Below are 144,179 nucleotides of genomic sequence, written 5' to 3'. Positions count from 1 at the left end.
TTTGTGCATGGCTGTGATGGTTAATTTTATGTATCAACTTGACTAGGCCAAGGAATGGCCACAAATCTGGTTAAATATTATTTAGGGTATATCTGTGAGCATGTTTCCAGATGGAAGAGATTAACACTTAAATTGGTGGGCTGGGTAAAACAGATTGCCCTCCCCAATGTGGGTTGGCATCATCCAATCCATTGAGGGTTTGAACAGAACAAAAAGGCTGAGGAAGGAAGGTTGAACACTTTCTCTCTCTCTCTCTCTCTCTCTTTCCGTCTGTCTCTGTCTGACTGTGTGACCTGACATTAGTCATCTCCTGACCTTGGACTGAGACATACCACTGGCACTCCTGGTTCTCAGGCCTTAGGACAAGGACTGGAATTCACAGCATTGGCATTTCTGGGTATCCAGTTTACAGAAGGTAGACTGTAGAATTTAGCCTCCATAATCACATGAGACAATTCCTTATAATAAATCTCATTGTATATATTATATTATGTATTATATACATTATATATTTTTATATACATAAGTATATTTTTAATAGATTTTACACACACACACACACACACACACACACATTTGGTTCTGTTTCTCTGGAGAACTCTAACTAATGTAGATTTTGGTGCCAAGAGTGATTTTACAGCAACCGAATTTTAAGGTTGAGTTTTCTGAATTGGTTCTGGGGTTTCTAGAATTGGCTCTCAAATATGATTAGATGTAAAGACTCTAATGATTTTATTGCCAATAATAAAGAGAGCATTGATAGTCCATGGCATGATCTGGCAACGGAGATAGGCAAAATATCTGCATTGGATGGTGCTAATCAACCACTTATAACAAGCAAGGAGCTGAATGACATGTATATAATACTTCTAAACAGTTCTGAAAAATTATACAAATATAATGAGACTGGCAAGTTGCCCCCGAATTGAGATTTGTCCACGTTTCACTGGATAAAATGGTGAAAGAAAAAGGATAAGTTCAAGGATTCAAATTCCCAATTCAAGTGTCATGTAAATTACCTGAAGGGGGCTATGTGTGCCCTGAAGGAGATCCTTACCTCCTGTAGCCATGGGGCTACAGAAATTGATGAAAATCAAATGTAGAATCTCATAAGGAAACTGGCTGAATTACAACTTAAGCTGAACTCCCAGCCTCTCAGGGTGTCTATTGTTAAAGTGAGGGCATTGATTGAGAAAGAATAAGATCCTGTAAGTTGAGATGGGGACATGTGGCAAGACTGTGCTAAAATTGGGTACACTGAACCCCTAAATTCTGATGAGTCTTCTTTGCAAGTGGATGAAATCTCCCCAACCCAAGCAGAAGGAGCCTCCCCACTATTTCAGAAGTGGCCTCCCCACTCACAGCAGAAGCAGCCTCTCCAACCCTAGTGGCAATAGCATCTCCACCCCCAGTGATATCAGCCTCTCTATCCCCAGTCTTACTGGACTTTCCACCTGTCTGAGGGAATTAAATCCACATTATAATCCCAAGGAAGGGATTCGAAGGCCTAGGATGACTGAAATGTTACAGTGGATTTGTCATTTAAGACTTATTCACCACATCTTTATCCATTCTTCTGTTGAAGGGCATCTCAGTTCCTTCCACAGTTTGGCTATTGTGGACATTGTTGCTATGAACATTGGGGTGCACATGCCCCTTCTTTTCACTACATCTGTATCTTTGGGGTAAATACCTAGTAGTGCGATTGCTTGGTCATAGGGTAGCTCTATTTTCCACCATTTGCATCAACATGGATGGAACTGGGAGGGATTATTCTAAGTGAAATAAGTCAAGCAGAGAAAGACAATTATCATATGGTTTCACTCATATTGGAACACAAGGAATAGAGTGGCGGACCACAGGGGAAGGGAGGGAAAACGGAATGGGAAGAAATCATAGAGGGAGACAAACCATGAGAGACTCTGGACTCCAGGAAACAAACTGAGGGTTACAGAAGGGAAGGGGTTGGGGGGATGGGGTAACCAGGTGATGGGTATTAAAGAGGGCATGTTTTGGGATGAGCACTGGGTGTTATACGCAACTAATGAATCGTTGAACACTACAACAAAAACATGATGTACTATATGCTGGCTAACTGAACATTAAAAAAAAAAAAGAAAAAGAAAACCTTATTCACCCACACTGGGAGGGTCCAGAAGACATATGTGAGAAATAAATGTGTGAGGGAAGCCCTGGCATCTACAAAGAGCTCTGTGATTGCTCTTCTCTGTAAACCAAAATTTATGGTGGGAAATGCAGCCACTGAATTGGGAAACCTATATACAATGGGAGTAATTGGATCCTATTTGACAGGGGTAGGGTGGTGGCACTCAACCACCACAGGTAAGGAGGGTATGGTCATCATAATGAACAGCAGAGTCAAAGCAGAAATCAGAATAGTCTGACCTTCATGGACCTATGAAGTTGGCTAATTGATCATGGTATTCCTAGAAGTGGAATAGATAGGAAGCCCAGTAAATTTTTACTTGAGCTGTATAAACAGAAAATTTCTAGGTGAAGTGAAAAAAATCTAAACTGAATCATAAAAACAGAGAATTACAGACCTTCAATCAATTCCCAGACTTGGACTATATGATCCAGCCAATCAACTGGTGCTTGCAATATCAGTGGCAGATGAGGATGCTGTTTGGAACTTTTAGGAGGCTCCTATAGTTGAAGTACAGCACTAGCCCTGAGGATTTTGAAGCAAAGCCTTGCCATGCCATCCTCTGCAGATAACTGCTCTCCTTTTGAGAAACAGCTCCTGGCCTGCTACTGGGCCTTAGTAGAGACCAAATGCTTAATCATGGGCCATCAAGTTACCAAGCAACCTGAGCTATCCATCATGAATGTTTTGTGTTATCTGATCCACTAAGCTACAAAGTTGGGTTTGCACAGCAGCACTCCATATTCAAATGGAAGGGGTATATACATGATTGAGCCCAAGCAGGCCATGAAGGCACAAGTAAGTTACATGAAGTATCCTAAATGCCTGCTCCTGCTATATTGCCTTGTCTCTCCCAGTCTGTACCAGTGGTCTCAAGGGAGTTCCCTATGATCTGTCCACAGAGGAAGTGAAGCCTCTAGTTTACAGATGGTTCTATAGGATAGCTGGTACCATCCAAAAATGGGCAGCTATAGCACTACAGCTCCTTTCTGAGACATCCCTAAAGGACCCTGGTGAAGGTAAAGCCTCCCAAGTGGGCAGAACTTTAAACAGTGCACCTTGCTTTACACTTTGCTTGTAAGAAGAAATGGCCAGACATGGAGTTATATACCAATTCATGGGCCTTGGCCAGTGGTTTTGCTGGATGTTCAGGGACTTAGAAGGAGCATGATTGGAAAACTGATGACAAAGAGATCTGAGGAAGAGGTATGTAGATAGACTTCTCTGAATGGGCAAAAAACATGATGATATTTGTGTCCAGTGTGAATGCTCACCAAAGGGTGCCCTCAGCAGAGGAAAATTTTCATCGTCAAATGGATAGGATGACCTATTCTGTATATGCCACTCAGCCTCTTTCCCCGGTCACCCCTGTCATTGTCCAATGGCCTCATGAACAAAGTGCCCAGGGTGGCAGAGATGAAGGTTATACAGGGATGAAGGTTATGATGATGAAGCTCATCAACATGCACTTCCATTCACCAAGACTAACCCGGCTATGGCCACCACTGAGCCCCCAGTCTGCCTGCAGACGAGACTAACACTGAGTTCCTGATATGGCACCATCCCCCAGAGAAATCAGCCAGCTATCTGGTGGCAGGTTGATTATATTGTACCGCTTCCATCTTGGAAGTGGCAGCATTTTGTTCTTACTGGAATCGACACTCACTCTGGATATAGCTTTACCTTTCTTGCATGCCAAAACTACCATCCGTGAACTTACAGAATGCCTTATGCATTATCATGGTATTCTGTGCAGCATTGTTTCTAATGAAAGAACTCACTTCACAGCAAAAGTGTGGCAGTGAGCCCATACTCATAAAATCCACTGGTCTTACCCTGTTTTCCACAATCAGCTGGCTTGATAGAATTGTAGAATGACCTTCTGGAGACTCAGTTACAGTGCCAACTAGGTGGCAATATCTTGGAGGCCTAGGGCAAGGTTTTCCAGAAGGCTGTATATGCTTTGAATGCAAGGCCAATATGTGGCGCTGTTTCTCTGACAGGATTCATGAATCCAGGAATCAAGGGGTAGAAATGGGAGTGGCACCCCTCATTATTACCCCTTGGGATCCACTGGCAACATTTTCGCTTCCTGTTTTTGCAACTATAAGGGCCAAAGGCAGGCCTCCCCAGAATGTGCCACTTTGGCATATTGATTATTTTAAGTAAAAGTTACTTCAGAGACAGCTTGTATAAGAAGGAAACCCAGACCCTCCTCTGTCCCCATGAAAGCAAGAAATAAATCTCCCATGTAAAAGGTGTCCCACATGTACCAGGAGGTAGAGACATCCTTATCACAAGAAGGTTGTATAAACAACTCTTGTGATTTTTACTAATTTACGACTTTGTCTAAATTCTGTTTGAAATTCCTTACTAATTGAAGCTCCCAAAGTTAAGTCTCCTTTTTCCTGTCGAGTCCTCACAGACATATGGTCTCTTTGTCTAAGAAGTATAGAACTGCCTGTCTTGGTCATTTCTTCAGTTCTCAGTTTCATTATTGGGACTCTGTGCACACATAATAAAACTTTGGGGTTTTTTTCTCCTGTTAATCTGTCTTGTGTAAATTTAATTTTTAGTCCAGCTGGAAAATCTTGAAAGGTAGAGGAAGAATTTTTCCTTCTGGTCACATCCTTATGCTCTGCTGGCCCAGAGCTCTTAGTTCCAAGGGAGAAATACTTCCACCAGGAAACACAACAATGATTCTATTAAACTGTAAGTTAAGACTACTGCCCAGCCACTCTGGGCTCCTCATGCCTCTGAATCAATAGATGAAGATGGGAGTTACTGTGCTGGCTGGGGTAATTGATCCTGACTACCACGGGGAAATCAGATTACTACTGCACAAAGGAGGTAAGGAAGAGTTTGTCTGGAATACAGAAGATCCCTTAGGGTGTCTCTTAATATCATCATGCCCTGTGATTAAAATCAATGGAAAACTAACAACTCAATCTAAGCAGGATCATTAATGTCCTAGACCCTTCAGTAATGAAGGTTTAGATCACCTCACCAAGTAAAGAACCACAATGAGATGAGGTACTTCCTGAAGGCAAAGGAAACACAGATGGGTAGTGGAAAAAGTAGTTATAAATACCAGCTATAACCATGTGACCAGTTACAGAAACAAAGATACAAATGTAATAAGTATTTCCTCCTTATTTGATTTTGTTATAAATATATTTTATGCTTAAATATATTTTATACATGTATGTGTGTATCAAATATCTTTGTTTTCTTTCATCTTATTCCCTCATCATGTAACATAAGATGTATTATTGACTTCCTATCACATTATTAAGTATTGTTAATTTTACATCATAGCATTTAAGTTACGGGACATCAAAGAGAAGAGTAAACATCACGCAAGGACTTTACCTCCTGTTTTAGAAGGGGTTAGTGCATTTTTGGTTGTATGCAGGAGAATTGTACTACATTAGAATAATGACCTTGTTATTGTCTTTCTTTGGAGATTAAGTATGGTTTAAGGAGGTCTGCTTCAATGCCAAGTTGACAGGAGTGGAATTGTTATGGCTAATTTATTGTGTCAATTTGACTAGGCCAAAGGATACTTACGTATCTGATTAAACACTATTTTGGGTGTGTCTGTAGGGTGTTTTTGGAAGCAATTACTATATTTGAATTGGTGGACTGAGTAAAGCACATTGCCCTCCCCAATGTGGCTGGGCATTATCTAATTCATTGAAGAAATGAATAGAACAAAAAGGCAGAAGGAGGTTGAATTATCTCTCTGCCTGACTGGAGAGCTGAGACATAGGTCTTCTGCCCTTGCACTAGGACTTAAATATCATTGGTCCTTCTGGTTCTCAGGCCTTAGGACTCACACTAGAATTTACAGCATCCACTTTCCTGGGTCTGGCTTTCAGACAGCAGATTGTGGGATTTTTTCAGCCTCTACAATCTCATGAGTCAAATCCTTATAATAAACCAGATTGTAAGGGCATCGGGGTGGCTCAGTCATTAAGCATCTGCCTTCGGCTCAGGTCATGATCCCAGGGTCCTGGGATCGAGGCCCACATCGGGCTCCCTGCTCTGCAGGAAGCCTACTTCTCCCTCTCCCACTCCCCCTGCTTGTGTTCCCTCTCCCGCTGTGTCTCTCTCTGTCAAATAAATAGATAAAATCTTTTTTTAAAAAAAATAAATAAATCAGATTGTACACACACACACACACCCACACCACAAATCTTCCTCAACTTATGATAGAATTATGTCCTGATAAAAATAATACACGTAACCTACCAAACATCATAGCTTATCCTAGCCTACCTAAAATGTGCACAGAACACTTAGATTAGACTACAGTTGGGCAAAATCATCTAACACAAAGCCTATTTTATAATAAAGAATTGAATATCTCATGTAATTTATTTAATATTGTACTGAAAGTGAAAAACAATTGTTGTATGTGTGTAAGTTGCATACCCAGTGTCATGAGAAAGTATCATACCATATGTCACTAACCCAGAAAAAGATCAAAATTCAGAATTTAAAGTATGGTTTCTAATGAATTCATATTGCTTTCACACACCATTGTAAAGCCACAGAATAATAAGTCAGGGACTGTGTGTGTGTATATATATATATATATAGAGAGAGAGAGAGAGCAAATTATAATATGCAAATATGTAATATATAATATATACAATTACATGTATAATATTTTACATATAGTATATAGTATAATATATAAATTATTATAGTAATAGATATATGTATATCATTGATTCTGTTTCTCTGGAGAACCATGACTAATATAATGTGTGCTTCTACATTTTTCCTTGCATTTGAGCAAAAAGAAGAGATATATACAGAGTGAGAGGAGCCAACACAATTTCAAGCTGGAAAATCATTTAAAGATTATTCAGATTACCTTCTACATTAGACAGATGAAAAAACTAAACTCTATATAGCTCAAAGAAGACAAGGCTGGGAGTAGAACTTACATATTCTGACATGAAGTTCAATGGTCTTTTGCATTACATCATTTGACAAGAAAAATAATAATGCTAATGATGATATTATGAGTTAGCAAAACCTGAGGTTCATTTCAAATGACATTTTTGGTTCTATCACCCTTTTTAAAGGAACAGAAGAAAATTGGATCCAAATTGCACATTTTGTAAATTATCTCTAAGGTGCTTAACTTTACAGGTGCTGAATAATATGCTACATAATTAGGGTGATTAATAGGACTTAAGAGTGTATGATTCCAACATATGTTGAAGCCATGTGATCTGAATGAGTTTTAATTAGAGTTGGATGAGTTGCTTATTTCCAAATCTATTGGTGAAAAATTGGATTTTAACTTCAGCCAATTTAATGTGTTGCTTTATACTACATGGCTACATGAATGACAGGAAAGAACAGTGGCCTGGAGTCTCAATAAATTGGACCAATTTGAGGAGAAAAGCCTCTGATTTAGTGAAAGAGTATGTTCTTCAAAATAAATGTTATTTAGGGCACATATAATACTTCAAACTACACTAATAAAGTAATGTCATGCCCCCAACTTCTAATCTAATTCTGTTGTAAAGAGGTATGTTTATATATTTAACTTTTCTCAACCACTTTCTCTATCCGTCTTTTTTTCTTTTCTTTTTTTTTTTTTTACTTAACTAGAACCAGTTCTCCTTCATGGACACTGATTCCCCTATGGCACTATCAACTGACATTTCTTTACTCTCCCACAGTGGACATATATTAGGTCCAGGGAAATGGGTTGGAATACCTCTGATTCCCCTTTACTATTTTTCTGATATGGTTTCATATCAGAACTTTGTTCAATATCCCATACTCATTTGAAGCTTATAAAACTACATTCTTCCTAATCTGGTTTCATTTTCCAGTCACTCTTCTACACTCTTTGAAGACGTTGGCATCTGTTTTACAGTTATATATTTTTTCATCATCACAGTAATCCTATGATATTTCAGCTAAAAAATAGACGGCACACCCATGATGACTTCCTTATGCTTCCTTGATCATATTCCACATTCTATTTCTGACATGGGGAAACTGAAGGACTCCATAAAAATCTGCTCTTGCTCCTTTTCCTGCTTCTATTCTTGCTAGGACCTGCACCCCCACTTTATGCATGCCTCATAATAGGGATAGTGTATGTCTTTCTTGTAAGGGACAAGAAGTAAATGATTTCTTTAGTACAGGTAATATCTAAGGAAGAACCAGGTGAGAAGGACCGGACGAAGCTATCATATGTGTATTCCAGACCACCTGCACGAGACATCTCAATGCCAAGACCCCCCCTAGCTCCTGGATCCTTGTCTTTGTTCTAACTGGTTCCTGGATGCCTAAGAAGACATGTACACCCCACAACAATCTTCAATAAAACTCCCAGACCCCAAGCAAAGACAAGACACTTGGTCTGTACCTGCACTCTCTACCTTCAATAAACTCCACTTTTACCTCCTGCAGGCTAGCATTTGATTTCTATCCTGCATGCAGCCAGGGATCCTACTGGCTGGTCCTGCAGGACATTCTCTGGGTCCTTGGACCTAGCCTGCCTGCATCAATTCTGCAATTCATTCACAATGATATTCACTAGAAATTACCATCATGGAACTATTCCACCAGTGTACTATTTAACTTTGAAATTTCTCCCATCACATTCTTCTATCCTTTAGCCTCTCCTATTCTTGCATCCTAAAGAGCCTAGTTTTTTATTTCATCAAAACTTTTAATCCTCTGTTACCCCTTTTTCTCATAACTTCCTATATTACCTAAACACTCATGGATAGCTTATTAAAGTGTACTCTTACCAGCAACTTGAATTTATTTTTCTTCCCACAGTATCTGCCTAGTCAATTAATTCTAAAATCCTCAGTCTACATGTCTGGTTTCTTTTTGACTACTTCTGAGCTTCTGAACATTGCCAGAGAATGTCATACAACACATGGTGATTGGCTCCAGTGAAAATCATATCCAGCTAGAACCTCTATACCATTAAACTATTATGTCATTCATTCTTGGTATTTCCTTTTCTAAAAAAGTTCTTTCAGTTTTAAGATAGCTCAAATTAAGTTGAAAAAAATGGGGGATAAAGTTTTGAAAAGGTGCAGAGACCTCATGAATATTAATATATCCAGACTTGGGGTGCCTGGGTGGCTCAGATGGTTAAGCGTCTGCCTTCGACTCAGGTCATGATCCCAGAGTCCTGGGATCGAGCCCTGCGTTGGGCTCCCTGCTCAGCAGGGACTCTGCTTCTCCCTCTCCCTCTGCCCCTCACCCTGCTCGTGCTCTCTCTCTCTCTCAAATGAATAAAATTTTTAAATATATATATATCCAGACTCAAAGTGACTCACAGTTGGTAACTGGATGCCATCATGTACTATGGCACCACTTTCTATGTCTTTTTCATTCTCTCTGTCTCTGGCTACCTCTCAGGCCACAAGATCTTTCTTTTTGGCATCTCTTTTTTCATTTACATTATTTTCCTCTCAGATTCCCACAACTACCTGGAATAGTTTTCCAGTGTCTTAAATCTAAATTCCTAGAGAAGAGGCAGCAAATCTGATTAGTTTGACTAAGTAGCTGATCAGCAAATAATTTTACAAACATGCCAATATAAGCCAACTGCTTCAACAGAGGATTTGGGTAGTTTCAGTTATGAGAAAAGAGAGCTGCTTACAGAAAAGCATCATAAAAATATTTTCCCTACGGTAGTTATTCCAACTTCACGGCCAGCCTCAAGTCCTTCAGTTGCACTGCTTTCAACACTTTTAGCCTCTATTTTAAGGAAAGTATAAGACATATTTGTAAAGAAGAAGAAAATGGGTGGAGTCGACAGTAATAACAATAATAATTTCCATTTTCCTTTTGTGTCTTCAATCTCTTCCTGAGCATTAATACTGTCCTCTCCACTAACCATGATTATCTTTGGCATTCTAAAAGAACAATGCTGCCTTTAAGATACTCATATCTCTTTTATCCTTGCATAGTTAAACATGGACAAAGTACTCTAAAATGCGTGCATTCACTTCCTTTCTACTTCTCAACAAACTGCTCTTTCAAGACCATGTTCTTGTCCACATGGCTTTAGCTATATGCATTTTCTTTCTTGAACAAGTAAGACCAAAACCCAGTTGCAACTTGCTTTCGCATTGTAGTAATATATCTTGGATCTGAAATTAAGAGATAATGCTTCTTCCTCATTCTTAATGTTTCCTTTTATGTGAAGAGACATCTATTAGCATAACACTCCTGGCCTCTTTCCATTTCTTTACTCATTTTGCCTTAGGGGATGAGGAATGATTTACTATGATTAGTAATTTTTGGAAAGAGAAAATTCTTAGGACTAGCACTTTTCTCCTTTTTGTCACTTGGGAATAAATTGTCTACAAGCAGCACATGTTCTCTTCCGCTCCTCTAGAGGCAGCCTATCACAACTGGCATAACAGTATTAGGACAACAGAAACTGCTCCTACTCTATAATCTTTAATACTGAAATTCCCCTCCTTGATCAGAAGCATTTGCTCATACATTCTAGTGGAATATAATATTTGGAACCCTACTCATAGATATAAGCCACATTCTCCAACATCAATTTTCAGTAACAAAGGTTATATTTTAATTCACATCTTCCTTATTTTTTGTCTTATTTCCCACTTGGTGCAGTCAGAAATACTGATAAAGAGTCCTTTGGGGGACAAAACAGTTTCTGGAGGTTAAGGCTTATCACATGCCCTTTATGGATGATGTTAAATTTTGGTGGCATTATATTAAGTACAAGACACGTGGGTTTTGACCTTGAAGTTGAATAATAATTTTCGGCATAGTTGGTAACTGGATGCCATCATGTACTATGAAGACACAAAATGGCTGCTTTTAACAGATGTGAAGATAGCTTTTAACTGCTATGCCCTTAGGTTAATGTTGTGTTTTGACCTTGGCAGGTGAATAAAACATACATAGTCTTTATATCAACAAATGTTTCTTTAGAGGCACTGCATACTCAAGGCCTTGAGTAACACACAAACCTAGGGTTTCAGATTTCATCAATGGTGTAAGTGAAAATTTTTTAAAATTTTGGACCTCAGCAAACAAAGAGGTTACAGGGGCCATAGCCATGGGCAGGCCTCAGAAAATGATGGCCACAGGGGCTTAGCAAACAAATGCTACCTATACTGGCTTCAGCAAAGGTATGGGTCTCAGAAAAAATCTCACACTTAGTGAACAGACTTAACCACATGGTGGGGAATTTAGGATACAGACTACAACTTAAATTTAAACACCAAAGGCACTGTCCTTAGCACATGTATATGGAGTTAAAGATGCCTCAGCAGACATGGCTGGGGCACTGAAGCCTCTATAAGGGGGTACAATTGAGGCAAAGATTCAAACATGAGGAAAGGAGAATCTTTCCATATATAGACCTTTTAGCCACTGATAGAACACAATTTATTGCTTTTAAATTGAACGAAAGCTGAACTCTTCAGACATTATAAAGCTCTAGAGTTTTCATGTAAAAATTGTTACAACCTGGGGTGCCTGGGAGGCTCAGTCGGTTAAGCGTCCCACTCTTGATTTCGGCTCAGGTCATGATCTCAGGGTTGTGAGAACGAGCCCCACATCCAGGTTCCTGGGCTCCTGCTGGGTGTGGAGCCTGCTTAAGACAGTCTCTCTCCCTCCCTCTGCCTCTCCCCCCATCTCTCCCCTCCTCTAAAAAAAACTGTTACAACCTTACAAAGGCAGCCCTACATATGCTGCATTCAGTGCCTAAAAAGCAATGGTGAAGGAGACAAATTTAGATTCATGTAGATTGTCTGCAGGCTCAAAAGACCCTCAAACATGTGGTCTCAGCATGAATCTAAATTCATTAACCACAGGGGAGTAGTCTTCTCTAGAAGACAGGTTTCTGAGAATAAGCTATTCCACAGCAAGCAACAGTGGAAGTTACCACTGGGCCGTAGGACAGAAAATTCCTGTTTATAAAACAATGCGCACACTACTTTGCAAGAAAGAGCCCAAATCAGTGAAAAAATATAGGCTCAAGATGTAAATGTGAATGAAGATAAATTGAATAAGTAACAAAATAGTCTCAAACAGGATCTGGTGAATAGGATTGTCAACTTTGAAATTTATGCACTTCTTAAAAAGATTATAATGTAAACATAAGGTTGAAGGAGCTAAATTAATATGAGACTAATCTTCAAAACAAAGAGATAAAAAGATAAAAAGTGGGCCACTTCATAACAATAGAAGGATTAATTCATTAGGAAGATATAAGTATCATTAATGTACATGCATCTGATAACACAGCTTCAAACTACATGAAGCAAAATTTGGCCAAAATACAGGAGAAAATAGTTAATTCCATAATGACAGGCATTTAACACCTGTCTCTCAGCAAATGGTAGAACTAGGTAAAAATCAATAAAAACATAGATAATCTGAACAACACTATTGATTGACATGACCTAATTGATATTTATGGCACACTATAACCTAATAGTGCAGAACATAATTATTTCCTAGAGGATATGGTACATTTACCAAAACATGATAGACCCTGAGCTTGACCATAGAACTAATCTCAACAAATTTAAAGGGACTGAAATACAGAGTATGTTCTCTTGCAACAATAAAACTAAATTAAAAACAAATAGCAATCAGATATCTAGAAAATACCAAATATTTTTAAATTAAAACACTTCTAGGTAATTCATGGTTCAAAGAAGAAATCATGAGAGAAATTAGAAAATATTTCAAAATGAATTATAATGAAACTGGAACATACCAAAATTTATGAAATACAGCTAAAGCAGTGATGAGAGGAAAATCTATACCTTTAAATGTTTACATGAGAAAAAAGGTCTAAAATCTAAAAATGGGGGTGCCTGGGTGGCTCAGTCATTAAGCATCTGCCTTCAGCTCAGGTCATGATCCAAGGGTCCTGGGGTAGAGCCCCACATCGGGCTCCCTGCTCTGCAGGAAGCCTGCTTCTCCCTCTCCCACTCCCCTGCTTGTGTTCCCTCTCTCACTGTCAAATAAATAAATAAATAATCTAAAAATAAATAAATAAATAAAAAATAAAATCTAAAGATGATTCAAGATTCCACCTTCTAACATTCTAAAGTTAGGAAAAGAGGAGAGAGTGAAAGGAAAATGATAATAATGAGCAATAAATAAATAAAAGTGAAAAGAGTCAAACAACATAAAAAGATTAACAAAGCCGGAGGCTTGTCTTGGAAAAGAGACACAAAACTGATAGACCCCCTAGGTAAGATGACTAAGAAAATAAGATCGAGAACTCAGATTACTAATCCCAGGAATGAAAGAATTTTTTTTGTATAGATGCTGGAGACATTAAAATGGTTATAAGAGAATATTATACATTGTTTTATTGCAGAGAATTCAACAACTCTGATATATAGATAAATTTCTTGAAAAATACAATTTACCAAGATTAATACACAATAAAACATAAAGTCTAAATAGCCCTACATCAACAAAATGAATTGAACTTACTATCAAAATTTCCCACAGTGAAAAACGCAAGCACAGATGGATTAACTGATGAAGTTGTAGGGGCCAAGGATAGACTACACCAAGATGGGCCTCTTTGGCATAAAGATTATTTTGAGTTAAAAAGCAATAAAAATCCAGCAGATTCAGAAAAGCTCTTCACCTCCTTCCTCAATTGCCTAAAAAGAATTTAGAGGACCTGCTCCAGGAGGAGAACTAGTACCACAGATAACTACATTATGATATTAAGTAGGTGTGGTAGAGAGAAACCTAGCAAGGCATTCATGATTAGTCTTCTATGTCCCATGGTTTCTGAGTGGCCCAGCAAATATTTGCTTACCAAATATTTACTCTTTTTCATCTTCCTGTGAATTACATTCCTTCCCTTTGAAGTCCCAGACCCTTACTCCCTTGGTTCAGGTTCATTTTATCTGTCTTAGGAATTCCATGTCTGTGTAGAATCCTTATATGTACAAAATTAAATTTGGTTTTTCCTGTTATCTGTCTCATGTCAATTTGACCGTTAGTCTCTCTAGAGGGACATTTAAGGACAGAGGAAATTCCTCCTCTCTGACAAAATCTATCAAATATTTAAGGAAGAAATAATATCAAGAATACATATATTCACTAAGTAAACAGAGTAGAAGAAAACACTTCTCACTCCATTTTACAATCTAGTATATTCTTAACACCCAAATTTGACAGTAGTACATTTAAAAATATAAATCCATATCTCTTATAAACATATATAGAAAAATTCCTAAATAAAATATTAGGAAATAGAGTTAAATAATATATAAAAGGGATAATATAGACTGACCAAGTAGAGTTTATTCCAAAAATGCAAAATACATTCAACATTCAAACATCAATTAATGTTTTTCACAATATTAACAGAATAATGGAGAGAAACCATATGATAATTTTAATAGAAGCAAAATAAAGTTGACAATATTCAATATTCTAACATGATAAAAAGAAACTCTTATACTAAGGATAAGAAGGCAACTTATTTAATATAATAAAAAGTAGCAACAAAAAAAAGTTAAAACCATAGTAAATGGTGAAACACTAAATAGTTTTCCTATAAGATGGAGAACAAGGTAAGACTGCCTATTCTTATCATCTCTATTCAAAATTGTAGTGATTGTTCCAGCCATTGCAATAAGACAAGAAAAAATTAAAGGCATTAAAATCAGAAACACAAATCTATTTGAAGATGACAAAATTTTTTTATGTAGAAAAATCTAAGGAGTCTACAAAGCAACTAATACTAGAACTAATAAGTCAATTTAGCAAGGCCTCTACACTACAAGCAAAAGCCATTTCTTAAAGAACTGAAGGGAAATCTAAATAAAAAGAGAGAATTTTTTTATGGATTAAAAGAATCCATTTCATTAAGAGGTCAGTTTTTCTCCCAAATATCAATAGAGTCAATGTAATCTCAACAAAAATTCCAGCAGCCCTTTTTTTTATCCAAAGTTTACAAAGTTAAAGGGCACCTGGGTGGCTCAGTCGTTAAGCATCTGCGTTTGGCTCAGGTCATGATCCCAGGGTCCTGGGATCGAGTCCCACATCGGGCTCCCTGCTCAGCAGGAACTCTGCTTCTCCCTCTCCCACTCCCCCTGCTTGTGTTCCTGCTCTCGCTGTCTCTCTCTCTGTCAAATAAATAAAATCTTTAAAAAAAAAAAGAAACAAAGTTTACAAAGTTAAGCTAAATTTACATGAAAAAAATAAGGACACAGATTATCCAATCCAAGCTTGAAAAAGAACAAAATTGGAGGAATAAAATTTTCTGATTTCAAAGTTGAGTATAAATCTAGACAAATCAAGACAGTGTTTTATTTGAATCATGTTGAGACTTATATTGTTTTATTTTAATAATGTTTGAGAAATAGTTGAATGGAATAGAGTAGAGAGACTGGATATACAGCAACACGTACTTAGTCATGTGATTTTTAGCAAAAGTGCCAAAGCAATCCAATAGAGAAAGAGAAATGTTTTCCACAAAATGAGCTGAAATAAGTGCATATTGATGGAGAAAAATGAGCATAATAAACTCTACATCACAGCACACACAGTCATTAATTCAAGATGAACTATAGACAAACATAAAATCAAAAACTCTAAAGCTTTTAGAGAAAAAGAGGGGAATGTTGTAATTTCAGTATAGATGAAGATTTTCAGATGAGTTGGGGAAAATAACTATAAAAAATGATAAATTATACTTCACCAAAAATTTAAAGTCCTGCTTATCAAAAGACACAATTCAAATGAATAGGAAAACCACAGACAGTGAAAAGTATTCTCAAAACATATATCTGTAAGAGAATTTTATCCAGGATATAAGAACTCTTGTATATCAATAACAGAAAGACAAAAACCTAATAAAAATGGGCAAAGGGCACCTGGGTGGCTCAGTCAGGTGTGTCTGACTCTTGATTTCGGCTGCGGTCATGATCTCAGGGTCATGAGACTGAGCCACATGTTGGGCTCCATGCTCAGTGGGGAGTCTGCTTGAGATTCTTTCTCTCCCTTTCCTGCACTCACTCTCTCTCTCAAATAAATAAATAAATCTTTTAAAAAACGGACAAAATATTTGAGACATACTTCTCAAAATAAGACCTACTATTGACTAACAAGCAAGTGAAAAGTCTTCAGTATCATTTGTCCTCAGGAAATTCAATTTAAAGCCACAGTGAATTACCATTATAAACACACTGTCTAAAAATAAAATTGCTAAAAGCACCAAATGTTGGTGAGGTTGTGAAGCAACTGAAACCCTCATATAGTATGGGTGGGAGTATAAAATGGCATAAGGATATTGACGGTTTCTTTTTTTTTTTTTTTAAGATTTATTTTTATCTATTTGACAGAGAGACAGCGAGAGAGGGAACACAAGCTGGGGGAGTGGGGGAGGGAGAAACAGACCCCCCGCCGAGCAGGGAGCCCGACGCGGGACTCGATCCCAGGACCCCGGGACCACGACCTGAGCCGAAGGCAGCCGCCCAACCGACTGAGCCACCCAGGCGCCGCGGATATTGACGGTTTCTTATAAAACTAACCTACCCTTACCCTATGACACAACAATTCCATCGTAGGTATTTTTCCAAGAGAAATAATTATATATTTCACAAAAAAGCTTGTCCATGAATGTTCATAGCAGCTTTATACATAATAGTCAAAACTATATTCAGCTCATATGTACATCAAAAGAAGAATGGATTAACAAATTATGTTATCCATATGAAGGAACTATACCCATCCCACTGAGAGCCCAGGTTGAAGTTGCCAAAGGGTTGCTCAACAGGGCAGTAAAATGGAATGAATAATGGCTATACACATGCATTAACTTTAAAAACATTATGCTAAATAAAAGAGAAAAAAGCAAGAGAGTACATATACTACATGGTTCTATTTATATGTTGTTCTAGAACAGGCAAAGCTATATATGTTGGTTTCCTCTTAGGGTGGTAGGGATGGAGATAAACTGGGAAGAGCATAGGAAAATCTTCTGGGCTGATATTAATATTCTGTACCTGCACAGAGATTTGGCTTATATGGATGAATGTACTTGTCAAAACTCAGTGATTGTCCTCAATACCTGTGTCTTTGTTTGCACGTACATTTTAAATCAAAAGAAAAATTACTGTAAACAAATATTGATAATTCTTGTTAATAATTGTATGCTTCTGTACTGTAGTGATGTCTGCAATTTACTTTGATATTCTATAAAAATAAAATGGATTGATGGATGGATAGAGGAATGAATAAATGGATAGATATGTTATACATCAAGTATATAAAGTGTTAATGGTAGAATCTAGATGGTTATCTGGGTGCTCATTATAAAATTCTTTCAACTTTGCTGTATAAAAATTTTCATAACAAAACCTTGGAATAAAGTCTAGGATATCTCAAATGCTTCTCTCTAAGAGAGGTGCCAATTTGCATAAATGGATTCCCCTACCCCAAACAGAAGCTAAGTATTTTGAATAGTGCCAAAATTTGTTTTTTGAAGGGAGATTTCTCCTGGTTAAGTTCAAGTATACAGGTTGTAGATTTGGACAACTAGCCTTCAATTAATATGTTGGTGAAGCTAATATTAGGAATGCTTTTTTCTATCCTTTTTCCTTCAGACACTACAGAGTTTTTGTTATGGGTTTTACACAATTAAGTACTACAGTCAAGGACAATGATTTTGCTTGGCATAACGGCTAATAGAATGGCCTTTTAAAAAATTAAATTTGGCATGCTTGTGGCTGGCATTCTGATAATTATGTGTCCTGTGAACTCTCTGAAATATTTAAAAATCAAGGCTCATGAAAGACTTGGCAATGAAGGTACTGGGGGTGTGAAGGAACTACACCCATTCCACTGAGAGCCCAGTGTGAAGTTGCCAAAATAATGATGATTCTATCCAGGTATTTATGAGCTCTATGTCTGAGATTTTAGGGGGTGAGAAACTGGAGAAAATTTTAATTTGGACTTTTAACTAGCAAGAGCAAAATAATTTAATCTAGGGTCTTAAGTATTTTGAACTTTAATATCTTTGGACATTAACTTTCTAGGAGAATTAATTCTTGAACTTTTATTTATCTCTGGGAATTTGATAATGGGGCAACATATTCAAATGTGGGTGATCTTATGGTTGGCATTTTATTGTTAGAGTATTTTAATAATGCCCTTTATTCACACTGCAGAACCTCTGAAAGTATATGTTGAACATAATGGCTAGACATAGCTTCAGCTGGAAAACAGAATAAGGAATAAATTTTGGGCTGGCTTCTGATTTATTTCAGAACTTTTTGCAGGTAAAACCTATGCTGAGCAACTGCAGTTCCAGAAAGATATCAAAGAATGAGTGGTTAGTATAGGAGAGTCAGCCTCAGAGAGGTGGGAGCAGGACTGTCTTGAAAGACTGCCAATCTCCTCCACTGAGGTAAATAGCCAAACCACTGGGTAAACATAGATTTAATGGCTAAGCCTAATGGGTTAAAACTATAAAGGTCAAAAGACTAATTAAAGAACATGTTTCTTCCAGCACTGATACTTTCTTCCATGTGGAGGGACAGGAATTCACACTATAGGTTTGCCTTTTTTCTACCTCCTCAAGGACTTGGAATAACTTACGTGTTTGGTAAATTTGGGGAGAATTAATTGGCCATACTTGGTCTGGTCCATTCAATTTCCCTTTCCCTTAAGTTTAGGCTGCACATAGCAAACACAAAATTTACTAATGGAGACAAGGGACAGTCATGTCTTAGCCCAGCCCTGTTAAGTCAGTTAACTGTTTAATTCTGCCTAATTCTTTAGTTTCATTTCTCAATTTGTACAGAAATTATGGAGGATTGAGAAGTGATGTTTATTGGGTCCACTCTTAAATACTGAGAATGGGGTGCTGTCAGACTTTACACATGTTTGCCAATTTTAATATCACAACTTTGAATTGTAAGAGTGAACATCTCAATGTACATATTGGCTATATTTATTTTGCTGTGTATTTTCGTTCATATACTTTGCCCATTTTTCTATTGCTAGTTCTTATTTTCCTTATTTATATGACCTTTTTCTATATTAGTGAAATGAATTGTCAATATACTGTAAATATTTTTATTCAGTTTACTTTCTATCTTCTGACTTTATAGTATTTTTGGAGTTTTGATATATAAAAAAGTACTGAGCTTTTCTTTTATGGATTTATAGTTTCCATGTCTTGTTTTGAAAAGCTTTATCCCATCTGAGATTATAAAAAAATACTTTTTGGAATCAGATAGAATCCTCTTTTATTTTAGGGCTTTATTATTATTACTTATCAAAATGGAATTTATCTCACTGTAAAGTTTGAGATAAAAATGCAAGTTTCTAAATTTTTCCAAAAGAGCTAGTCAATAAATTCCAACAAAATTTATTGAATAATCCATTTTATTCCTACTTATTTAGAATATACTGAATCCCCATGAAATTGTTTCTAGCTTCTCTATTCTTTTCTATTGTTTGATCTATTCCTGGAGTATTACCTAACCTATATATAATAGACAGTCTTGCCTCATTATTCTACTTTTAATATCCTTGTTATTTTCACATATTTATTTTTAAGATAATATTAGGCTCATTTTGTCATGACTAAAAGATGATAAAAATGGAAAAATCTTACTAATGTGGCACTAGAATCAAATAATTTAATAACTAAATTAAAAAGACTCTAAATATTTGGAGTATCTTCTCAGATAACAAAGTAGATTTCCATGTAACATAATAGAGGTTTTACATATTTTCTTATCAGTCATGGACATTCCGTATTAAATACACACATAGACTTAGCTGATGATGTTGTGCTATTGTAAATAAGATGTTTCCTTCCATAATCTTTTGAAACTAGTTTTTATTTATTTATAGAAAAGATAATTGACGTTTGTGTATTAATTTTATAACCAATCACCTTACTGAATTATTTTGTTTCTAAGAATTTTTCAGTTGATTCTCTTGCATTTTCAAAACATACAATCCTATCATTTATAAATAATAATTTTGCTTCCACTGTTCATTTGCCAGTATGATTTATTTTAGCCTAATTACACTGGCTAGTATTTCCAAAACCTATCAAATTGATACAGTGCTAGAAAATAGACTTCTTGTTTCTGATTTTAATGGAAAAGCTTCTAGGACATCACTGTTGATGGTAAATAAATTTCTATGAGGTTTGTTTTTAAAATCAGTGATGGATATTGAATTATATTAAATAATACTTTGTAATTCATCAGGATAACTATGTTTTTCCTCCTTTGGCTTATTGATATGGTAGTAATAATTATTTTCTAATACAGAACCATCTTTACATTTTTAAATAAATGTTCCACTTGATATACCTAACTGCCTGATTCTGTTTTCTAATATTACATTTAAGATATTTGCATCAAAATTATATAGAGAGAGTAGTTTGTAGGTTTTTCGGGTGCCTTTTTGTAAGGGTTTGTTGTCAGCATTATGATGATTTTGTAACTTATATTTTAATTTTTTTTTTAGTTTTTGGTGTTGGAAAAGTTCATGCAGTATTCACATTTTGTATTTATTAAAGTTTCACAAGAATTCATCTATTTAATCATTTTGGCTATGTGCATTAAGGGGATGGGCATGGCCTGGAATAGAGACATGGAAAGATGCCAACATTATTAATCATCTAGGAAATGCAAATCAAAACCACAATATCACCTCACACCTGTTAAAATAACTATCATCAAGAAGACAAGAGATAATTAAGTACTGGCGAGGATGTGCAGAAAAGGGAAACTTTACGCACTGTTAGTGGGAATGTAAATTGGCACAGCCATTTTGGAAAACAGAATGGAAGTTACTAAAAAATTAAAATTAGAAGTGATATGATCCAGCAATCCCACTTCTGGGTATATATCCAAAGGAAATGGAAATAAGATATTGAAAAGATATCTGCATCCCCACATTTATTGCGGCATCATTCACAATAAACAAGATATGGAAACAAACTAAGTGCCCTTCAATAAATGAATGGATAAATAAGATGTGAATCACATACATACACATAGATATATGATATATCTACACACACACACACACACACAATGGAAATATTATTCAGACATGAGAAAGAAGGAAATCTTACCTTTGCGACAACATGGATGATCCTGGAGGACAGACATTATGCTAAGTGAAGTAAGTTAGACAGAGAAAGACAAATATAGTATGATTTCTCTTATGTGTGAAATGTATGAAAGCTGAACTTGTAGAAACAAAGAGGAGGATGATGGTTACCAGGGGCTAGGAGTGGTGAAAATGAGGAGATGCTGGTCAGAGTACAATCTTCCAGTTAGGAGATGAGTAAGTTCTGGGAATCTAATGCACAACATTGTGGTTATAGATAACAATACTGAACTATAAACCTGAAAGTTGCTAAGAGAGTAGATCTTAAATGTTCTCAACCCAAAAAAGAAATGGTAATTATATGATGTGATGAAGATATTAGGAAACACTGTGATGGTAAATATATTGTAATCTATAAGTGCTTCAAGTCATATTGTATACCTTAAAGTTACACAATGCTATATGTCAATTGTATCTTACTGAAGTTGAGGAAATAAAAAAGAGGAGGATCCAGAATGGAGAACAATGAGCAGCGGTGCTTATTTCTATTTCAGATTTTTTCTTTATATATTTTAATGCTAAGTTCTTTTGTTGCATAAAGATGCATGCTAGTACTTTACTGTGGAATAGACTCCGTGCATCAAGGTAAATGCTGTTAAAAATCAACTTTGCTAGTAATATGATTTCTGCACTTTCTTATACATAAGGTTTGTGTGTGTTTGATTTTTTGCACTTCTGATAATTTGAAAAGACCATATCCTTGAAAATTTAAATACTTATCAATCCCTATTTATTGATTTGTCAGCTTTAGATGATATTTATTGATACTCTGTTATTCACTCAATAAGTATTTATTGAGTGCCTACCATGTACCAGGCACTATTTTGAGTGCTGTTTAGGTATTAGTGAAAAAAATCAAAATACCTGTCCTTAGAAAACTAACCTGTAGCTATAAAAGCTGAGGGAAAATGCAATTTTAAAGTTCTCCCATCTCTTCTTCCTCAACCTCTTAATTTTTGTTATATGCATTACATATTTACACTGCCCATCACTATAACTTTATGTCCTGTTCTTTAATAATAATACCCACAAATGTTTGCCCTTAATTATATAATTGTTTTCTGCATGTTCTTTCATACCCCAATCTCCACATTTCCAAGATCTGACCTTCTTTAATTTGATCCATTGACTAGTTCGAGAAAATATTTCAAAACATGCTTGTGGTACTATGAATTCTCAGTCCTTTTTATATTCACAATATCTTTTGTCAAACTTTTTATACTGGAACATTCATTAACTTGGATAGGTATAAGATTCTTGAGTCATACATCTTAACACTCCACCTTCTTATTCCACTGTAGTTTTACTTTGGCACCAAATGTTTCTATGAAGTTCTGAAACCAGCCTGAATTTCTGTCCTTCTGGGTGACTTTTTTATTGTGCCTGGAGATATATGAAGACAGTTGCTTTATACTTAAAATTCAGTAAATTAGGAAAAATGTCTAAAGTTTAATCTTCACATTACCAAATAGACTTTATATTTATTTTATATATATATATATATTTTTTTTATTATTAGAGAGAGAGTGCATGTGAGTGGTGGGGAGGGTGGGGGACAGAAGGAGAGGGAGAGAGAGAATCTTAAGTAGACTCCATGCCCAACATGGGGCTCGACAGAGCGCTTGATTTCACAACACTGAGATCATGATCTGAGCCGAAGTCAAGAGTCAGACACTTAACCAACGGAGCCACCCAGGTAGACTTTATATTAAAAACAGTTTTAGATTACAGAAGAATTGGGAAGATTGTAAAAAGAGTTACTATGTACTCCATATAGTTTCCCCTATTATTAACAACTAGCCTTATTATGGTATGTTTTTTTTTTTTAAGATTTTTTTTATTTATTTATTTGAGACAGAGAGCACATGAGAGGGGGAAGGGTCAGAGGGAGAAGCAGGCTCCCCGCCGAGCAGGGAGCCCGATGCGGAACTCGATCCCAGGACTCCAGGATCATGACCTGAGCCGAAGGCAGTCGCTTAACAACTGAGCCACCCAGGCGCCCCTATTATGGTATGTTTGTAAAATTAATGAGCTACATTACTTGTATTTACCTAATTGCTTTTACATATAAATACATTATTATTAACTAAAATCCATATTTTATTCAGATTTCCTTATCATTTACCTAATGTTCTTTCTCTGTTTCTGGACCTTATTCAGGATGCCCCATGAAGTTTAGTCCTCATGCATCCTTTGGCTTCTCCTGGCTGTGACAAGTTTTTGGAATTTGCTTGTTTTTGATGTCCTTGACAGTTTTGAGGAATATTGGTCAGATATTTTGTAGAATGTCTCTCAACTGGAATTTGTCTGATGTTTTTCTCATGATCAGACTGTGGTTGTATCCTCTTGCAAGGAAACCCACGGAGGTGCAGTGCCATTTTCAATTCATCATATCAAGGGTATATGTTATTAACATGATTTGTCACCATTGATGTTGATTTTTATAACCTGGCTGAGGTAATTTGTTAGAATCATCCAATGTAGAATTATTCTTTTTTCCCTTTTTCTATACTATACCTAAAAAGTGGGGAGTTATGTTTCACCTCCTTGAAGGAGGATTATCTATGTAAATTATTTGGAATTCTGCATGGAAGATTTATCTATTCTACAACATTTACTTATTTACTAAATATTAATTTAAGAAGTATGGCTCTGTGGATATTTATTTTATACTTCGGTTTATAATCCAATATGACTTATTTTATTACTCAAATATCTTCCAACTTTGGCTATTGGGAACTGTTTAAATTGGTTCCTGTGTCCCCTTGACATACTTCCATCAAAGTGGGCATTTCCCTTTTGAGAACCTGCTTGTTTTATGGCACTACAGGATGCCCTAGACTCATTTTGTATATTTCCTATAACAGTCCTAGAATCAGTTATTTCTCCAACAAGTCTTGGAGAATGGAAATCAACACCTGGACACCAGTCATTTCTTCTAGGATCTCTCAGATGACAGACCAAGAAAATATATGTCTGTATTAACCTGTGTATAGATACTTATCTATAAATGTTTGTGTGTAACTGTATGTATATTAAGCTGAACATGAGTTCATATTGATGTCTCCAGACCTAATTGATTACCACACGAATCCTTCTAGCTTCCTATCCTTACTGATATGTAAACTCCCACTCAAACAGTTAAAAACATGGCTCACACCATCCATCCTTTATTAAATTATTCAAGGACAGTATAGTGTAAAGCAGTATGAAAATGGTTAACCTGTATCCCCATGAGAAAGAATTTTACCAACTAGAATGAAGTTCCTTTGTGTTTTCTTTTAGACCCCACTCATTTCTGAAGTTACTTATGGCAGTGCCTATCCTCCTAAACCCTTCAGTGAGACTGTTTCAAACACTAATACATAGTCTGCATTCTCTTTTAGGATCTCCCATCTTTCTAAATATATTTTTCAGTTTTCATATGTTAAGGTTCACTCTTCATGCTATAAGGTTCTATAGGTTTTGACATATGTATAATGTCATGTATACATAATTACAGTATCATACAGAACAGTTTCACCATCATAAAAATCTCCTGTGCTTTACCTATTTATTAACCCCTTCCTTCCATTCCCTCCTGGCAACTACTGATCTTTTTACTGTCTGTCATTTTGCTTTTTTCCAGAATACCATGTAATTGAAATCATACAGTATGTAGGCTTTTCAGAAGGGCTTCTTTTACTTAGCAATATGAATTTAAAGTTTATCCATGTGTTTTCATTGCTTGATGCATTCTTTCTTTTTTTAGTTGAATTTTTTATTTGTTGTTGCCACAGTTGTTAGTTAAGCATCACTAAATATATTAGCCTTAAAACTTTTTTTTTTAAGATTTTATTTATTTATTTGAGAGAGAGAGAATGAGAGAGAGCACATGAGAGGGGGGAGGGTCAGAGGGAGAAGCAGACTCCCTGCTGAGCAGAGAGCCCGATGTGGGACTCGATCCAGGGATTCCAGGATCATGACCTGAGCCGAAGGCAGTCGCTTAACCAACTGAGCCACCCAGGCGCCCTAGCCTTAAAACTTTTTAAACAGAGAAATGGGTTGATCTGTTTAAGTGAATGATGCAGCATTAAAATTTTATCTTTAAAGTAGTAAGGTCAGGGGCGCCTGGGTGGCTTAGTCGTTTGAGCATCTGACTCTTGGTTTTGGCTCAGATCATGATCTCATGATTTGTGGGATAGAGCCCTGCTTCTGGCTCCTTCCTTAGCAGGGAGTCTGCTTGAAGATTCTCTCCCTCTGCCCCTCCCCCCATTCATGCCTCTCTCTCTCTCTCTCTCTCTCTCTTTCAAAAAAATAAATAAATCTTTTAAAAAATACATAGTAAGGTCAGTAAGCAAAAATAGTCATCTAGAGCCAACAGAGGTGCCGATTGTTAATTACCAGTACAGTTGGCCCTTGAACAATGCAAGTTTGAACTGCACAGGTCCACTTACACATGGATTGTTTTTGATAAGTACAGTATTGTAAATGTATTTTCTCTTTCTTTACCAATCTTTAAGTCTAAATCTTTATTGTTTTAAGGTTTCTTTCTACTTTCTAGAACTAGAATCTTAACAGATTTTTTTATTTGCAAGTATTTTCTCCCATTCAGCAAATTGTATTTTCACTTTCTTAATAGTGTTCTTTGATGCACAAAAGTTTTTAATTTCAATGAAGTCTATCCATTTCTTCTTTAGTTGCATGAGATTTTGGTGTCCCATTTAAGAATCCATTGCCAAGTAAAAGTTCATGAAAATTTACTTATATAATTTTTTTCTAAGAGTTGAACTCTGGATTTAAGTTTTCATATCTGCCATTAATTTTGAAAAATTCTTAGCCATTATTACTTCAAATATTTCTTCTGATCCATTTTTCCTTCTTTTATTCAAATTATTTGTATGTTAAACATTTTGAAATTGTTCCACTGTAATTGAATATTCTGTGATTTTTTTTCATTCTGTCTTCTCTTTGCATTTTGGTTTGGGAAGTTTCTAATGACAAATCTTAAAGCTTACTACTAATTGGTTTCTTGGTTGTCTAATGCTACTCATGAGCCTAACAAAAACGTTTTTCATTTCTGTTACCGTGTTTTTAATTTCTAGTATTTTTTTTCCATACTTTCTTACTTTTTCCATATCTCTTCTTACATGAACTCATCTGATCTTACATATTGTTTCCATTAGAGCCCCTAACATGTTAACTATAATTATTTAAAATTACCTGGCTGATATTTTTAAAAACTCATTTCATGTTTGAGTCTGATACTTAGGCTTATTTTTATCTCTTCAGACTGTGTTTTTTTCTTTGCATTTCATATTTGTTGTTTGGTTGTTGAAAGCCAGATGTGATGCATTAGGTAATTAGAACTAAAATAAAAGACATTTAGTGTGAGGTTCTATATTAATCTACCTATGAATTGGGTTGTGTTTAATGTTTTCTATAGCTGTAAGGGCCAGAGGGCTCAAATTCCTCTTGAGTCCTTGTTTTTCTCTATTCTCTAGTCTTCGGGTCTCCATACGCCGAACCCCTTCTTAAATAGAGTCTGTGTCTTTTACTCTTTTCACTATAACCCACTGTTACTATTCTGAAACCCTGTTAGTATGGTGGGTAAGGTGTGAGTGTAGGGAATCATTCTATTATCTTATTATCAAATCTCAGTCTTAGTGGGCCGGAGTCCTTAGAAGGTGACCTTTTGAAGTGTTTCTTAGCCATTTTTCTCTGGCTTTATGTGAGATAGGAAGGCTCCAGGGGGCTAGAGTTGGCTAACTGCCCTTTCATGGATTAGATAAAAATCTGGTAAAGATTTATTTCCCTTGGAGAGTTGGCCTTTGTTAAGGAGAATACAATTAGTGTATTTCAAAATGGTTACTTTTCCCCTCCCCATGAGAGGGTACTTTTCTGGGACTTTGACCATGACAACCCAGTAGAATTCCTGAAGATCAAACCCATAAACTGTAGGGATATCCTTAAGACGGCCTCAAGAAATTTCTCAGTCTCAAGCTAGGTCATGGCCTTTAGCTATTTCTCAAAATTACCACTTCAGTTTACCTACCAGATTATGACTCTAGTGGCTTCTTCTCCGGGCAGGCTGATCTCTGTATTTGCCTGTTTCTCCAGATTAGGGAATGGCAGTTTATTCTGTGACCTCAATTCTCTGATGGGTCCAAGAAAAATAATTTATTGTAGGTTTGTTCAGCTTTTTTCTTGCTGTAAGGATTGGAGTGATGACTTCCAAGATCTTTATATGTCGAAGCTAAGACTGACAATCACTTTTTAACTGCAAAACATTACCTTTTGATCTGGAAATTGAAGTGTAAATTTTTCTTCTATCACATACATAAATATGTTTTTATATTTTTTTTAGTAATCTAACATGCATTTTGGACATTTCAAATTGCTTTGACCTTATTTTTCTCTCAAATCTGCTTGATTTTCTCAGGTCTTTTAATTGTATCAATAGTTCTGTTTGTGGTAGAATATATTCTAATTATTTATGTGTCTAATATAGCTTTTATTTATTTTTATTTTTTTATTTTTTTTAAAGATTTTATTTATTTATTTGACAGAGAGAGACACAGCAAGAGAGGGAACACAAGCAGGGGGAATGGGAGAGGGAGAAGCAGGCTTCCCGCAGAGCAGGGAGCCCGATGTGGGACTCCATCCCAGGACCCTGGGATTATGACCTGAGCTGAAGGTAGTCACTTAACCAACTGAGCCACCCAGGCGCCCTATAGCTTTTATTTTTGATGGTTATTTTTTTCTTCATGTTTTCCATGAGAAATGGATAATCAATTAACTTTCATGTATTTCTGTTTCTTTACATCACTACTGACCTTTATATATAGTCTCAATGTTCTATTTAATGACCTAAAATGGGTTTTTTGTCTAGTATATTTTTCACATACTCTTGTTTACTATGCTCCTTTCCTTAATATCTCTCATTTTCTGCTCTGCTGTTTGTTCAAGATAAAAATGGGGAAGAGTAATTAAAATAAAAAAAAAAATGGGGATGAGTAAGAGGAGCAAATCAGGTCAGCCACAACTTCAATTTAAGTATGTTGTCTCAAAATAACATATTTTCATAGCACCTATAGGTAACCATCTTCTATTTGATTTTGTCATTTTCCTCTTTGGAATAAGTTATTCTTATAGCAGGGAAACACAACTCACATTAAAGCTGCAGATAGCAAAGATTCTCTATGACTACTCATCATTGACAAGAGCTTGAAGGAAACAAATATGGTGCGTCTATACAAATACTTGACTCTTTCAGTCATTTTTGTCCCACCACCATTCTGTGCACATCTGAATTTTTACGGAGATAGACTCCATTTTCCTTGAAGCACCTCTATTGCCATAGTTCTTGCCTAAGAAATTAAAGAATCATTAATTACTTGTTTTAGGATCCCTAACTTACTTTAGAGAAAACATTACTTTTGTGACATCTACAGAAATATGTATGTATTGAATATTAGCTTCTCAATTTGGTCTAAATTTTACTCTCTTACATTTTTTTCATATCTCTGGTTTCAGGTTTTAGCTCTTACATAATTTACTAGTTTTCTTCTCTACTTTCCCTTATTTACTGGTTTGGGTGTGTTTTAGTGAGAATAACAGAACATGTATGTGTATATGATATAATTTGCATAAAATATACAAATTCAATGAGTGTACAGTTCATTTTTAATAAATTCATACACACATGTAAACACTATCACGATCAAGACAGAAAATTTCCATCATCTCTAATAGCTTCCATTGTGTCCTTCCCAGTCAATGCTTATTCTCAACCCCTGTCCGAAACAAACTGATCTTCCTGTCATTAGAGATTAGATATATTCTACTTATAATTTTATATAAGTAGAACCATACATCTGGTTTCTTCCATTTGTATGCTATGCTTGAGATTTAGTTGTATTGTTACATTTATCAGCAGTATGTTCCTTTTTTCTAAGCAGTATTCCATTTTAAAGATCTATCACAATTTGTTTATCAAATCTATTGATGATCATTTATTTTGTTTCCAGTTTTTTACTGTTATGAATAAAACTGCTATGAACATCTGTAGATAAGTCAGTGTGGACACACACTTTCATTTCTCTTAAGTAAATACCTAAAGAGTGGAATTCTGGGTCACATAGTGAGTGTATGCCTAACTCTAAAGGAACTGCCAAACTGTTTTCAAAGATTGTTGTACCTTTTTACATTTCTACCAGTAATGCATGAGAGCTCCAGTTGTTCAACATCTTTGCCAACACTTGGTATTTACAGTCTTTTAAATGTTGGCTGTTAGACTGGAAGTGCATTGGTATCACACTGTGGCATTAATTTGAATTTCTTTCATTATGAATGATGGTGAGCTTCTTTTAATGGGCTTATTTATAATTTATATGACTACTTTGTGAAGTATCTGTTCAAGTTGTTTGCCAGTTTTTAATCAGGCTCTTTATCTCCTTATTGACTTGTAAAAGTCAATATATATATATATATGTATATGTATGTATGTATTTCGTCTTAAACAACAGACATTTATTCTTATAGTTCCAGGGGCTGGGAAGTCCAAGATCAAGGTGATAGCAGATTCAGTTTTTGGTGGCCCGCCTCCTGGCCCGCAGACCTGTCCTGTCATGTCCTCACATGACAACACAGAGCATGAGCTCTGGTCTCTCTGCCCTTTCTTGTAAGGACATTAATCCCATCTCGAGGGCTCTACCTCCCATGATCTCATCTAACCCTGATTACCTCCCAAAGGCCCCATGTCCAAACACCATTGCACTGGGGGTTAGGGCTTCAGTGTGTGCCTTCTGGGGGAGACAAACATGCAACCCATAACAGGGAAGGTGGAAGTGAGAGGCAGCTGCTGCAGAGGTCTGGGTGAGAGGTAGGGAACCTGGACCAGGATGGGCAAAACTAAGTGGTGATACTAGACCTGGCTTGTCTTTTAGAGTCTGATCCCACAGAGTAGACCCTGAACAAACATTTCCACATGAGGCTACTTTTCTTCCTTTCCTCCCTTCCTCCCTTGCAAGTGCCCTACTTCATTTTATTTGTTGAGTTTGGCATAAGGTATTTCTTAGGTAATTTACATCTTTGGTGTTTTGTTTTTTGTTTTTTTTTTAGTTCAAATTTGACACCTGCTTCTTTTTTCTTTTTTTTAATTTTATTTTATTATGTTATGTTAGTCACCATCCATTACATCATTAGTTTTTGATGTAGTGATCCATGATTCTTTGTTTGCTTATAATACCCAGTGCTCCATGCAATACGTGCCCTCCTTAATACCCATCACCTGGCTAACCCATCCCCCCCACCCCCCTCCCCTCTAAAACCCTCAGTTTGTTTCTCAGAGTCCATAGTCTCTCATGGTTTGTCTCCCCCTCCAACTCCCCCCCCTTCATTTTCCCCTTCCTACTATCTTCTTCTTTTTCTTTTTTTTTAACATGTAATATATTATTTGTTTCAGAGGTACAGGTCTGTGATTCATCAGTCTTACACAATTCACAGCGCTCATCATAGCACAAACCCTCCCCAATGTCTATTACCCAGCCACCCCATCCCTCCCCCCCCCCACCACTCCAGCAACCCTCAGTTTGTTTCCTGAGATTAAGAATTCCTCATATCAGTGAAATCATATGATACATGTCTTTCTCTGATTGACTTATTTCGCTCAGCATAATACCCTCCAGTTCCATCCACGTTGTTGCAAATGGCAAGATTTCGTTCCTTTTGATGGCTGCATAATACTCCATTGTATATATATACCACATCTTCTTTATCCATTCATCTGTCGATGGACATCTTGGCTCTTTCCATAGTTTGGCTATTGTGGACACTCCTGCTATAAACATTGGGGTGCATGTACCCCTTCGGATCACTACATTTGTATCTTTGGAGTAAATACCCAGTAATGCAATTGCTGGGTCATAGGGTAGCTCTATTTTCAACTTTTAGAGGAACCTCCATACTGTTTTCCAGAGTGGCTTCACCAGCTTGCACTCCCACCAACAGTGTAAGAGGGGTCCCCTTTCTCCACATCCCTGCCAACATCTATCGTTTCCTGACTTGTTAATGTCAGCCATTCTGACTGGTGTAAGGTGGTATCTCATTGGGGTTTTGATTTGTATTTCCCTGATGCCAAGTGATGTGGAGCACTTTTTCATGTGTCTGTTGGCCATTTGTGTGTCTTCTTTGCAAAAATGTCTGTTCATGTCTTCTGCCCATTTCTTGATTGGATTATTTGTTCTTTGGGTGTTGAGTTTGATAAGTTCTTTCTTGATCTGAGACTTCTGCCAAATATCTGAATTCCTGGAGTAACTCTTTTTCTGAAGTATATTTTTATATACTATTGTTTACTATCATTCACATCATTTACATCATTCAATTTATTTCCTGCCCTGATCTTTCCTCATGATAAAAATGGGGGAGAGCCAGAAGAGTAAACAAGGCTAGCAGAACTTCAATTTGAGTATATCGTCATAGATTTTCATATGTTGTCTTATAGTTAATTGTGTATCCATCTCCCTCACTAAACTGAATTTTTTGAGAGTGTTATATATATATAGATCCCCTGGCATCCATTTCTTGCCAGTTGGTGGAATAAAGTAATTCATTCAACAGGAGACATTAAAAAATTAGGACTTGGACTTCACATCCCACAGGGTAAGATGATTCCTGCCATAAAAGGAGTTCTACTGATGAATTTTATCATGGATGACTATTACACCTGAAGAAATGTTGGGTAACAGAAAATGCCTTAAAAAGCTCTATTTTCCTAGGAGATTATTTGGACCACCTCTTAGGGGAAACTTCTTAACATAAAGTGATTAGAAAATAATTATTCTAACACTCTGCATATCATTAAAGATATTTAAATATTATATTGTATTCAAAGAATCTAGTAGACATTTCAATAATGACAGTGATGATGGTAATAATGACTATTACCAACTGAACTGTTTATATTTATACCATCTGATTAGAGGAAGTAATTTTAGACCTCAATTGGATATGTTAAAGTCAATGGCAATGCAAACTATATTTACAGCATTTTTAACAACTCACATGTAGTCAAGTTGCTTCTCTGAAATGTCAAATATAATTTTTTTTCAATTAGCTATTAAATTTATATATACAGAAGAAAGGAATTTGCTTTTGAATTCACATCTTTGTAAAAAGTGTTCTGAAAATTGCTCTTCATCCCAATAATAACAAAAATCTACTGCAGATTATGACCCAATATCATGCAAAGCTGCAAAGTTAGAGAACATAATGCAATGGAAAGAGGACTGAGATTTCTGTTTGCAACAAAAATAAATGCTCGAGCACTACAAAAGCAATTGGAACATTTCTTAAAGGACAGTAAATATGACCAGGCTATTAATTTCTACAATATGTCAACTAGCAAATAACATGATTTCCAGGAGAAATAAGCTGGCAGAATTGAATAGGCTCCTTGTAGACCATTGTAACTCTGTTGTATTACAAGGACTGATGCCATCTTGTCTTTTAAATATTGCTCATCTAAACAGTTACAAAGAAACCCAATAATCTCTTCCACACCAATTTCAAGATGTACCAAGAGGGAAAATATTTTTTAAGTTATCTCAGTGAGACTTTTCATACTCCTGTGATAGTTTACCCATACCCTTCCTCCTTGCACCAAATGTTAAACATGATCAAAAGCTAAATAAAGAATATTATTTTAGGGGTGCCTGGCTGGCTTAGTTGGTGGAACATGCAACTCTTGATCTCAGGGTTGTGAATTCGAGCCCCACATTGGGTGTAGAGATTATTTAAAAATAAAATCTTTAAAAAAAAAGAATATTATTTTAGTGTAAAGGAGGCTGGATGAAAAGGCAGGCCAGAGTTCATCAGTTTGTTCCCCAAATCACATAATTACAAGTAGTTGTATGGAACTGTGTAGACCAAAGACCAAGAAGAATGATTAGATTTTTAGTCCCTTCATTAAGCATATTGACATTGTAAAGACACAGGCTCAGTGTAAGGGTTCTGTTTGTTTTCTAACACCAGAGTCTAGGATATGGTATGTAGTCAGCAGATTACAACTACTGTTATTAATAAAGTGAAGTTTAAAAAGCTTATACACAAACAATGAATCATGAACACTACATCAAAAACTAATGATGTAATGTATGGTGATTAACATAACATAAAAAAAAATCTTGGGGCACCTGCCCCTTCCCATTCCCTCTGTCTCTAAAATAAATAAATAAATCTAAAAAAAAAAGTTTATGGTCATTATGGGGTGGGGGGATGTTTATGGTCACTATATTTATAAATCCCAAATCCTCATTTATCCTGGTCTCTAGCCCAGATATTAGAAAAATTCCTTTTAATCATTCAACAGAAACTTTCTTAATGCTCAGTATGTGTAGAAAATGAACTGGGCACTGGGGATGAAATAATGACATAATTTGTGTACTCAAAAAAAAAAAAATCACAGGCCATTATCTCCCATTTACTTATTAAGTAGAATAATAGGGTTAAACATATTATGTTATGGAGACAGTAGGTGGGATAGTGAGAAAAAAGGGGATGTTTTCTAGAGGAGGCAACATAATGAGGAGTTTTAAGTAGAAGAAAATGATAATACTTATGTTTTAGAAAGGTCATTCCATTAGCAATATGGGGTACTAATTGGTGAGGGTTAGACTACAAGTAGAAATGGATACTGCAAACCTTCAAAAAAGAGAAGGTATTGGCCTGGTGTAAAGAAATAATTCTGGGAGTGTATATAAAAGGATAGAGATGAAAAAAAAAACATTAAAGAGGCAGAATTAAAGGATGTAGTAGTTGACTGGATGCACAGAATTTGGGAGTGACTTCTTAGTTTCTCACAGGTGGGCTTCAGAAATTTTACCCAGCCTTGGTTGAGACTCAGTTCATGGAAGGATGGTTATAGCAACCTACCTTCAATCTGGGAGAAGAATGGAATTCCCAGATGTGATAGAATGGTTATCGGTTATTCCTATTGGAATACCACAAAAAATTTCTACCTCTTGAAAGGTTCATTTCAGTCTGGATATTGTGTCTGAAGTTCTAGATCAGAGCAAGCTCTAGAAATAAAGACATTTCAGGCTTTATAACTACCCTATGAAGTGGAAACTATCTCTATCCAAGCTCTTACACCTAATAACTATTATAAGGATTTAAACCTTGGTTTTTTGACTTCCAAGTCTGTGTTCTCAAATACTACACTATACTGCATAAAATGTCAGGGAGCAATTTTATATTTAGGCCAGGATTCAGGAGTGATTCTTTTATTTATTTATTTATTTGTCAGAGAGTGTGCACAAGCAGGGGGGAGTGGCAAGCAAAGGGAGAAGCAGACTCCCTGCTGAGCAGGGAGCTCAATGTGGGGCTTGATCCCAGGACCCTGGGATCATGACCTGAGCCAAAGGCAGACACGTAACTGACTGAGCCACCCAGGCATCCCAATTCTCTCATTTTTTTAACATGATATGAGGACAAGGGGAAAGAGGTGATTTCACTTTAAATTAGTTTTCGGTGGTCTAAACTGAGGCATTCGTTCATTCACCAAAGCAATTGTTGGGATACCTACGCTGGGCCAGTTGCATATGAAGATTTGAGAAGATAAATTTTTACAAAACATACCATTTATCAATTAAGATAAGATAGGATTTTTCTATATTTTGCTATAGTTTTATGCTACCTTTTTTTTTAAAGATTTTATTTATTTGACAGAGAGAAAGCACAACAGGGAGAGCGGCAGGCAGAAGGAGAAGCCCACTTCCCTCAGAGCAAGGAGTCAGATGTGGGGCTCGATCCCAGGACCCTGGAATCATGACCTGAGCCAACTGAGCCACCCAGACACCCCAATTTTATGCTACCTTTTTGATATACATAAATAAACTGTTGAGGAGGATCCGAACATACGGAGAAGAGACTGCAAGTATGGTGTTTCAGCAAACACAACCACACAAAAGTTTTTAAAAGCCTGAAACACTAAACGTGTATATAGGGTACAGTGGAAATATTAGCAATAATAAATATTTGGTTTATATGACATATGGGATTTACAAATGGGATCATTAAGAGAGGGCTCAAAATCACAGAGGGTATTGAACTCTATATTTTTTTTTTATTTGACAGAGAGAGACACAGCGAGAGAGGGAACACAAGCAGGGCGAGTGGGAGAGGGAGAAGCAGGCTTCCCACTGAGCAGGGAGCCCAATGCGGGGCTGGATCCCAGGCCCTTGAGATCATGACTTGAGCCGAAAGCAAACGCTTAATGACTGAGCCACCCAGGTGCCCCAGTATTGAACTCTAGACTAAGGAAAGTGCACTGTAACCTGGGGCCAATACAGAATGAACAGTTCTGAGAAAAAGTGAAAGATTGAGAGTTTGGTGTTTAGTGGCTGTTGTTTTGTTTTATGTATCATTTTGACTGTGTATATAAGGCTGGAAGTAGATGGGAAAAATAGGAACATTATGAGACTATTGCATGGATGAAGTGATATGAACCTGAAGCAGATGGTAGCAAAAATGGAAAGATAAGATGAGATGTGAATGAATGGAAAAGATATTACAGGTCTTCTAAGGAACTACCTATTCTGAGGTAGCCTGTGTATTGGGAAACATGATGGATACTGCATTCTGGCAGACTGAGTTTTGTTCTCCTACCTACCAATTACCAATTACATAACTTTGACAAGTTATCTAAACAAGTTATCGTATGTCTAAAATTGAGAGGGAGGAAATTCTCAATTCATGTTAATTTACTTCTCTCTTCTTTTTGTCTCTTCATTCCAAAGATAACAACATGAGACAGTTGAGTATTAGTATTATAATCTATGTTTATAATGTAAGTGTGATAGGAATTTAGAGATAAGAGAGTTCCGAGGGATAGGGGAATCATTCCATGAAGCAATATTCTATGCTGGGATATAAACAGTATTGAACCAGGGGAGGGATCAGGGAATGGGACACTAGAGCTAGAGGTTTCAAACATTTTAGTTCATATTTTGGTAGGTACAATGAAATCAGCAGGTCCTAGCAAAATATCATATAAGGCTAAAGAAAAGGAAGAGTCAACACTGACAAGAAGTTTTCCAACTGGAATGATTGGAGTTTCATTTGTTCTCCTTGTGTAACCAAGAAGGCTAAAAAAAAAAAAAAAGTCACCAGTTGGAAGGAAAATTTATGTATTTTCTTTATGTACATTAAAATTTAGATATTTGAACATCCAAAGCAATTTGGTAACAGGTTATACATTTTGGTAGGCTTTTTACTAAGTTCTCATCAAGATAGTAAAAAAAAAAAATACAAAAAGACATAAAAACTGATAACCAATACCTTTTACAGGCTAAAAGTGGACCATGTGGAGAAAAATAGTGGACTAGGAAGCTCTAAGATCCCTCCTCCACACCAACATTAAAACAAACAAACATAAACTGAATCTTTCTGGAAAACAGAGATTTACTGTATATATCTGTTCTAACCTGAAAGACTGATGCAAGGTACTTGACTCTGTTTTGCCTCCCTCAGAACTCAGGCAGAAAAAGTAGTGGACTCTGACAATAAAAGCTGCCAGGTGAACTATAGACGCGCCCCCCCCCCCCCCCAACCAGATGCTTGGGACAAGAGCTTATTGATGAATACATAATACAGATCATTTAAGGCATGGGGGAGATGCTGGGGTGAGACTCTGGGAAATGAGATCAAAAGCAGCAGTGTATAGGAGAAAATTTAGAAAGTCACATACATGCTCTGACAATATACATGCCCAGAAAAGACCTCAGAAGGCCTTAAGCTTTCACCATGGGCAGATTCCCAGGATCAGAGCAAGTCTAGTTACGTGCTAAAGAGTATACTGGCACAGAGGCAATCTGCAAAGCCTGGGAAAGGTTGCTTTTCTTCTGTTTGTTTGCTTCTTCCTTTTTTTTTTTTTTTTTTTTGAATTTTGGTGTGTTGTTTGTTTTATCTTCTGCTATTCAAGGAATCTCTGTCAAAAGATTAGCTGAACAGGAGGTAAAGGAAGAGAGACTTCAAGGATTAAATACAGCAAGGAATAGTTTTACATAATTTGGAAAAATCACAAAGCAAATGGACTGCTACTGCTTCCAACAATCAAAAGAAAGAAAGGAAGGAAGAAAGAAGAAAAAGAAAACAGCAAACCCTGGGGAAGGGAGAAAATCTGATTTCCAGAGTTACCCATTAAAATAGTCAAACGCCCAATTTTCTTTTTCTTTTTGTTTTTAAGATTTATTTATTTATTTGAGAGAGAGAGAGAGCGGGGGTGGGGGGCAGGGGGAGAGGAAAAGAGAGTCTTAAGCAGACTCTGGGAAGAGTATAGAGCCTGGAGCCTGATGTGGGGCTCGATCTCACGACCTGAGCCAAAACCAAGAGTGGATGCTTAAACTGACTGTGCTACCCAGGCACCCCACCTAATTTTCAATGAAAATCTTAAGATATACTAAGACATACTAAGGAAACAGACACTGGCTCAATGAAAGGAACAGAATAAATCGACAGAAACCATCTCATTTCAATCAATCCTAAATATATATTTGTTGAATGAATAAATGACTAAAGAATGAATAAAGCAAGAAATTAAAATCCATGATGAAGAACTAGCTATGATGAACATTATGCCATAAACAAGACAAATAGAAATTTGAAAATCAGAATAAAACAGATGGTTTTTATTGGAAAGTGCATTTTATCAAAACTGTTGACTGAAGAATGTTTCCAAAACTTCTCAATTGTATCTATACTAACTGGTCTGTTATGATTTTCTGAGAGCTAACACGTCCACCTCCCCACATTTTTAAGTGCCGATTAATTTCATAAGTGAATTCTATCAGACTTTTGAAAATCCCAATATAATTAAAATTTAAGTAAACAGAGAAAAATAAGGGAAATATCCAAATGCTATTTTTATTTTTATCCATATCTATAAAAAATGGAATACTGATGCAAGAATCATGAATAAAATAAAAATATAATTCAAAAATTGTAGTAAAATAATAATTCACCAAACCCAAGTGATTTTGTTTGCATTAAAGAAATGTAAAAATGGTTCAAAATTGTAAAACATATTAATATGATTCACCATATTAAGCACAAAGCAGGAAAAAGCACACATTTCAATAAATTCTAAAAGCCATTCAATAATGGCTAAATGCCATGAATAGAATTAAAAAAATGATAAAAAGGAAGGAAGTACATAAGCAAACAGATGACATGAAGAGTATCTTCAGTAAACAGCAAAATAGTAATAGATATGTTTTCATTTTATATGTATGTATATACACACATATTATATATGCACACATAAATAACACATGCTTACATACATATGTGTATATCATGCTTAATGGTGAAGGACTAGAATTGTTTTGTATTAAAGACCAGAATTAGGCAAGAAGACTATCACCATTATTATTACTTAAATGTTTCCTGGAACTTTGGCTAATATAATTATTCAAGAGAAGAAAAAGTGACATAAATATAATAAAAGAGTAGATCAGATATGACAGTCTATAATTTTGTAATTGTGTTCTTGGACTACAAAGTGTTAGGGTCCGCATCACCTCAAAATTCATATGTTTAAGTCCTAACCCCCAATGGGACTGTATTTGGAGACATGGCCTTTAACGAGGTAATTAAGATTAAATGAGGTCATAAGCGTGGGGCCCTAACCCAATCTGACTGCTGCCTTCATAATAAAAGAAAAAGAAACCAGAGTTAGGATGTGTAAATTTATGTATTTTACCAAATTTATAGATTTACATATTTTATCAAACTTTAAAAAGATTTGGTCCATTATTTCATCAAAAATTCTTTCTGCCCCTTGCTTTCTCTCCTCTCCTCATTGGACTCACATAATTTGAATACTGGTAGGTTTGATAATGTCCCACAGGTCTCATAGAATGGTATACTTGTTACAATTCATGAACCTACACTGAACCATGATAATCACCCAAAGTCCATAGTTTAACTTAGGGTTCACTCTTGGTACTGTACTTTCTACAGGTTTAGACAAATATATAATGATATGTATCTGCCATTATAGTATCATCCAGAGTAGTTTCACTGCCCCAGGAATTCTGTGTGCTCCACCTACTCATCCCACACAACCCCTTGGCCTATGGTGACAATGGATCTTTTTACTCCCTCCATAGTTTTGCCTTTTCTAGAATGTCATATGGTTTTAGTCATATAGTATGTAGAATTTTCAGATTTGTTTCTTGCACTTAGTAGTATGGAATGAAACGTCCTCCATATCTTTTCATGACTTCATAGTTCATTTCTTTTTAGTGAGCAATAATATTCCATTGTTTGAATATATAACTATTAATTCACTTACTAAAGGATATCTTGGTCACTTCCATGTTTTGGAAATTACCAGTGAAGGTGCTATAAACATTCATGTGCAGGTTTCTGTGTAGACATATGTTTTCAACAACTGTGGGTAAATACTAATGAATATGATTATTGGATTATATGGTGAAAGTATGTTTAGTTTTGTAAGAAACCACTGAACTGTCTTCTCAAGTCACTGTGCCATTTTGCATTCCCACCAGCAGTAATGAGAGTTTTTGTTGCTCTATATCCTTGCCAGCATTTGGCAGTGCCGATGTTCTGGATTTGGGCCATTCTAATAGGTGTGTGTTGTTACCTTATTGTTGTTTTAATTTGTGTTTCCCTGAAGACCTGTGATGTGGAGCATCTCTTTATATGTTTATTTGCCAACTGTATATTCTCTTTGGTGAGGTGTCTGGGATGATCTTTGATTTTGTTCACCAGAGGTTTTTAGTTTTCCTCACATAGATATTGTATGTGCTTGTGTTGGACTTATACTTAAGTATTTCATTTTTGGAGTGCTAATGTAAATGGTATCATGTTTTAAAATTCAAATCCCACTTGTTCATTGCTGGTATACAGGAAAACTATTGACTGACATTTTTATATTAACCTTACACCCTGCAATCTTGCTATAACTGGTTATTAATTCAGGAGTTTTTTTCTTGATTCTTTTGAATTTTCTGCAAGCTCATGATTTTTCCAAGGTTATTTTTTCTTCCTTATTTTCTTCTTTTTCTCTGCCATGTGTTCTAATTTCCCAGTACTAGTTTCCCATTCATGAATTATTTTTTCACCTTTGTTGTACATAGAGCTAGTTCCATTTTTGAGGGTTTTTTTTTTTTCATTTAAATGACTGTTTCCTTTATTTACTTTCCAATTACTTATTTTTTATGTCCATCTGTTCATGATTCATAGTTGCATGCTTTTATTTCATAACTTAATTTTCTTCTTCTTGAATTTTATTTCCTTCTTTATGTCTTAAATCTAGGGTCACCAAACCTTTTCTGTAAAGAACCAAATAGTAAATATATGAGGCTTTTCAGGTTATATGTTCTCTGCTGCAACTACTCAACCCTACCTTTATAATGTGAAAGTGATTATATTTAATAGGTAAACATAATGGGTATATTTCAAAAAAAAAACTTTATTTATATACACTGAAATTTGAATTTCATATAATTTTCATTTGCCACAAAATATTCTTATTTTGATTTTTTACCCATTAAAAATGTATAAATTGTTTTTTGTTTTCTGGCTCTATAAAAAGATGTAGTGAATTATAGTTTAACCCATCTTAGAAGATATTAAACATAGGATTTGGTGTAAGTTGAATTTGATCTATTATTTGTACTTTGTTATGAGTAAATGCATTTATCTCTCAACAGTTAAGTAATTGTATTTCTTAATGTATTTCTTTCTTTCTTAATTTCCTTCTTATCTGTTCTTCTATACTTTGAAATTTTACTTAGAAGGGTCATCTTAAAGGGTGCCTGGGTAGCTTAGTCGGTTAAGCATCTGCCTGTGGCTCAGGTCATGATCTCAGGCTCCTGGGATCGAACCCCATCCAGGCTCCCTGCTCAGTGGGGAGTCTGCTTCTCCCTCTCCCTTTGCCTGTCCCCCCTTGTGCTCACTCACACTCTCTCTCTCAAATAAATAAATAATATCTTTAAAAAAAAAAAAAGAAGGGTCATCTCAAGTGGGATTTTCTTTTCATTCTACCCCAGAGTGACATATTAGTGACTTGGGACTCATAAGCCATGGTGATAGACAAAATATAAAAATTCCAATGTGTCAAATGCCTTTCATGTGCTTTTCTTCAGGGCCTTTGGCCATTCATTCTAGCCCAGGCTACTACCAACTTCAAATGTGAACTATCTGAATATACCTTACCTCAGTATGCACTAGGATCCTTTATTTTCTTTGCTAAGCCTTCTTGACACTGAAGATTATATCAGCACATGCTCCACTGAAGTGTTAGAATTAAAATCTCAGGGGTAAAACTTTCACCAATGAAAGATAGGAGCTGGCATATAAATTCCATTTTCTCCCCAAGGTGGACTTGGCCAAGATACAATTATCTGGACTCCTGCAATCCTAAGGTTCTATAGGATTGAGAAACTAGTTGAATTTAGTGGTGGCAGGCTAGGCATCTCAACCTAGTAATGACTTTTCCTTTTTCTCTGCCTCAGTCTTCTTCTTTTCTCTTCTTCTGCTCCTGAGATAGGACTCCATAATTAAAAAAAAATAGCACTCTGCCTCATGATTTGTATTCTGGCAAATCCAGGATAAGACATAGTCACCAAGCATGCAATCTGGCTAGTCTAGGTCCTTCTTTTCTGTGACTTGTTCTGCTCCTACCCACCAGTCCAATTATTAAACTTTATAAGATCTGTTGCCTAGGACAACAGTTACAGAATTTTTTTCAGGTTCTTTTCATGGTAGGGAGAACACTACCTCTGGCAGTCCTTGATTTCACTCATTGATCATTTCTCTAGTCCTAGTAGCAATACCTTTTTCCCCCCCAGCAAGTGGCAGGAAGGGGCAGAGGGAAAGGGAGAGAATCTTCAGCAGGCTCCACACTCAGTGTGGAGCTGACACAGGGCTGGATCTCACGCCCCTGAGATCATGACCTAAGCTGAAATCAAGGGTTGGATGCTTAACTGACTGAGCCACCCATGCACCCCGCTAGTAGCAATATTTTTGTCTTCCACAGTAATTGATCTCTGCGACACTTCTACATGTTTCCAGTCCTTAATTTCAGTGGGGCATAATGTTAACCTTAGCTTATAGCTGTTTATTTCTTTTCAGTTTCTGATCCACAGGAATGCTCAGCTTGTTTATAAGCATCATTTTTGTTTAAGAAAGCATCTTTCATTGCAGCATTTACAGATAAGGAAGGGAGTCAAAGGTCGACTTGAAAATGTCTTATTGACTGAAAATTACTAAACAGATATTTGGGTGAATAAAATATTGACAAAGCTTATAATTTGTTCATGACAGATAAAGATTCTAACAAATTTATCATTTTAAATGTTTTTAAGTTGCAAATTATCTGAACAAATACGCTTCTACAATTTTTTGCTGGGTATCTACAGATAGCTGCCTATCTCTTCCTGAATTCTGTACTATTTCTCCATTATGGACTTATCTTTAAGTTGAAAAGTCTTGGCTGAAGTAAACATCCCCCACTAATAACTTTACTTCCATGAATAGATGGCCTGAGTAATGACACAGTGTGGCTGGCTAAATGATGGCTTACAAAGGTGTTTACATCCTAGTCCCTAGAACCTGTGAATAAGTTATCTTACATGGCAAAAGGAACATTATAGATGCAATTAAGTTAAATATCTTGATATTGGAAGGTTATCCTGGTTTTCTTGATGAGCTGAATATAATCACATGGATCTTTTTATAAAAGGGAGTCAGAGTAGAAGTCAGAGTAGAAGGTGTGACAATAGAAACAAGAGATTGGAGTAATGTGAGGGATAGACCATGAGCCAAGGAACACCACATAGAAGATGCAAAAGGCAAGGAAATGGATTCTTCCTTTGGAGTCTTAAAGACTCCAACCCTGGTTTGGAGAAAGAATCAGCCCTGGCTGTTTTTAAGTCCAAGATTCATTTAAGACAGCTGACATTCAGAGCTATAAGAGAATAAATGTGTGTTGTTTTAAATCATTAAGTTTGTACTAATGTGTTTGTTACAGTAGCAATAGGAAACTAATACATATTAATACATACGGCTATACTGATGCCCTATATTTTCTCTGTCCAAAGATCCACAAATCTAGACATTTGTTTTTTGAAACTTAGATACACAGTACATCAAAAGCACCTTAAAGACATACCAAGGGTTTCATGCTCAGAGGCCATATTTAGTATGATAAATGGTAATCAACACTAAGCTTTATAGTTGGAGAGACAACAGAAAGTGATGAAGATAGTGGAAAAATGTTAAGTTCACGCCTTTCTAAATGCCATTACTCAGTCCCAGCCTAAATGTTGCTATACAGGAATACAGGCTCAAAGTACCAGATCCTATATTTTTCTTGTTCAAAAGAAGCAATTTATGTGGCTTGTTATATGACATTTCCTGATTTTAAATGTCTGTAACTAAATAAAAATTAAAACATTGCCTAGACCAACACAGCAGTGTGAAAACCAAGCAAAACACATCTGTTATCAGCTGTTTTGATTGCTTATGCTACAGCTACTCTGCAATCTACATATTAGACCTTGGGAACTCTGTATCAGGAAAACATCATGATACTTAACAAGACCTGCTTTGGGGGAAGTAAACTACTCTTTATATAACTGCTTTTAAGCCATTTTTTTTTTCACTAGATTAAGGTCAATTTCAATGTCTAATTATAAAAAAAAAATCTAATAGTCATATACTTTTACTATTTTAACAAGTGACTTGTAAAATTCTCAGACTTCTTTAAAAACGACACCATTTTGGTTGCATAGATGGTGCCACAGAAGACCACATAGTCTCTGGAACCAAGGAGCAATGGACATTTTAGAAAGACCATCTAGTATTCTGATTCACATAATTCCCTGCAGAAAACAATCCTGTGAAACTTGAGAACAGAAGTAACTAAAGAGTATGTCTCCTGGAGAGGGAGTGGAGGAGAAAGAGAAGAGCTAATTGGTGATGGCACCACAGCAGGTGTTCTCCCTCAAGGACAATGATGACACTGCTCATACATTCAGAGACCGACTCATGTGCTCCTTGGAAAAGCTTACACAGATTCCTTTTTGTAAATAAGTCAAGTGTCTACAGCTGCTACAAACAAATCCGTGCTTTCAAGAGCGCTTCACAGCCTAAGGGCCCTAGTAACAAAGCCAGAATAAAAGTTTGTCAAGTTGCTAACACTCATTTGGTACCAAGTAGGCTTAAAAGCTCAGGTGTGGTCAGTTATCAAGAAAGAGGGAAATGAGTCAGAGGAATTAAAAGAGGAATCTCAACAGCCACCGAGTTTCATAAAAAGAAACAGAAATACCTTCGATGTTTGAATATTAATCATTGCATGGTTACTCTCTGGAAGGGTCAGAAAGGGTAAACTGCTCGCCTAGGGGATCACAGCATGTGCTCTAGCCATCTGCTGACAGTGTCTGAGAGTATGGATATACTTCATATTTCCCTTCGTCTTCAAGGAAATTTATTTCCGTATTGATAGCTGAGGCATAGAAAGGACCAATATTTAAAAGAGGAAGTACATGTTTTCTCTGTGTTTTGGTAAGGCCACATTCATGCATGATTTCTTTTTTTCTCCCAAATAACTTGAATACACAGAAGTAAATCCTTGCCTGGAACTACTTGCTGTGATGTTGGAAACAGGCAAATCCTGGAGGTAAATGTTAGCATCCTGGAGTCCTTCATTTGTAACTTATTTCTGAGCAAAAGGCTATGGTTGTATTTAAAACATCTTCAAAATATCATAGAAGCACTCAACCAAAATTTACAGGGTAAGGATTGATTAGGGGATTAATCCAGTCATTTGGCAAACTACAAGGAAACCCTGTAGTAGGTGATATGGGGGAAAAAAACCAGATGTGGTACTGAAGGCAGACTCTTAGAGTCTAGGAAAAACAATAACAACAGATATAATGATTATTATTTATAATGTAGCATTTATTGGGAACATTATATACATAATTACATTTAATCATTGAAATGATCCTATAAGACCTATATCATCATGCACCTTACACAAATATTGAATTTGACACTCACAATGAATTAGTGATTTACCCGAGGTCATACAGTATGTGAATGGCAGGACTAAAGTCAAACCTACATTTATCTGACCACAGATCCCATTGGATAGCTATCCATTTGTTTTATGTGGGGTAATGAGTGTGGGGATCCCCCACTCCACCTTCTTGCTGACATCACTGTGGAACTATTTTTTTAAAGGTATTCTCTCATAAACTAAAATGGAACTATATGCTCAAAGGGAAAGAAACCTCTTCAATCCTTTGTGGAATGATTTATTAAGACATTACCAAGACACATAGCTCTAAATCCATCTTATTTGGAAATCTTCTGCCTGATACAAAGAAGTAAACTGAAGATAATATAGTTAGATGGGTTGTTCTGCCCTTTAATATTCTGGCTGCAGATCCAATTCTTTGAGGAATTTAAAAATGACTGTCCTTTTCTTACAGTCTTTACAAGAAATGTAGCTCTAGAAACAATTCAAAGCCTACCCATCTTTCTTATGAATCCCCAAACCTCCCCTATTAATCTCAAAATGCTTGCAGATATTGTAAAAGATCACATTTGAAACAGAACTATCCTGAAATTAAGAAAAAATAAAAGGGATAAACTTAATTACCCTAAATCTGTGAAAATAGGCAAATAGGACCCAAAACTCCTTCTGGGAGAAAAGTTACCTCCTTTCTCGGCACAGTTGAGATGTAAATTTTCTCCCCTTTCTTCTCTGGGATCCAAGAGCCTTGAACCCAACCAAGTTCAGTCTCCCTGAACTTCAGGGAGATGACTTACCAGAATGGGGGGAAAGGGGAGATAACTGGAAACACACTGGGCAAATAAAAAATCTCAAAAGTCTTCTCCAAATATATTAGTAAAAAGTTTTAGCTACCTGAGTGGGTAAATTTAACTTATTCCATAGGCCAGAAATACAATTTGGATTCCAGCTATTCTTTTATAAACCTAGTGAGTTTTGTGTTATTATACTTGACATGTGGCTAAAATTTTTAAATGAAAGCCATAAGACCTCTCTTTGTGATTGTCTGTAGGGTTCATGTATGTATGTGGAATATTTTTCTACCTCCTGTTGGTATTGCCAAAATTAATTTGTAAAAGCTCTATTTAATAGGCATAAAGAAAATTAAACAAATAAATGAAATATTCTCTTAGAAAAGTGGGAACTAATCCAAATGCTTTTCAAGTTCACATGGCTTTGGTAATCTCTGGCAAATAAGAACACCAATAGTTTAATAAAACAAAACAAAAAAACAACACAAAAAATGAGGATACCTTCATATTTGTCAGCATTAAACACATGCACACATATGTCAAAGAATAAGAATTTGTCCCCTAAAAGGTCCTTCTAGCTGGATTTAGAATCAAACTGACATGAGAGAGATTAACAGGAGAAAATCAGGGGCACCTGGGTGGCTCATTTGGGTAAGTGTCCAACACTTGATTTTGGCTCACGTCATGATCTCAGGGTCATGGGATAGAGCCCTGCATGGGAGGGGGGTGAGAGGTGGAGCCTGCTTAAGATTATCTCTCTCCCTCTGCCCCTCCCCCCTTAAAAAAACAAACAACAAAAAAGAAACACAGGAGAAAATCAAATTTAATAAGCGGATGTCTGGGGAATCCATGTAGACATGAAATTACAAAAACAGTGAGGTGACATGAAGTTTATGTGAGCTAAGGAGAGGAGTAGGCACCTGAGGATTCAAAGGGGAGAAAGCAGTTTAGCAAGAAGGTGAAAGGTGCTTGGAAAAAACAAAGTCGCCCTATTAAGCAGAGGAGTTCCTTAGGTAAAGGGGAGTCTCTTCCTGTCATAGGCTCTCTTTTCCAATGTAAATTTAGGCAGTTGAAGACTAAGAAGTGAGTTTTCCTCCATCTGCTGGGGTTTGATTGCTTTCAATGCAAAATAATATTCATGCCCAAGAGGCCCATCTTGGGGTAGCCTGCCCTTGGCCCCTACACATTTAACATTTAATCTACCTAGGTTTACTAGAGAGATGTTATCTTTTTGTTACAAAATTTATCAGCAAGGAAAACAACTTAAGATGATAGCTAGCTGTTTAATATTTCATGAAACTGTCATGACTAATTCAAGCAAAACTGTTAGAAACAGCTGAATTAAATAGAGTTAAGTGGGATAAAAGTTATAAATGAACTTTTCAACAATTATGCTTTATAAGATCTTTATAATATGTCTACTTAAAAATAATTCCTAGATCTCTTTGGTAACATGCACCCTTAGAGTTTTGCCAAGTTAAGTTAAATAATGGATATTCGTTAATTATCTAGATCATTTTCAAAAAAGATAAAATAATGAAGCATTAATTGCTGAATATAAGTTTATGTTTATCTACTTTTTGCTTCTAAATTTTTACAGAGAGACTAAAGATACTTAGGTCTATTTATTAGTAGACATTTGGGTCTGTTAGTAAACATGTCCTGTGCCACATTTAAAAATAGTGCTATGAGGAAGCATACACTAATGTGGGAAACAAAGGCAGAAGAAAAAATATTAAATTTCCTTATTACCTACAGCCCACTGACAAGTCCTTGAATCAGGCAGAGTGACGTTCCTCTAGGGACTCAACTGCCTCCATGTTAATACTTTGCTAAGGGCAAAAAGCAATTCTAGTCTGACTCCCCTCCCCACCAATCCTGTAAGTCTACTTTAATGTATAAGAATTCCTTTAGAAACTTCCTTTATCTCTAAACCCCCCAAGACACATGTTGGCAATCATCCCCCAAGCATATGGCCTAACGATATACATCTGAAGGGTCTCATGACTAAGGTTTTATTAGACAGTAATAAATGACCTTTTCCCAACAATAGCTAGCCCCCTCAAGGTCCTGGAAACCTTGCTTCCAAAATTCCTTAGAGACTTATGCTCTCCCTAACCCCCTCCCAACTTGCAAGTATATAACGGGCCACTCCTCATGACCCCGGTGCAGCTCTTTCTGCCCACCGGTCCTGTCCCCGTGCTTTAATAAAATCACCTTCTTGCACCAAAGACGTCTCAGGAATTCTTTCTTGGCCATCGGCTTCAAATCCTAATAACATCTTTCCTACATCATACACTACAGAAATTTGTGCATACATATATTTGTTAGTCTACAGAATGCTGGTGTGACAGTTCACAATTGCTTACTTCCTAGTTTTCTCTAGAAATTAAGGGTATTAAGGGTTAAGAATTCTAATTAACATATGTAATTAAAATTACTAGAAATAATAATAATGAAGGATAGATGGAAGAAAGGCAGGGACAAGGGGCCCTTGCCCTAAAAGGAAACCACCCTTAAAAGGATTTTATACCACCCTGCAAGGAGCCCTCCACCCTTTCCCACATGATAGGTAGATGACAAAAACCTGATTGGGTGACAGACACATGGAGGATTAATCAGATTAAAACAGCCCACCAGCAAGCCCATAAAAACCCCTAGATCTAAATCGGCAACTTGAGAGAGTTGGGAGCTCTTTGGGAGCTTTGTACTAAACTTTGCTTTACTATCCTCAATAAACTTTGCTTTGTTGCCCACCACTCTTCATCTGGTCTACCTCTTCATTCTTCGAAGAGGCATGACCAAGAACCACAGGCACTAAAGGAAAAGAAATCCTGTAACAATTAGGGACACAACTCTGTATGCAAAGTATGCAAGTATAGTAAGAAGTGTTTTTGGTAAGGAAAGCTATAAGGTACAGGAGTTTTTTTGTTTTTTTTTTTAAGCCCTAAGTTATGACAGATGTACTCTCCTTAAGGGAAAAGAGAGTAATTTTTCTTAGAGTAAAATAACTGATTGTTCCAGAATGAGAGAAAGAAGAATAAAGAAGAAGCACTAAATGTAAATAGAAATGGGGAAGGGGAGAAAGTGAAGGATAGGGAGAGGGAGGGAAGAGGACAGAAAAGGAGGGAGGAAGGGAGGGAAAGAGAGGTTTTCTTGTATTATTACACAAGATTTTTTTATCTGTTAAGTAATTCACTTAGAAAATGAAGATTTTGTATCTTATCAATATAATTTCTTGTGTTTCATGTTGTCTTTACCAGGTCATTGATTACTTAAGAAAACTGAATCTTTCTATTAAAAAAAGCTAAACTTTCTTTGACTATGTAACTGTGTATTTGCCTTTGAAATCTTTTAATTGTCACATTGATTAAATAGATAACTATTTTTCACAGTAACCTGTGATCCTATTTAATCAAATATTTTAAAACTTTTGACATTTTTTAAAAGATTTTCTTTATTTGACAGAGAGAGCACAAGAGGCGGAGCTACAGGCAGAGGGAGAGGGAGAAGCAGACTTTCTGCTGAGCGGGGAGCTCTTTCCTTATGAAAAGAAGAGATGGTTATGTTAAACTGCATAGGAAGTATTTTCAAATAAGGAGTGCTGCTCTACCTTCTTTAGGTTATATTTGTATGGTCATATTTGTATTAACATGTGTTCCAGAAATTATATAAAACTCCTAAGATATTTGTCAACATCCTCACTGTTCATATAAGTAGTCATAGTTCCAAATATTATCTTAAAATGTTGGATGTCACAGAAATAACCAAGTTTCCTTTTTAGTTACATTAGAGATAACTCTCATCAGATCCTTACCCAAGGCCATTTTTAAGTCATTCACAGTTACTGTTTACTCTGATGCTTTCCTGAAAGCTATTGCCAGCAACTACAGACAAAAGTGCTCATCCTCAAAGAGAGATTGATGGAAAAGACTGTGACAGGTATAGGATTTGGCTAACTTTAAGATGATACCATTGAACTAGGTAAGAATTTGCAATAATCTCATGGAAAAAACTGACTCAAAACTGCAAACCCAAGATCAAGGAAAACAATTTAATTCAATGGTACTGAATGAATTGATGAGATGATTACAATTTTTATGAAATTTTGTTTGAAAAATTATGGGTTATTTAATATTTTGTTTTCCAAATTTAAAGAAATCTTTTTTCTCAAGCTATTTATGACTTACAGATATTTGGTAAATTATACCTTGGCAAACAGAATTGAAACTTTCTCCTCACTACCTTTTCCCTCTACAATTCAGAAACTCTTAGTGAGTATTCTTTTTTATGGCAGTGTCCTTATTTGCATAATTTCATTAAAAATTTGTTCACCTTGTAATAGTGACACAATTGGAGACATTCTCCTAGTTTGCTCAAATATCTGGCTACAACTCGCCAAACTGTAGAGGCCACTGTTCAACAAAGGGCTTGAACAAAGGAAACCTGAGTAAGGTCGAAAGGCTCACAGCGACCCCCTGGCTGAATCCAGACAGGCCCATCCGGCGACTCACCTCAGAGTATCCATAGGTCCTAACTAACCAATGGGCTACTTACAACCAGGCACAGTTATCAAAAAAGGGAAAATTCCATACATCCCCATGCCTCCTCACCTTTCCCTTTAAATACAGCCCCCACCCACTGTCACTTTGCAGTCTCTCCTTTGCTGTCCTGCCCACAGCTCCCTTGCAGCGTATTCAATAAACTTCTATCACCTTGGTTCTGCCTCAGGTGAATTCTTTTACCTCCTGCACCACTGGCTTCTACCTGATTGGGTCACCCCACATTCAGGGGCCCCAGTCGGATAGAAACAGATACCACACAAACTAATATCTCACATTTTCTTCCACCCTTTTTGGTTGGAGTCACTGAAAACTAAAACAGCCCAAACTCTGCAAGCTGAAGCTGGATGACTTTACATAAACTTAAGAGAAATCACAACAGCTCATGTATGGACAACCTTCATGCCTGTTGCTGTATGAGCCATGCATAAAATTCACTGGACCACAGTGATGTGGGAAACAAAGGCAGAAGAAAAATTATTAAATTTCCTTACTACTTACAGCCCATTGACAAGTCCTTCAGACAGGCAGAGTGACATTCTTCTAGGGACTCAACTGCCTGGATTTTGACACTTTGCTCAGGGCAAAGGGCAATGTTAGCCTGACCCCCAGGATCCTGTGAGGCTACTTTAACACATAAAAATTCCCTTTTTTTTTTAAATCCTCTTATTTTTTTTTTCCAACCAACTTCTTATCTTATCAATTCCTTTTATAAAATCTTTTATACTTTTCATCTTTACAGTCATATTCCATCCCTTCATTGTATTAACCCTTATTGTCATACATATATACATTTTTCTTTCTTTAAAATTTTGGGAGGCACTTTCTTCTAACAGACCAAAATACACTCAAAATCTAGTGTGTGGCACTGATCTATGCACCAGCCTGATCATATTTGATCATATTCTGGTTTTTTGTTTGTTTGTTTTTATCTTTTTCTTTTCTTTTCTCTTTCTTTCCCTTTCTTTTCCCCTGGTTTCAGGTCTCTTCTGATTTGTTTAGTATATATTTTTCTGGGGACGTTGTTACCCTGATAGCATTTTGTTCTCTCATTCATCTATTCTCCTCTGGACAAAATGACAAGATGGAAAAAATCACCTCAAAAAAAAAGAACAAGAGGCAGTACCAACTGCCAGGGATCTAATCAATATGGACACTAGTAAGATGTCATAACTAGAGTTCAGAATGATGATTTTAAAGATACTAGCTGGGATTGAAAAAAGCATGGAAGATATTAGAGAAACCCTTTCTGGAGAAATAAAAGAATAAAAATCTAACCTAGTCGAAATCAAAAAGGCTATTAATGAGGTGCAATCAAAAATGGAGGCTCTAACTGCCAGGATAAATGAGTCAGAAGAGAGAATTAGTGATATAGAAGACCAAATGATGGAAATTAAGAAGCTGAGAAAAAGAGAGATAAACAACTACTGGATCACGAGGGCAGAACTTGAGAGATAAGTGATACCATAAGACAAAACAATATTAGAATAATTGGGATCCCAGAAGAAGAAGAAAGAGAGAAAGGGGCAGAAGGTATATTGGAGCAAATTATAGCAGAGAACGTCCCTAATTTGGAGAAGGAAACAGGCATCAAAATCCAGGAGGCACAGAGAACCCCTCTCAAAATCAATAAAAATAGGTCAACACCCCGACATCTAATAGTAAAACTTCCGAATCTCAGAGACAAAGAGAAAATCCTGAAAGCAGCTTGGGAGAAGAGATCTGTAACCTACAATGGTAGAAACATTAGATTGGCAGCAGACCTATCCACAGAGACCTAGCAGGCCAGAAAGGACTGGCATGATATATTCAGAGCACTAAACGAGAAAAATATGCAGCCAAGAATACTATATCCAGCTAGGCTGTCATTGAAAATAGAAGGAGAGATAAAAAGCTTCCAGGACAAACAAAAACTAAAGGAATTTGCAAACATGAAACCAGCCTTACAAGAAATATTGAAAGGGGTCCTCTAAGCAAAGAGAGAGCCTAAAAGCAACATAGACCAGAAAGGAACACAGACAATATACAGTAACAGTCACCTTACAGGCAATACAATGGCACTAAATTCATACCTTTAATAGTTACCCTGAATGTAAACAGGCTAAATGCCCAAATCAAAAGACACAGGCTATCAGATTGGATAAAAAACAAGACCCATCGATATGCTGTCTGCAAGAGACTCATTTTAGACCCAAAGACACACCCAGATTGAAAGTGAGGGGGTGGAAAACCATTTACCATGCTAATGGACACCAAAAGAAAGCTGGGGTGGCAATCCTTATATCAGACAGATTAGATTTTAAACCAAAGACTGTAATAAGAGATGAGGAAGGACACTATATCCTACTTAAAGGGTCTATCCAACAAGAAGATCTAACAATTGTAAATATGCCCCTAACATGAGAGCAGCCAATTATATAAGCCAATTAATAACAAAAGCATAGAAACACATTGACAACAATACAATAATAGTGGGGGACTTTAACACCCCCTTCACTGAAATGGACAGATCATCTAAGCAAAAGATCAACAAGGAAATAAAGGCTTTAAATGACACACTGGACCAAATGGACTTCACAGATATATTCAGAATATTCCATCCCAAAGAATATACATTCTTCTCTAGTGTCCATGGAACATTCTCCAGAATCGATCACATCCTAGGTCACAAATCAGGTCTCAACTGGTACCAAAAGATTGGGATCATTCCCTGCATATTTTCAGACCACAGGACTTTGAAACTAGAACTCAATCACAAAAGGAAAGTCAGAAAGAACACAAATACATGGAGGCTAAAGAGCATCCTACTAAAGAATGAATGGGTCAACCAGGAAATTAAAGAAGAATTGAAAAAATTCATGGAAACAAATGAAAATGAAAACACAACTGTTCAAAATCTTTGGGATACAGCAAAGACAGTCCTAAGAGGAAAGTATATAGCAATATGAGCCTTTCTCAAGAAACAAGAAAGGTCTCAAATACACAACCTAACCCTACACCTAAAGGAGATGGAGAAAGAACAGCAAATAAAGCTTAAACCCAGCATGAGAAGAGAAATAATAAAGATCAGAGCAGAAATCAATGAAATAGAAACCAAAGAACAGTAGAACAGATCAACGAAACTAGGAGCTGGTTCTTTGAAAGAATTAATAAGATTGATAAACCCCTGGCAAGACTTCTCAAAAAGAAAAGAGAAATGACCTAAATAAATAAAATCATGAATGAAAGAGGAGAGATCACAACCAGCACAAAAGGATTACAAACAATTGTAAGAACATATTATGAGCAACAATATGCCAGCAAATTAGACAATCTGGAAGAAATGGATGCATTCATAGAGATGTATCAACTACCAAAACTGAACCAGGAAGAAATAGAAAACCTGAACACACCTATAATCACTAAGGAAATTGAAGCAGTCATCAAAAATCTCCCAACAAACAAAAGCCCAGGGCCAGATGGCTTCCCAGGGAAATTCTACCAAACATTTAAAGAATAATTAATACCTACTCTTCTGAAACTGTTCCAAAAAATAGAAATGGAAGGAAAACTTCCAAACTCGTTTTATGAGGCCAGCATTACCTTGATCCCAAAACCAGACAAAGACCCCATCAAAAAGGAGAATTACAGGCCAATATCCTTGATGAACATGGATGCAAAAGTTCTCGCCAAAATACTAGCCAATAGGATCCAACAGTACATTAAAAGGATTATTCACCACGACCAAGTGGAATTTATCCCTGGGCTGCAAGGTTGGTTCAACATCCACAAATCAATCATTAACAAAAGAAAGAACAAGAATCATATGATCCTCTCAATAGATGCAGAAAAAGCATTTGACAAAGTACAGCATCCTTTCTTGGTCAAAACTCTTTAGAGTATAGGGATAGAGGGTACATATCTCAATATCATAAAAGCCATCTATGAAAAACCTACAGCGAATATCATTTTTAATGGGGAAAAACTGAGAGCTTTCCCCCTAAGGTCAGGAACGTGGCAGGGATGTCCACTATCACCACTGCTATTCAACATAATATTGGAAGTCCTAGCCACAGCAATCAGACAACAAAAAGAAATAAAAGGCATCCAAATTGGCAAAGAAGTCAAATTCTCACTCTTTGCAGATGATATGATACTTTATGTGGAAAACCCAAAAGACTCCACCCCAAAACTGCTAGAACTCATACAGGAATTCAGTAAAGTGGCAGGATATAAAATCAATGCACAGAAATCAGAGGCATTCCTATACACCAACCACAAGACAGAAGAAAGAGAAATTAAGGAGTTGATCCCATTTACAATTGCACCCAAAACCATAAGATACCTAGGGATAAATCTAACCAAAGAGGCAAAGAATCTGTACTCAGAAAACTATAAAATACTCATGAGAGAAATTGAGGAGGACACAAAGAAATGGAAAAATGTTCCATGTTCATGGATTGGAAGAACAAATATTGTGAAGATGTCAATGCTACCTAGAGCAATCTACACATTCAATGCAATCCCTATCAAAATACCATCCACTTTTTTCAAAGAAATGGAACAAAGAATCCTAAAGTTTGTATGGAACAAGAAAAGACTCCGAGTAGCCAGAGAAATGTTGAAAAAGAAAAGCAAAGCTGGTGGCATCACAATTCCAGACTTCAAGCTCTATTACAAGGCTGTCATCATTAAGACAGTATGGTACTGGCACAAAAACAGACACATAGATCAATGGAACAGAATAGAGAGACCAGAAATGGACCCTCAACTCTATGGTCAACTAATCTTTGACAAAGCAGGAAAGAATGCCCATTGGAAAAAAGACAGTCTCTTCAACAAATGGTGTTGGGAAAATTGGACAGCCACATGCAGAAGAATGAAACTGGACCAATAAAGATCAGAGCAGAAATCAATGAAATAGAAACCAAAAGAACAGTAGAACAGATCAACGAAACTAGGAACTGGTTCTTTGAAAGAATTAATAAGATTGATACACCCCTGGCCAGACTTCTCAAAAAGAAAAGAGAAATGACCACACACAAAAATAGACTCAAAAGGGATGAAAGACCTAAATGTGAGACAGGAGTCCATCAAAATCCTAAAGGAGAACACAGGCAGCAACCTCTTCGACCTCAGCCACAGTAACTTCTTCCTAGAAACATCGCCAAAGGCAAGGGAAGCAAGGGCAAAAATGAACTATTGAGACTTCATCAAGATAAAAAGCTTTTGCACAGCAAAAGAAACAGTCAACAAAACCAAAAGACAACTGACAGAATGGGAGAAGATATTTGCAAATGACATATCAGATAAAGTGCTAGTATCCAAAATCTATAAAGAACTTATTAAACTCAACACCCAAAGAACAAATGATCCAATCAAGAAATGGGCAGAAGACATGAACAGACATTTTTCCAAAGAAGACATCCAAATGGACAACAGACACATGAAAAAGTGCCCCACATCACTCGGCATCAGGGAAATCCAAATCAAAACCTCAATGAGATACCACCTCACACCAGTCAGAATGGATAAAATTAACATGTCAGGAAATGACAGATGTTGGTAAGGATGCGGAGAAAGGGGAACCCTCCTACACTGTTGGTGGGAGTGCAAGCTGGTGCAGCCACTCTGGAAAACAGTATGGAGGTTCCTCTAAAAGTTGAAAATAGAGCTACCCTATAACCCAGCAATTGCACTACTGGGTATTTACCCCAAAGATACAAATGTAGGGATCCCAAGGGGTATGTGCACCCCAATGTTTATAGCAGCAGTCCACAATAGCCAAACTATGGAAAGAGCCAAGATGTCCATCGACAGATGAATGGATAAAGAAGATATATATATATATATATATACCACATCTTCTTTATATATACCACAATGGAGTATTATGCAGCCATCAAAAGGAATGAAATCTTGCCATTTGCAACAACGAAATAAGTCAATCAGAGAAAGACATATGAGGAATTCTTAATCTCAGGAAACAAACTGAGGGTGGCTGGAGTGGTGGGGGGTGGGAGGGATGGGGTGGCTGGGTGATAGACATTGGGGAGGGTATGTGCTATGGTGAGCTCTGTGAATTGTGTAAGACTGATGAATCACAGACCTGTACCTCTGAAACAAATAATACATTATATGTTAAAAAAAAAAAAAAAGAAGAAGATAGCAGGAAGGGAAGAATGAAGGGGGGAAATCAGAGGGGGAGACGTACCATCAGAGACTACAGACTCTGAGAAACAAACTGAGGGTTCTCGAGGGGAGGGGGTTAGGGGGATGGGTTAGCCTGGTGATGGGTATTAAAGAGGGCATGTACTGCATGGAGCACTGGGTGTTATATGCAAACAATGAATCATGGAACACTACATCAAAAACTAATGATGTAATGCATGGTGATGAACATAACATAAAAAAGAAAAAAGGTTGTTTTTCCCTCTAGCAAGGCATTAACACTAAGATAGTTGGGAGCTTCCTGGAGGAACATTACACTCTGCCCGCTTCAAGTATCTGTCAATGGGCTGCAGATTATAAGGGCATTTAATTGTTATCTATATTTCCTTCTGGAAGCTAGGTTATTGATAGAAATGCTTTGTTCTTGTAGGTTGTTAAGACATTTGTAAACTGAGGGAGACTCTTGTCTTGCAGGATTGTGATCTCTATAAGTTAACTATCTGTTTTTCTTTTCCTTAGCTTTAGGGCAGCCAGGAGTGCATGAGGAATGTCACATATATACCATGTGTGTGTGGGGGGGGGGGTGGGGGTGTCAGCTTCTGCTTTGTCCTCAGTTTGCCTTCTGTTTCCTCATCACAGACCACCCTACCTTGGGCATCAGAGGTGGGGTCTTTTTATGGCAGTAACATTGCAACCACAAAGAATGAACAGACCCCAAAGAAGTAAGCCATTAAAGATGTTATCACCAGTCCTTACTCAAACCAAGATGTCACAGAATGTTAAGGCCACAAGCTCCCTCATCAGTTCTAAATAAGACTGTCAGTGGAGGGGCGCCTGGGTGGCTAAGTTGGTTAAGCGACTGCCTTCGGCTCAGGTCATGATCCTGGAGTCCCTGGATCGAGTCCTGCATCGGGCTCCCTGCTCGGCAGGGAGTCTGCTTCTCCCTCTGACCCTCCCCCCTCTCATGTACTCACTCTCTCTCATTCTCTCTCTCTCAAATAAATAAATAAAATCCTTAAAAAAAAAAAAAAGACTGTCAGTGGAGGCCCGCATTGGCAACCCAGTCAGGACCCCTCTCACTCCAGAGAGCTTTGTCTGTATCCTTGACTCATAAAATTCTATCACTTTACTCACTCTCCTTTGTCCGTGAGATTCATTCTTCGGCTTCATGAGACAAGAACCTCACTCTACTGCTTCAACAAGATGACACCATCAAAGGCATTCAAACCGCACAAGATGTTTTGAGCTCAAATCTAGAAGTCCCCACTGGTTGCTCTTAATATTTAGAAACTGGCAACCTACCACTCACTTTCTGAACTGTGAAACTTCTTTTTAAAAAAAATTGTTTTTTTAAGATTTTATTTATTTGCGAGAGAGACAATGAGAGACAGAGAGCAGGAGAGGGAGGAGGGTCAGAGGGAGAAGCAGGCTCCCTGCCGAGCAGAGAGCCCGATGCGGGACTCGATCCAGGGACTCCAGGATCATGACCTGAGCCAAAGGCAGTCGCTTAACCAACTGAGCCACCCAGGCGCCCTGAACTGTGAAACTTCTTAAGTAAAGTACAAAAGCCAAGAAATAAAGGGTGGTAAGATATGCAACTCCAGAACATGCCTCTTTAGCATAAAGATAATTTTGAGCTGAATGTTTTGGAAAACAGTGACACAGAAGAAGCTATGAAAACAGAGTAGAGGGCACCTGGGTGGCTCAGTTGATTAAGCAACTGCCTTCGGCTCAGGTCATGATCCTGGAGTCCCTGGATCGAGTCCTGCATCGGGCTCCCTGCTCAGCAGGGAGTCTGCTTTGCCCTCTGACCCTATCCCCTCTCATGTGTTCTCTCTCATTCTCTCTCTCAAATAAATAAATAAAATCTTTAAAAAAAAAAAAAAAGAAAACAGAGTAGAACTTACACTTTTGTAAGGGGCATTTACAATTATAAAGGAAATTTCCATTTGTAAGAGTGTCACCCTCTCTGCCTGGAAGAGAACAAATAAATCACAAGAAATTCTTGTCAATGGAGAAGGAATCAATTTAAATCTGTATAACAAATTTTATTTTTGTTTACCATACTTTTTTTGTTTACTCCCATACCTTGTGCCCTCCACACACCCTTTGTTCTTTGTTTTTAGCTTAAGATGATATTTAAACCTGAATTCTATGTATGCAGAGTATTACTGAATAGGAAAGTATTTGTGGAAGCTTTCTATTACTTCCTTTGAAAGAATAGAAATCACTGATTTTTTAACTTGTAATTTCCCTTCTGAATTAGGGTATCTTGGATGAGGCTACAAAGTACCATGTCATACATTTTGTCCTTTATCTGCTTCTTGTCTTTTCCAAGGTCTTACCTTAAGCAGAATCATTGCAGCAAAGGTAGAATCAAAAACCCACTCATCTGAGAAAGCACGTACTGTACTTGCACGTACTGACCTAGTCAGCACAGATGTAGCCAAAACTTCCCACCAAGATTCAAATAAACAGTACAAGGAGAGATGATACTAGTGTTCACATTCTACCAATATCCTGAAGAATCTCTTTTGATCCTGATCTTTGAATAGCAAATTGTCCAGCCCTCCAGCTCTTATTTCTTATGGAAATTATGTGGAAAACATTGTCTCTCAGAAACAAAATTGCATTTTCACCTTTACCAAGCAAAATGATCTTGATTCATTTAAATTACTTTTTATACTTTAAAGAGAAGTAAACTCATTTGGGAATATAAGGCGGGAGTGGGATCGTCCCAGTAAGATCTGGGCAATCCTTTCAAGTAAACTTGCTATCTGCACTCAAGAACTGACAATACATTCATAAACTGAAAAAAAGGTCACATGAGCCCATGGGTACAAGTATGTGTGTGCAAATATGCACCATGATAAAGAATTAAGAGGTAGTACAGAGAGAGGGCAAAGGAGTTTAGTGGGTAAAATTGTAAAAGTTTTCATGGAAGGGATGAGTTTAATGCCAGGTTTAGTGAGATATAAAACATGAATTGTTAAAGTGGTCCTTCCTGGATTCCCCTCTGCCAGAGTGATACATGAAATACTTGAGATACTTTTGAAGAGATAATAGGACACACTAGTTAGATCTCTGTTAGCAGAGCACAAAGAAAATGAATAGGAATGGAGATGGCCTCAATTGTAGGCAGGATTAAAATTTGATATCACAAATCCAGGAAGGTATGGACCAAACTATTTAATTCAGGTAGCCACCAATACTTGAAAGGTCTGATATGAAAGAGATTGGGCTAGATTCATTAATTCAAGGAATGTTTATTGAGCACTTACTATATACCAGGGAGCCTTCTAGGTTCAGGGAATATGTCAGTGAAGGATACAGGCAAAAATCTTTGCCCTTCCAAAGTTTATATTCTATAGTGCAGAGAGAAAGACAATAAGCATAAGAAGCATATTATGTTATATATATGTTAGAAGTATATGTTAGAAGTTAATAGAAGCTGTGGGGAAAAATAAACAGGAAGTCATCACAGAGAAAATAGCATTTTATTTTATTTATTTTTTTGTTAAAGATTTTACTTATTTATTTGACACAGCGAGAGAAAGCTCAAGTAGGCAGAGCAGCAGGCAAAGAGAGAGGGAGAAGCAGGGTCTCCACCAAGCAGGGAGCCGGACGCGGTGCTCTATCCCAGGACCCGGGGATCATGGCCTGAACCGAAGGCAGCCGCCCAACCGACTGAGCCACCCAGGTGCCCCAAGAAAATAGCATTTTAGTAAAGTCTTGAAAGAATTGTGGGCTAGAAGTAACATTAAGTTTTCTGGCAGTGAGTGGTGGTTGGCTGGCTCAGTCAGTAGAGGCGGTAACTCTTGATCTCAGGGTTGTGAGTTCAAGCCCCATGTTGGGTGGAGAGATTACCTAAATTCTTTTAAAAATCTTTAAAAAAAAAAAAGATTTCTGGCAGTGATAGACCTAGCATCTGGAGAAAAATAGGATGCTATACAAGGGCATTTGATGTAAGAAATTAACAACTGAGGAAAAAGTTTCTGCAATCTCTAGAAGTCTAGAGAATTGAGGATTCACTGGACAAGTAGTGCCTGTTCACTTGAGGCAAAAGTAAAACCAGGTGTCAACACCCAAAAGCAAAAGTGAAGTGAACAAAATAGTGCTAGCCAGCCATCTTCATCAAGGTATTAGATTAAATAAAGGACATTGTGCCTCCTGGGGCTCTGTTCACCTCATTGCCCTTGTCCAGTGTGTGATAGCCATCTGAGGACTATATCCAGTTCTTACTTGCTAGTTTGGAGGAAACAGCTTGAAGTGGTCTTAAGTAATAGACAAGCAGAGAAAAAGGTAGGTGGGTTTCTATACCCAAGTCCTGGGTTCTCAAGAGTTCTCTTGTAGCAGTTTCTTACTTATTTGTCAAATTCAGATGGGTGTATGTGAAGGAAAGAGTCTGCTTTCTTTTATGTTTTGCTTTTAAAAAGAGAACTGGACTAAGCACATGCTTGTCTTTAATACCAATAATCTGACAATACTTCCTCCTGGATCAAGGAAAACGTTTTCAGCCTCCTCTTTGTTTTCCTAACTGTATTAATGTTGCTTGTTGCATTAAAAAAAAGTTGTTTGAAATGAATTGCAAATGTCATGCTAATTCTTTCATTACCTTTTAAAATAGTCAACAGCATAAACATATTTGAAGGCCTTAATGTGTACATGTGCTGGATTTAGTTTAATCAATAAGATTATAATAAATAGTAATTTTGCACACATTTACTTAAAAAATTAAAGATATTAAATTAATTGTCAAATTAGTAAAACAGTGCTTAAAGACTTGAGATGTTTCAAACTGGGGAACAATTAAATCTTTGCAAGATATTATATTGCAAGTATTCAAATTAAACTACTCCATGAGCTTTGTAAAAGGTTTGCTATAGAATAGACTTAGGCAAAGGAAAACTAACTTGTACTCCTTTCTAAGTTATCAAATAATCTCAGAGAATCATAAACTATTAAAAATAAATTGAAGGGTGTCTGGGTGGCTCAGTCAGTTGGGTAGCCAGCTCTTGGTTTTGGCTCAGGATGTGATCTTGGGGTCGTTAAGATAGAGTCCTGCCACTGGCTCAGTGCTGAGCGGGGAGGCTGCTTCAGATTCTCCCTCTCCCTCTGCCCCTTCCCCTTACTCAAGCATGCATGTGCATGTGGGTGTGCACATGGGTTCTCTCTCTACAATAAATAAATAAATAGATCTTAAAAAAATAAATTGATCATGAAAAGCCATTATCCAACCCCATTTACAAATTATGTAACCTAGATCTAGGGAGGAAATAACTGGTCTAAGCTGACACAAGTTAGTAGTGGAAATAGGGCTAGAACCAAGGTTGCTTGATATCAGGTTCACTTAGGTCTATCATACAACTTCTCACCATTATAGAATGGCTATTTTAAGGTGTTGCGGTGGGGTAAGTAAACATTGGTCTTACTGTGATACATAAGTATAGACGAGGGGAATGACTATTATTTAACAACAATGCTTAAATATTCAAAAACTTTGGGTAGAGTCATGAGCAATCCAAAATAAGAGCTAATACTCACACTACTACATTGTTTTGGGAATGTATTATTTGATTGGGTGGGTAGGTAGTAGATTCAACTGTTTAATACTTTTAGATTATGTACATTTCCTATAGTGGAGTGAACATACCTGGCTTTCTGATTCTTGAGCTCACCTTAAAAAAAAGATGAAGCTAGTATTACATAGGACTTTTTAAAAAAGTAGCTAATGTGGGGCCATTGTGAAATGAGACCTATTGAAATAGAATAAGGATAACCATGAAAAAAACAGATCAGCAAGGAAACAACTCCCATATGCATAACTGTGGGAAAGAGATTTGGATAACAGGCTTCCCTTGTGCAGTCTATTAGTCTTTGTCTAAACTCCGTGATCTAGCACAATTCCTCCTTAGGATCCATGCCCTTCCTGTATTCTTTGGTCATTCTCATTCCAGAGGCATGGGAACCTAACAGAGCAGGGAAGATTGTGGAGGAAGGAGGGGTGTGTGTGTGTGTGTGTGTGTGTGTGTGTGTGTGTGTGTGTGTGTGGTGGGAGCTAGGAGGGTGATGAAAGAAAGTGGCTAGGCATCAGGCAGATTTTCTTTGTCTAGATTGACAGCAAAAATACAGATACTTGATATGAATATATTCTATTGTTTCCATTAATCCTTTGATTACAATCTTTTTTTTAAAGATTTTATTTATTTATGACAGGAAGAGAGAGCACAAGCAGGGGGAGCTACAGACAGAGGGAGAGGGAGAAGCAGGCTCCCCACTGAGCAGGGAGCCAGGGACCGGGCTCTATCCCAGGACCCTGGGATCATGACCTGAGCCAAGGGCAGATGCTTAACTGACTGAGCCACCCAGGTGCCCCCTTTGATTACAATCTTTAAAGACAGGCCATTCATCATCATCATCACCATCAATAATAATATGACTGAATAAAAAGGTAAATGGCTGCTACCCATCATAACCAACCTGATGGTCTTGTTCAATTTAATTTACAAATTATTTCAACATATAGCAAACGAGTACATTTCACGAGGAGAATAAAATCAACCAAGAAGAGAATGAATCTTTGAAAACATGGCAGGGCAGGAGTAATTGTTTTCTATGACTAAAGAAGACAGTTTCTATAGAAGAGTGGATGTTAAATATTAGAGAGGCATAACAATATTATGATATACCCACAGTCAAAAAACAAGTTTGAAAAAAAATTAATTCCCTTTATGTTAACTCATTTTCTAGCCCAGTGGATCTCTATATGATGGGAGCCACCTGACACACTTACCTATTAAACAATTATGTGCTGATCACCTACTCCAACAGAAAGTACTGATCTAGGTGTTGTACATACAACAATGAACAATATAAATACAATTCCTGTTCTTATGAATTCTACCTTCTAACAAGGGAGATACAAAAGAAACAAGTTTTACACACACACACACACACACACACACGCATGCACATATTTTACCAGACTTGAATGAAGGATACTGATAATAATAGTAGACAATAATAAATAGATAATAGGTAATAATCCTGTATGCCACTGTATGCTAAATGCTTAACACTCATTATCCTATTTGCTTAGTCCTCATGAATAACTCTCTGAAGGACACATTATTCATCCCTATTTTACAGATGAAGAAACTGATGTTCAGAGAGGCAAATTAATCCGCCCAAAGCGTCACAACATGTGACAGAGTTAGGATTCTAATCTTGATCTTAGTAACAATGAAGTCTAAATTCTTAAGCATAATTCTAGGATTTGTTCAAATAACTTTCCTATCTCACTGAGGATGGGGGCCAAATAAAGTCTTCCCTTCTTAGGCAAATTATGTCTTTGGATACTGGGTTCTTCTACATGCTTAAAATATATTGTTGAGCAGCTGAGTTTACCTGGGCTCTGGGAAAGCTGTGGTGGCTTGTAGGTGATTGTTAACACAATTTTAAAAGAACAGATGGTAACAGTAGTGCGTTGCCATCAAAGTAAGGCTTCCTAGTCTTTAGCAAAAAGAAAAACATCAACGCATGTAGTGAGGTCTAATGAAAAGCCCTGGACTGGAATTCAGAGGTCTTGAGTTATAAACCTAACTTTGTAACTTATATATTATGGACATTAAGCAGGTCACTTCACATTCCTTGAGATGCAGTTTCTAAACATGCTCCATGTCTCTAAAGAATTATTACTCTGAAAAATACGAGCAATAGACATCTTTTTTTCCCTTATATTCTTTTGTTTGTCAATTTTATGAGAAGTTAGATTATACCTTTGTACCCTGCTCCAGTTACATTTTCTTTTAAGAAACAGCTGGTTCTTTCCCTACCTGTTCCTTTTCAGCTAATTCTGGATATTTCAGGGGAGGAAGTGGCAGTGAGGTAAGGCAATATTCAACCATTTCTGCATGTTGATGAGCTGACAGATGGAATACACCTGGGCATTTCTTTCTTCAATTTTCATCCCAGGGAAATCCTTCTTGAGTTATACTTCTGGAAATGAGGATTTGGTGAGTCTCAGGGCAGGCCAAATATTGAGCCAATGGCACTTTGATGGTGCCCCAGAACAAGGTGGGGATTTGGGGTCTGGCCCATTATGCACGTTTATTAGTGGACATCTGTTAAGCTGTCATTTCCTGATTGTTTCATTTTAATTCATTGACATTGTTGCTAGCCTCAACACAGGGACTCATTACAAATTAGGTAAATTCTCTGACGAAATGAGTGGGAAAGCATTTAGAACACAAATTTCAGGAATAAGGAATAATTCTCATTATCTGTCATGTGTCTTATAAAAGAAAAACAAGCTGACATATGTCAAACAAAATGAGAGGCTGGGGAACAGAAAGGCCTCCACAGCTGACAATTAAGTAATGAGGTTGCTCAATAAAGAGGAATAACTACCTCCTGAAACAAATGAAGGGAGAAGTTATAATTTTACCCCGCCTAGTTCAAAGGATGGAAATCAATTTCTGTTTACACACCAAGAGAAACAAGAGAATACTTTTTTTCCAAGAAAAATTCTCATTACAAAAAAAGTTACTCTAGGTGGAGATTTTCACAAAGAACGTCCATATGGAATAGACAAGGGATCCACGGATCACAGAATTATAGACAGCGTAAGCTATAGATAGTGCATCTGGTCAAATCCACCTACTACACTTCACATATAAGGACAATTATCCCTAAAAGGTGAAGGGACTTCTGAATTGCATCGTCTCTAAGTAGTAAAGTCAGGCCTAAAATCCAGAGAGCAATTTCTAGTCTAGTATTCTTTCCACTCTACCACACTGCATTGTTTTCCCCACTGAGAGGTACGGAAAGGGGAAGGGGGGATTATGTTTTCCCATGTAGATGCTCATATGTCTGGTTTTATTCCTCTTAGAACAAATGATCTAATTTGATTTCACGATGTTTGCAAAGATGGTAAAGGGAGATGACAAAAGATTCAACTGCTGAATGTGATTCATTTCATATGAAAGAATGTATCTTAATCGGTGGACAGCATGCTCTTGGGGTCAATAACTGTCATGCTTTCTTGCCTTCACTGCCTTTCTTACTACCATAATATTGACTACAGTAATAAATGAGTATATTAATTAGTATCTATGTATTGTTTTGTAGATACACATTTTTACAAATGTAAAATGCAAGATACACTTGATTTTCAGAGAAATCTTATTACAGTCTTAGAAATTCTTGCATTCTTAAAGGTTAGAGATGTTAGAATTATAAGTACATTAATTTTTTTGGCTAACATTTATTTAACATGATTCAGTTCATATACACTAATATGTATTCAAATAATTTATTACTATTTACCTTTATTATATTTTCCTTTTGAATTCTTATTCTGTTAAATCCCCAAATGGCAAAAGTGGATCAGTGATGCAAAATTTGTACCTCAAAACATGAAAGTAATGGTATAAATAGTGATATAAATACTGCAGCTCAGAACAGTTATAATGTATATATATCTATATATATAAAATGAGATTCTATGTGTGATAGTACATATGAGTTTGCATGTATGATTTTTTTTTTTAAAGATTTTATTTATTTGACAGAGAGAGACATAGCGAGAGCAGGAACACAAGCAGGGGGAGTGGGAGAGGGAGAAGCAGGCTTCCCGCCCAGCAGGGAGCCCGATGTGGGACTCGATCCCAGGACCCTGGGATCATGACCTGAGCTGAAGGCAGATGCTTAACAACTGAGCCACCCAGGCGCCCCGTATGATTTTTTTTTAAAAGCAAAGAGAGACAGACAAGCAGACTCCACACTGAGCACAGAGCCCGACACAGGGCTCGATCTCAAGGACCCTGAGATCATGACCTGAACTAAGTCAAGGCTTAACTGAATGAGCCACCCAGGCGCCCCTGCATGTATGATGATTTTAAGAAAACAGACAAAAATGATGGGGTGGGTTGGAGGTGAATTTCTATGATTTTAAACAACTTGCTCAATTGACATACCTCAGCAGTGATCCATTATCATGTATTTCCTATATATAACCTATCATTTCAGAGATAAGATAGTTTGTTTATTTAGATGTTAAAAATAAAATAGCAGAATTATATAAAAAGACTCAACTGTGATACAAAGAGCTTGATTACCAAGAGTTTGACTCTTTTGAAATACTTTGTAATATTCTTTATTCATCAGAGAAAGAAATCAATGACACTTCTTGGGGTGTATTTAAAAACCATATCCAAATGTTGCAAAAGATTAAGACACATTTCCTAAAATTGAAAGAAACCAGAGAGTAGATTAGCAATCCATTTATATCTATCAGGCAGTGTGAACATGCAATCATCCAACCTTTACATGTGATATGTTCATCAATTTAGCTACTGACAAAGTGCTGAAAGCATTCTTAAATTAAGAGATCTTCTTAATCGTTTTGGGATCCAAGTTTGATACAAATATCTACCAATATTTGATGGAGTCATGACATATAATTATATTTCATAAGACTGAAGGAAAGTAAAAATTTTTCAAACTTCATATAAATAAAGTCTAAGAAAAGATGACTCAATATAAAATCTAACCTATTGGTCAGGCTTTAATTGAACAGGCTATAGATGCACCTGTGAAAGTTTGCAAACGATAAATTAATTTAAAATATTATATTCTTTTTTGTTATTTTAAATTATAATTATTTTTTATACTTACATAAAAATGGCAGTCCCGTGTGTAGTAAAAGCCCTCTAACTGTTGAATATGCCTAAATTTCAACAAACATAGGGCTAGATGAATCTCTTCATTCAATCAAACTCACTAAGTTGAGTTGTTTCATTAAGTCTTTCTAGGCCTATATCAGTAAGCTTTCTTTTGCCTCTATTTCTTCTATGTCAAAATCCTGCTTCTCTTGAATCATCTTTCCTGAATCCTTTCTTTTTTACTTGAATCATCTAATGCTAAATTTCTATTCCAGCCTCAAACTTTCTTTAATTCATACTCATATATGCTCTGTGCATATGGATATATTATATCCTTGATGGACATGAGGTATCTAACATACAAGTACAAACCAATGTATTCCATAATATAGCTATAGCTTCCATGCTTTTTTTTTTTTTTAAAGCTCTCTACCCCTTTACCTTAACTAATTTTGAGATTAACATAGTGTGTGCTCAAGTAATGGTGTTGACTATCTTATAACAAATACTTAGGGCTAGCTATCACATTTAGGTAACCCTGGGTGAAAAAAAAAAGGGACAAACTGAAGCTTCATATGAGCTAATGACACAGAGAAAATCTATTCCTCTGCTTCATACTATGCCCTAAAGCTAGATCAGCTGTCTCAAAACCCCCAAACTTCACTTGCCCTTAATCTTACTAGAGACACGAGTTTATACACCTATATATAAAAATAGCATCATATTAGGTAAAATGGAATTTCACCCCACTTTCTACTCTCCTACGCTTTTCCTCTTACTACTCTGTATTTTCTCACTGCCTACATGACTCCCAGGTCTTTTCACTGTCATCTCTAGGACAACTGTTAAGCACTAAACCAATTCTGCTACAGCTTTAACCTCTTACTGAACAGTCCTGCACCTTCCTAAAGTAATTAGAATCAAGCTTTCCCCCCAGACACCTAAGGTGTATTCCAATGATGCTTTTCTATCCTCATCTCTCTTTGACATTGCATAGTGCTCACCAGTCCTCCTTAATATTGTTGGCTCTCTTGGCTTCTGTAATAACACTTTTCTTATAGGACACAGAGTATCTAACATAAAAGTATATACTAAGACAGTTCATGATCACAACTATATCTTTTATTACTTTATTGTTCCTCCTCCACCCTTATGCCTACTATTGTGTTAACATGCTGTTCGCTCATGGAAATGCTACAATACTCACACTTTAACCATTGCCCATCCCTAGAGTTCTCTCCTTGGCTTCCCCCTGCCCTTCTCACTCCTCACTCTCTCCCCTCTCATTCATTGCTAAGAATTCTATTACCACCTGTGCACTGATGACTCTAAGAGCTTCATTTCTAATACAGCCCACTTCCCAAAGCTAGATTTTTGTACCCTACTATTTAATGACATTTTTGCTATGTCCCATACATAAATCAATCTCAATATGTTTAAAACTAAATTTATAATCATTTCCTCCATCCCCAGCCAGGCTAAATCTGCTTCTCCTATGTTTGTGATCATGACAAATGGGCCACCACACACTCAGGAATCCACATAAGAATGTAATGTTTGTCCTACACTCCTTTCTTTTCTTTATCATGTATAGCCAGTTGATCACTAACTCTAGTCATTTCAACATCATAAAAACCTGAGTTATTGGCCCCATACATTCCACCCTCACTGCCCCTTTTACTTCTCTCCTTGACTATTACAACAGCCTTCCTCTCAATTATATGGCTATAGGAACTTCCATTTTAAATCTGTATCTGTCACTGCCTTCAGAGATGGTGATCTTTTAGCACATATATCTGACCAAGTGACTGTTTTACTTATAATTGTTCAATGGCTTCCTATTATTTACAGGACAATGTTCAAAGTCTTTAGTATGGCAAAGAAAGATGAAGGCTGCCTGCCTACATGCTCAGCCTCATTTACCACCACTCACCATATACATCCTATGCTCTGTATCTGCAAAATCGTGGTCAGAACTGTACACTTTAGAGTTGTACACTCAAACAGTTAGTTTGGAACAAGCATTGCTATTGTCCTGGGGTAGAACTAGAATGGTTGAAACTCATCATATTCTCTAACTTCTCATATCCTGGAAAATTCTATTACCACTGAGGAGTCACTTGAAACAGCTTTTCACTCCACAGCAGCAATACCAAGAAAGGTGTTAATAAGTAAAAGATTTACGGAATTCACCTCTGCCTGAAGCTTTGCAAGTGACTTGAAGGAAGGTTTATACAGGCTCCTTAGTTTCATAGGAACACTAGCTTATAGCTGAGCAGGTGACATTTTAGGATCTAACCATTGGTCTGGAATCAGAAAAGGCTAGGTTACAACCTTTCTTCTGTCACCTGACTTCTTTGAGTATCCAGGTCACTAAAAGGAGGATAACAACAGCTAATTTGTAAGTTGTTTAAAGAATTAAATGAGATACCAAAGTTTCTCATATAGTGCCTGCAACATAACAGGTGCATTTACTTATGGCCATTATATAATAGTGTGGACAAATTGAAGATGCTATGGTTTTAGAGGACAAGATAGACACATAACTCCTTTTTCACATAAGAGGAAAATATATTTTTTAATAATACATATGCTATGAATATGCATTCATATGTGCCTTGCTCTCCAGTGGGAGGGGTGGTGACAAAACAATAAAACACATGCATGGTGGGTTTTAGAGACCTATGTTTGGGTTTGGGGAGTGAAGATCAACACCTGAAGCAAAGCTCCCATGCTGCTACCACATGCATGTAGGAAGCACCGATCTCAGGTTCCCAACTCAGCAATTCCTCTCCTCAGTTCTTTGCTGTGCACTCAGTTCCAGGGTAGAGCCAAGTGAAAGTAAAATCTTTTTCTCAATTTCTGGCTACTTGCCCCACACAATAAGGAGTAGAAAGGCTCTGGGCAGATGACTTGATTCAGATAGGCTGATAATAGATGATAACCATCTTTGTAATGAATATCCTTCTGCTGAGCAATGTGGGGATATAAAGCTAATAAGAAAGCACAGGGAGTTCACAAAAAAGTCAATTATTTAATAAATTTTAAAAAGCACAGAGGAATTAATTGTGAGAGAGTATTTCTCCTCTCTGGGACATATTCAAAATTTCTATCGACTCTTTCCAAACAGTGGAAGTGGTCACTGATGCTAAATGATCATAAAGAATTACTAACAATCTTGGCAGGGAATTGTCCTCACTTTCAAGCACAAAGCTTCCACATTCAGGAGAAAGGGGCCAAGCACTTTGGGAAACTAAAAAAGTATCAAAGAACAAAGCTCATGAGGTTGCTATTGCCCTCAGCCTTATAGAACATCCTCAGGAGTTGCATTTGACCATTTGTACCCCTAACTAACCCAGCTGCTCTCACCAGGATATTGTTCTGTCCTACGAAACTGCCTGGTGTGTATTCTATTTTGGAAATACACTTATCATTGCTCCTGAAATGCCATTTTGCCTTTGGAAACAGTCATAGGAACTAGCATTCAGAAGATAGAAAGATTTCTGAAAGCTTGAAAATTCCCCAGTAGGAGCTCCAATTCTCAGAAAGCCATAAAAGAATGCAGGCTGGGCCACAGCTAATATAACAACAACAACAAAGCTGAAAATATCACTCAAACCATAATACTGTGATATTATTATAAGATGACAAAGAATAATTATTATCATTATTAGCTATCATGTATTGCTTCCTACTTCTTGCTAGTACTTTACATTGATTACGTCAATTAATATTCACAGAAACCTATATAAATGTAGATATCAAGGCTCAGAGAGGTTAGGTAATTGCCCATGGTGACCCAATTAACAAGATGGCCAAGATGGGATTTGAACTCAAAGTGTCTGCTCTTTCCACCTTCCCAATGCATTTGAGTCCCATCCAGGAATGGAGCCTCACCCCTGAAACAGGTAGAAATGTGATAGACCCTTGAAGTAAGTAAGCTGAGCTCTGCATTTATATGGTGAGGAAAGCAGTTTTTTTCTGACATTTTGTATATGCTATATTTTATCTACAGACATCTTTTGCTTTGGGGATTTTAAGAGAAAATGGTTATAGAATTAGCAAAGTTATAGAATTCTGAGAAGATATTAATAATTGATTTGCACCTGCTATATGTCAAGTATTTAACATATATTACTTCTTATTTTTAGGACAGCCCTTCAAGTTATATAGTATCATTGCCATTTAATAGATGGGAAAACGAAAGCTCAGAAAGGTAGTTATACAGCTAGAACCTGAGTCCCTATATTCCAAAGAGTCTTAATGCCTACTTTGGTGGTTTGGCCATTGGAGGCATTTTGGTGCTGATGCCCTTTTCCCCAACCATTTCCTTTTCTGAAGCAGCTTTTGTCATAAATAATTTTTACTTTGAAAAACCCTTACAGAATTATTAGAAGAAAGGCAGAATAATGAAATCCTGCCTTTGGTTAGGCTTTGGGTGTGTCAAATTTAATTTTTGCCAAATGAGCTGAATCAATCAATTATTGTAATAAGATCCAAGCCATAGTTTGCTTTATTTACCAATAGCTTGATTATTGAAATATACTGATATAAGATGTAGAAGCTCAGAAAAGAGAGGTTTCTTCATTATCTATGGGCATCAAATGTCAAAAAGTACAGATTTTTTCCCCTCCATCTCTCCCTTGATTATACAATAACTGATTTGTATCAGTTATTTATTGCTATGATAATGGTGTGTAACAAACCACCCCAAAACTCAGGGACTTTAAGATAATAAGCCTTTATTTAGGTCAGGAGTCTGGTTTGACAATTTAGGCTGAATTCAGATGGATGATTCTTCTGGTCTTAATTGGGTTTATTCATATGTCTAGTGGTTGGTGGTTGATAGTTGGGTGATAAAGAGTGCCAAGGCCACATGTAGCAGCAATCTACACTATGCACGTTCTCACATTTAAGGGAGAGTAGCAAGAGAAAAGGAAAAAACAGGCAAGCACTTTTTAAAGGCTTTGCTTGCATTAAGTTTTCTACTCTCCAACTAGTCACAAGGCTAAGTCACAAGGCCAAGCTCAGTCTACAAAGAGCAATGACATGAAGAAGCTTGATACGTATGGCGACTAATGCAATCTATATATCATATTCCACTCTCGTCACAATTATTCACATCCTTCACATCTCAAGTCTCATTTAGTCACACCATCGGGTCCAGAATCCATTATCTCATGATTCACAATCAGGTGCTGATACGGCTCCTCAGATGAGGATTCAAATCCAATGAACTAAAATGACAATTTATTGGCCACTCACATACCCAACATTTAGTGATGACAGAGGGACTGGATAATTACAAAACCATTCTCTTTCAGGAAGGGAACACTATGGGAAGCACCAAGCCCTGGTACACATGTATAACAATTTCCACTGGACAAATGTGGCCAGGACCCTATAACGTAGGGGTAGGGAATGTTTCTTGACTATATCCCATTATGTTTCCTAAGAGTGGTCCACCAGTCCATTGTTCTCCATGGTCTTAACTTTATTCAAAATATTATTCTTTTTCCATTATGCTTGGTCACTTCTGAAGAGGGCATTTAAAAATGTTTTCTGAGCAACTTTTTAGCCTGCTTCTTGCTCATAAAATATTGAAGGCCCAGTGCTTTTCTGTTTTATATAATTTCATTCCCCTTTAATCCAGGATGGTAGCATTTTTGCCCATACAACCCCCTTAAAAGTTTTTGAGCTTCATAAAAATACAGTTTAAGTCCATTCCATTGGCAAGAGCCACAACCATAATTCCTTTTGCAATAAGTCTCCTTTTCCCTAGATTTTATCAGTGTTTCTTTGGGCTTCTCAGGGTGCTGTAAGACAATGTTCTTAGAATGTCTTTTGCTCTTAGAAATACTTTTGTCTAGTTGAGAGGGTCTACATAGCAACACCTTAATTCATTCAAAAGTCTTAACAGAGTCTGACAAACCCCTTTTGGTCTAAGATCACATGTTTCTGGCAGCTCCTTGGATTTGATCTTTTACTAGTCCAAGAGGGTGGAGATAAGAAAACAAATATTTTCCAATCCACTGAGTTCTGATATTCTCTAAATTTTACTCACAAACCATTCAGTTCTTTCTTTAATGCATCTTTTTCTATTTGTACCTTATCATATGCAACTAGTAAGAGCCAGGTGGTATTTTCAACATTCTGCCTGGAAATATCTTTACTAAAGTATAAATGCTAATTTGGTATATTTTCTATATTCTACACTACCATATTTTACCAAATGCTTCACCACTAGATAACATAGTTTGCCACTTATCTAGGCTGCTAGAGCAAATTCCTCACTATTTTTTCCAGCCTCTGTTTAGTATTTTCCTATTTTCCTCCTCTCTTTCTTTTTTTTTTTTAAAGATTTTATTTATTTATTTGACAGAGAGAGACACAGTGAGAGAGGGAACACAAGCAGGGGGAGTGGGAGAGGGAGAAGCAGGCTTCCTGCCGAGCAGGGAGCCCGACGTGGGGCTCGATCCCAGGACCCTGGGATCATGACCTGAGCCGAAGGCAGACGCTTAACGACTGAGCCACCCAGGCACCCTCCTCCTCTCTTTCAACACTGCTTTTCCAGTCTCTCCCCGCTGCCTTTCATAAAGCCAATGACACATATTTTAGATTTTTATTATAATGCTTTGTTTCTAAGAACAGATTTCTGTATTTGTTATCTACCTCAATAATAATACCACATAACAAAACAACTCCAACTCAGGGATTTAAGTGACTAAGCATTTATTTGGCATACAAGTCAATGAGTTAATGATTTAGAATGGACTTCTCTGGGTCATCCTTCTGGTCTTAGTTGAGCTCACTCATAGGTTTGAAATTGGCTGGTTGTCAACCAGGGTAATAGCCATAACTGGGCCATGTGTCTCACCTTATCAGGTAGGCTGGTCTGGGAGTTTTATCATGGTGAAGGCCAATAAAAAAAGAGAAGTAGAAATACCATGTACTTTTTCAAACCACTGATTGCATCAAATTTTCTAATGTTTCATTGGCCAAAACAAGTTTCATGGCCATACAAAGAGTCAATACGAGAAGGCACTGCCAGATGATATTGACACAGGGAAACATGAAAAATTGGGGCCATTAATTCAATCTAAAACACTTGTTATATAATTGCTTCAAATGTGTTAATATACTTCATCCCAGTAGGATGATAGACATCTCCAGGAAAAGAAATTGCTATGCCTTTTTTGTTTTTGCTAAGAATGGTTAAAAAAAACCCATTTAGTTTTTGAAATGGAACATATGGAAAAAAAAAAGAGTAATATTCAAAGTAAAATTCAAAGAGATGAGGACTTAGATAGATTTTTGGTATCCAGTGCTTTCAGAGGTCAGGAAGGTAGTATAACTAATGAAGCCAGTGGGGATAGAAAACAATTGGCTGTGCTAGGGATTGTGATGAGTTGTAAAGCACCATATAAAAAAGCCACTACTCTTCAAATTCCAGATCATTATCATAAATATGGGCAAAAGGTTGCCAGATGTTCCATTTGTTTTAAAGAACCTGAAAATCCAGATTCTTATGTGAAATCTCTGGCTTTTTAATTATTGGAAACTAATTCAATTCAAAATAAAACAAACAAAATGCTTAGAAGACCATTACTATCTGGATTCACACACACACACGCACACAAATATGTCCACAAGTGCAAGCTGGATCTGACCCATAGGTTGCCAGTTTGTGATCTTTGCTTTAGACCTTTGTATATAGAGATTCTTAAATTTTTTCCACCTTTATTGAAGTATAACTGACAAAATTGAGAAATGTTTTTTTAAGATTTATTTTAGAGAGAGTGAGTGAGTGGGGGAGGGGCAGAGAGAGAGGGAGAAAGAGAATCTCAAGCAGACTCCCCACTGAGCACAGAGCCTAATACAGGGCTTGATCTCACGACCCTGACCTCATGACTGGAGCCAAAATCAAGGGTCAGACACTCAACCAACTGAGCCACCCAGGCATCCCTAAAATTGTGAGATTTTTAAAGTGTGCAGGCAATGATTTGATCTATGTATGCACTGGGAAAGGATTCTTGTCCATTGAACTCATTAACACATTGCCATCCATCACCTCACATATTTACCCATTTTTTTTTTAACTTAGGAACATTTGAGTTCTACTCTCTTAGCAGATTTTAATTATATAATACAATATTGTCAACTACAGTCACCATATTATACATTAGATCCTCAGATCTTATTCATATTATAACTGAAAGTTTATACCCTTTTACCAGCCTCCCTATTTTCCACACCCCCAAGGCCTTGGCAACAACTTCTCTACTCTTTTTTTTTTTTTAACGAGTTTGACTATTTTTTCTTTTTTAAAAAGATTCTACATAGAAGTGGTACCATGCGGTATTGGTCTTTCTTTGTCTGGCTTATGTCACTTACCATAATGCTCTCCAGGCTCAGTTTCTTTATACATTGATCTGTCAAAGGACACTTAGGTTGTTTCCATAACTTAGCCATTGTGAATAATGCTGCTATGAACATAGGAGTACAAATGATAAATATCTTTTAATTTCCAATTCAATATATCACAAATAACTAAGGTGACAGTGAGTTGGAAATTAGCACATAATCCAGGAACTTTAAACTTTCAATTATACCACTTTTGCATTTAGGTATTTCTCTTGGTTTCATGATGACAATGCAAATACACAATTTATAAAGTTTCAACCTTGCCAAAGCCCAACTCAAATTACCATAGGCTTAATGAAAATCTGACATAAGACCTGATCTTTCCTTTTAGTATTTCCCATATATGTTGGTTTCCATGAAAATATACAGTTTTCCCTAAATATGCTATATACAGTGCTGAAAAGACATCATTAAAGAAAAGGCTAAGCTTGATCCAGAAGACACAAATTAGGAAGTTCAAAGTAACCCTAGCTAGCAGTACCAACTACCCACCTAAAATTAGCTAGTGTTTTGGTAAACCCCTTAGTTTGATCTTTCCCAGTACTGTAAGGAAATAAAGAGTATGTGAAGATACAGAGACATAGGAAGCTTAGTAAAAATGGCTTAGGGATGTACACTACAGCTTAGGGAATATAGTCAATAATATTGTAACAACTTTGTATGGTGACAGATGGTAACTACACTTATTGTGGTGACCATTTCATAATGCATATAACTATCAAATCATATGTTGTACACCTGAAACTCATTCAATAGTGTATGTCAATTATTCTTTAATAAAAAATGGCTAGAACAAATATAAATTCTGCTGCCTAGATAGATTTTATTTTATTTATTTATTTATTTATTTATTATTTATTTATTTATTTATTCATTCATTCATTCATTTATTTTTTAGAGAGAGAGTGTGAGCAGGGAGAGGCGTAGAGGAAGAGGGAGAGAGAGAATCTTAAGCAAGATCCATGCCCAGCGCAGAGCCCAGTGCAGGGCTCGATCTCATGACACTGAGATCATGACCTGAGCTGAAAGCAAGAGTCAGATGCTTAACTGACTGAGCCACCAGGCACCCTACCTAGATAGATTTTAGCAGCTATCTCATACTCTGGTATACTTAAGAAAAATAATTTACAAATCAGCAGGTACTGTTGGACTTGGACTAAAAAATAATGAGATTCTTTTGGCAATCCACTGGGCAAATGTCTCAGATAATACTGAATTTTGTTCCTGGTGAGTTGTATTGTGTCTGCTTCTGGGTATTGCATTTGAAAAGAATAACACTACACTAGAGTATGTTCAGAGAAGAGTGACCAAGATAGTGAGAAAACTAAAATGACCTATTGCCCATTTGCTGGGGATTAAGGGAGTTCCCAGGATGTGGGACTTTTAGTACTAAAACCAAAAAATCAAACCAAAACAAGTTGGTCACCCTGGGGAGAACTTGAAACCACGGTTTAGAAAGAAATGCTAAAGGGTTTTAGCACATTTATCCTAGAGAAGGTTTTGGAGAAGGCATGATAAATTCTTCTGAGTATACTTAAAGACTGCTATCATTTTCTTCTGTATAGCCCAAGGAAGTTACAAGGATCAATAAGTAACATTACAGATTTTGGTTTAAAATAAGGAAAAACTATTTACAGTCATATCAGCCTAAAGATGGAATGGGATAGATCAAGAAGTAGACTTTGATGAAAATCCTCAAATAATGCAAAGCATTCAGTGTAAAGATGTATCAGAAATGCTGCAGAGAGGAATCAAATTTTTGAAGTACAAGAAGGGATTTGGATGATATGGCCTTTAGGGTCCCTTCCAATTCTGTTTTTAAAGTCTATGATTCTTTAGGATCATAAAATATTTTGATATAGGGAAGACAACCAGTATAAGTTTGAAAAACTTACATTCATTATCAAAAAAGTAATAGAAGAATTTTAAAATAGCAAAATAAGGAGAACCATATGGCAGAGAAGGAACCAAAATTAATCTGAGGTTAGTGTAACAAGTAATGTAAGCTGTCAAGTCACTTTTGAAGCAGCTCTGGATAAGGGATCAGCCATGGATGAAGAAAGACCATTTTAGATGAGAATGAGAAACAGTCACTGAGGATGGTAAAGTAATTCAAGCATTAAATTAATTCTTACATGTTTAGCAAAAGGATGACGAAAAATATGCCTATTCTTCTATGCCTCAAGAAAAGTGTTTAAGTCACCAAGGTGACTGAAATGCCCAGTACCCAGGCAAGAACAGTGACAAGTATTAACCCTACAAAAATTTCTGTACAAAATTTCTGTATCATACAAGAGAGAAACTTTAAGCTTGTCCTTGACTCATTGTATTTAGGTTAAGTAGCACCAGGAATGGGCAAAATGGGAGGCAGAGTCATGCCCAAAATACTTCCATCTGTCTGGAACCAATCAGTTTTAGTACCCACAGGGCAGAACAGCCCTTCACAAGATTGAATGAAAAAGAATTGGGTGAACTCCAGATCCTGAGGCACTAATACAAACCTAAATGTCATTTTCAAAACCTTGTTTTCATTAACAGTCTACTTATGTTTGCTAATTTATAAAACTTTCCCACTCCTATTTCCTTATCTATACTAACAATAAGTTTTATCTTCAAAATAATCAAGGCATGAGAGTACATTACAGTCTGCTACAAATAAAGTTACAAAAACAGAACAGGTTACATTTATTGGATACCCACTGAATGTACAGTTCTATACTAATTATTGTAGAGCAACAACAACAACAAAAAATAGATGCCACATTTAACTTCAATGAACTTGCATTTCCTGGACCAAGATGGTACACTAAGTATTCCAGTTTGTTGAGTACTCACTAAGGGATTTGGTACTTTGGCACAGTGGAATTTAATTAATTAATTCAATCAATCAGTCAATCAATTAATTAAAGTGGATACTGTCCACATTTTACAGGTGAAGCAATACAAATTGCCCATACAATAACAATATATACCTTTCTGCCCTGGCCAGTCTGAACTTAACATCTATTGTTTTGATGTAATTTTAAACAGCATCCCTTTTCATTCTCCAAAGTTCCCCAATTTTGATTATAAATTATATGGTCACCTCAATTATCACAGTAATTGATGGCAGAGTTGAAATTTATTTTTTACTCACCTTGAAATTTTCTTAAAGTCCTGGTTTGCTGATTTTTGTGCTCTTTTGAACATGATCTTAAATGAGATATTCTATAGTAAGAATATGACAGAAATCAAATGCTATCTTCTGAAAGTCCACTACTAACATTACCACTTCCGCAAGATTACTCATTCATCTTCCTGTAAGCACTCCTGTCCCTGTGAGGCCTATGTTACCTGCTCAGTTATCCTCATCTGTTCTTTACTACTACCACACAATTCAGTTTAGGATTGTAGAACCTCAATATTTGCATTGTTCATGCACCCAAATCCCTGGCTTCAGGCTTTCTTGACTCTTTAAAATTACAATCAATCCACATAAGACACCCATTCTTAGGACCATTTATTGGACAGAAAATGATTATCAGGATCTATTCCACCTCTTAAAAACTAAAGCTCCAATACCACTCATATACCAAAAGTTCCTTTTATTGCAAATATCCTGCCATCATTCCTGCCTAACCAACTTCAGTCTCATTCCTAGTTACTTTCTGTTCCTTGACCTACATGATTTCTGCCAGATAATCAAACTAATTCTGGCTTCACTTTCTTTTCTCCTCCACCTAAACTCCATGAAAAATCTCATCTGTCTTTATGAGTGTTACATATATTTTTAAATACCATAAAAACAGTCATATGTTTGTAGCCAAAGCACCTCACATAAAAACCTGGGTTATAAGGGGGTACTGTATATATATGTATATGTTGAATAAAGGAATTATGACAGGGGGATTACCTACTATATGTTAAATTTCCCCTTCTAATTCTCATAACGGAGTTATAAATAGCATATATGAAAAGGGCTAGCTGGTAGAGCACTGTTCTAATGAGTCTATAATAATCAGTCAAATCCTCAGGGAACATCTTCCTTAGAACTACTACATGAAAATAAAATAATATCCTAATCTTTGATCAGCTATGACATTTACTATTACTTTCATGATTGGATTTTATAATATTAGTAGTTGTAATTTTTTTTATTACAACTTATTTAGTTGTTGGCCAGTAGGTATACAGTGGCTCCTGACCTTTGGGCTCATGCTCTAAACAGCAGGATGTCCTATAGGAATAGTCAACTTATAGAACAGTTAGCATTACGTGTTCCATATAAGAGAAGCTCCATAATTCACTGATGGATAAGCATTTTCTCACTCACACATGCATAAAAAAAAATGTAATTACATAAAAAGAGCCAAATGGAAACATTTTTTAAAAATTTGTTTTTAAAAAGCATATAGCATTCATCAACAAGAATTTTCAAAATGTAAACACTTCCATATAATGAAATATTTTATATATAAGCATTTGACTAAAAAGACTGTAATAAAGTAGGCCTTGTGAAATTTATTTTTTACTCACCTTGAAATTTTCTTAAAGTCCAGGTTTGTTTGTAGTTCTGCAACCTCTATTCAGCTTTACTTCATTAGCCTTTGTGGATTTACATTTCTGAAAATGGCAGACTAGTCACTTTCAGATCAATCCATCCACTGAGGACACCAAGAAAATCTGGATAAAACATAAAAATAACACTTTGATATAAAATATTATAATGAGGGGCGCCTGGGTGGCTCAGTCAGTTAAGCATCTGACTCTTGATTTCAACTCAGGTCATGATATCAGGGTTGAGATAAAGACCTGTGTTGGGCTCTGCACTGGGTGTGGAGCCTGCATAAGATTCTCTCTCTCCTCTCCCTCTGCCCCAACCCCCTGCTCATGTTCTCAATCTTGCTAAAAAAAATAATAAATAAATAGAATAATATAACCTAATACAAATTAAAAACAGAATGTGTATTTAATTTTTCCATAAAAACTACAAATTTTAGGGGTGCCTGGGTGACTCAGTCAGCTGAGCCTCTGATTTTTGATTTTGGCTCAGGTCATGATCTCTGGGTCATGAGATCAAGCTCCACATTGGGCTCTGCACCGAGCATGGAGCCTGCTTGAGATTCTCTCTCTCCCAGTCCCTCTACACCCTGCTCATGAATGTGCTCTGTCTCTCTCAAAAAAAAAAAAAAATTTAAAAACTACAAATTTTAGTTCAGGATTAATAAAAGAAGATGATTCCTGTAAAACATCTAAGGGTTTCAATAGGGCTTTTGAAGGGCTACACTCCAGAGTAAGGATGAACTAGACTAGATAAACCCTCATAAGGGGACTGAAACCTTCATGGATTAAGGAAATCTGGGATTGTTAGTGCCTTCACTTAACTATTTGCCAGAATAAAAATTGAGTCATATTTGGAGGAAGATAACATTATGTAGGACCTCAAATTTATCTACAATTTTGTACACAATTCTTCAGCTTTAAGTAAAATATAACCAACTATGCACAAGTAAAGAAGTTGAGAAATTAAAGAAAAAATACACCCTGCTAATAGACAAACAGGAGATTTATATATTGGAGTTATCAGAAAAGAAATATAGAATAATTATGACTACCATAGTTAAAGAATTTAAAGAAAATTTTAAAAATTGTCAGAAAACTACAAACTAAAAATGAAGAATCATATGGAAATTCTGGGATTTAGAGATACACTAATTCAGAGTAAGAAAAAAGGTTTAATGATACTATACATACAAAATCCTAAAGACTCCACCAAAAAGCTAGTAGAAGTAATAAATGAATTCAGTAAAGTTCCAGTATACAAAATTAATACCCAGAAATCAGTAGCATTTCTTTTCAAACAATTATTTATTTATTTATTTATTTATTTATTTATTTTTATTTAAGAGAGAGAGAGAGCACAAGTGTTGGGGAGGGTCAGAGGGTGAGGGAGAAGCAAGCTCCCTGCTGAGCAATGTGGGGCTCAATCCCAGGACCCTGGGATAATGACCTGAGCCAAAGGCAGACACTTAACCAAACTGAGCCACCAGGTGCCCATCAGTAGCATTTCTATATGCTAATAACAAAATAGCAGAAAGAGAAATTAAGAAAACAACATCATTTACAAGTGCACCAAAAAGAATAAAATACCTAGGAATAAACCTAACCATCAAGGTCAAAGACCTGTACTCTGTAAACTATGAAACACTAATGAAAGAAAATGAAGATGACACAAACCAATGGAAAGATATTACATGCTGATGGACTAGAAGAATTAATAATGTTAAAATGCTGATATTACCCAAATCAATCTACAGAGTCAGTGCAATTCCTATTAAAATATCAACAGCATTTTCCACAAAACTAGAATAATACTAAAATTTGTATGGAAACCAAAAGTCCTCTAATAGCTAAAGCAATCTTGAGGAAAAAAAAAAAAAAACACAAAGCTGGAGGTATCACAATTCCAGATTTCAAGATATACTACAAAGCTGTAGTAATTAGAACAGTATGATATGGGCACAAAAGTAGACACATAAACCAATATAACAGAATAGAGAGCCCAGAAAGAAACCCACAATTATTTGGTCAATTAATCTATGACAAAAAAGGCAATAATATATAATGGGGGAAAAGACAGTCTCTTGAATAAATGATGCTAGGAAAACTGGACAGCTACATGTAAAATAATGAAACTGGACCACCTTTTAACACCATACACAAAAACAAACTCGAAATGGACTAAAGACCTAAATGTGAAACCTGAAAACATAAAACATCATACAAGAGAGCACAGGCAGTCATTTCTCTGACATTGGTTGTAGCAACATTTTCCTAGATGTGTCTCCTAAGGCAAGGGAAACAAAAGCAAAAAATAAATTATTGGGACTACATCAAAATAAAAAGCTTTTAAAAATTTAAAAATAAATAAATAAATAAATAAAAAGCTTTTGCACAGCAAAGGAAACCATCAACAAAGAAAAAGGCAACTTACTGAATGAGCCAAGATATACGTAAATAATATATCTAATAAGGGGTTAATTTCCAAAATATATAATGAACATAATTATACAACTCTACACCAAAAAAAATGAACAATCCAACTAAAAAATGGGCAGAGGACCTGAATAGATATTTTTCCAAAGAAGACATACAGATGGTCAACAGACATGAAAAGATGTTCAACATCACTCATTATCAGGGAAATGCAAATCAAATCAAATCAACAATGAGATATTACCTTACATGTGTTAGAATGGCTAAAATCAAAAGGACAAGAAATAACAAGTGTTGACAAGGATATGGGAAAAAAGAAACCCTCATACACTGATGGTGGGAATTATTATTTTTTTTAAAGATTTTATTTATTTATTTGTCAGAGAGAGAGCACAAGCAGGGGGAGGGGCAGAGGAAGAAGCAGGCTCCCCACTGCCTGATGTGGGACTGAATCCCAAGACCCTGAGATCATGACCTGAGCTGAAGGCAGATGCCCAACTGACTGAGCCACCCAGGCATCCCTGATGGTGGGAATTATAAATTGGTACAGCCACTGTGCAAAACAGTATGAAGTTTCCTCAAAAAATTAAAAATATAAATACCATGTGATCCAATAATTCCACTATTGTGTACTTACCCAAAGAAAATGGAAACACTAATTCAAAAAGATATATGCACCCCTATGTTTATTGCAGCATTATGTACAGTGGCCAAGATATAGAAGCAACTTAAGTGTCCATCAATAGATAAATGGATAAGAAAGATGTTGTGTATATATATATGTATATTGTATATATATATATGGGAATATTATGTAGCCACAAAAAAAGGGATGAGATCATGCCCTTTGAGACAACATAAATGGACCTAGAGGGTATTATGCTATATGAAATAAGTCAGACTGAGAAAGACAAATACCATATGATTTCACTCATAAGTGGAATCTAAACAAAACAATGTAATAAACAAATAAACAAACAGAAAGCAGAATTGAACCTATAAATACAGAGAACTAATGGTTGATGGGGGTACAGGAGGAAGTTGAGCAAAATGAGTGAGGGGGAGGGCGCCTGGGTGGATTAGTTGGTTAAGCGACTGCCTTCGGCTTAGGTCATGATCCTGGAGTCCCTGGATCGAGTCCCGCATCGGGCTCCCAGACCGGCAGGGAGCCTGCTTCTGCCTCTGACCCTCCCCCCTCTCATGTGCTCTCTCTCTCTCATTCTCTCTGTCTCAAATAAATAAATAAAATCTTTAAAAAAAAAATGAGTGAGGGGGAGTTCAAGATACAGGCTTCCAGTTAGGAAATAAATAGGTTATGCAAATAAAAGGCACAGCATCAGAAATATAGTCAATGATATTGTAATAGTGATGTATGAGGACACATGATAGATACATATGTGGTGAGCATAGCATAATGTATATACTCACCCAATCCTTACGTTCTATACTTGAAACTAATATAACATTGTGTGTCAACTATACTTAAAAAAAAAAAAAAAAGGTTTAACAGCAGAGTAGACACAACTGAAGAAAGACAGTTAATTGGAAATTAGAAAAAAAATTCATCATGAAGTACAGAGAAACAAAACGAGATGAGGGTGAGTAAAGGCTTAACATCAAGTCTAGACCTTGTATAAATGTTGTGTCTATATTTGCCTTGTTTGCTATGTGAGACTGCAACTGGTTTGGAAGACATGTTAGTTGGCATTTAGAACTTAGGCCTACATGGATACAATGTTATTAAATGGTTAAAAACTAAGGCAATGGAAGCTTTGTGTCAGTCAACCACACACATCTTGGCTCTTGTCTTCGGAAGCTGTGCATGCCCTACATGCAGGACAGACTAACCGACCCTGAATATACTTAAGTACTTCATTAAATAACCCAATGAAGAATTTTATTGACTTAACAACAGATCATATATAGCAGAATTGATGAATATTCAACTGGAAGAGAGGCCAGTAAAAAGTGTACAGAGTAAAGCACAGGGAGGAAAAGATGAAAAATATAAAAGATCTATTATATGTGTAAATGGAATCTAAGAAGAAGAGAAGAGAGAGAATGGATCAGAAGAATATTTGGAACAATATCAGCCAACAGTTTTCCAAAAGTGATGAATACAATCAACCATAGATAAGAGAGTATCGAGGAACCCCAAGCAGTGTATATGTGTATATATACGTATATATGTATATATGCATGAGCACACACAGGCACACAAAGCACATGATAATAATTCTAATAGCTATTTTTTTCTAGGAAAGACTAAAGGAAGAATAAAATAGTTCTTTAAAGGACTGAAAGCAAATAACTACAAACTCACCATACAATTTACAATGAAAATACCTTCATACATGCAGGCAAAATAAAATATCTTCAGACAAAAAAAAAAAAAAGCTAAAAGAATTAATTGCCAGCAAATCTGCACTAAAAGACATACTAAAAAGGAAATATTTATGGGAGAGAAATGATCTAAGGTAGTAAGAATTATAGTAATGCAGAAAAGAATGGCAGCTCCTAAAAAAGGTAAATTTAAATGGATATTGACAATTTAAAGTATTAGTAATGCTATATTATGTGGTTTTAAATACGCATTAAATCAAAATTCTTGGCAACAATGTCACAAAATGTAAGAGGAAAATGAATAGAGGTAAAGTATTAAAAGGTCCTTATATATTTGGGAAGTAATAAAAGCACTAATTTATATTACACTCTAATGAGACAAGGATGCATATTGTAATCTCTAGGGTGACCATTAAACAATACAAAGTGATTAATTACCAACAGGGTAATAAAGGAAACAATAATTTTTAAAAACCATGTAATTCAAAAGAATCCAAGGCAGGGGAAAGAGAGGAACATAGCCAAGATAGGCCCAAAAGAAAATACATGATAAATTGGTAGATATAAACCCCATACATCAATAATGACATTAAATAAAAATGACTAAACACTCCAAATAAAAGACAAATATTGCCAGACAATGAAAATAAAACCCAAACACATGTGCTTACCAAAGATATACCTTAAATATAAGGAAATATAAAACTTGAAAGTAAAAACTATAAAAGACACACCATGCATACAACTAACCCAAAGGAACCTAATGTAAGTTATAATAATACCAGAGACTTTAAGGGAAGAAGAGAGAGAGGAGAGGAGACAAAGAGGCAAATTTCATAATGACAAAATGTAACCTCAACAGGAAGGGATCATTCTAAATCTGCATATAACCAATAATATAGTTTAATAATGTATAAAGCATACAATGGCAAAGGGGAAAAATATATAAACCCACAATCAAATTATGAGACATTAACACATCTCTCTCACTAAATGACGCAACAACCAGACAAAAAAATTAGTAAGGATACAAAAGATAAAAACATATTGTCTTAGTTTGGGGTTTCCCTGGAGGTAGATCTGGAGATAAGGATTTCAATGCTAAGAACTGATTTGGGAGGTCCAGAGAATACTGGTAGTGGACTAGGGAATTGTTAAAGGAAAGAAAAGCTGGCTACTGCTGCTGTGGGCAATGAGGCTAATTCTTATGAGTCATCACCGAGAAACAGTTTTTAAAAAATTCTGGGGTGCCTGGATGGCTTTAGTCAGTTAAGCGTCCTACTCTTGACTTTCGCTCAGTCATGATCTCAGGGTTGTGAGATCGAGCCCCGCATCCAGCCCCACCCACAGTGTGGAGTCTTCTTGTCCCTCTCCCTCCCCCAGCTTGTACTCTCTCTCTCATGATCTCTAAAATAAATAAATAAATAAAATCCTAAAAAAAAAAAAAAAAATTCCTCAGTATTATCCCAACCGAGAGGTGACAGACCTGGAATATTTATACACCTACCCCCAAGAGTAATCAGTTAAGGGCTGCTTTCAAGGGGTATAAATCTCTAGGACTTCTGACCTACAACATGCACATACGTGTAGCATGACCTTCCACCATTTTGGAAAAAGCCCTCAGTCACAGAGTTGCAAGTCGCTGGCAATTTGAAGGAAGCCAGAGCACATGGTAGTGTCCCAAGAATATGTGTGAGATATTGACAGCATCTGCTACAACAATTAAAAAAAAAAATGACCTAATTGACATTTATAGAACACTAAACTGAAAAACTGTAGCATACACATTATTTCCAAGTGCCCATGGAACATTTATCAAAATAGAACCATATGCTGAGTCATAAAGCAAGTCTCAACAAATTTTAAATGATTAAAATCCTACTTAATATGTTCACTGACCACAGTGAAATTAAACTAGAATTTAACAACAAAATGATAGAGAAATCCACAAATGTTTGTAAGAATGTTTGTAAAAACAAAAACAAAAACTGATGTTGTCCAATGTGGCAAAGAAGGCCTCTTGAGGTAGAAAAATGTATGCCAAGACATGGGAATCAGTCAGATAAGAAGGGTAGTAAAAAAGCATGTTCCATACAGAGGTAAGAATATGTGTGAAGGCTATAGAAATCAGGAACACTTCCTGAAGGAGGTGTCGTGAAATGGGCTTTCAAAGATTACTAAGATTTGACTACACAGAGGAAAAGAAATGAAAGGACACTGTAGGCAGAAAGAATAATGAGTAAAATAGTAATAAACACATGTTGGTGTTAAAGAACCTTAATGAAATCTAGATTCTTTGTTGGGTAACCATGGGGAATTAAATTGGAGAGGTGGAATGGATCAGATAATGGTGTGGAGGGCTCAGATTTTAGATATGGCTCCACACCTAAGAGATGCGCGTGTATATACTTATGTAGCAAGCTTCCTTTATAAGGGAAGCTTCAGCAGAACATTATTTAAAAATCTTAATTTACCCACAGAGATATTAAAAGCCACTGAATAAATATATCCTTTTAAAAGCACATGTAAAAGGCGTCTACCTTCTGTTCCAGGGAAGACATTCTTCTGTTTAGTATATAGTGTAACAGCAGGTTGCTATCAACTCCAATGTTATTTAGTAGCAGACTGTTACAGTAGAACAATCTAATTCAGCCCATTCTTGGTCTTCCAGCAGTCCAGCCGTAATGGACTGTTTTGGTTAATTGAATATTCTGTATATTTGCCATGTATACACGGAGGGTTTAGCAACATTACAAGATGTGAGCACAACTCAAGTCACTTAATACAGCTCAAAACTCATGTGCTTAAATTCTTTCAGTTCAATTCAGTTTATCTTTCTCCGATGAATCAGAAAGCTCTTTAGGATCTTACAGATAAAGTCTGAGGGACATCTATACAAACACTGATTCTTACCAGATTATGTGTTCAGAAATGCTGAGTCTAGAACTACCCAGGCAGGCATTGCCAAAGAAAATAATTTCTTATCAGGTGATACTCTAAACGAGTACAGGAAAAAGTGTGATGGGATATTGGGAAAACCTTGCAGAATATCCTGCTAAGAGTTGTAGAGATTTGGAAAAGGAGAGTGTCTCCTGTGCTGGGTCTTAGGGATATAGGACTGTGCATTCCCCATGAGAACCCCCAAGGAAGATATCACTTCAGTCCTGAGTCATAGTGGACATACTCTATAGCTCTGTTCATTTACAGTGATTGCCCTCTATGTCCATAGTCTAGTCTTTCATTCCAAGATGAGAATGTGTCACCATCCTTGGATTCTGATCCCTTAGGTTCCAGGATCTCCAGAGTTCTGAAACCCAGAATACTGTAGAAGGAAGAATTAAGGTAAGACAACATAGTAGGAATCCACAGTGAAAAGAGGGCATTACAATATACACAGGATGGTATGGAAAACTCAGAAGATGGAGACAAAATATATTTTACTGTTTAAATTATTCTTAGGTGAGTGTTGGGGAAAGAACTAACATTTAATAAGATTAAATCTTCATGCGGCACCTGGGTGGCTCAATCCATTAAGTGTCTGCCTTCGGCTCAGGTCATGATCTCAGGGTCCTGGGATTGAGCCCCGCATCGGGCTCCCTGCTCAGTGGGGAGTCTGCTTCTCACTTTCCCCCTGCTCATGCTCACTCTCAAATAAATAAAATCCTAAAAAAAAAATCTTCACAACTATTATCATTATTATTATTAATATTATAGTTATGAAATTATCCCCGTTTTACAGAGAAGGAAACTTAAGTTCAGTGAGATTAACTAAGCTAATGTATGTAACCTGTTCATACTCATGCCGTGACTAAGTTTTTGAATCAGGATTTAAACTGAGATTTGTCTGACTCCAAAACTGCTCCCTTTTCACTCTTCTGCACACTCTCACGTTCACTGTGGCAACAGCTCAGAAAGGAAAGAGGAGGAAATAATAATAGCTAAAATGTTGAGTGCTGTGTGTTAGGTAGTGAACCAAGCACTTTCCACAGATTATCTCATCTTAAAGTTATAGAAAGTGAGGCCCAGAGAGCTTAGGTAACATGGCCAAGGCACACAGTAAATGGAAGGACCAGGATTTGAATCTTGGCTCTGTAATTTGAGAGTCTACTTTCTTAAGGACTGTGCCTTATTTGACTAGAGGCATACCATATATATCCTAACCTGATCTTGGGCACTCAAAGTCAGAATGTCCAGAGTTCTTCATCCAACTAAGATATAGATACCCATGTTGTATTCATATTTTAAATATGTTGTATTGGTTTTGCTCTTAACACTCCATGAGAAGATACTGCAGTACCTAGCAAAGAGGAGTAGACAGAAGTTTGTTCGTGGATAATGCCACTTGGCAAAAGGCTATCTCCTGCAGCACCCAGGCCCTGATCTGAAGAGGCAATATGTGGCTTGGAGCTCAAGGGAATATTGTGGACTCTATACCAATTTATGTCACATGGTCCCAGATAAACTCACCAGCTTCTTCTGAACTGGTTCATCTTCTGTAACCTTCCCTAGTGTGCTCTTTCATTCCTCATGGAGCTCCCCGCTAAGCAAACAATTCCTTATCTTTTCCTCTCCTCTTGGATTCTTCAGGAAAGAAATGCAGTAGTAAATTGCATATATTTGTTCTCAAGCTTGTGATATGCCTGAGGGGTTTCAAATACTGTGGTTCTCTAGAAATCCAATTCACAAAGAAAAAAAAAGAGAGAGAGAGAAAAGATCAAAGCTCTTGCTGTATTAATGGAGGACCATGTTACCCATAATTACACTAGCTGTGGAAAGGTCAGGGTTTGAAATGGTGCAAACAGATTATCCACACCTTCTCATACACTACTCATTTATAATACTGGTATCAAAAGGGAAGAAAGCCCTGACAGCTGTGTCCTAACTGTGATATATTCCATCAGACCTTTCTAACTAAGGAATTCTTCCTCAGGGTATACCCTCTAATCTGAGGAGTGTCCAAGTCAGGTACAAGGTGATGAGGAAAGGCACCCTGCCTCTAGCTAATAGCCCTCTATACACAAGAGTGGGTAATCTATGGCCTATGGGCCAAATCCAGATTGCCGTCTGTTTTTGTAAATAAAGTTTTATTAGAACACAGACACACCTATTCATTTAGATATTATCTATGACTGCTTTGCCATTACAATAGCAGAATCAAGTAACTGTACCAGAGAACACATAGCCTACAAGGCCAAAACTGTTTACTATGTGGTTCTTTTTTTTTTTTTTTAAGATTTTATTTATTTATTTATTTGACAGAGAGAGAGAAAGCAAGAGAGGGAATACAAGCAGGGGGAGTGGGAGAGGGAGAAGCAGGCTTCCCGGCTGAGCAGGGAGCCCAATGCGGGGTTCGATCCCAGGACTCTGGGATCATGACCTGAGCCGAAGGCAGATGCTTAACGACTGAGCCACCCAGGTGCCCCTACTATGTGGTTCTTTACAGAAAAAGTTTGCCAACCCGTGGTCTATGGGAACAGTTGACTTGTAACCTGTCAATGAACACAAAATTAACCCATACAAACAGGTGCCTTCTATTCCCTTCCACCCTCCTGTTGTTCTCCCTCCATCTTCATTGGAGATCCCAGAAGGCAGACGCCCTATAAAAACTAAAGTGAAGTCTTTTAAGAAACGTATTATTTCAGTAAATGGAAAAAATGATAGAATGGAAATTTTTTAAAAAAAATCCTCTAGAATATAAAATACATGCGTGGTAAGACTGAATTAAAAAGTTAGAAAGGAAAAGTTTTAGTTAGCATCAGGGCACGTAGGACCTTGGGAGACAGGATTTTTTGGAATATGACGGGTTTCCTAGTGCTTATTTATTTTGAAATCTTTCCTAGAAACTTCCTGACTCATACACAGCAAATAGGAAGTAAATAACTCTTCTCTAGTCCCATATTCATTCATTCTACATTTTTGAGCCAGGTACTAGAATGGATGTTGAGAATGCAATAGTGAATAATCAGAAGTTGGTTTCTCTTCTCAGGGGAACTACAGTTTAGTGGAGGGGAAACAGGAATTAAAGATAAACTCACAAGAAGTTATAATTCTGATAAGCACCATGAAAGAAAACCACAGGGTACTCTTCAAGTATATAACAAGAAGTCCTAATCTGGATTGGAGGGGTGAAGTGTAGGGAACCAATACTGGCAACATAGATAAAGGACATTTAAACTAAGACCAGTTTCTATGAATAGCTCTTTCTCCAATTCCTATTCTTGCCTGGGGATAGGAGTTTGGCATCTTCAAAGTATTGAAAGAAAAGTTTCCTTAGCAAAAGAAATATAGAATCATTAGGCTGAATATATAAGTAGAGTCCAAAATCAGACTAGACCTTGAATGCTCTAGAATTTTATTACAATAATAATTATTTATAAGCAATTTATAAGCAATGTGGCATCATTATTTCACTTAGAATTTTATTCTATCACTCCAGGGAGAAAGTAGGAATAGATGAATAGGGTGGGAGGCCATACTTTACATGGGCAAAGTCCTAGGGGGCTCTTGGAATAGTTTTTGTCTCCCCTCACTTTCATTCATCTTTTTTTCTTCTTCCATACTCCTTACTTCTTACTTTGTCTTTTTCCTTGCCCTCCTCTACTCTAAATGGTCTACTGCCCTTGGATTTCAGCTCTCAAGCTTATGCTATTAGTTTTACTGCTTAGCAATCAAATTGGCTCTCGTGGACTGGCCTGGGAAGCTAGATACCACTTAAAGTGTCAGAACATAGGTTGTGTGTCAGGTTGAGATTTGTCTGTGGGGGCAAATACCTTTGGTTTGGAAGTTGGAACACATTTGTACTACAGGTTACAGGCTCAGTAGGTGTCCGATACTTGTTTACTCATAGATTACAGTGGACTCTGTCTTGGCATACAAATGGAACAACAACACATAGGTCCACCTCAAGGTCAACAGATGAAGTGTGTGTGGGTGTGTTTGTACATGTGCACACTCTAGGCTCCCCTCTTATTTCCAACTAAATTATAACACACAACCCCTTGTCCATCATTGAATACCCACACCCTGGGCCCTCTGACTTTCTCCTTCCACTTCTTTTCTTCCTTTCTTGTTATTTCATTTCATAGCATTTCTTTCATTAAGGAACAAGATTTTTATCTCCAGCTAAAGATTGGGTCATCAGCAAGAAGATGGGAAAAGCATCTTTCGTTACAAGGATCCTTCCAAGCACAGCTGCAGGCTCATCATATTCTCAGCCAACTACTTAGGCTACATAGAAGGCTGGCCTGTTGCAAACATTTACAGCTACAGACTACAACCTACTATGATTCAATGGTAGTTGCCCATATACCCCATACAGTGCTGTCCATCACCAGAAAGCATAGCCGTTAGAGCTCTTATATCACAGTAACCATAGTTTGAATAATATTGTGATGAAAATATTTGTTTAACAAATATTTCTAAGCCTTGAGTGATGGCCCACTTATTTCGAGCAATATACATTTACATAACCTTCATTTTCTACTACCTAGAAAATAAGAGCTGGGGTAATCCTAATCTATTATGATTAAGCTCTCCACATTTCTGGGGTTTGTTACTTTATCAGACCTCCCTCCTCTTCTCTACTCTACTCTCTGATGTCTGGTGATATGTACCACGGTCACAGTGAGAAGGAAATGAATATACAACTGTAGAACAATCTCTGCCTTGTCCTGATGTTTCTGAGGGATATCCAGTTGAGGTAAGTCAGTTTCCAGCTGAGATATCTGGCTGACCCTCAAGGCAACAGAGGATATATCTCAATCCTTAACCCACCTGTGTTCTGGTCCAGCAAGGACCTAGAGCTGCTGTTGATTCTACATCCATGTCCATGGCAGAGTCATCGCCACATTCAGAAATGAAGCCTAAACTACTTCTTTGCTGGTATTGCCTCTCAATTTCAGTGTCATTTCCGCTTCTTCAGCTACTAGAAGAAAGCTTCCTTCAGGTGTTGCATATTTTTCACTAGCCTCTGGCACTTTTCCTCTTCCACAGATTCATTTAATTCTACTGAAGACTAGTGTCTCCTTAAAGGGCAAAGCAGTATATGACAATCATTAAGAGCAGTGTTTCTCACACTTGGATGTGCATAAGTATCACTGGGGGATCTTTTGTTTCGTTTGTTTTGTTTTCTGAGGGATCTTCTTAACATGCAGATTCTAAATATAAAGGGGCAGGGTGGGCCCTCAAGAGTCTCCATTTCTAATGTGCTCCTAGATAATGTTGATGATCCTGGTCCACAGGAGGATTAATATCTAATATACAGGTTTGTATATTAAATAAGCCAACCAAGTGAAAGTGCCTAGTAAGAAAATGAAGGGAATCAACATATTTTTGTATCCTTACTTGGGAAACTGCTATGAGATTTCCATATATGATCTAACTTAAGCCTCACAAGGACATTATTAGGAAGCTAGTATTAGCTCCATCTTCATGATAAAGACACAGGGTTAATCTAGTATAGGTACTTCGTCCAAAGCTATAAATGTGTCTGATACAACGCTCAAGTTCTTTTTTATTTATTTTATTTTTATTACCTTTTAAAAAATGTTTTCATTTTAATTCCAGTATTTTTAACATACAGTGTTATAGTAGGTTCAAGTGTACAATAGAGTGATTCAACAATTCTATGTATTACTCAGTGCTCATCATGGTAAGTGTAGTCTTAATCCCCATCACAAATGTCAAGCATCCTCCCACCTACCTCCCCTCTGGTAACCATCAGTTTGTTTTCTACAGGTAACAGTCTGTTTTTTGGTTTGTCTCTTTTGTTCTTAACCATTACATTATAGTACTTCTACACTTATTAAGAAATTAGGTCAAAGAAAAAAGTACTTCCCAAGGTAAAGCAAGTCATTTTGACCCATAGCTGTATAATAGCAGGCATTCAAAAGAGGTTATTTACTGGAGTTTGGTGTACAGGCACTTGATTATCAAAAAACTGGCTGGGCGAGATTACTCTAAATGACTAAAACTCTATAATGCTGTGTTTGGTAATGGTGAAATTTCAGATAACAAATACCTATCACTCTTCTGAAGTGAAAATGTTCACAAGAAGTCAAATGGCTTTCAAATAATCAGCTTTATCCATGGTCAGTCTCTATTTGAAAACTGGATTTGGTTCTAAAGCTAAAATTGGGCCTCCTACAGTCAATACTCCCAATCTTAAGATAATGGTCTCCACTAAAGGACAGGCATCATTTATCAATATGGATGGACAAGTTAAAAAAGAGAGAGCAGAACAGTAGTGGGGAGCCACTAGAACTGATCTCTTTATCCATTAAAGACTAGAAGCACTTAATAAATTCACCTTGTTTGAGCAGAGAGAATCCAAGAAGAAAAGAGAAAAAAGAAAAAAGGGGAGGGGAAGGGAGAACAAACACAGAGGCAGAGAGAGATTGAGATAAGCCTGCCTTGCCTTTTCAATACATTTATTCTGTCTTCTGGTTAAAAGTCTTGGGAAATCCTTGAGGAGTATGTTGAGTTTAAAAGAGAAACCAGAAATATTCTCTCCAAAATTACTCTCCATATCCTCCTTACTCCCCAAAAAGAAGTAGAAGTCCCCTTATATAAAGTACTATGCAGGAATCATGGGATAAGTGAAAAAGTCTACTCTCCCCAGGTAATGATAAACATTTACTTTCTTAACTTGGCAGCAAAGAGTTGAGGTTAAACGTATGGTCTCCACTTAAATTGCAAGGGCTTGAAATCTAGCTTTGCTAATTACTCTGTAATGCTGAGAAAGTCACTTAAACTCTCTACATGTCAATTTGCCCATATGTAAAATGGTAATAACAAGAAAAGAGTTTGGTGGTGGCAACAGCAACAAAGCTCTTGAATCTCCCTGAATTTTCCAATAAAAGCACACAGAAAATTAGATATCAAGGTTAAAATTCATGAGCAACAGGGGCACCAGCCTGGCTTAGTCAGTAGAGCATGCAACTCTTGATCTCGGGGTCATGAGTTTGAGCCCCACACTGGGGTAGAGATTACATAACAAATTAAAAAAATAGAATCTTTTATAAACTCATGAGCAACATTTATAACAACAACAACAAAGTGACAAGATAGCCTCACAACCTCCAAATACCAGTGGGTAAGCAGGAGAAATATTAATACAGCAAAACCAGCATGATATCAGGAGGTGTGTAGAATAAAATAGAAGGAAGCAACAGATCAGATGAATCTTAGAACATAAGAATCCCAACCTAGTCTGAATGTGCTCACTGGAAATAGAGCAGACTAAATTGAGAATAGTACCTGATACTGTATGGGGAATAGAAGAAAGACATAAAGATGTAATAAACAAGAGGTTAAGTAAAAACCCTTTAGCCCTGAATTGGAATTGGAAGTATACATATGAACTCAAGAATTTCCTTCCTTCCTCCCTTCCTTCCTCACCAGCTTTATGCATGGAAAAGCCCTAAAAACATTGGAAAAACAAGTAGTAATAAGTTATCTAACACCCAGTTTGTGGACTTAAAATACTGTGTTCCATCAAAAGATACTGGGGCATCTAAGATTCTAGGTCAGCCACATCTGATCATATAAGATAGTGAAAATGCTATCAAAAATCATTAGCATCATGTTAAAAGAGCTCATGAGGCAATCTGAAAAAGATCTTCCTGACCAAACATGGGAAAGATTGAGATTCAAAAAGGATTACAGTAAGGGAGTAATGTCAGCAAAATAGCAAACTTGCCTCCACTAAAGAAACATCACAGGGGCGCCTGGGTGGCTCAGTTGGTTAAGCGACTGCCTTTGGCTCAGGTCATGATCCTGGGGTCCTGGGATCGAGCCCCGCATAGGGCTCCCTGCTCAGCCGGAAGCCTGCTTCTCCCTCTCCCACTCCCCCTGCTTGTGTTCCCCCTCATGCTGCCTCTCTCTCTCTCTCTGTGTGTCAATTAAATAAATAAATAAAATCTTTAAAAAAAAAAAAGAAAGAAAGAAATATCACAAAACAACCAGAAATTGTTAGAAACAGCTTTGTCAGAACTGTGGAGAACGAAGACTTAGAGCAACCAAGTGACACTGAATCAAAAAAAAAGAAAAGAAAAAAGAGGCAACTTTGACAAAATAGGAAAGCTTTATGGAATTTTTACTAGCTCTTGACTCACTCCCTCTATAGCATTGTGGCAGTCTTCAAAATTGAAATCTGAATTCTTAGTGTAGGATTCTGCTCCCTGGACCCAAAGGGAGCAGAATAGACCTTATTCACAAATTATTGTGTCTGTCTGTTCTGACCTGTCTAGGGAAAACCTGGAAAACAAATGCAAGGCAATTATCTCAGTTTCACCTAACTCAGAAGTCAGGCTAGGAAAGTGGTAGGCTTTACTCAAAAATGCTGCAAGCTAAAATAACAACCCACAGATGCCTGGAGACAAAATATACAATAGTCCACCTAAGGTCCAGTAGATAAAACCGGAGAGTTTCTTTGGGAAATTAGTACATTCTGTATGTACACAGAAATTTAGAAAGCCACATGCATTTCAGTAGAGATCCAAGAAGACTAAACTTTCAACTAAAGCTGATCCCTAAGTTCAGTTCAACACTGGCTAAGTGTAGAAGTAATGTCACTATACAGAGTAAATCTGCAAAGGCTGGGAAAGTGTTTTGTGTTTGTGTGGTGGAGTGTGTGAACTGTATTTTGTTCTTTATATATATTTAGGTCCTGGCATTCAAAGAAATTTATGTGAAAATATAAACTGATACAATGGAAAATTACTCAGCCATGAGAAAAGAATAAGACCTTGCCCTTTGTGAAAACATGGATGGACTTAGAGGTATTATGCTAAGTAAAATAAATCAGAAAGAGAAAGACATATACCATATGATTTCACTAGTGTGTGGAATCTGAAAATAATAACAACAACAAAAATGAACAGACAATTCAGAAACAGACTCATAAATACAGAGAGTAAATGTGGTTGCCAGAAGTCAGAGCAGTAGGGGGATGAGCAAAATGGGTGAAAGGGAGTGAGAGGTATAGGTTTCCAGTTACGTAATAAGCTATGGAGATGAAAGGTGCAGCATAGGGAATATGGTCAATGGTATTCTAATAGCATTGTATGGTGACACCTGGTAGATACACTTGTGGTAAGCACAGCATAATACATAGGGAAGATGAATTACTATGTTGTATGTTGTACACCAGAAACTAATGTAACATTGTATGTCAGCTATACTTCAACAACAAAAAATTATCACCTGAACACATACTAATGAAGAGAAACATAGTGACCACATAAAGTAATGAATATACTATCTACAAAAAATAGTTTGAGAATGTCACTAAAAATAAGAACTACTACAGCCCTCAACAACCACAATAAAAAGCAAACCCTGGGGGAGGGAAAAATCTGATTTCCAGAATTACTACATTATAATATTCAAATTTCAACAACAACAACAAAAATCAAAAGGCAGGGGCGCCTGGGTGACTCAGTCATTAAGCGTCTGCCTTTAGCTCAGGTCATGATCCCAGGGTCCTGGGATCGAGCCCCGCATTGGGCTCTCTGCTCCATGGGAAGCCTGCTTCTCCCTCTCCCACTCCCCCTGCTTGTGTTCCCTCTCTCGCTGTGTCTCTCTCTGTCAAATAAATAAATAAAATCTATTAAAAAAATCAAAAGGCATACAAACAAACAGTAAAGTATGTCCGATTTAAACAAATAACAAAGTAGGAGCACTGGGGTGGCTCAGTTGGTTAAGTGACTGCCTTCGGCTCAGGTCATGATCCTGGAGTCCCACATCGGGCTCCCTGCTCAGTGGGGAGTCTGCTTCTCCCTCTGACCCTCTCCCCTCTCATGTGCTCTCTCTCTCTCTCAGTCTGTCTCTCTCAAATAAATAAATAAAATCCTAAAAAAAAAAATAACAAAATAACAGAAACCATATTTGAGGAAGTCCAGACATTAGACTGCCTATAAAAAGCCTTTAAAACAACTATCTTAAATATGCTCAAAGAGCTAAATAAAACATGAAAGAACTAAAGGAAAGAAGGAAGACAAAATATGAACAAAATGAGAACATCTGTAAAGGGATAGAAATTACAAAAAGAAACCAAAGATTCTAGAGTAGAAAAGTAACAACTGAAACAATAACTGAAATGAAAAATTTAGTAGAAGGGCTCAACAGAATTGAGCAGACAAGAAAGAATCAAAGAACTTGAAGATAGGACAATTGAAATGATAGAATCTAAGAAGGAGAATGATAAGAGAATAAAGAAAAGTGAACCAAACCTAAGGGACCTATATGACCCCATCAAACAGAACAACATATACATCAAGGGAGCCCCAGAAGGAGACTAGAGAAAGAAAAGGGAAGAAAGAATATGGCCAAAATGTTCCCAAATTTCATGAGAGATATGACTCTACAAACCCAAGAATGCAATGTTCTTCAAGTAAGATAAACTCAAAAAGAACCACACCAATATATTATAATCAAACTGTTGAAGGCCAGAGAAAAAAACAGAATCTTGAAAGCAACAAGAGAGAAGTGACATTACACACAAGGGGTTCTGCGTAAGAGAACAGTATATTTCTCATGTGAAACCATGGAGGCCTGAAGACAGACGCTGACATATTTAATGTGCTGAAAAAAGAAAAATGTCAACCAAGAATTATATATCTGGCAAAACTGTTCTTCAGAAAAGAAGCAGAAAATAGGGGCACGTGGCTGGCTCAGTCAGTACAGCATGTGACTCTTGATCTCAGCGTCATAAATATGAGCCCCACTTTGGGGGTAGAGATTAAACAATAAAAACAAAACTTTAAAAAACAAACAAACAAAAATGAAGGAGAACATAATAAGATATTCCAAGATAAAAGCTGAAGGAACTTCCTACCACTAGATGTGCTCTACAAGAAATGCTAAAGTGGGGCGCCTGGGTGGCTCAGTCATTAGGCATCAGCCTTCAGCTCAGGTCATGATCCCAGAGTCCTGGGATCGAGCCCCGCATCGGGCTCTCTGCTCGGCAGGAGGCCTGCTTCTCCTTCTCCCACTCCCCCTGCTTGTGTTCCCTCTCTCGCTGTGTCTCTCTCTGTCAAATAAATAAATAAAAATCTTTACAAAAAAAAAAAAGAAATGCTAAAGGGATTCCTTCAGGTTGAAAAGAAGGGACACTAGACAATAAATCAAAGCTGTATGAAGAAATAGAACTATGGTAAATGTAAATACGTGGGCAAATATAAAAGCTGGTATTATTTATTTGGGGGTTGTAACTCCATTATATCCTAGGGGATTTAAAGACAAAAGCATAAAATAATTACGAATCTATATTATCGGGTACATAGCATATAAAGATGTAATTTGTGACAACATAAAGGCAAGAAAATGGAGCTTTATAAGAGCAAAGTCTTTGCATTCTAGGTTATTTTCAATTCAAACTAGATTGCCTTAAACTAAAGATGTTCAATACAATCCCATTGGTAACCACAGAGAAAGTATGTTAAAAATATATACACAAAAGGAAATAAAAATAGAATTATAAGAATAAACAATAAAAAATATCAACTGAACATGAAGAAAAGCAGTAAGGAAGGATATGACTGACAAAAATGAATGAGACATGCAGAAAACAAATAGTAAAATGGCAGAAGTATGTTCATTCTTATCAGTAATTACTCAAAATGTAAATGATTTAAACTCAAAAGACAAAGACTAGCAGAATGAAAAAAAAATTATCCAACTGCATGCTGTCTACAAGAGATCTAAAGACACAAGTATCTTGAAAGTGAAAGAGTGAAAAAAAAAAAAACTTCCCATGCAAATAGTAATCAAAAGAAAGAGTACAAGGTGCATATACTAACAACAGACAAATAGACATCAAGTCTAAAACTGTTACAAGAGATAAGGACATCATATATTTATAAAAGACTCAATTCATCAAGATATAACAATTATAAACATCTATGTACCAAGGAAGAGCACAAAATATATGAAGCAAACATTGAGAGAACTGAAGTGAAAAATAGATAGCTGTACAATAATAGTGGGAGACTTTAATACACCACATACAATAATGGATAGAATGATTAGACAGAGAAGAATAAGGGAATCAAGGACTTGAAGAACACTATAAACCAAGGACACATATTAATTACATAAAAAACATACTATGTCAGCAACAGTAGAATACACATTCTTTTTAAGTGCACATGGAACATTCTGTAGGATAGATCTTATGTTAAGCCACAAAACAAGTCTCAATAAATTTAAGATTGAAATCACAAAAATATCTTTTCTGACCACAATGGAATGAAGCTAAGTCAATAAGAGAAGGAAAACTGGCAAATTCACAGATATGTGAAAAATAAACAACACATTCTTAAACAATCAAAGAGTCAAAGGAGAAATCACAAGTGATATTAGATAATACTTAGGGACAAGTCAACATGAAAACACAATATATCAAAAGTTATGGAATATAGCAAAGGTAGTGATCAGAGGGAAATTTATAGCTGTAAATACCATCATTAAAATAGAAGGATCTCAACTAGATAAACTGAAGAGCTAGATAAAATTAAGGAAGTAAAAAAAAACAGTAGAGCAATTTAAAACTAAAGCTAGTAGAAGAAAAGAATAATAGATTAGAACAGAAACAAAATCGAGAACAGAAAAATATGGAGATTTTAAATTCAAAAGTTAATTCTTTGAGAAATCAACAAAACTGACAAACTTTTAGCTAGACTGACAAAGGAAAAAGAGATGACACACATAATTAAAATCAGAAATGAAAGTAGAAAAAAACATTATTTCCAACCCTACCAATTAAAAAGGATTATAAGAGAATACTATAAATAATTGTACACCAAAATTAGATATTCTGCACAAAATGGACAAATTTCTCAAAACACAAAAATTACCTAAATTGATTCAAGAAGAAATGAAAAAACAAAACAGTTCTTTAAGAAGAAAAGAGGTTAAATCAATAGTCAAAAATCTCCCAACAAAGAAAAAAACTATACCAGATGGCTTCATAGGTAATTTCCACCAAATATTTAAAGAAGAAATAACCCAATTCTCATCAAACTCTTCCAAAATATAAAAGAGAAGAAGACTTCGTAATTCATTGTATGATACTAAAGCCAAAAAAGACATCACACACACAAAAATTACAGACCAACATTCTCTTTGAATATAGATGCAAAAAGCCTCAACAAAATACCAGCCAACTGATTCTAACAGACGACACATTACCAAATAGGATTTCTCACAGGAATACAAGGATGGTTCAACATAAGAAAATCAATGTAATACACGACATTATGGAAAAAAGGAAAAAACCCACGATTTTCTCAACTGATTAAAAAAAGCACTTGACACAATCCAACACTAATAAACACACACACACATAAAACTAGAAAGTATAGTGATGATGGTTTCAGAACATTGGAATGTAATGCCACTGAATGGAATTATACACCTAAAAATGCTTAAAATTATAAATTTTATGTGATACATACGTAATCTCAAAAATTTCAAAAAGATTACAATGGTTTGAAATCTATTAAATATGTTAAATCCATGAGTACATAATGATATTAAATAATAAGTAAATTGTTCACCTGTGGAAGTTCACCTTTCTTATATTGAAATGGGTAAATAAAAGGAAAGATAAAGTATTTATCCTGCCCCTTCTATGTGAATTTTTCCCCTCCCTAATCTATTGGAAGATGAGAGGTTGTATCCACTTATAAGTGAACTGTGTATAAGCAAAGTTTGAATTAGAATTTTTACCATGGGGCGCCTGGGTGGCTCAGTCAGTTAAGCGTCTGCCTTCAGCTCAGGTCATGATCCCAGGGTCCTGGGATCCAGTCCCGCATTGGGCTCCCTGCTCAGTGCAGAGCTGGATTCTCCTTCTCCCTCTGCCACTCCCCGTCCTTGTCACGCTCTCTCTCTGTCAAATAAATAAATAAAATCTTAAAAAAAAAAAAGAATTTTTACCATGTCTAATCCCTAGTTAATTACTCGGTTTAGGTACTAAACATTAACAGCTGCTAACATCACAAAAAGGATAGAGAACCAAACATTTGGTGCCTCATGATTAAAGAACACAGCACTGCCTTGAGTTGTACTAAAGAGACCAAATTTGAATCTGATGCAGATTTCAGGTCCAGCTGCCAACTCATAGGAATTACTAAGGATAGAGGAACATACTTAATTACACCAGGAGTATGCAACATGTTCTTTGGGTTCTTGACCCTGTAAATTTTAATAAAAGAAAAGGATAATAACAAAGGAAAATCCGTAGATTAAAAAAAAATTAAAAACATGAGCACTGGCTGTTATACGCAACTAATGAATCGTTGAACGCTACATCAAAAACTAATGATGTACTATATGCTGGCTAACTGAACACAATTTTAAAAATTAAATAATTAATTTAAAAAACATAATAAGTTTCCTGAAACTAACATAACATTGTGTGTGAGCTATACTTTAAAAATATGTTTCATAAAAATGGACAAAACTATAAACAAATACAAGGAAATGATTACTGTAAAACCAAGATAGAAATTACTTCAGAAGGCAATGGAAGAAGAAAAGAAAAAGGAAGGGAATGGAAGAGGGCTTTGATAAGAGAGGGAAAATGGAAGGGCTCTTGGGGTGGCTGGTATAATTTTGTTTCTTTTTTTTTTTTAAGATTTTTATTTATTTATTTATTTGAGAGAGAGAATGAGAGAGAGAGAGAGTGCACATGAGAGGGGGAGGGTCAGAGGGAGAAGCAGACTCCCTGCCGAGCAGGGATCCTGATGCGGGACTCGATCCAGAGACTCCAGGATCATGACCTGAGCCGAAGGCCGTCACCCAACCAACTGAGCCACCCAGGCACCCTATAATTTTGTTTCTTGACCTGAGTTGGGTACATATTGCCTTATAGTAAGTAATTCATTATGCCATACATTTGTTCGGTGTGGTTTCATAATCTATGCTTTATTTTACAGTAAAAACATTAAAATGTTAATTGATTAGAGCGTGAGATGCATTCACAATATATTTTTTAAAGATTTTATTTGAGAGAGTGAGAGAGCACAAGCAGGGGCAGAGGGAGAAGCAGACTCCCCACTGAGCAGGGAGCCCGGCGCAGGGCTCAATCTCAGGACCCCAGAACCATGACCTGAGCTGAAGGCAGTCGGTTAACTAACTGAGCGACCCAGGCACCTCCACATTATATTTTTTAAAGATTTTAAGTAATCTCTACTCCCAACATGGGGCTTGAACCCACAACCCTGAGATCAAGAGTCACATCTCTACCAAGTCAGCCAGGTGCCCTGCATGCACAGTATTTTTGAAATGGCAATAATAGTTATACTACCTTAAGGGGGAGAGTGAAAGAGTGAAAAGTATACGTAAAGCACTTAGGTATGGCTGGCATAACTAGAGTTCTATTATACTAGGGCACGTTTTATTTCTGATGCTAAAAGTCATTTTTAAATCTACATAGTGATAATACCAATTTAAACACATTTGTTATCTCACCATTATCACAACCATAGAGGCAATATATTCATTCTTTATCTCAGGTATGTAACTAGCCTTTGTCCTAAAATATAGGGGTTAAAGTATCTGTTTTGCAATAATAATGGTGATTTGGAAAATTAATTTAATCATGAGGCAATTGATTTTGAGTAAGGTACTTTGCCATTTACAAGCTGTGCGAAATTCTGTGTGTAAAAAATAAACTTCTGTTAAGTCCTAGGCTTTGGGGGAAACTTATTAATATTATAGCTGTTGGAATTATCTTAACTAAGACATTTGGGCAAATTATTTGACATCGTTGTGTTTTGGTTTATTCCTCAGTAAAATTGCTAATAGTCTCTACCTCGTAGAGTTATTATGAAGATTAAAAGAGTTCATCTTCAGGAGCCTGGCTGGCTTAGTCGGTAGAGCATGTGACTCTTGATCCCAGAGTCTTAAGTTCATGTTGGGCATAGAGATTATTTAAAAAAAAAAAAAAAAAAAAAAAAAGAGTACATCTTTATAGGAGTTTTGGACAATGCCCGGCAATAAGGCTCCCACTATTATTAATGATTTTCTGGTGGCTTCTGTCAGAACTGCCTCAAGGACTGGGCACTGCCAATCGTGTTGTTGGTGAAAAATTCTCAGTACTGCAGCCGACAGAGCTTGGGGCCTGCAAAGATCGGATCGGTACGCAAAGGCTTTTGGTTATCTTATTGCATAATTCTTCTGTGTGCTGACCACACGTTCAAAATACCTCAAACCTTTTCTTTCCCTGCTCCACTCCTTAATCATGCATGCTGCTTGGTAATTTATTGGCTTCTTTTTCCACCTAACCACAGGGGTCCTGTCATGTACAAAGTAGCTCCTCCTAGAAGCAATTCAGAAGTTAATAATTCCAAGAATATTAACCTGAGAGAATGCGCTGTTTGACTGAGGCTGTGTGGCTATTCCCTTAAGTGTCACTTGCTCTTGCAATATGCTGGGAACGATGCCTTGTTATAATTTGGCCTGCTTTCTACTCTTTCCTTGTGGTCCCTCAGGTGAAATAGGTAATACTCTCAAAGTAATTAATTATGGCTAAAATGAAGAGCTGTATTTTCCCAGGCTGAACTCCTAGAGAACAGGAATATGAGGACATTGTCCTCTCTGGACAAATTTGCTTATGTTTATACATTTTAAAACTGCTTATCCCTGAAGAAAAGAAATTAAGTCTCACAGCTATGCACTGGAGAGTCATGAGGCCTTTCCATTTTAAAAACAAACAAAGGTTACAACGAATGGCCAGAAGTAAATGCCCTAAATTCTCTTACCTTTGCAGTTTTTAAGGGGTAGGACTGATATCACCACCTTAATAGCCATCTAGGGCTGAGCAGGCCCTTGCTGTAGAGGGTCATGTTCCCTGGAGTTCAAAACGTGACTTTTAGGATAGGTCCTGACCTATCCTAAGTGACTTGCCTAACACAAGTCACAGGCATAAAATGAGGGTGCTAATCCAGTCTTTCCCATTAGTAGCTGTGTATTCTTGGGCAGATCACTCACAATTTTCTGTATAAAGCAGTTCCACAAACATATACTGAATACCAACTGTGGAAGGCATTATGCCAGGTGTTCAAATGACAAAGATAAATAAGACATGATCCTTCTCTTTCTCTTACTACACAAGGAAATTGAAGCCATTGGACTATGTGATCTCTAAGGCTCTTTCCAATCCAGAAACTCTTTGATTCAACCAGGCCTTATGTTTCACATATTTTAATTATACTATGTTCAAAATTTAGTATTTTGGGGTTGCAGCAGTTTGGATGGGTTTCCCTATTATTCCCAATGATCTGTCATATCTGAAATGTAATGGGAAAGGTAGCAGTTAGCCCTTTCCCAAATTTGGGCTCCTAGAGGCGCCTCTCTTGCCCTGCACTGTTTCAGCAGAGATATAGTGAATGTTTTATCTGAGTTCCAAATCTGAAAGGTCATCTTCTATCTTAAGAAGGGCACTGCCTTGATAGTAGTGATGAGGGAACAGAAGGCTAGCTGAGGACAAAGCAGAAGCTGACACCCCACAACCCCCCGCCCCCCACCACCACCATGGGATACATGTGACATTCCTCAGGCACTCCTGGCTGTCCTAAAGGAAAAACAAATAGTTAATTTAATAGCGATCACAATCCTACAAGAGTCTCCCTCAGTTTACAAATGTCTTAGCAATCTACAAGAACAAAGCATTCCTATCATCAATAACCTAGCTTCCAGGGGCGCCTGGGTGGCTCAGTTGGTTAAGCGACTGCCTTCGGCTCAGGTCATGATCCTGGAGTCCCTGGATCGAATCCCGCATCGGGCTCCCTGCTCGGCGGGGAGTCTGCTTCTCCCTCTGACCCTCCCCCCTCTCATGTGCTCTCTCTCGTTCTCTCTCTCTCAAATAAATAAATAAAATCTTAAAAAAAAAATACTTTCAACAACAACAACAACAAAAATAACCTAGCTTCCAGAAGGAAATGTAGATATAATTAAATGCCCTTATAACCTGCAGCCCATTGACAGATAATTGAAGCGGGCAGAGCATAATGTTCCAGGAAGTTCCCAACTATCTTAATGTTAATGAAAGAAGACACAGAGAGCATACTAAACATCCCAAGAGTTGATAATCACAGTAAATGAAGTATGAGAATTATCGAATAACACCTCAGACATAGAGATGGAGGTAGAATGATGTTTGTTCATCTCTTGAATGGATAATGATATTTACTTCATAGGACATCTGTGAGCATGAAATGAGTTCATATGTGAAAGTGTGTCTGGTATACAATCCCCACTGTACTTTCTTCTTGTGGAACAACAACAAAGATAACAACAACAACAAAGGAGAAAGAATCCAGCTGGTCGAAGACTAAATTAGACCACTTTTTTTATGGTTTTCTTCTCAGAAGTGATTTCAAACGTGTTTGTCACACACTTGCATAAGGATAGACATGTATAGACTTACAGTATGGCTGAGTTGATGGGAGGATAGTATGGGTGTGCGTGTGTATACAGGGGCTGGGAGGGGCTAATGTCTATATACATTTATAGGAGGGCAGAGTATATATACTTGGTACTTGGTACAAAGTCATCTTGTCTTTGGACACAATTGAATATTGCATGGTTTTATTCAATATTCCTGCTTCAGTAAACGCTTTATTTATTTATTTATTTATTTATTTATTTATTTATTTATTTATTTATTTATTTATTTTTGCAATATGGTACATCCACCTGCCACCAATTCCGCCTACTTGATTCCTCTTCCTAGTGCCCTTCCCAGTATACTAACATCCTTAGAGTTTCATGTAACCCTAAAGCATTTGCTATAAAAGAGACTGCCTGCTCTATTCACTAGGTACTAAATTTTAAAATCTCCTAAAAGTGGCTGGCTTCCTAGTTGATTTTTCTCCACCAGCACAATGTCCTGAAGAGACCTCTTTCTACTGTGCTGGCTGACATGTAGCAAATAGGGGTTTTTAATACCTTCTCTAGCCTGCAGATCTGGTTTTCTACCAGACTGAAAGATACGTCCTCCTGTTCATCAGGATGTCAAATGGGATCAAGATATATATCTAATAAGCATTTCCATTGTCTTGAGATTTATACATGAAAATGTCAAAATGAAAATCAAGGCAGGCATGATAATTATGTAGGAGTTACCTTCCTTACCCTTCCTTATCATAGCCCTCTCCATCTATACAAAGATATGGCAAAGTTCCACCATCCAGGGAAGCATCCGCATAGTCCCTCAGATTATTTTTAGGAGGCTTGCTTAGATCCTAAACAATGTGGAGATTGGACTATATGATGTCTAATGCCCTTCAGACTCTATATAATGATTGAATTTAAATAAAATAACCCAGAGCCATTCTATCTCTTCCTCCCTCCTCCAGTTCAGGCAGTGCATATTGTTTTGGGTCAGGGCCCAGAGGAACAAATAGCAGCAACAACCCTGCATATCAAGAAGTTTCAGTGCCGTTAGGCTAGTTCTCCTCCAATGTGTTCAGTCCCAAAGCTTAAAGTATTATCAAAATCTGTGATTTTCTTTTTTTTTTTTTTGGTGGGGGACCAGGTAGATGTTTATATACCCTGAATTTGTTATCTGCCAGGATTCTGGGGATTTGAAATGGAATTAAACTATGATGAAAATAAATAAGAGTTGCAGCAAAATCACTCTAAAATTTATTATTTTAGACCCTGATGAGAACCAGTTAAGGAAAATAAACTCCTTGATATAACATTACTACCACTGCATTTGCTTCACTTGAAATGCAGAAAAAAATTTCAGTGTAATCAAAACTACATTTTTCTGTGGATGCAAGCATATACTTATGTACTTTTATTTGGTGTGGTTTGTTGTTATTGTTTATTTGTTTTTGGCAGTCTGTTCTTAATATAGCAGTCAGGCAAGGGAATGCTTTTCCTGCAGATATTATGCCATTGTTTCCAGTAGGATCATAAAAAGGAAAAAGAAATAAAAGATTCTATATCCACTAAGAACACACAAATATAAGCTTTCATGTTCAGACATCACAAGATTGTCACATACACACAGAGAAAGAGTTAAAATCTGTTCTGCAACAGACATTTAACATCTAGTTTTAACATCTGGATATTGCTTCCAAGCTGTAGTCTTCATTATCACACTATCTGCTTTATACACTTCTCCCTTTGTGATCTCATCCACTTACCATTTCACCCATTTCTCCCAGTAACTGACCCTGTCATTTTTACCTCTATATCTGTCTTTTCTGCAAATTATCTCCACCTGACTTCAATACATTGCCACCCATCAGCACGTCTCAGTAGCATATGAAACATAAATTCAAATGTCTGGTTTCTCCTCTCCTCTCAGTCTCCCTTATTGCTATTACTCCAAAGCAAAACCATTTTCCTATCACTCGAGTTGTAAACATCTGATCTGACCCTTGCCCTTCATTGTGGCTGTACACAAATAGCCAATCATCACGTATGTTGACACTTTCTGCACAGTGGCTACCATCTTTCTTCTCTCTCTCTTTTTTTTTTTAATATTTTATTTATTTGACAGATAGCACAAGCAGGCAGAGAGGGAGGCAGAGGGAGAGGGAGAGGCAGGCTCTCTGCTGAGCAGGGAGCCCGATGCGGGGCTCAATCCCAGGACCCTGGGATCATGACCTGAGCCGAAGGCAGCCGCTTAACTGACTGAGCCACCCAGGCGCCCCCCATCTTTCTTCTCTTGCCCATGGTTGTTACTCAGTTTTGGAGATTTATCATCTGTAGTCTTAAGTATGGCAATAATTTCCTAAATGGTCTCTGTCTAGTCTCTTCCTTTCCAATCTACTTCACGAAACACTACCAGACAAAATATCTGAAAATAATATTTGCACACCTCATATTGTCTCAAAACCTTCCATGGCACTGCCAGATGTTTCAAAGGACACTGTCTGAAATCTGTAGCCCAGAATTCAGGTTCCCACATAGTCAGACTCAGCTATTAGCCTTTTGGATGATTCTTCCACATTAATCAAAGAAGCATATTGGTTACTCTCCTTTACCACATTATGAGACTGAAATAGGAGAAATACATATAGGAGAAATTAATAAAGATAATAAAATGAAGAATACAGGGCTGATGAATCGCTGACCTCTACCTCTGAAACCAATAATACATTACATGTTAATTAATTGAATTTAAATAAAAATAAATAAATGTTTTAAAAAGAGAATAGAGGATTTTCAGGCTAGGTCTGTGCCTCTTTGCCTTTGTTTATATCATTCTCTCCACCTGCAAAAACATCATTGATCCTTCCTTTGTCCAGCTGAAGCCAACTCATTTCTAGTAAGTGCTCATGTCCAAGTCATCACTCTATTTGACTTTCTCTAGCTCTATTGTCCATGTGACGGACTTGCATGTAGCACCCTTTGCCTTGTATCGAAATGATCTCTCTCTGGGTCTCATCTCACTCTCTACCTGGATTGTTAGCTAACTAAGATCAGGACAAGGCCTGGCACTTCTTTTGCAGCCCTTGTGAACACTAGCCAAATGCACAACACATGCTGGTGTTTTGATTATTGAGTACTTACTGAAATTTTGCCTTTGTCTGTTTTAGGGTAAAAATACAATTCTTTATTTTACTGATGCCAATTTATGTGTCTTTGTGTAGACCTAGCCCAAATTTCCCTGCTATTCCTATAAATTATAACCTGCAGTGCCTTATACCTAGATTCTCTCTGCAGATTGAGTTCCAAACTGTGACTTTGTTTTAAGCACATCAGTCAAAATCCTGGTGCAGAGTTATTTAAAGTGGTTTGTATTTTATGGTCCTATGAAGGCTTCACATTGCAACTGCTGAGCTCTAAAAACACAGAAACTAGAAAGAGGGTACAAGGAACTGCCATCTGTCCCTATAAACAATTATCGGCCAGCCATCTGCCCATATACTGGGTAATGATTTTAATGCTGGTAATATCTGACTGAAATACTTTCTCTCCAAGGAACCAAAGAAAGGGAACCCATTAAAAAGTGCTGATCCTTCTAGTTGCTGTTTGTGAATGTTTTCTCCCATACAAGAGCCTATCATTAATTTGTATCTCTATGCTTTTCACTATGTATTGAAAAGTTATTCCTCATGACCTATCCGCAAACACCTGTAATCTTTCTATCTACAAATTGCCAGAAGGAGTTAGTGGAACCATGGAATGCCATTTAGACCCATTCAAAATGGACCAAAGTGTCCAACTCACTATAAAAGAAAACTAATAGTCAACGGATTAACAATTAACCTTGGGCTCAAGCTAAGCAGAATACAGAAACTCATAGCCAAACGAAAACCAGGCCTTCTGGCTTTCAAAATCAACTCCACAAAGTTCACATCCAGTGTAATCCCTCTAATGGGTTCACTGCTTTATTTTTCTGTGATCAAAACTGAGACAAATTGGCATTAGAGTAATAAGTGAATTATCCTTTGGATTTAAGCAGAATCCATCCAGTCATTTAAAGCAGGGCAAAGCCACCTGACAATGCATGGATCTCTGCAGATGTGACTTAATACATGAAATGAAGGTGATGCTTGTGGTATTAAATCTGAGTCATGGTTCGTTCAGCCCGGATTACTTTTTTTTGTACACAGTTGTTCTAAAAGATATGATGTGGTGGTAGTTCATAGCCTTTATCAGTAAACCTCAAGGTTAGGAACATTACCAAAATGGGCAAAGTGGATTTTCAGCCAGTGCCATTTCTTGAGAGACATGCGTTCACTAAGTTTCAACCCATACTGTCCTATACTTACTTATTTGTCTCGAAATTGCTTGTTATTCAAGTGTTGACTCGATTTTTTATACATTTCAGTACCTTTGCTGTATTAGAAACTTCCTGTGAGATAGAGATCTTGCCAACATGTTTCACATCAAAACTAGTTCCAACAATTTATATTTAAAGAATTCAACTATGTTTATCAAGTGTTCCCCATCTTTAGTTGTCTGTATTCTTTTTCTTCTTTTCTTTAAACAGCATGGCTTCTTAGAAATCTGGCTTAAGTAATGGCAATTAACTTCTATGATACTGGCTAGCCCACTGAAACTACCTTGGAAATTTTCAGATAGCTAAGAGAAGGTACGAAAAAAGTAATTCTCAGACACTCTGCATAATATGAGCTTTGGCTGCTCTAGGACGTGAGAACATAAACTGGAAATTATGGATCTGGGTCTACAAATAGGCATTGCCTGCATAGAAACTTCAGGGGCCAGAGTTTTAATGGCAATGAAAACCCTAAGGAAAATGTATGCTCATCTATAAAATGGCCAGCTTCTTTGGCTTGGTACATGATGCAACACAATGTGTAAAATAAAACTGCAATTTGGAGATAATACCTATTAACAAAGTGAAGTTTCTTTAGTAATTTTAGTAAAGAAATGAAGAAATAAAAAGATCAACAGCAAGTCTTCTTACAGAAAAAAATGAAAATGAGAGACATTTTTATTATTGTTGCCTTAAAGTTCATATAAGAACTTCTTTTTTCTGGGGTGCCTGGGTGGCTCAGTTGTTAAGCGTCTGCCTTTGGCTCAGGTCCTGATCCCAGGGTCCTGGGATCCAGCCCCGCATCAGGCTCCCTGCTCCACGGGAAGCCTGCTTCTCCCTCTCCCATTCCCCCTGCTTGTGTTCCCTCTCTCATTGTGTCTCTCTCTGTCAAATAAATAAATAAAATCTTAAAAAAAAAAAAAAGAATTTCTTTTTTCCCCCTGCACCTGACAATTTAAAACACATGGGTTGTTCCACTTATACTGTAGTAATTATAACAACGTTGTTTAAGGATAAAAGGAAAGGAGGAGCACCTGGGTGACTCAGCTGATTGTCTGACTCTTGATTTTGGCTCAGGTCCTGATCTCAGGGTCCTGGGATCCAGTCCCACATTGGGCTTCGCACTCACTGGGGAGTCTGCTCGAGGATTCTCTCTCTCTCTCCCCCTCTGCCCCTCCCTGAGCTTGCACTCTCTCTTTCTCTAAAATAAATAAATAAATCTTAAAAAAAAAAAAACACCCTTTAAAAAAAGAATAAAAGGAAAGCATAAAATCTCCATGTCATTCAGACTTTCATTCAAGATTTTGCTTCCTATTTCTTCCTAAATCTTTTCTGGGAATAACAGAAATTTATTTGTGATGATCTTGACACTTCAGGTGTGAAAAAGACATTAATAAGGCAGATATTACTGTCACTACCCCACTATGTATATGAAAAGATAATTAGTGAATCTGCTGAAAGGAAAAAAATGGGGAAAGAGAAAAGAAAATCTATCCATGCAATTACATTATTCACCAATGTCAGTTGATGACTCATTCTGCAGCCTGCCAAGGAAGTTTGCTGGAGAAAGGACTCCTTCTGGGCTCAGTTACTGCAGTGCGTTTTTGCTTGCTGGTGTTAGATTCCTGCAGCTGCTGCTCTATCATGCAGGGGGGCCGCCTCCATAAAAGCTCAGATGCCACTGCAGTAGCAGTATGTACTGGATGCTCAGGAAGTCCTGGGTAAAACAGTGGCAAAAGTGATGGAAAGTCAGGAAGACCCAAGTTCTTGGACCAGATCTTTTGCAAATAAGATATGTGAGCCTTGTCAAGCCATTTGCCCCTTCTAAGTATCACCTCCACACCATCTGTCAACTAAAAGATTTGGATTCATGGGGCGCCTGGGTGGCTCAGTCGTTAAGTGTCTGCCTTAGGCTCAGGTCACGATCCCGGGGTCCTGGGATCGAGCCCCGCATCGGGCTCCCTGCTCCGCGGGAAGCCTGCTTCTCCCTCTCCCACTCCCCCTGTTTGTGTTCCCTCTCTCGCTGTCTCTCTCTCTGTCAAATAAATAAATAAAATCTTGAAAAAAATAAATAAATAAAAATAAAAGATTTGGATTCAACTACATCATGCCTACTATTTCTCTTACTTTATGATTCTAGGATTATCTTCTCTTTTCCTCTGGCTTGAATCCTTTCATCTTCATCCCTTTTTGACATCCCTTATCTTCTGAGGGAACAAAATGCAAGAGATCTCCGAATAAAGAATCCTCTAGTTGCAAAAAATAAAGACAAAGGGAGAAGTGTAGTGTCATATAAGGCCTGTGCGGAAGAATATAGGGATTTTTAGAGGTCAAATATATATGAAGATTTTTACTATTTCTATGTGAGGCCATTCTTGATAGAGCTTGTGTTAACATTCTTGAGAAAAGGGAAATTTCACTTCCGCCTCCCACAGCCCATACATTTAACATTACAAATCAGTATTGAGTGGCTACACCACTGTTAAATAGGCAGTTTATTATTTTTTATAAAAGATTTGGTAGTGGTGAGAGCAAGAGAAAAGAATACAGGAATAAACAGTGATACAGCACTTTTTGTCTTTTTTCTATATTTCTATTTCCAACTGCTCAAGCACAAATCATGCTCTTGACTTAATGCCAAATCCACTGCTCGCATTCAACAATTCTAACATCACACTGATTTCATTTATACTAAAAACAAAATCAAGATTATTTTTAATCCCATTAATAAATTGATCAATCTATCAAAAAAAGAACAGTAAAAAAAAGTGCCCATTGGAATTGATAGACATCACTAAGGTTGAGTCATATAAATCATTCCATTATGATTTATTAATTCTTCATTAATTCGAAATACCTGCATTTATATTCCTTAAAATGGAGGATTCCTTTTAAGATATTTACAGGGGTCTATTTTTTTTCTTTGGCTTAGGTACTCTGCTTAATAACTGACGAACTTGTGGCTTAAAAGTTTTTCAGGCATAAACACGCAAATATAAACACTATGGTGGCCCCAGGTCTTTCTTTAAAAACAGAACCAATGGCTTCATAAAACATCCAAGTAGCTAGTATAATATGCCATCTCATGTACTACTAGTTATCCTATTGTTTGCCTACCCAGCAAACATTTACTCCTTATTCCTTGCGACCCATATCCCAATTTCACTCAGCTATTATGTGGCCAAATGCTTCAAGGATGTGCTCTCTCCAGTCTCAGGGGATAAATCAGGATGAGTCTAAGCCATTCAAGGTAATCACATTTTTCTTCCCAGAGAAATATGAGTAGGTGTTCCAGGATAGATTTACTTGCTCACAAAAAAAGGATATGCAAAATAGAATATGAGGGAATGTGATGGCTGGGTCACAAAATGCTGCGACCATTTTGCAAACATGAGTAGTCAAATTGCTAAGATTATCAGAAGAGAAGGAATCAACTTGGATCCTTAATGACATTATAGAGTCTCTTAACCAATACTTGGTGTCTCACGGTTTTGCATGTTTTAAGGGAGACAGTAAAATGTCCGTACTATTTTAGCTACTTATTCTTTGTAATTGCAGCAATAAGTATTCTGTCAAACATATTTAAGTAAAAAAAAAAAAAAGATATCAAAGAAATAAATTGAATATATTGTAGAGTCTATATTCAAAATGATGTTTCTACTTTAAAGTTTGGGAATCTTGTTTCCTTTCCTATTATAGCATGTAAAGGACATAAAAACTTTCTAATTTGCTTCTTTATAATGATTGTTCCAAATAAAGACATCTGCATTATATTTGATGCTGAACCACCTGTTAATTTTTAACCAAATTTTAACTAACTGCTTGAATGTTTTGTCTATACCATCCCACATATTCAGCATTACTGAATTTCACATGCAATTTACTGAAATGACCAGCTACTTTGGAGCTTTGTTTATTTTATCATAGAGACACAGCTCTAAAATACTTTGTATCATCTTAAATTGAATTAACAGAAACTAAAACAGTAACATGTCACCAGATGAGAAGAACATCATGAGTTAGGAACAGAGAGTGCCAGATTCCACAGATGACAACAGCTCAACCAATCTACCTAATTTTTGTCATGGGTGTCACTCTCAACCAAGGGCCACAGATCATTCTATATTCCCCACTAGGAGGCATCCTCAGACATGAGACCTAAACTGTCAACTGAATTAAGGTCATCCTGGCTCAGAACTCCAGAATCTCCCTTTGATCCTCTCTTTGCTACCTCTTCATTTGACAACTCTCCGATCTAGTCAGTCCTCGAGTTGATATTTGCATAGATTATTTGCTGAACACTGTGCTGGACCCTGGGCTTTTGGTAATGAACAAAATATACAAATCTCTCACTTCTCCAGTATATTTGGGAGACACATATAGTCGTTCCCCCTCACTTACAGAAACAAAACCTGGAGAAGGTTTTCGACAGGCATCTACAGGGTAGAGTTAGGGCTTTTCAGAAGATGAATTTACCAGCAGATCTCTTGGGCTCAGCTTTGAGACTTGCCAAAATTTCACCCAATTCTACATGTCCAAGTTTGTTTTTCCAACACTATCTTATGCAAGCCATGGCATTGTCAGGCTGGATTATTTGTTATTTTGAGGGTTGACCACAAGCATTTATGATATCCTAAATCGTAACTCAAATTGGCTTTAGCCATAGAAATAAATCACACCGGCAGTTAGGTATTATTGAAATACTGCTATAAGTAGACATTTCAAGTATATTGCTGGATAAATCTTAAAAGCCTAAGCACCAAGCACTGAGAACATTAAAACTCAGAACTCATTTTGCTATAGAAACAAACCACTCTATTACAAATGAATTTTGGAGCCCAAGTCATTTGTAAGATAAGTATTAGATGCGTGCTGACGCAAAATGTCACTATTCTGATTTGGGGGAAGGAAATTAAATATCACTATTTCTAAACTGGCGACATTTTTCCAAAAACACGTGTTACCGCTAAGCCTGGGCAAATGAATGCTCAATGGTGTTCTGGTACAGTCTACTATGAGCTTGTTTTATTATGCTTTGCCTCCTCCTTTCAAAGTTTAAAATCTCCTCAAATTCACTTAACTAAAATGTCCTATTAATTGCACTCTGGGTAATTAAAATTTTGCTATCTTTGCAAGACCAAGATTAAACTAATTTATTCAAAAGGAAGACCGAGCTACTATCAATGAACATTATAACCATTTCCCACCCAGATATTTTGATAAAATGTTTCCATGCTGGTTCCTTTCCTATACTGCCTTTCTTTAGTACAGCTTAATTTCTGAACAGAGAATAATTTAGGGTATTTGAAGAAAGAGGAAGTACTCACCCCTGGGTAACAAAATGGGGAAATGGTTTGTGCTACAGGGAGGGCAACAGGGGCCCCCTTTTTTTAAAAAAAAATGGACCTAAAAGCTCTTTCTGACCTTAGTAAAGTTCAAAGACATGGAAAACTCCAAGGATGTCAAACACAACTCTATTTGAACATTTAAATATGAAAGTTGTTAAATGGAAATTGCGAATCTTCCTAGTCATCTCTATTCGTTAATCCCTCAGAAAGACATAAAATCCCCAACCTGGTTTTCCTTGATAAAGGCAGCAGATTCATTCATACTAAGTAGTAGTCCCATCTGGAAACTACCTTGGCCTCCAGTCCCAATCCTTCTGCTAGCATCCTGCAGAAGTTTTTAGCCTTCATGCACTTGGAGTTTGTCCTGACATTCCTACCCCTCCCCCAAGAAAGACTCAAATAAGCACCAGGAAGCACTTATGTAAATAGCAGCTCATCAGATTCCATCTTGAAACAGAATTCTTATGATTCCAAATCCATTCTCCTGCCCACCTCCTAACATATGTCTTTAAATTCACTTATCTGAGAGCACCATGAGTAAGCCTGCTGTTTTCACAGATAAACTTGTGTAAGAGGATTAGGAAATCTCCCTATTTTGTCTCAGAGCAGTTAAAAGTCATAGGGAAGATTCACCTTAAATTTTCAAATAAATCTGTTCTTTTGACCCTTTTATCAATTCATTTCAACAATGGTTAAATAATATTTATTTTATTCATGCCATTTTATTTTAACCCTTTTCATACTTAACAATTTCCTTAATCTATAGCTCAGAAGAAGGAAGCTTTAGTAAATTCTGTCTCATTCATTAAGGGGGAGCCTGATTATAAATTTCCAATTTCTTCCTGAACCAAGAACTTTCACTAAACTCAGAGATGGATTGTTGGCTATTTTCACCGGGACACCACACTGCAATTGGCCAAAAATAGAAAAAAAAAAATTAGTACATTCACTGATTGCTTTATATTTACAATGCCAACCAGTCAGTTGATAGAAAATAATGAGTGACATAAATCTCTGTGCTTTAGAAAACAGGTACATGAGAAACATAAGATAATTAGAAGCAGGTGAGAGCTTAGAGGAATGGTTTGAAAAAAGCAAAAGTAATACCTACATTTCCAACCAATCTGCTTAGTAACAGATTCTTTTTAAAAACCTTTATTTCATTGTGCTAAGAACACTTAAGATGAGGTCTACTCTCTTAACAGATTTTTAACTGTGCAATATAGCATCAGTATAGCATTATTATCTGAGATTCTTTTTTTTTAAGATTTTATTTATTTGTTTGACAGAGAGAGAGAGAGCACAAGCAGGGGGAGCAGCAGGCAGAGGGAGAGGGAGAAGCAGGCTCCCCACTGAGCAGGAGCCCGATGCGGGGTTCGAACCCAAGACCCTGGAATCATGACCTCAGCCGAAGGCAGATGCTTAACCGAATGAGCCACCCAGGCACCTCTAACGGAGATTTTTAATTGGAGAAACTTCCTACATTGAATGAGGAGAACTGTGAATACATTGTCCGCCTTGTCACAAGAATGGTGTGGGTATGTGAATCTATGCAGAAACTTTAGAATAGGACTAGTGGTTGTGGTGAGGAGATATCTAAATGACGGAAATTCTTAAGCTATATTCTAAGTTTCTAACTGGAGTCAAAGTGATATTAGTTATGGATCTGCTATTTACAGAAAAAAATGTCTTTCTCATTAATGTATTAAGAAAATTATTTATTGGTAAACTCTATATTCATAATGAAAAGTATTTATGGAAGAACATTATATTAATCTAGCCAACAACAGTTTCGTTGTATGATCACTGCAATTTTAATTCACCAATTAAATGTTAAGTCAATAACGTAGTAAGTTCCTAAGGCGCCTGGGTGGCACTGTCAAGGTTAAGTGTCCGACTCTGCATTTTGGCTCAGGTCCTGATGTCAGGGTTGTGAGATTGAGCCCTGCAATGCGCTCTGTGCTCAGCGGAGTCTGCTTGAGATTCTCTGTCTCCCTTTCCCTCAGCCCCTCCCCACTGCACTCACACGCGCTCTCTCTCAAATAAATAAATCTTTAAAAAAAATAATGTAGTAAGTTCCTATTATGTACAAATATCTACTGAGTACTGAAGGTGAGTGAAAGAAAACTCATACAGATGACAGGACATAGTTTTTGCCCTCTAGGGGCTCACAGTCTATTGGAAGAGATAGTTATCTCACGGTTAGGGAAAAAGCAGAATGAAAGCAATGCTATAAAAAAAAAGAAATGATATAGGATTAACTTCTCTTTTGAGGTAGTTATTTATGTACATCTTATTTACCCTATAAAGAACTACAGTCAGTTTATACCTTTTGAGGACAGAAGATGGTATTATAGTTATTTGGGATTTCCAACAGTAACTTTCACATAGTTGGTTGTTAGTAAATATCCAGAGTTGTAAATTGCACTCTAATCGTGTGCTCTTAGGAGAGGCCCACAGAAGGGTGTTTTCCTCCTACAGTGATGCTACTATTTGTGGTGTAGTTTAATCTTCTGAATTTGTTCATTTGAGTAGGCAGAAAAATAAACAAGTAAACACCTTGCCTTTTTAAATTTTAAGAAATACGTAGGAAGAAAATCAATAAAATAAATAATAAAGTTGACTGCCACCATCCAATTTTGAGCTTGTCAACTTTCCCCATCTTGTCTTCAGTTTTTCTACTTGGGTCCATCCAGTTTAAGCATCCTGTGATACCTCCCTTGACCGCAGGTTCTTTTCTGGCTAACTTCCTCATTTCTCTGCTTCTCAGCAAGTTTTCTCAAAACTAGGCTAATACTCATTATTTTTTTTAAATAGTAGCTAGTATTTCTGACCTCACAGTCTTTTACCAACGCATGGAATCTACTCCTCCCAATATCAACAATGACCTTCATTTAGTTAAATCCAATGGCTACCTCCCAGTCCTCATCTTATCATATCTCGGCAGCATTAAAGACTTGATTACTATCTCATTCTCGAAGTTCAGTCTTCATTTGCTCTCCATGACACCACAGTCTTCTGGCTTTCTTCCTAGTTCTCTGGCTTCTTCAAATACTTATTTCCTTGCCCTGCCTCTTCTAATTAAGTGCACCACAATTATTCCTGGAATGTCTCTCAGTATGTCTATACTTTTCTATTATGTGATTTCAACAAATGCAATGGCTCTAAATACCACTATATACACAGGACCCTTCCTTTCATATCTTCATTCCTGACCACCATATTTTTACATAGAAATTCATGCTTGACATCTCTGGTCCAATGCCTACCTAGGCTGCTTCAAGTTAAAACGAAAGCTTAAATCAGAACAATTCTCTCAATCCTACATTATATTTCTCCTCACTATTCACCTCCACAGTGTTGAAGGCTAAATTACTATAATGTTCTTCTATAAACACCAAAAATTTTGAAAATGGAATTTACCATAAAATAATTTCCTAAGCACATTGCCAAGAAACTCAAACTGTGGAATTTCCATTTTTTTTCATAGTTTATAATTCTCGGCTGACAACTATTCCCTCTCCATTTTAAGAGTATTCACCTTTTTCTCATGAAGCATGGTTAAAACAGCTGCTTTGAAGGCTTTATTTTACAATTTCATCATCCAGGTCATTCTAGGGCTAGCATCTGTTGATTTTCTTTTTCCCTTGCGAACTGGCCACATTTTCCTGGCTTTTTATATGACAAGTAATTTGAGACTGTATCTTGGATTTTGACTATTATGTTGTAAGAGTCTGAGTCCTGTTAAAATTCTCTTGAGAATGTTGATTTTGGTTTTTTGTTTTAGCAGGCAATTAACCTGGTTATGTGTAGATTGTAAGTTCTCTCTCATTTTATGCAGACAATAGTTCCAATATCTGTTTGGTTTTCAAAGTCTTCACTATACTCTTCAGATCAATCCTGCACATGAACAGAACAGCTCAGCAGTTCGTTTGAGACTTGAGTGGCATTGTGTATTCCAGTCATTCTTAAAGCCTTTGTTTTCTTTGGGTCTGTTCCATGCATGCATAGATTGGAGATGAGCCTGGGACTTAACTGATTCACACAAAGAATTTGGAGATCCCTTCTTTCATTCTATCTTCTGACAAGATACCACCTCTTGCCTCTTCAGATCACAGGGGTTCCTTTTCCAGGTTCCTTTAGCTAACAAGCAGCAGATTTTTTTCTCAGGACATTAGGCATCTATGTTGCCTCCTCTAATGTCACTGAAGCTGTGCAGCTTCTTTTCTGAAATTTGCCTCAGGGCAAGGCCAAGGTAGAAAAAGAGGACAAGAAAGAGAAAGAGAGAGAGAGACAGGACAGAGACAGAGGAAGAGAGAAAGAGAGGAAGAGAAGAAGGATGGAAGGAAGAAATGTGGGATTTTTTCATACACTCTCTGACTTGCAGGGTCCCCTTTTCCTAGTCCTCTGGCTAAAAAGAGATGGTTTCTCTCAAGGATTTTGCTTTATGAACTCAAAATGCAGTTTTGAAATCTGGTTCACCCTTGAGTTAAAGCCAAGTGATAAAGAAGGGAAAAATGTAAAAAAAAACAAGAGCAGTGAAAAAACAACCTCTCAGCCATTATTTACTTTTTAGCAACTTCAGCAGTTGCTTTTTGTATCCTACACAGTAGTTTTAGTTGTAATTTAACTGGAAGAAATAGACTAGAGTGACTTACTCCATCTTAGCTAGCTCCAGAAGTCTCTGTTCTACTTATTATTTTGTCTCCTATTAAAATGAAATGTCTAGGTATGTTCTCATATTCACTGCTGAAATCACACTGCCTAAGAACAGTACTCAACAAATAATGAGATGATATGTATTTGCTGAATGCATTAATTAGCTAATTAACATATATTTTTCTTTTCTTCCATTGACTTTCTTCTAGAAAGTTGCCAAGTATGGAAATACGGGTTTTAGAACCTCTCAAGATCTTGGCTCATTTAATGATGCTGTTTCCCTTCTATGATGTTCAATATAGGGGGATGGTGGTTAGAGTTACAAGGTCACTTGAGAATTTGTTATGGAAGGGGTGCAAAAATAAAACTGAGCTGCTATCTTCTCTAGACCTTAAATCAACCTGACCCCACTTCAATTAGCATTACCATGTATTGCAAATCTTTATGAAAGTAACTCAAGACTCCTAGAGAATTTCAGAAAACCTAAAGAACGTTAAAAAAATAATCAGTTCTCAGAAGAGCATCTTAATAAAATACTCCTTAACAACTTAAACATTATGTAAGTTGCTATTTCCCTGTTCTGAACATTTTTCCTTTCTGGAGATAAGGTATCAAAATGGCCTGTAATTTAAAGGAAAGAACACTGTGCCTATCTTTGCCCTTTTTATGCACTGAGGCAATTGAATTGACTTTCCATGGGCACACACTGATCATTAGGCTAGTAGTAGAGCAAGAACAAAATGAACTAAATTTAATGAGTAGCTGAGCATTTGAGACATGCAGCACTTCTTTTTTTTTTTTTTTTAAGATTTTATTTATTTATTTGAGAGAGAGAGAATGAGAGACCGAGAACACAAGAGGGAAGAGGGCAGAGGGAGAAGCAGACCCCCTGCTGAGCAGGGAGCCCGATGTGGGACTCGATCCCAGGACTCCAGGATCATGACCTGAGCCAAAGGCAGTCGCTTAACCAACTGAGCCACCCAGGCGCCCAGACATGCAGCACTTCTAATAGCAAGTATCATAGAGACAATATCAACAAATCTTTTCCAGTATCTGATGGATGAACATACCATCCAAGCAGTGTGAAAAATGCTCAAGAGTCCAGAAGCTGGTAGGATCCCAGAGCACCTATCTGAAAACACAGTATAGGGTCCTTCTACCTCTACCTCTTCAGCTCTTTCAGGGTTTGTTTAATTCACATGAACTATTCTGGCATACGAGAACTATAAGATACAGAGCTAAAGTAGTGCTGCCCATAGTATAAAGTGACCCTATAATTTATAGTCAAAATTGGGACATATTTAAGAAAGAAAGGAGGTGCTATTGATAATTATGATAGGAAAAGAGAAATAAACTGGGATTTACTGGGCAAACCAGGATGTACAGTTTGTCTGTATGATAGAGAAGAAGATTTAAATTACCATCTATAATATCCAATTAGCTAAACTCACTTGAATTTACAGCAAGTACATACTAAAACTCATTAACAGTAAAAAATTCTATTGGATATATTGAAAACCACAATCTTAATGATACTCAAAAAAAAGAAAGCAAAAACTAAAATCAGTTATTATTGTACATAGGGATCCTATACTTTCAAGAGAGACAAAAAAAAATTAAGAATTATTTCTGACTTTTAACAGTACAAACTATCTTTCAGGTTAATCACATATAGTCCTCATCCATGACTGAAAGTTCTTCCTCTCAGTACATTTCTTGCTCATACACATAGAAGAAATGCTAGATTTAGAAAAATAATTATGTTGTAATCCTTAATGAATTAATTTCTTTAAGTAGTAATCATCAATGGATGAAACCATTAGATGAAAGATTTGGGGTGAATTCCATTGAACTCCATAATAGAGGTGTTATATCTGAATGCACTGAATACTTGATATCCGTAAGTGTAGGAAAACAGGCATTACCTCATGATGTGATGCAATATGATTTGCAAACTACCACCTATGCTGTATTCTTACACACATAAAAGTTGAATCTACAGGAAGTCAAGTCTTAATAAATAACTTCTTGTTTACAGGAAATAAAGGTGTAGAGGAGCAAGCTAAAAAACATCACAGGGAAGCAAGCAATCTAGATTATGAAATATATTATAAGACAAGTGAGCTTGATCCTTCTATAAGTCAGTAGGATGAAGAAAGGGGAAAAAAAGTAAAGGAGAGATGTTCTGGATTAAAGGTGTAAAAAACATTAAAAAATTTAAAAGGGGCGACTGGCTGACTAAGTTGGAGGGGCATGCCACTCTTGGTCTAGGGGCTGGGAGTTTGAGCCCCACGTTGGAGGTAGAGTTTACTTACAAAAAAATTTAAAAAACTGTAAAGGACATTAAACCAAATACCATGATTTGGATTCTTATTCACAAAATAAATTCAAATAGATATTAGGTTGGGCAATCAGGTATTTGAGTAATGACCAATTGTGCTGATACAATACAATACAATACAATACAATACAATACAATACAATACAATACAATACAATACAATTGTGCTGATATATTTTATTTATCTCTCCTAATCCACTCTCCATTCATTTTCTGCACATGGAGGCAGACCTCTAGGGCTTACATAAAAGGGTACCATTGCTCTCAGTCTCTAGTTTGTTTTGTCCAGTGGGATGTGCTAGGAGACCAGAAGATTGGCATGTTGGTTGCATCCCTCTACCAAAGATAACTCCTGTTTAGTGGACCTAAGGGGCCAAACCATCCCAATTTTCCTAGGACTGACCCAGTTTTAGCACCAAAAATCCCACATTTCAAGAAATTTTTCAATCCTAGGAAAATAGAGATGGTTGGTCACCATGTGTGAACCTCCCCATTTAGCTACATTTTCAAGATTCTGCCGATTTTTTCTCTCTCCTTTGTCTTTTAGGCCTAGTAGTAATGGGTCCCTGGTGCTGCCATCAGCAGAGTACCATCCTATCCCTTGTTTTTCCTAGCATTTCCCTCAACTTTGTAAATCATCTCTCTATTAAAGTTCGTTTTATCCCTTTTGGAAAATGTTACTTGTTTTCTGCCACTACCACTGATGTAAAATAAGAAAATTTTGTCAATTTCAAATGTGTGATAATGACATTTTGCTTATGTAAGGAAACAACTATGGTTTTAAAGATGCACATTGAAGTATTTTGGAGGGCAATTATAAGATGTCTGGGATTTTCTTTTTCTTTTTTTTTTTAAGATTTATTTACTTATTTATTTGATAGAGAGAGAGAGTGCACAAGCGAGGGGAGGGGCAGAGTGAGAGGGAGAAGCAGACTCCCCTCTGAGCAGGGAGCCCAACGTGGGACTGCATCCCAGGACCCTGAGATCATGACCTGAGCCAAAGGCAGACGCTTAATGACTGAGCCACCCAGGTGACCTGGGATTTTCTTTAAAATCTTTCATTAAAATAAGGGGCCATGTAGATGAAGCATGAGTATTAAAACTTGATAATTCTAGAATATGGCTGTTTGGTATCTGGAGGCTCATTTTACTATTATCTATATTTGTGCATGTTTGTCTTTTTTTTTTAAAGTAGGTTCTACCGGGCTCCTGGGTGGCTCAGTTGGTTAAGCGACTGCCTTCAGCTCAGGTCATGATCCTGGAGTCCTGGGATCGAGTCCCGCATCGGGCTCCCTGCTCAGCAGGGGGTCTGCTTCTCCCTCTGCCCTCTTCCCTCTCGTGCTCTCTGTCTCTCATTCTCTCTCTCTCAAATAAATAAATAAAATCTTTAAAAAATAAATAAATAAATAAAGTAGGTTCTACCCCCAACGTGGAGCTCGAACTCATGACTCCAAGATCAAAAGTTGCATGCTCTACTGACTGTGCCAGCCAGGGACCCTTGTTCATGTTTGAATTTTTTAAAAAAATTAAAAAGAAATAATTCATGCAGTTTGACTTGCATGAAAAAGTTATTAGATAAATGTATAGTCATATTTTAAGGAAAATATAAGCCTAAAATGATCAACATATGAAATTATTCCTAGCCTTAAAAAAGGATTATACTGAATTAGTCCAATTTCCTCCAAGTCCTTCTTATGATCAGTGAAAAACATGTGCAGAAACGTTGGTAAGCAATAAAGATGTAGACCTGAGTAGAATGAAGGTCTATAGGCAATGTATCAATGCCAGGTAAAGAGTCTGATTGGACTTGCATGAGTAATGTTCTCACTTCTCAAACCAATCAGTCTTCCTAAGGGGATGAGTGTCTTTTATATTGTGGCCTCTGTTCTCAACTGCAGAAATAACTGATATTGAGTCATACCTATTTTTTATATATATCAGGTGGAAAAGCACTTTAAAGGTAAGAGATGTTCATTGTTGGAAATTCGGATATCCCAAAGTACTATAAAAAAATAAAATTCCCCCATAAGTATATTGCCATGTAATATTAACTGTTAATTTGTCAGTGTATTGCCATCTAGTCTTTTTTTTTTTTTTAAGATTTTATTTATTTATTTGAGAGAGAGGATGAGAGGAGAGAGAGAGCACATGAGAGGGGGGAGGGTCAGAGGGAGAAGCAGACTCCCTGCTGAGCAGGGAGCCCGATGCGGGACTCCATCCCGGGACTCCAGGATCATGACCTGAGCCGAAGGCAGTCGCTTAACCAACTGAGCCACCCAGGCGCCCAACCATCTAGTCTTTTTTTAAAGTTTTTTATGTGTGTACACACAACACACACATATACTAAATTCACATAAGTTATCATAATATAGTTATAGCTTTACTGTTTAAATCCAAGTTTTCATGTAGTATGAATAAATTAAAAATTATCAAATACAAATATGTTAAAACAGTGTTTAATAGGGGCACCTGGGTGGCACAGTTGGTTGAGCATCCAACTCTTGGTTTCGACTCAGGTTGTGATCTCGGGGTCATGGGATTGAGCCCCACATGGGACTCTGCACTCAGCACAGAGTCTGCTTGGGATTCTCTCTCTCCCTCTGTCCCTCCTGCTCGTGCTCTCTCTCTTTCTCTAAAATAAATAAATAAATAAAACCTTACCTCTGAAACAATGCAATATATGTTAAGAAAAAAAAAGAAGAAGAAGGTAGTGGGAGGGGAAGAATGAAGCGGGGGAAATCGGAGGGGTAGACAAACCATGAGAGACGATGGACTCTGAAAAACAGGCAGGGTTCTGGAGGGGAGGTGGGTGGGAGGATGGGTTAGCCTGGTGGTGGGTATTGAGGAGGGCACATTCTGCATGGAGCACTGGGTGTTATGCACAAACAATGAATCATGGAACACTAAATCTAAACCTAATGATGTAATGTATGGGGATTAACATAAGAATAAAAAAAATTTAAAAAATAAAATAAAATAAAATATATTTCAGTGATTAAAAAAATCTTTTTTAAAAAAAGAATATTTGCATCTATGTTCTTGAGGAAATAATGATCTGTAGTTATATTTTCTTTAATTGTTATTATTATTTTTAAAGTAAGCTCTATACAAATATAGATGCAAATATTCATAAAAATGTTTTAGCCTAGGGGTACCTGGCTGGCTCAGCCAGAAGAGCAAGAGACTCTTGACCTGTAGGTTGTAAATTCAAGTCCCATATTAGGTGTATAGATTACTAAAAAAATAATTAAACTTAAAAAAATATTTCAGCCTATGCAATCCTACAGTATATAAAATAAATAATCTATCATGATCAATAGGGGGCCTTTCTGGGAATACAGGGATCATTCAACATTCAGAAATCAATGTGATTTACCATACCAATAGACTAATGAAGAAAAAGCACCTGATCATCTTAGTAAGTGGAGAAAAGACATTTGACAAAATGCAGTATTCATTCATGGTAAAAACTCAGCAAATCAGAAATGGAAAGAAACTTCAACTTGATAAAGTTCATCCTCAGTAAAACACCCTATATCACACTTAATGGTGACAGGCTGAATGCCTGTCTTCTAAGATTGTAAAACAGGCACTATCTGCTCTCTCCATTCAACTCAATATCATACTAGAGATTCTAGTCACTGCCGTAATGCAAGAAAAATAAATAAAATTCATATAGATTAGAAAGGAAGAAATAAAACAAACTATATTCACAGACTAGTAAAAAACCCCAAAGAATCAACAAAAAAAACCCCAAAAAAACTACTAGAACCAATATGGCCACAGAATACAGGTTAATACATATAGATCTTATATCTATATGATCTAGTAATGAACAATTAGAAATCTATTTTTTTAAGTACAGTTTATAGCATCACAAAAAAAAAAAAAAAAAAGAACCTCAGGTAATAACCTAAAAAATATGTGCAGGATTTGTATGCAAAAACATACAAAATCATAATTAATGAAATCCAGAAGACCTAAATAAAAAGATATGTCTATTTATGAATTTCAAGAATCAGTGTTGTTAAGATGTCCATTCTATTCAAATGCATCTGTATATTCAATAAAAATCTTACAGAGAATACCAAAAGGACTACTACAGAAAATAGCAAGATAATTCTAAAATGTATATGAAAATGCAAAGGAACTAGAATTGCCAAAATGATTTTGAAAAAGAATAAAACTCAGATTTGCACTACCCAATTTCTAGACTCACTATAAAACATATTCCACACACGGTTATAGCAAAAGGATAGGTATATATTTCAGTGGGAAAAATAGTACTGAAATAGACCAACAGATATACAGTCAATTGATTTTCTTTTTCATTATTTTCAATTACACAATACATGACTTCATTCTTGTTGTAAAAATTCAAACAACACAGATAAATTAAAAGTCCTTCTCAAAATCTGGCCCCTAATACTACTGACTTTAGAAGATATTTCATCTATGAGTGAGCAGTATACCAGGTCGAAAGAGCCAGACCCTACTTCTGGTTCTGGTATAAACTTGATGTTCTATTTTGAGCCTTTCTGGGTTCAAAGAAAAGAGGCACACACAGATGAGTATGATTCATATTAAGAATACTGTAAGGAGTACAAAAGGACAGGAAAGAATCTGAATATTACAACCAGTCTCACAGAGAACTGGAACATTATCTGGAACACAGCTCTGCAATAGTAACTCAGTCCTACTTTGAGGTCCTTAACAATAGAGATCCATTACACACTCAACTCCCAGCTCTCCACTATAATGACCCAGTGTTTTGTTCCTCCTTATACTTTTCCAAATACTTTCTGAATTCCTGACTCTCTTCTTATATATTCTGCCTACCACCTTTTATACCTCTTCAGTCTCCTCATCCTAATTTCCCCATAGTGCCTGCCCTTTCTATTAGAACTTTCATTTCCTTTAAAGTAAGTTTCTGGTTAGCAATTATCTAGCATGGAGCCTTTCTTTTTGGCAAAGCCCTCATGCCTGACAGTCTCATAGGCTGCTGGTCAGCCCAAAGATAGCTATTGTGGTCAGCTGAGTTTTGACCAAGGCATAAAAGCAATTAAATAGATTGGCTATTCTTTCCAACAAATGTTGCTAGAATAATTGAATACCCAAACTCACAAAATAAAAGAAAAACAAACAACAAAGAATCCAGCAATCCCACTTTTGGTATATATCCAAAGGAAATGAAATCACTATCTCGAACAGATATCTACAACCCTGTGCTTATTGCAGCATTATTCACAATATTCAAGATATGGGAACAACCTAAGTGTCCATTGCTGGATGAATAGATAAAGAAAATGTAGTATATTTACAATGCAATATTAGTCAGCCATAAAAAAATAAGGAAATCCTACTATTTATTACAACATAGATGAATTTGGAGGGCATTATGCTAAGTGAAATAAGGCAGACAGAGAAAGATAAATACTGTATGGTAAAACTTATACGTGGTATCTAAAAAAAAATAAGTCAAACTCATAAAAGAGAAAAAACAGCCTTAATCCACTCATGACCCCATACAAAGAGTAACTCAAAATATAGGCTAAAATGTAAAATCTAAAACAATAATACTTCTAGAAGAAAACATAGTACAAAATTTTTGTGAACTTGGGTGAGGCAAATGTTCCTTTAACATACCACGAAATCATAAAAAAAATTCTTATAAATTGCACTTCACCAAAATTAAGAACGGTTGCTCTTCAAAAGACAGAGAATGGAAAGAAAAGCAAAGATTGGGAGAATATATTTGCATTTTACATATCGGACAAAGGATCTGTATCCAAAAAAAATGTATTTAAAAACTCTCAAGGGCGCCTGGGTGGCTCAGTTGGTTAAGCGACTGCCTTCAGCTCAGGTCATGATCCCAGGGTCCTGGGATCGAGCCCCGCATCAGGCTCCCTGCTCGGCTGGAAGCCTGCTTCTCCCTCTCCCACTCCCCCTGCTTGTGTTCCCTCTCACGCTGTCTCTCTCTCTGTCAATTAAAAAAAAAAAAAAAAAAAAACTCTCAAAGCTCGGGCGCCTGGATTGCTCAGTGGGTTAAGTGTCTGCCTTCAGCTCAGGTCATGATCCCAGGGTCCTGGGATGGAGCCCCTCGCTCCACGTTGGGTTCCCTGGGAGCCTGCTTCCCCCTCTCCTACTGCCCCTCCCCCTGCTTATGCTCTTGCTCCTGCTCTCTCTCTCAAATAAATACAAAATCTTAAAAAAAAAAAAAAAAAACCTCTCAAAAACTGTTGAATCACAGACCTGTACCTCTGAAACATATAATGCATTATATGTTAAAGAAAAAAAAAAAAAGGAGAAGATAACAGGAGGGGAAGAATGAAGGGGGGGAAATCGGAGGGGGAGACGAACCATGAGAGACTATGGACTCTGAGAAACAAACTGAGGGTTCTAGAGGGGAGGGGAGTGGGGGGATGGGTTAGCCTGGTGACGGGTATTAAAGAGGGCACATACTGCATGGAGCACTGGGTGTTATACGCAAACAATGAATCACGGAACACTACATCAAAAACTAATGATGTAATGTATGGTGACTAACATAACATAATAAAATAAAATAAAATAAAAAGATAATATGAGCAAAACAAACAAACAAACAAACAAAACCTCAATAATAAGAAAAAGCAGCCTAACAAAAAAATGGCCACAGACATATCAGTGAAGAAAACATACAAATTTTAAATGGCACATGAAATGATGCTCAACATTATTATTCATTAGGGAAATGAAAATAAACCTGTGAGATATCACTAAACACTTAATAGATGGGTTTTAAAAGAAGCCATTGTCAATACAATGGATTGGTAGGGATGTAGAACAACTAACTCTCTGACATTCCTGTTGGGAATGCAAAATGCTGTAGTCACTTTGAAAAACCGTTCAATGGTTTCTTATAAAAGTGAACTTTCACTAACCATTTAACCCAGCCATCCCACAACTAGGTATTTATATAAATTAATTATATTATATATTATATCAATTGTATATTATATTATACATACTATATTATATATTAATTTTATTCAGTACTCCTACTTATTTATATAAACAAAACAAAAACTTATGTTCACACAAAATCAGGTATGCCAATATTTACAGCAGCTTTATTCATCATCACCACAAATGGGAAACCATCGAAGTATCCTTCAATTGGTGAATGTATATCAATATAATGGGATAGTACTCAGCAATAAAAAGGAGCAAAGTACTCATACATGTCCTAAGACGGATAAATCTCAAAGGCATTATGCTGAGTGAAAAGAGCAAGACTCAAAAGGATACACAGTTGTCACACTCTGTAGGACTGTATACTACAAAGTGTAAATTTTACTGTTCTAAAGCATATATTAACTAAAAATGGTAGTAAACTGGTACTGCTTATTTTAGCAATGTACAGAAATGCAGTCTCTAAAATTTTATGAGGCTAAAAGTAAGCAAATTAAAGTTATTTCCATAACCTTTCAAAATTTTTATTTAGTTTTGAGAGTTGCTATATTGTTACACACATATTTTCCTTAGGAGATAACAAGCTACTGACGACAAGCACCTAAAATTTCATCACATGTGGTGTCATAGTGGTACAAGGAGGTAGTTCTCATGGGCTCAGCATGTATTTAATTTTACATAATAACTGAACAACGAACACTTTAAGACCTACCATGCATGGTGAGTTGCTCAATTATTCAAAATTTGATATCTCAATTTTTATTCACCAGCATCTGAGTATCTTGTTCAGAAGTAGAATAAAGAGCACTGAACTGTTTTCAATGCATACCTGGATCCCAATGTCAAATTTGCTCTCAATAGGGAAACTGGAGGACTCCATAAAAACCTGCTTTTATTGTTCCTTTTTCTGCTGCTCTTCTGGCTAGGACCTGCACCCCCACTTTACACACACCTCAGAATGCAAATGGTGTATGACCTCCCTGTAAGGGACAAGAAATTAAGAATTTCTTTAGAAAAGATAACATCTAAGGAAGACCAGATGAGAATGACTGGGCAAAGCTATCATATGTGTATTCCAGACCATCAGAGCTAAACATCTCAATGCCAAGACCCTCCCCCCAGCACACAGCCCCCCCACCCCCCACCCTGGCTCCAAGGAATAACACCTGGGTCTTCATCTTCTAACTGCTTCCTGGATGCCTGAGAGGACACAAACACCAGGTCACAGTTCTCGGTAAAAACCTTCAGACGCCAAGCTAAGACAAGAGTCCCTCCTTTCCTTCCTGAATCTCCCAGACACTCTGTCTGTACCTGCACTCTCACTATACCTTCAGTAAACTCTGCTTTCACCTCCTGTTGGCTCATGTTTGATTTGATTTCTATCCTGTGTACAGCAAGGGACCTTCTTGGTCCTGCAGGTCCCCCTCTGGGTCCTCAGACCTGGCCTGTTGACATCAAACCTGGAGGTAGGTCTTAGACTAATTTGTTCCTTAGTATTCCAATCTATAAGGATTTGTAAAATCACTCTTCACAGAATTTTGAAAGCTCTGTAAAACTTACAAATTAGATTTATGTTAGGAGGGCAAGCAGGCAGAAACCCAGATTCCCAACACTTGCTTTAAGTGTGGTAGCTGTACGTTAATCTATATTACATATTATTAATATATGTGAGAAACAGGCTACTGGTGAGATGTTTTGAAAGTCAGCAGCGTAGATGTTCCTGTCCATCTCTATGATTCCTATTGCAAATATTTAATAATCATATAAGTGTGCAAATGCCATTCAGATACCTAATTTAGACACAAAATGGAAACAAAGCAAAATGTTCCTGTAGTTGTCCCTCCCAAATAAAACAGTAAGAAACAGTTGTACTGGAAAATCACAAACCATTATCTTGGGCCTTCTCTTCTCAGGTAATACACTAAGACTCTTGGTAGAGGAAAATCTGTACAGAATTACCAGGGACCTCTTCAACACAAATAGAGACTACGATGCATCTCAATACTGTCCTCACATAGGCTGGGCAGGTAAGCAGGAGAAACACTGTTGACAAAAACTTAAATTAAGTGAGCCATTTTGCACAGATTTGCATTCCAGCAAAGGTGAACTTACAAAGTGCACCTTGGTTCAAATACTTACAAGAGTTCCAATGTTTAATACTTTCTGGACTGGAACAAAGAAGTTAGTGAAAGGTCAGCATAGTAAGTGTACATAAAAAAATCTGGCAAAAATTTTCTCTGTAGAATGGGGCAATTTCACCCATATCCTGTAGGCAATATTCAGATGGAGTACACAGTCTGTAGAGATTTGTCACTTGCCACATCACTATTTCAAAATAAAATCTATTGGCCAATAAAGAAGGTAAGTAAAATGGTACAAAAAGTCCTATTAAATTGGGTTCAATTCTTGGCTGTACTACCAAATAACTATATGTCTCGGGCAAATAATTTTCTGTCTCAGGCCACAGTTCCCTCATCTACAAAATGAAGGGGTATAAATAATTAATCTCCAAATTCCTTCCCATATCTAATAACATTCTACAATCGAGAAAGGAGAGGGGCCCAAACGTATGCTACTAATTCTCTCCATCTAGCTATCTCCAAACAAATAGTGTTTGTCAAGAATCAAAGCCTGATTATAATCTTTTTCATGTGTTACATTGCCTATTGCTCCCCGCTGCTGCCTAAGGGAAACCACCTCACTGTGGGCACAACCACAAATCAAATTCTATGCTCTCATTACAACTCAGAGCCAATTATACAGAAGTGTTTGATGAGTAGCCAACCCCGATCCCTGCCATTTTCTCCCCCTCTTTGCTCAATATTTCCAAAACCTGCCATACAAAAGAGAAAAGTATGCTTAGTACTTCAAAAAGATCTGCACATAATACAAATCTTCGGGGATTTTGCTCAGATTTCACTAAGCCCAGGCCCACCTCAGCATGATTTTTAAGGTCAGAGAAACCTTCAGCCATCTTAAAGGTGCCAATCGTCTTGGTCAATTCTTTGCAAAGGATGTTTTCACCTACTTTTCAATTTGTCTAAATTTTCCGTAACATTGGGAATGGAAAAGATACAGCACTCTAACTTAGATAACATATTATTCTGCTTTACAAAATAGCATCTTTTTTTCCTTATGAAACAAACAAAAAAAGTTACATGTGGGGGCAGGAGTGTTTCTGAATTCTCAATGTGTTGGAAACAGTAAGGGTCTTTAGCACTATTATTAGACTGATTTACAGCTCAGTGCTAAGAAGAACCAAGGCCAATAATTTGAATCTATTTACCAGGTCAACAGGAACTTAAATGCACAAGAAAGACTGGGAGATTATGCCTACCTTAGTGAGACTACTTTCCACATTGAGGCAATATGTCATCTATTCACGTGCTGCTAACAGCAGAGAAAATCAGTATAGTTTCAGATTTTGGGAGACGGTGGTCACCTATATAGTTATTTCCAATGGGGTGATGAAGCAAACACACTAGTTTTTAAATCAATTCCTTTGATTTGAGGGCACAGGAATATGATTTACTTATGATAACTGTAAGATTGTACACCATGGAAACTTTATATAATCCACTCACTGATTGAATTTCTACTAGGATACAAATATGATTCATGGCAGAATCATTAAGATGTTTGAGGTTATAGAAAACTACTCAAAAAAACTCAAATCGTACTTCGAATGATAAGCTTTTGAGCTTCTGTTTATTTTCAGTGAGGGGCTTTGAGTTGTTACTTGTTGATCCTGTGCAGAAGCATCAAGTTCCATTCCCAGGAATAATGATGGGGAGGATAGAGGGTGGAAAGTGGTAGTCGTTCTGAGAATGGGTCAAAAGGGAATACATGTATGCCTAGCACCTATGATGATCAGGCCCCTACGTTTTTAGATCTCAATTTTAACTGGATTCTTTTAAGGCACCTGTGACTCTAAATCTCCTATCGCCCCAAGAACTTGCCAGATTGGAGCTATATATATTGGAGAGACACTCAAAAAGAAATTTGTCCAAATAACTTCAGTCTTTCTTTCTCTCTCCCAGAAAGGAGTAGGAAGAGTGGCCCAGAGAAATTTGAACATAGCTGACTTCAATTGGAATCACCCAGGAGAGGAAACGGGGCTTGAAAATAGATCTATCCATTGAGACATGCAGGACAATGGAGAGTAGGGACCGAGAGGCTAGAATAGGCCCAGACGCAGGGTGTGGGAAGAAGCCTAATTCCACAAGCAGAACTCATTTAAATAGGAGTTAAGAATGCAGATGGTGTCCCAAGCAAGCAGTGAAGAGGAAGAGGGAAACTAACATAAGGTGATGGGGTTTTCTGCCTAGGGCAAGGCCAGCTACAGTTAAGGGGAAATCAAAGGAAAGATGATACTTGTTAGTTATAGCAAGCAAGTCAGCATACAGACAAACATAATGGAAATTTCTTTTGGCCTGCCACATCCCAGCCACTGTGCTAGGCTTAGGATAAGACTTAGGTACCTGCAGTTTTGCAAAGCCAGGAATCCCAGCAGCTGGGAGGGAGGAAGCAAGCAATATGTACCAGAGAATGCTGCTAGAAAGAGCTTCAGATAGCTCTCTGAATTCTTCAGTTTGCCTTTGTCCAGTGTTTGGATTTTACCTAGTGCCAATACGGACACATATATGCTTGTCCCTTACAAAAGCACAGTATAAGGAATACTGGAACACTTAGGAATACTGATTCTAAATCCTCTGCTCTACATTTTTAGAACCATGCTGCACTGTAAAATGCAGATAATACTAATCCCTGAGACCAATCTTTCTCTAGCACTCTTATGAGAATTCAACGAAATCATAGATGTGAACATTCTTTGTAAACCATGAAGTGCTCTCCATAGCCTGGTTATGATGATCAAATTTATGATAAGCAATGCCCTAGTTTGCTCATCTCTATACCCTTCTTAAATAACAGATGCCTAATCTCTTACAAAGTGAAATTATGTAATGCAATTAGATGAGCTAGCTTGATAAACTCATCTTAAAGACTAAGCGGCCCTTCTTAACTAATCCAATCTCTTGGCAAACCCAAGGTAAGGGCGTAGAAGGGTCCTGCCCAATATTACACTAGTTACAGTCGGTTGGTCACTTTCCTGGCATCTTTTTAAGTGTGTGGCAATAGAGTACACGTAGCAATAAATAATGTAACCCAAGTAAAATTAATTGATAAAGGAAAATAAGACTGAGGAGAAAAAAACAATTTAACCTAGACACGGGATAGTAAAGAAATCCTAACTGACACAGAGCTTCCTCTCTAGGAGCTATCCCATTCTATGTATACAAATTAAACTTTGTCCCAACCTTAAGTTTGGAGAAGAGCTGTCTGTACTTCCTGTCCAATATCAGTCTCGTGAAAAGAGGGGCATCCCTTATTTTATCCTAAGCTTGCAATGGTAGCAAACGGGAGACTGGTCAGTTGTGATGTAACGTCAAGACCTTCTCTCCTGCTCCGCTAGCACCCAGCATGGCAGAAATCATGAGAAATATCTGTTTCTGCATCTCCTCCTTGGCACCAATCCCCATGCCCTCAGGCTGTTGAGGCAGGTGTGAAAACACAGAGGCAGTGATTTCTGCCTTGGGTGGCCAGTTCTCTCCAGGCCCTGAGTCACGGTAAAGGCAGTCTGGGTCGAGTGAATTAAAGCTATCCATCAGGCTCCATGCACCACACTGATCAGCTGACAACGGGGAGAAGTAAGCTCTCACAAGGGGAATGGAAATGCAAGAATGGGAGATTTAAAATTAGGAACCATTTCAGGAAACAGACTGGTAAGGAGGGGAGCCATTATTCTATCACATTTTGAAGCGACATTCAGGCTTTACCTAGAAACACAGCCTCATTTTTCAGGGAAAGTATGGCTAACCTATGAGTTATAGGGGAGAAAAATACTGAGACCTTTTCATGTTTTTAGGCAAACGTGAAAGGACTAAACAGGCCATCTTTGTTGCCTCCCGGTACTAAGCAGGCCAGCTTTTTTTTTTTTTTTTTAAAGATTTTATTTATTTATTTGGACAGAGAGAGACACAGCGAGAGAGGGAACACAAGCAGGGGCAGTGGGGGAGGGAGAAGCAGGCTTCCCGCTGAGCAAGGAGCCCGATGCGGGGCTCAATCCCAGGACCCCGGGATCATGACCTGAGCCGAAGGCAGACGCTTAACGACTGAGCCACCCAGGCGCCCCTAAGCAGGCCAGCTTTAATTACCAAAAGCAGCTATCTTGTCTACATACTTGCTGTGCTGTTTAATCTACAATCCCAGGTGTCTCAGCCTCTCTATCTGTCAGCCAGCTCCACTTTTATGGAGAGGCAAAAAGATGTCACTGGGAGCAAGCTTGTGATCTCTCTTTTCCCAACTCAGTCGGTCTCTGTACATTTATTATTTCATTACAAGGAGAATCAAAAATGATAATCCTGGGAAATTAACACAGAGCAATGTGGATGCTTATCCACAATGCATTGCCTTGCAAGTCCTAGTTCTGCCCCAACTAGCAAATTGAATCTGATACATCTTCATACCCAGCAGGAAAAGAACGGATTATGCCTTTCCTCCCAGATGCTAAATCAGTTGCACTTCTCCAATTCTCTACTTCTCTGTCAGACTTCCAGGAAAGCTTCATGTCTAGTATGTGTATGACTGGGAACTCTTCCATATGGAAGGACGCTATACTACTCCACACTGCCACTCCATTCAAACCCAATTCTGATGGCACTTGTAGCAAACTAAATAGGTATTGACAAAATAGGCTGTTATTTGAGAAGCAGAAATAACAGACACCTTAATCAAAAATATCTCATGCCATGCTCCTGCTAAGGACCTACTAGGATGCTTTGTTACCTTATTCATTCATTCACAAAAATTCACTGAGCAATTCCTCTGTAAGCTCCTTCGTGTCACCCACTCTGCCAGAGGCCAGAGATACAATATAGTGAAGTAGAAGGACAAGTAAATCGGTTTCAACTGTGTCAAAAGCGCTCCAATAGAGATAAGCACAGACTGCTGTGGGAACACAGAGGACAGAGACATGTAGAATGAGAGCATGAGTGAGAAAGCAAGCACTAACTTGGCAGAAAATTGCAGGTTGGAGACACTTAAATACCAGGTTTTCCTGCTTTAGAATTCAATGAGGGCCAGCACTGGCAGAAATTATGCTGTACATAATCATTCATTTCAGGCTGCTACATTTCTGCATAAGTTTTATAGCCTAGATGAGAATTTTCCAATAGAGCTGTCTCCAAATATAGAAACAGTCTGTATCTGCACTGTCCAAGATGGTAGCCACTAGCCACATGTGCATGTTTAAGCACTTGAAATATGGTTAGTGTCAATGAGGAACTGAATTTCTAATTTTTGTAATTTTAATTAATTTAAAAGTAAACATAAATTGTCACATGAGGCTACCGGTTACCATATTACACAGCACAGGTCTAGATGGCATGTCGTATTAAGATGGAGTAAGTAAAAGGTATACAGATCCTCACTAGGCAATTATACTGGACATTACAAAAGCTAAAGCTAAACAATTCTTTTCATGTCTTACTGCCACTACCAAATTTAGGGCCCACATCATGTTATACTTAAACTTCTGATTTTATGGAATTGATCATTTGTGAGCACTGTCTTCCTCCAATCCATCGTATCACTATGAGATTACTTTCTAAAATGGGAAATTACAGGGCGCCTGGGTGGCTCAGTTGGTTAAGCGACTGCCTTCGGCTCAGGTCATGATCCTGGAGTTCCGGGATCGAGTCCCACATCAGGCTCCTTGCTCGGCGGGGAGTCTGCTTCTCCCTCTGCCCTTCCCCCATCTCATGCTCTCTCTCTCTAATAAATAAATAAATAAATTTAAAAAAAAATGGGAAATTACATAAAAAATGGAAGACCATTGAATGGTTAAAAGTGGGTAAATGGAATGATCAAAATCTTCTTAATCTGATTTCAATTTACTTTTTCAACATTATTTCCCATTATACCACTCATGCTTCCTAAGCTTCAAACTAATGCATCCTAGGCTTAAACCAATGGGATCTCTCACCATACATCAAATATGCTTGGCATTTTACTGTTCCTATACATTTGTTTAAGTTGTCTACTTTTGCTGGAATGCTCTTTATCATCTCTGACTTTTGAAATCCTCAAAGCCAAACATAAATGCCACCTTCTCTAATTAGGCCTTTCTGGGTTTTCCCTTAACCAGCTGAAATTAATTTCTTACTAATATATATTATATATCTGATAGGAGTACAAACACAAATAACCAACAGTTTAAGTTTCAGACCAGAAAAACATAGATACTAACATTGATCTCCTAAAGTCTACGTATGGACCTCAGGCTATAATCCTCTAAACGAGGCATTTTTAGTTTCACTATGAAATTTCATTGGGTTTTACAACATTTTGGGGGAAGTCTATTCCTCTAATACATGATGTAAATAAAACAGAATTCTGTGGTCAAATAAATTTTAGAAACTCTTCATGGAAAATGAAACTCTCTCTTTGAAGTCTCACTGTGCAGGACTACAGTATTTATCAGAACTTTTAACAAATTAATGAAATTTATTTAACCCAGACATTTTAAAACTTGAGTAACCATGTAAATTTGTTTTTTACAGTATGTCTATTAACATTTTATGGCACACTATGGCATTATGGAATACAGTTTAGGAAACACAGTCATTAAAAAATGGAGATTCCTTTGAAAATATTTCTGAAGATAATATTTAGGCTTGAAGTTACTATTTTAAGCATTGCTATTATTGCATTAAGTGATCGGAAACACTTAGAAGATGAATCAACTACTGTGTACTGTAGAAGCAGAAAAATCTTCCCTTCCTCCTTTCTAGGAGCTTTGGCTGGTCTAATAATTAAATTGACATTAGACACATTACAAGAAAAACAAATTTAATTTTGTATATACAAGAGCCCCAGAAATATGAGACTCAAAGACAGTCAGGCAATTGATGTTTATACGCCATCCCTATGGAATGGGAGAGGGGCCTGGGGCTTCAAAGGGGAGGAGGGTAATTCACAGGACAATAAGAGCAGATGTTTGGTAATTAGATGTTTGCCCTGCCATATAAATAGGTCTTTCAGATAAAAAGTTATCTCTGGTAATAGCTCTCTTTCTGGAACAAGCCTCATATCTAAATTATTTTAGGTAGTTAAGGGAGAGGTAAAAGATTTTCTTGAGTCTCCTGGGTCTTGATTGCCTTTAGCTCAAAATAATCCACATGCCTAAGTAGCACATTCTGGGGGAGCATAGTTTGCTCCCCTTCAGTATCTACTCTAACCCCTGTTCTGTGCTAAATGTTAGGGGAGGGATGAAACAGGATGACTTGGGAATACAGGAAAAAATGAGATACAAACAATGCCTGCCAAAATTTGATCTCTCTAGACTCCGGATGTCTACAAATTTGCCGTTAGTTTTCCAAAAACAATGAATTACTGGAAAATATAACACATACTGCAATTAAATGTTGAAAAAAAAAAAAAAAACCCAGAAAGTTGGCTCAGCACAGTGTTGTGTTGGTTTTTGTGGTGGTTGTTGTTTTCTGATACTGTTCTTAGTATGATTATATGGTTGAATGGACATAACTGGGGGGAAAGGAGTGAAGAATCTGTAACTTAGTACTGTGAAAAGAGAAGGGGATATTGACATGGCATGAAGAAGAGTAGAGATGAGATAATCATACCCCTGAGGATTGTGAAGCCTCTGTGTGTGTGTGAAGCATCTAATGGCTCCAAAATGTGATTATCTTCTGGTCCCCACACCACCTGGAATTGCCTAATTGCTATTCTCCAAGTCTCAAAGAAAAAAAAGTGCGTATGCAAAGACAAACAAGTTGGCAGGGCAGTTTGGAAAGCATGATGGCTCTGCCTGAACAGCAGTCAGAGCTGAGCCATGCAATTTGGAAAGGAAGCCAGTGTTGAATAAACACAATAAACACACAGTTTATTTATTGTTCCAATGTTTCATAAATATTATTTATTTTGGAAGGGGAGCATAATGGCAAAGTAATAGGGAGCAATTAGCATTGCTAGGGAAATAAAATGGAGCCTTCCCAAGAAAGGCTGGTAAGGAAGAGAGAAGCTGCATTCTTTTGTAGCATTTACATTGACATTTCAGTGAAAAGGGAATGGGGAATCAGTCAGGTGAGAGCAACTCATCAGTAATGCCCAGCCACCTCATGGACATTGACAGTTTAGAAGATAGGTTGAATTTATAGTTCCAGAAAGTTTCCTTTGGTGCAGATGTCTCTTACTATAAAATATAAAGAAGTCTTCCGTGCAGAAGTAGCAACCAAAGCAGACTTTCTACAGGATTGAATAGGGATTAAAAGTTTTCAGACAAACCTAATGGCTCAAAAATATGTTTTATTGATGGCATCTTGTTTTAGAAAAATAATCTTTGTCATTTTTTTCTCAATGAATAAGTTAGCCAAACAAATGAAGAAGCCTTAGCAACCATAAAACTGGAACTTTGCTTATGTCACTAAAAATGGAGCATGTGGTCTTTGAACAACTATATATTATAATTTGCCAGAAATTAATTGCCACTTAGTTATCAGTCCAGCAATTTGTTTCATTTCAAAACATTTTGAGGCTTTCATGAAGCCATTTGGGAGACTTGTGAGCAGACTGTACTCCCTGGGACGGAGGGCGCTCTGATGGGTGCTGAGACTAAAGAATAACTTTCAAAGTGAAGATAGAAGTGATGGTGAATGATGAACATAGATAAGGTACCCCATGAATTTGAGATAAACTGAACAGATGACAATGCTTACATAAAATATGCACATTTCAAGAGAGAAGGAACTATTCCAGTTACAATGCCCAGGTAGCTTTTCATATAACATTTACTTATATCTGCATGAATTAATAACTCATGTATTCCCAAAATATCATCATTTACAGATAAAGATTGGAGAGGCTTTAAGGTGAAATTAAGACTATGATGCCTGTAGATGCAGGATCTAGTTACAATGTAGCTGTAAAGTGCTGCCTTGTCTTTGCCCCCTGCTCAAAATAAAGCTGTTACCTTTCTAGCCCTGTCCGCCATGGTGCTTAGCAGCCAGGGATGCATGGTCTCAGACATGTTTACCAAGTAAAACACTGACTTGAGGGACGCCTGGGTGGCTCAGTCATTAAGCGTCTGCCTTCAGCTCAGGTCATGATCCCAGGGTCCTGGGATGGAGCTCCGCATCGGGGTCCCTGCTCAGCGGGGAGTCTACTTCTCCCTCTCCCACTCCCCCTGCTTGTGTTCCCTCTCTCTCTGTGTCTCTCTCTGTCAAATAAATAAATAAAATCTTAAAAAAAAAATAAAATAAATAAAAAAATAAAAGACTATGATGCCTGTAGAATAACAAACTAAATGCAGCAAGTTTTAATAGTACCATTTAGATTACAGCACAAACTTTAAGAATGCTCTAAAGCCTGAGATGTCTACAGATTTCCTTTCAGATCCTGCGTTTGAAACTTCAGCAATGCCAAAACTATTCTCCAAAAGTACACGTAAAAACATATAAGAATAAGGCCAATATTTATTTTTTTCCAAAAGGACCTTAGATTTTATCACACTATTTTACCACACTAACAAAGTATCATAATTCAATTTATCTTAAGTTTAGTTTTGTTTTTTTTTCTTAAGTAGGCTCCATGCCCCATGTGGAGCACAACGTGGGACCTAAACGCACAACCCCAAGATCAAGACCTGAGCTGAGATCAAGAGATGGATGCTTGGGTCGCCTGGGTGGCTCAGTCAGTTATGCGTCCAACTCTTGGTTTCAGCTCAGGTCATGATCTCAAGGTTGTGAGATTGAGCCCCACATTGGGCCGGAGTCTGATTGAGATTCTCTGTCTCTGCCTCTCCACCCTGCTTGTACTCTCTCATCCTCTCTCTCAAATAAATAAATAAATAAATAAATAAATAAAATCTTTAAAAAAAAAAGAGTAGGACGCTTAACTCACTGACCACCCAGGTGCCCCAAATTGATCTTGTTTTAAAAATGCTTATAATTACACAAGTCTTGTGTAACTTAAAACTTCAGCCAGAAGAGACTATAGCAATAGAAGATGACCTTCTCTTAGTTTCCATGGAAACAACATTAAGGGGAAATAACATCAAGAAAATACATTTATCTATTTTTTAATGGACTTCTGATTCTACCAGGCTATTGAAAATTATAAAACTAAGGGGGGCCTGGATGGTTCAGTTGGTTGAGTATCCGACTCTTGATTTCAGCTGAGGCCATGATCTCAGGGTCATGGGATTGAGCCCCATGAAGGGCTCTGAGTTCAGCAGGGAGCCTGCTTCCCCATCTCTCTCTCCCTCTCCCTCTGCCCCTTGCCCCCATGCTTGCTCTCGCTCTCTCTCAAATAATAAATTAATTTAAAAAAGAAAATTATAAAACTAAGATCATAATTGTAATTACTTAAAGAGAAAACAGGGCATTGTTTTCTCCAGAGTAGCAGTTCTCAGAAGGAGGTGTTATTTTACCCTCCTCCCACAGAGGACTATCTAGAGGTATTTTTGGTTGTCACAGCTAGGAGTAGGTAGGGTTTGCCACTAGCATCTAATGGTTAGACCCGGGAAAAATGCTAAACATCTTACAGTGTACAGTATGAACCTCCCCTAATGATGCCTCCCCCACAAATTAACTAGCCCAAACTATCAAAAGTGATCAGGTTGAGAAACTCTGGTTTCAAGGTTTCTGTGTTACTTTTACTTCTTAACTAATGGGATACTTAAAATATTGTAACGTGGGTGGGATAGATTTTTATAATGAGGAAAATGATAGAAAATAGTGGCAAAAATTCAGACTTCAACATTCAGATAATAGGTTCACATAATTGCTTTGCCTTTTACTAGATATGTGACCTTAATTAGGTTACAAAACCTTCTATAGCTTAGTTTCCTCTTTAAAAGAGAATTTTGTGTGAATTAGGAAATTATGCATGTGAAAGGATTTAACATAGTACATGACAAATATAAAACATTCAGCGCATATTGTGAATAAATGAAATAAATATTAATTCATTTCTAAAGCAAACGCTATTTTATTTAAAGGTTATGTCAGACTGGCTGAAATAGAAAGCATGTTAGTCCCTTTAATGCTAATTTCTTTGACACCTTAAAGGAGACCTTTGGAGATACATAATGGTGAAAATAGCAAAGGTCAAGTGCTTTCTAAATAGTTGTCAATTGTAGGAACTGTGGCATTTTTTATTAACAGTGAAGAAAATGCCCCTTTTCAGAGTAAGAAGCTGTTCATACACAGGCCAAGATTCAAACAAAAGAGTTCAAATAGATTTTTGCCTCCATCTGTAACGCAGTGTGAAAGGTAAGCTGAAGAACAAGACAACATTTGATAGATGGGCTCATTTGTGGTTTGAAAACTAGTTATTTAGGATCAAATCACAAGTGGAATATTCTCAGGCAGCGGTGCTTTTAGTTATATAGAGAGTGCTTGAGATTCATCATCATATTCCCACATAATTCATTGCCTGTAGAGTATAGTGGGAATTGATAAGAGCTGTGGGCGAACTCATTATGGTAGCACTCTCTAAACAGAGTATCAAACTCTTTTTACCAGTTATATTGCCTACCCTTTTGGCCCTGGGCCTTTGTGTTTTGCAATCTTCAATTTTCAGTGCAAATATTTTGGGCTTCCCACCTATCATAAATTACAAATTCTATCAAAATTTCAAATGCAAAGTATTTTAACACTAGCAAGTAGACAACGCACTCGGCAACTATGGCCCATGTCATTTAGTTTGTTTTAGGAAATGTCCTAATATACCTTAACAAGTGATGAAAAAAG

General features: G+C 37.0%; 1 non-coding gene across 1 annotated transcript; it reads left to right on the top strand.

The window, feature by feature from the left end:
- Positions 1-141,323: 141,323 nt before the first annotated feature.
- On the top strand, positions 141,324-141,454 carry LOC118013782. The gene has a single exon (XR_004680114.1). It is a non-coding gene; the product is annotated as a small nucleolar RNA SNORA63 (small nucleolar RNA).
- The last annotated feature ends 2,725 nt before the right edge of the window (positions 141,455-144,179 follow it).

The sequence above is a fragment of the Mirounga leonina genome, unplaced genomic scaffold (genome assembly GCF_011800145.1).
Source record: "Mirounga leonina isolate KUSES-001 unplaced genomic scaffold, KU_Mleo_1.0 Mir_101664, whole genome shotgun sequence".
NCBI classification, from domain to species: Eukaryota; Metazoa; Chordata; class Mammalia; order Carnivora; family Phocidae; genus Mirounga; species Mirounga leonina.
The sequence above is the reverse complement of the archived record's forward strand: the minus strand, read 5'-3'. Positions and strand labels throughout refer to the sequence as shown.